The following is a 121,805-nucleotide window of genomic DNA, read 5'->3' as shown; positions in this document are numbered from 1 at the left end:
AACACCAGGAGCTGAATGGGGTTCCCCAGAACTTCTTCTGTTAGTGGCTGTGATGGACAGCTTCAGGTACGTACACATACCTTCCATTGCACCTCGGACCCCTAACTAGAAACATCACCTTTAGAGGCCTTTCACAGGTCAGCTTTAAGTCCTAAATGGCAGAGAATTGGAGAGTGACACTGAAGCTTCATCATCTGTTTTTTGTGCTTTGTATATATTGGCACTAAGATTGGTACCCTTGGTAAATATCAGCCAAGAAGGCTTTGTTGTTTAACCTTTTGATCTATTGTTCAATAAATACACAAAATACACTGATCTCATGGATATCAAACAATTGCAAACACAACATAGGTTTAGCCCCCCCAAAATTCATTGTTAAATATATGTTTGGCACAATTATTAGCACCCCTATGAATTGATGAGAAAAATATATTTGAAGTGCACTGAACAAAATTATAAACGCAACACTTTTTGTCCCCATTTTTCATGAGCTGAACTCAAAGATCTAAGACTTTTTCTATGTACACAAATTTTCTCTCACAGATTGTTCACAAATCTGTCTAAATCTGTGTTAGTGAGCACTTCTCCTTTGCCAAGATAATCCACCCACCTCACAGGTGTGGCATATCAAGATGCTGATTAGACAGCATGATTAATGCACAGGTGTGCCTTAGACTGGCTAAAATGTGCAGATTTACTGTATTGGAGGGGTCCAAAAACCAGTCAGTATCTGGTGTGACCACCATTTGTCTCACGCAGTGCAACACATCTCCTTCGCATAGACTTGATCAGGTTGTTGATTGTGGCCTGTGGAATGTTGGCCCACTCCTCTTCAATAGCTGTGCGAAGTTGCTGGATATCGGCAGGAACTGGAACACGCTGTCGTATACGCCGATCCAGAGCATCCCAAACATGCTCAATGGGTGATATGTCCGGTGAGTATGCTGGCCATGCAAGAACTGGGATGTTTTCATTATGTACAGATCCTTTGAACATGGGTGCATGCATTATCATGCTGCAACATGACTTGATGGTCTTGGATGCATGGCACAACAATGGGCCTCAGGATCTCGTCACGGTCTCTCTGTACATTCAAAATGCCATCAATAAAATGCACCTGTGTTCGTTGCCCATAACATACGCCTGCCCATACCATAACCCCATCGCCACCATGGGCCATTCGATACACAACGTTGACATCAGCAAACTGATCACCGACACGACGCCATGCACGCTGTCTGCCATCTGCCCTGTACAGTGAAAACCGGGTTAATCCGTGAAGAGAACACCTCTCCAAAGTGCCAGACCCCATTGAATGTGAGCATTTGCCCACTCAAGTTGGTTATGATGACTAACTGCAGTCAGGTCGAGACCCCGATGAGGACGACGAGCATGTGGCTGAGCTTCCCTGAGACGGTTTCTGTCAGTTTGTGCAGAAATTCTTTGGTTATGCAAGCCGATTGTTGTAGCAGCTGTCGGGTGGCTGGTTTCAGAAGAACTTGGAGGTGAAGATGCTGGATGTGGAGGTCCTGGGCTGGTGTGGTTACACGTGGTCTGCGGTTGTGACCCCATTAGGATGTACTGCCAAATTCTCTGAAACACCTATGGAGATGGCTTATGGTAGAGAAATTAACATTCAATTCATGGGCAACGTCTCTGGTGGACATTTCTGCAGTTAGCATGCCAATTGCACGCTCCCCCCAAATTTGCGACATCTGTGGCATTGTGGTTTGTGATAAAACTGCACACTTTAGAGGGGCCTTTTATTATGGCCAGCCTAAGGCACACCAGCATCTTGATATGCCACACCTGTGACGTGGATGGATTATCTCGGCAAACACAGATTTAGACAGATTTGTTAACAATATTTGAGACAAATAGGCCTTTTGTGTACATAGAAAAGTCTTAGAGCTTTGAGTTCAGCTCATGAAAAATGGGGGCAAAATATTGCGTTTATAATTTTGTTCAGTGTATTTTCCTATTTTTAGTACACCTGCATGACTAGGAATAGGAAATTGTTCAACCATGACTTCGTGTTTCACAGGGGTATAAAATGAGGTAACACATTCCCTTAATCATTCATCGCAATGGATAAGACCATGGAATATAGCTGTGATATGTACCAAAAAGTTGTTGAGCTTCACAAAATGGGAAGTAACAAAAACAAGAAAATAGCAAAATCATTGAAAACAGGCCAATAATTAAGAAGTTCCAGTCAACAGGAATCAACCAGGAAGAGGATGTGTATCTATATTGTCTCAATGTACAAGGATGATTCAAGTGGTCATAAAATCTCCAAGGATCACAGCTGGAGAATTGCAGAAGTTAGTTGCATCTTGGGGTCAAAAAGTCTCCAAAACTACAATCCGTCATCACCTACATCACCAAAAGTTGTCTTCAGTTTGCCAGGCACTACTGGAACTGGAAATGGGATTGCGTTCTATGGTCAGATGTAAACAAAATTGAGCGTTTTGGCAATAAACACCAGAGGTGGGTTTGGTGCACACAGAGAGGAAGCTATATGGGAAAGTCCCTCATGTGCATGTTTAAATCTGGTGGTGGTGAATCTTTAATGGTTTGGAGCTGTTTTTCTGCAAGAGGTCCTCGACATTTAATTTGGATACATGGCATCATGGATTGTCAAATTTCAACATATTAAATGAACAGCGGACTGTCTCTGCCAGAAAGCTGAAAATTGGGCATGGTTGGATCTTCTAGCAGAACAATGCTCCAAAACATACATCAAAACAAACACAGAAATGGTTTATTGACCACAAAATCAAGGTCAAACTATGGCTATCCCAGTCCTCTGACTTGAACCCCCATTGGATTTTTTATTTAATGATAATCAGTGGTTGAACCAAGATGGACAGATAATTTGATAATTAAGTTCTACAGCATAGTGGTTGGGTTGAGAGCAAGATATACATTTTTTGCACACAAACTTGGGGGACAGTGCGTAAAGGCGCCATACAAGCGATAGTGGTTATGAAACTTACAGGAATATTCACTAAAGTTAGAATTCAAAGTGAATTTGAAATGTAAGACTAAGGTAGCTGGACTGGAAGCATAGTAGACATATAATGTTTTCCAGTTTTTGCTTTGGATTCTAAATTCACTTTGAATTCTTACTTTAGTGAAACACCCCGTTATGCTGGCCCTTATAAAACAGCATGTTTTTGCCAAGGGAAAATTTAGACATTTGAGGTGGAAATCTTAGAACAATGCTGTTTTTTTGTTTGTTTGCACACTGCTGGACTGAAGTAGATTTTGGAAACATACAAACAGGGGGTGATATATTGTAGGATTTATTGTAATATATTTATTTTAAATTGCTGTAAAATGCTAATTTCTATGTTATTTGTAAATGAGTTAATAGATATTTTGTTTATTTAAAACAGGAAGTTCAGTATCAAAACATATCCAATGGGGGTGCGCTACTCATGGCCCGGGTTAGGGTTATGGATGTGTGGATGTAGCTGTAACACACTGAATTAATTCTAAATATGTTATCAGCAAGGAGTGCTCCATCTCCATGAATACAAAGTAAGTTTACAGCTACATGATACATAAGTGACACATCCCTGTTAATTATTGTTTAATTCTGCTCACTGGCATGTTTCTTCCAGGACAGTACAGGAACCTGACCTAGTTGTGCAAGTTTTTTTATTTTTTTTATTTTGGGAGGTGGTGCCTGACAAGCAGTTATACCTTACTGACCAAAGGTTTCCTCTTAAAAATATGTCATTTAAAGGGACACTATAGTAGCAAGTGACAGCCATTGCAATATGTTAAGGATTTAAAAAAACTCTAAAAAAAAAAAAAGTATTGTTTCTGGTATTTCTTTCATATTAAATTTCTGATTCAACTTCAGTCATATATACTTAAGGGGACACTGTAGGCACAGTGCCCCTGTAATGTAAAACATTACTGTTCTCATGGTTTGGTCAGTAAGGGGTGCTGACAACAGCAGCAACCACCACAATAAGGAACCAAAATGCAGGAAAACCAGAATAAATACAAGTAAAGAAGAATACAAGCGCATTAAATACAAGAACACAAAATAATAACAAATGCAAAACAGATAACTAAATAAAAGCATGGCTTTTAAAAAAGCATCTGAATAGCAGCTTGAACAAAGAAAGGTTGCGCCAAAAAATAAATAGATAAAAATTTGAATTAAAATGAATAACAATAAAAAAGAATAACAATAAAAATAATAATAAAAATACAGAGAGTATAAAAATACAGAGAATAAAAATATATAAATATATAAAAATATAAAAAATAGTGATGGGTAAGTTCCAATGAATATCAGGATAAATATAGTCACTGATTCCGCTGTGGGGGTGGTTTCTTTTGTTTGTAGTAGTTCACACCGTTTCGTGATATGGAAAACACAAGAAGAAAGGACCAATCGTGCGGAGTGTATACAATAAGTATAGCAGTATTTAAAACATATATGTTACACTCACATTTAGGTGAGCTATAGCCAGCTCAGGATTTGTAGGCATATAGCGGTATAATCCCCGCTTACAGGATTTGTTGGTGCTTGTCCTTCAGGATCCAACTCTCAGGAGAAGAGGGAGATAAAAACAGCAGATAGTGCTCTTGATAGTATATATAAGGTGATGAGTAAAATAAAATAAAATATACTCACAAGTAAAGTGCAGGTCACACTGCACTTTAGGAATAGCGTTAGTGGTATAATCCCCACTTCAGGATATGTAGTATAAAATGCCAGGAATAGAGAAAATAGTAATAATTATAATAATGTGCTAAAAAATGATAGTGGTGCAAATTTCTAACCAAAAATCATTTATTTTATAAATAACACAATTTAAATAACCATAACGCGTTTCACCGCTGGGGCTTTATCAAAATCATACCATTTTTATTGTTATTCATTTTAATTCTAATTTTTATCTATTCATTTTTTGGGCAACCTTTCTTTGTTTTTACTGTGTATTTCTTATATAGAGGGTTAGAGGGTTACCCTCTATAAGGTTGCTGCCGGTTCACTATATTATTAGCGCTAACCTAATACCTTTTTTCTGAATAGCAGCTTGCTCTGGAACACTGAGGATAACACAGGAGCTCAGGTACCGTAGCACACAGGAAGCAATGGCTTCAGCACACAGGATACATGAACCAGACCTAAAACTGCACCAGACTAAAGAGTTCAGAGAACTAGGAAGAAAACATAGTTTGATTATTGAGCCTGCCACTGGCCATGTTACCGGGCGCTAAGTAGCACTTACATTGTTGCTGACTAGCGCCAGTAGAACACCGGTCCAGTGGCATACACATCAGCCCTCAGAGCCAGGCCCTCCCTTCCAGACAACCATTGCGGCGCCTTCAGTTCCTCGCTCCCACCCCCCTTCCCCTGTATGTGGGGAGAAGTGGGCAGGAGCGTAACAGGAAATGTGCTGAGTAGTGATGTACCAAACTGTTCGCCGGCGACTAGTTCCCGGCGAACATAGGATCTGCCTCCTATTCGTCATCATTGAGTAAACTTTGACCCTGTGCCTCACGGTCAGCAGACACATTCCAACAAATTAGCAGCAGACCCTCCCTTCCAGACCCTCCCACCTCCTGTACAGCATCCATTTTAGATTCATTCTGAAGCTGCATTCTTAGATAGAGGAGGAAAAGTGTAGCTGCTGCTCATTTGATAGGGAAATTGATAGCTAGGCTAGGGTATTCAGTGTCCACTACAGTCCTGAAGGACTCATCTGATCTCTGCTGTAAGGACAGCACCCCAAAAAGCCCTTTTTAGGGCTAGAACATCAGTCTGCTTTTTTTTCTGTGTAATGTAATTGCAGTTGCCTGCCTGCCAGCTTCTGTGTCAGGCTCACAGTGGATACTGTGCCCACTTGCCCAGTGCCAACACTCATATCTGGTGTCACAATAGCTTAAGCTTGCATTTAAAAACAAAAAACATTTTTTCACTGTAATAGATTGAATAGCAGTTAGTTGTCTGCAAGCGTCTGGGTGTCAGGCCTTCAGCGTGCACTCTGCCAACCTCTGCCAGTGTACTTTGCCACTCATATCTAGTGCAATGTGTTCTTTAAAAGCGTGCCTTTAAAAAGAAAAAAAAGTTTTTCACTGTAAGCTAATAGCAGTCAGTGTCCTTAAAGCGGGTGTCAGGCCTTCAGCGTGTACTCTGCCAACCTCTGCAAGTGCACTTTGCCATTCATATCTGGTGTCTCTATAGCGTGCCTGTAAAAAGAAAAAAAGTTTTTCACTGTAAGCTAATTTCACTGTAAGCTAATAGCAGTTAGTTGTCTGCAAGCGTCTGGGTGTCAGGCCTTCAGCGTGTACTCTGCCAACCTCTGCAAGTGCACTTTGCCACTCATATCTGGTGTCTCTATAGCGTGCCTTTAAAAAGAAAAAGGTTTTTCACTGTAAGCTAATAGCAGTCAGTGTCCTTAAAGCGGGTGTCAGGCCTTCAGCGTGTGCTCTGCCAACCTCTGCAAGTGCACTTTGCCACTCATATCTGGTGTCACTATAGCGTGCCTTTAAAAAGCAAAAAGTTTTTCACTGTAAGCTAATAGCAGTCAGTGTCCTTAAAGCGGGTGTCAGGCCTTCAGCGTGTACTCTGCCAAGCTCTGCAAGTGCACATTGCCACTCATATCTGGTGTCACAATAGCGTTGATTTAAAAACAAAAAAAAATGTTTCACTGTTATAGATTGAATAGCAGTTAGTTGTCTTCAAGCGGGTGTGTCAGGCCTACAGAGTGTACTCTGCCAACCTCTGCCACTGTACAGTGCCACTCATATCTGGTCGCACAGTAGCTTGCATGCATAGTACCATTAATCCAAAAAAATGACAGGCAGAGGCAGGCCACCCCGCAGGGGCCATCGTGGTCGTGGTTCTGTGATTCCCTTTTGCCCTAGAATAATGCCCAGTTTTCAGAGGCCACGTACCCTGAACTTGAAAAGTTCTGAGGACATAGTTGACTGGCTAACACAGGACACCCAATCTTCTACAGCTTCCGCTCGGAACCTTGACGCACCATCCTCCTCCATATATATCGACAGAAGGTTAAATGGCGCAAAAGGAGGAAAATATATATGTATAGCGAGCATACACAATATAAATAGAAACAAATAGCTGCAACTCACTGGGAGTCCTGGTGAGATCTCCTAAGTGCTAAATAGGTAATAAGGAATGGTGAGTGCGCTTACAATAAATAAAATACAGTGTTAATCACACTTAAAAAATCTGAAGGGCATGTAACACATTTGATTAAAATGCAATAATACCAAAGTGCTATAGTGCTTTAAGAGATTTACAGAATATGTGAAGTGCCAAAGTGCATATATGTGCAGACAAGGGATATCCAATATAAATAAAAAAAGGACTGATATACTTGCAGAGCTTCTGGAACAAAAAATACACGGCTCTGTAATACAAATAATACAACACCTAGTGCAATGTGTTTGTACAGTGCAGAATTAACAATAAATAAATAAGTATAAAGAAGGATTTTATCCTGAAGGTCCTGAAGGTCTTAAAGAAGGATTTTATCCTGAAGGTCTTTTTTCCTTCACTGTCCAAGATGATCTTGGAGTCACGTCTGATGAATTTACATGCAACACAGTGGCCACATTGATACGAACCCACAGTAGGAGTTTGAAGCCAGGTACGTACAGGTGGGAGATGAAAATGGCTGGGAACTAATACGTTCCTAAGATTTTTGCCTCTGCGTGCGGTCATATCCACCCGTGGACCCAAAACCTTTTTAAGGTGAATGTCTTCCAGTAAGAAAGGCCAAAATTTCTGAATCTCAGACTTAACAGCCTCCAATCCTGAGTCGTATGTGGCAATCATACGTGGAGTCTGAGTTTTGATAGGGGTATCTAGTTGTTTTGAGGATAAAAGAGTACCCCTATCTACCTCCAGGGCTCTCCTATAAGCTTTTTTCAAGCATTTATTAGGATAATCCTTTGATTTAAATTGTTGCCGGAGTATATCAGCTTGAAATTTAAAGTCTTCAATGTCACTGCAATTCCTCCGGGCTCTAAGGTATTGCCCGGTTGGAATGCCACGTTTCAGGGGTGGAGGATGGAAACTATCCCAGCAGAGGAGACTGTTGGAGGAAGTGGGCTTTTTATACAGAGTGGTGGTAATTGTGTTGTCGTGAACCATGATGGTAAGGTCCAGAAAATTGAGTTTATTTCCCCCAAACTCCGAAGTGAAATGTAAATTGCACTCATTGACATTGAGTGCAGATACAAAATTCTCAAAAAGTTCCCTGGTGCCCATCCACAGGATCAAAATGTCATCTATATAGCGAGCCCAAAGATGAATAAATGGGCTATATAGTGACAGAGCATCGGACGCAACAACTACCTCCTCCCACCAACCCAAATGAAGGTTGGCATACGATGGGGCACAAGCCGTCCCCATCGCAGTGCCTTGTACCTGATGATAGAATTTCTCATGGAAGAAGAAGTAGTTGTGGTAGAGAATGAACTCTAGCAACTCTAAAACAAAAATAGAGTGGTCATTACAATCAGGACTCCTTTTATCAAGATAGAATTTAGTATGTTGGATCCCCACCTCATGTGGTATGGAAGAATATAGTGCCTCTACGTCAAGGCTACACAATACCACTGATTCAGGCACTTTTAAGCCTGATAGCCGGACTAAGGTTTGCTTGGTGTCCTGTATGTAAGAGGGTAGAGATTCAACAAAGGGACGTAACACTTTGTCAAGATATATGCTACCATTCTGGGTGAGATTGTCAACCCCAGAAACAATGGGACGTCCGGGAGGGCTGGTCAGACTTTTGTGGACTTTGGGCAGGCAGTAGAAGGTAGCTATCCTGGGATGTCTATTGAGAATAAACTCATATTCACCCCCGGATAGCACCCCTCCACTGCGGCCCCTGTCCAAAATTACCTTATAGTCATATAGAAAGGTATTAGTAGGGTCTGTTTTAAGGAGATGGTATGTTTCCCTATCTTCCAGGATCTTTAGGGTCATTTTTATATAGTCAGATGAGTCTAACATGACTATATTCCCTCCTTTGTCGGCTGGTTTAATCGTAATTTTAGTGTCCAGTTTCAAAGACTGGAGGGCTTTATTCTCAGATTTTGTCAAGTTCATGTTGGGAAAGAAGTCAAGATTCTTATGATCAATATTCTCAATAGCAAATTTGACTGACTCTAAAAAGAACTCAATAGTTTTGAAACTCCCCAGGTTAGGTGTAAATCGACTCTGGGGTTTCAAATTTGTTTGGTAAGGAGTGAGATTAGTGTCACTCTCATCCAGGAGAGATATTAGGGTCATGAGACAATCATAGTCTTTGTCAAAAAGCCCCAAATCTTTCAGTTTTTTGTCAGTTCTAATTTGATGATATTTACACAACGCTAGTTTCCTAACGAATAAATGCAGATCTTTGACCCACATGAACTTGTTAAAAGCCGGAACCGGCACAAAGGACAGGCCCTTAGAGAGCACACTTGTCTCATGGATAGATAGGGAATGGGTAGAAAGATTAATGATTTGTGGAGTTGTATTTAGAATCGCCTTCTCCTTGTTACACTTCTCCCGCGACCCCTGTTGCGAGTGTGGTAAGGTAGTTGGCGTGGTAGGGACTCATCTAGATGGCCTATTTCTAAAAAATTCACGCCCTTATTTAAAATGCCCCTGGAGTTGCCTTGATTAGATGTACTTGGGTCAGAACCTGAAGGACAGGTTTGTGTAGACAGTTGCCTATTATCCGAGTCATTATCAGACGAATCATACTCTGAAGTTAAAGCATTCTCAGAGTTAGTCCTTAAGCGGCGTTTAAATGTACTATAGACACTGTCAGTTTCATAGTCCTTCAAATCTCTAATGAACTTTTGATGTTTTCTAGTTTTTATTGATTGTTGGTATCTGTCAAGGTTCTGTTTCAATTTTAATTCTAATTGATTAAACAGGGGGTCGTTTTGGAATCGATTAGTGTTGCTCAACTCAAGCTCAAGCTGTTTATCAGTTTCCTGAAGTTTGATTTTTTCAAATTTACAGATGATTTGCATGAATGTATTAGAGCACAAACCCGCTGCCAATTCCCATTCTTTAACCATATCAGGATTATCAGAGTGAGAGGAAGGAATAGTGTGGACTCTAAGACCTCGTGGGATCATATTTCTCTTTAAATAGTTATCAAGGGAGGAAATCTCCCAACTAGCCCTGATCTGTTGTCTGTATGTTTTATTAAGTTTGTTAAAACATTGGTTAATATCAGAGGGAATGTCAATATTGGTCAGTTGTTCATTAGAAAAAACCTTGTCCGCATCCTTGCACCACATAGTGCTATCTGGTTTATTGGCCAGAAAGCCTGCCATAATTATAACTGGATATTGTCAAACACAGAATCAACCTAGGTATTAAAACCTGAAAGCAAAAATAGAAAAGGACCAGAGAAAAGGACCATCCACCAGAGATGTAATGGTTGCTAGATACTAAGGGGCTTAACCCCTAAATAAATGAAGAGAAAAGTATGGACTAATAGGTGGCAGATGTGAAAACAAACTGCCTACCCCAAAAGGCCTAGTATCTAAATATAAAAAGCTCCTCTGTAGATGTCTAGTATAGAGCTAGTGCAGAGGGGGCTTAAAAAACAAAAAAACTCTTTAATAAACCCTCATAAGTGGGCGGGGGAGCCAATACACCTCCGTGGATAGTTAAGGGGATTTAACCCTCCTCCAGCTTAGATTCGGGCACCTCTCAAGATACCACTCACCCGCCTGCCGCCACCACCAGCACTAGCACCACAGCCGCTTCACTTGGTAGGTCAGAGGAGTTATTTACACATCCGTTTGTGATGCGTGATGCGCAACTATTATTGCCAGAGGATGTAGATAACAGGGATATATCTCAGGCAGGCAGCATTACACACATGGACATGGTGTGATGATGATGATGTTGTACCCGCTGCTGCTTCCTTTGCTGAGTTGTCAGATACAAGTGAAGCGGTTGATGATGACGATGCGTCCATGGATGTCACGTGGGTGCCCGCTCGGCAAGAAGAAGAACAGGGCGAAAGTTCAGATGGGGAGACAGAGACAAGGAGGAGGAGACGAATTGGAAGCAGGGGGAGGTCGTCGCAAGGAGCTAGTGGCACAGTCAGACAGCATGCATCGGCACCCGGGGTCAGCCCGACAGCACGCCAATCAACGAAACTGAGTCGTGGGAAGTCCAACACCCACCTAGGTACAACTGCTTTGCATAGGCACATGATCGCACATCACAAACGCCTATGGGATCAACACATGAGTACAAGCAGCACACAAACTCAAAGCTGCCATCCTCCTCCTGGTCCAGCATTTTCAGCCACGTCAACCACTGCTGTCCTCCTTGCCCCCTCTCAACCATCTCCGTCTCTTGCCTTGAGCAGTTCCCACTCATCTGCCCACAGTCAGGTGTCTGTCAAGGACATGTTTGAGCGTAAGAAGCAAATGTCAGAAAGTCACCCCCTTGCCCAGCGTCTGACAGCTGGCTTGTCTGAACTATTAGCCCACCAGCTTTTACCATACAAGCTGGTGGAGTCTGAGGCGTTCAAAAAATTTGTAGCTATTGGGACACCGCAGTGGAAGGTACCCGGACAAAATTTATTTTCACAAAAGGCAATCCCCAACCTGTACTCGATTGTGCAAAAGGAAGTAATGGCATGTCTGGCACACAGTGTTGGGGCAAGGGTCCATCTGACCACTGATACCTGGTCTGCAAAGCATGGTCAGGGCAGGTATATCACCTACACTGCGCATTGGGTAAACCTGCTGACGGCTGCCAAGCATGGAATGCGTGGCTCTGCAGAGGAGTTGGTGACACTGCCACGACTTGCAGTCAGGCCTGCTGCCACCTCCTCTACTCCTCCTACTCCATCCTCTTCCATAACCTCCTCGGCTGAGTCCTCTTCTGCTTCCGTGCATGGCACATGTGTGTAATCTGATCGTACAACGCTTTGTGCATAAGTACCCAGGCTTACAGGACGTCCTGAAGCAGGCCAGGAAGGTGTGTGGCCATTTCAGGCGTTCCTACACGGCCATGGCGCACTTTGCAGATATCCAGCGGCGAAACAACATTATTGCAGAGGTGAAAGTCATCCTCCTCCTCCCACGACCACGCCGGCAAGGACAGGACGCTTTAAAGACGTGTTGTTGATGGAGGACATGCAGAGCTTTTTAAGTACTACGCATCGCCACAGCCCTTCGGGATCCACCCTCAGAGAATGACTTGACCGACAGGTAGCAGACTACCTCGCCTTAACTGGAGATATCGACACTCTGAGGAGCGATGAAGCCCTTAACTACTGGGTGTGCAGGCTTGACCTGTGGCCTGAGCTATCCCAATTTGCGATAGAACTTCTGGCCTGCTCCGCTTCAAGTGTCCTTTCAGAAAGGACCTTCAGTGCAGCAGGAGGTATTGTCACTGAGAAGAGAAGTCGCCTTGGTCAAAAAAGTCTAGATTACCTCACCTTGATTAAGATGAATGAGGGATGGATCCCGAAGGGACTGACAGTGGGCGATACATTCGACTAAAAAAGGCCTGATGAGATGAGCTGCCTTGGGCTAAAAATGGTCCACACGCTGCTGTAGTTTAGCTCTGAATGCCGGTTGACTTGCGTGACTTATCCGCCACCAACTAGGGTTCAAGCCTAGGGCACTTTCTGCCAGGGAAACAAACATAAATTTTTCTGGCCGCTACTACCTAATTTTTCAGGCATGTGTACATGCCTAATTTTTCGGCCCTCTGGTGCTGCACTGTGGCTTCAAAAACCAAACCAAAAAAAGGCACCTAACAGGGATTAAACTGATAGGAATAGTACTACTTAACACACCACTCCTATCTGGTGGCACATTAGATTGCACGTGCAGTGCCCCAAATTTGAAGTAGGAGGACCGACCAAGCATCTTTTTCCATTTCCCTGTTCCTAAAATCGATGCCATATACACGTCCCCTGATAGGGCGCCAGCTCGTTTTTCTCTTGGGCGCCAGCTCGTTATTCTCTTTTTCACTTCACTAGGGACACTTTACTGCACTATGGGCACTTAGACCCACTCGTTGTCTTGCACACTGTTTCCTAGCCAGCATCTGTGATGGGAAATCAGGCAGTCATCTAGACGTTTAGATTGAGCTTTAGCTTAGAACACCCTTGAAGGTGTTTAAGGAGATTAGGGCTAGTTTAGAGGATTCTTCTTAGACCTCTCTGAGTCTTTATAGCCCTTCTACCTATCCAGCATTTCTGGACACTAGCTAAGAGAAAGGGTGGCTGTGTGTCTGTGAAACATTTAACTTTATATCACCTTATCACTTTATCACTCCGGTCTCCATACTCTCTGCCTATACCCATCTATTTAGAGGGAATTTCCTTGACCCTGCCAATATTATATAATAGGTAATAGTATTACCATTATTACACAATTAGGTCTCTGAGGACAGGTGTCAATCCATATCTGCCAAGTGACCCTATGTAGGGGGAACAGTCCCTATTCTGCTCTGTGTCAGTGTGTATCAGGGGCTCTGAGGACAGGTGTCAATCCATATCTGCCAAGTGACCCTATGTAGGGGGAACAGTCTCTATTCTGCTCTGTGTCAGTGTGTATCATGATCTCTGAGGACAGGTGTCAATCCATATCTGCCAAGTGACCCTATGTAGGGGGAACAGTCCCTATTCTGCTCTGTGTCAGTGTGTATCAGGGGCTCTGAGGACAGTTGTCAATCCATATCTGCCAAGTGACCCTATGTAGGGGGAACAGTCTCTATTCTGCTCTGTGTCAGTGTGTATCATGGTCTCTGAGGACAGGTGTCAATCCATATCTGCCAAGTGACCCTATGTAGGGGGAACAGTCTCTATTCTGCTCTGTGTCAGTGTGTATCATGGTCTCTGAGGACAGGTGTCAATCCATATCTGCCAAGTGACCCTATGTAGGGGGAACAGTCTCTATTCTGCTCTGTGTCAGTGTGTATCATGGTCTCTGAGGACAGGTGTCAATCCATATCTGCCAAGTGACCTATGTAGGGGGAACAGTCCCTATTCTGCTCTGTGTCAGTGTGTATCAGGGATCCTTAGGATAGGTGTCAATCCATACCTGCCAAGTGACCCTATGTAGGGGGAACAGTCCCTATTCTGCTCTGTGTCAGTGTGTATCAGGGGCTCTGAGGACAAGTGTCAATCCATATCTGCCAAGTGACCCTATGTAGGGGGAACAGTCTCTATTCTGCTCTGTGTCAGTGTGTATCATGATCTCTGAGGACAGGTGTCAATCTATATCTGCCAAGTGACCCTATGTAGGGGGAACAGTCCCTATTCTGCTCTGTGTCAGTGTGTATCAGGGGGCTCTGAGGACAGGTGTCAATCCATATCTGCCAAGTGACCCTATGTAGGTGGAACAGTCTCTATTCTGCTCTGTGTCAGTGTGTATCATGATCTCTGAGGACAGGTGTCAATCCATATCTGCCAAGTGACCTATGTAGGGGGAACAGTCCCTATTCTGCTCTGTGTCAGTGTGTATCAGGGATCCTTAGGATAGGTGTCAATCCATACCTGCCAAGTGACCCTATGTAGGGGGAACAGTCCCTATTCTGCTCTGTGTCAGTGTGTATCAGGGGCTCTGAGGACAGGTGTCAATCCATATCTGCCAAGTGACCCTATGTAGGGGGAACAGTCTCTATTCTGCTCTGTGTCAGTGAGTATCATGGTCTCTGAGGACAGGTGTCAATCCCTATCTGCCAAGTAACCCTGTGTAGGGGGAACAGTCTCTATTCTGCTCTGTGTCAGTGTGTTGCATGGTCTCTGAGGACAGGTGTAAATCCATATCTGCCAAGTGACCCTATGTAGGGGGAACAGTCTCTATTCTGCTCTGTGTCAGTGTGTATCATGGTCTCTGAGGACAGGTGTCAATCCATATCTGCCAAGTGACCCTATGTAGGAGGAACAGTCTCTATTCTGCTATGTGTCAGTGTGTATCATGGTCTCTGAGGACAGGTGTCAATCCATATCTGCCAAGTGACCCTATGTAGGGGGAACAGTCCCTATTCTGCTCTGTGTCAGTGTGTATCAGGGATCCTTAGGATAGGTGTCAATCCATATCTGCCAAGTGACTCTATGTAGGGGGAACAGTCCCTATTCTGCTCTGTGTCAGTGTGTATCAGGGTCTCTGAGGACAGGTGTCAATCCATATGTCAAGGTGTCAATATGTCATATGTCAGATGTCAATCCATATGCATTGTGATTTAGGAATGTTAGGTGATTTATGCCCTTTATTGATTAAAACCAGACTCTGCATCAACTGTGTAATTTTCCATGGGAGTTTTGCCATGGATGACCCCCTCCGGCATGCCACAGTCCAGGTGTTAGTCCCCTTGAAACAACTTTTCCATCAATTTTGTGGCCAGAAAGAGTCCATGTGGGTATTAAAATTCGCCTGCCCATTGAAGTCAATGGCGGTTCGCCTGGTTCGCCGGTTCGCGAACGTTGGCGGAAGTTCGCGTCCGCCGTTCACGAATCGAAAATTTTGTGTTTGCGACATCACTAGTGCTGAGAAAGGACGTGATGGGCTGCCAGGCACAGGCAAGATGAACATAGGAACAGCAATGAAGGAAAGATGTGTGTCAGAGAATGTGTGTTAGTCTGCTTCAGTCCGTATGTTTGTGTATGTCAGTTTGTATGGACCAGTGTGTGTGTATGGGTCACTGTGTGTGTATGTCCTATGTGTAAAGTCTGGTATGGTTCAGTGTGTGTGTCTGCATGGGTCAGTGTGTGTGTCTGCATGGGTCAGTATGTCTAGTGGTGTGTCTCTGCATGTGTGTGTGTCTGTATGTGGGTCAGTGTGCATGCAGAGGCGGCTCTCTACGTAGGCGGTTTAGGCGGCCGCGTAAGACCTCGCTCTGGCTGGGACCTCGCGGCCGCCTAAACCAAAGCTCTGACGGGGGGTCTTGCGAGATACATGGTCTGCAGCTCTGCGGAGCTGCAGACCAGATGTAATGGCCACCAGACCACCAGGGAGCCCACCAGACCACCAGGCAGCTCACACTGGACCACCAGGGAATAAATAAAGGTATGTAGGCTCCCCCCTCTCCCCATCAGACCCCCTCCCTCACACCATCACCCCCTCCCTTTCACATCACCCCCTCCCTTTCACATCAGCCCCCTCCCTCTTACATTACCCCCTCCCTCTCACATCACCCCCCTCCCTCTCACATCACGCCCCCTCCCTCTCACCATCACCCCTCTCCATCTCACCATCACCCCCTCTCCATCTCACCATCACCCCCCTCTCCCTCTCACCATCAAATGTCCCACCCGTCCTTCCTACCATGCCACAATTGCCCTGACACACTTACCTCCACTCGCTCTGTCACATTCCCTCATTAAACCATGTCATACTCCCTGTCCTTCATTCTCTCTCTCTCACTCCCTCCCCCCCCCCCGTCCATTTACCCCCTTCGCCCTGTCATGCTCTCCCTGCCACTGGTACCCCTTTACTCACCTTGTCACAGTCACCAGCTGAAGACATTCATCATACACACACAGTCAATTGGGGCAGCAAATTAGTTTTTGCCTAGGGCGGCAAAAATGCTTGCACCATCCCCTGGCGCTCTCTCTCTCCATTAACCCCTTAAGGACCAAACTTCTGGAATAAAAGGGAATCACGACGTGTCACACACGTCATGTGTCCTTAAGGGGTTAAGTAGCTTAACCCTACAAAAATGGCCACTACTATAGGTGTGGCTAAGGCAAGATCGCATTTCCTTAGAGCCATACCAATTCATAGCCTCCTTTTGCTGCACAGGCTAATGCTTCCTCAATAACCAAGCACCACACAGGGGAACGACTGCGAAGGACTCTCATTTAGCATTAAACCATTAAAAATGCTCTAAGGCTTAAAGCAAGTATGGCACCAGGGGACTCCAACACTATAACCACTTTAATGAGAAGACACAGTTACAGTGCCTACAATGTCCCTTTAACCTCCCAGGTAGGGGAAGTGGGAAGAGCTCTCCGGTATCGTTTTTTTTTTTTAAAGATGTCCAAGTTCAGCGAGAGTTAACATGCTAAAAACCACACGAATATTTTTATTTCCTAAACCTTATTATCACCACCGTGCAATGTATAGCAGACTGCTCAGCATTTAGAAAGGACCAAAATGCATTTAAATTGCTCTAAAATTTTACATTTCTGGGAAAGAATTGGGGTTTTGAATTCCATGCCTCTAAGGCATTGTAGTGAATGTGTAAAATAATAAATAGGAATCATGTTAAATTAATTAATAAAAATATTTGAAGTCATTACTGGAAGCAAAGACTCTGGTTCTCATTAAATAATTCCCTCCCTACAGAGTGGGTGTAAGAGATATTAAATGCCACTAATACACAAAGTTGTTTTCCTGGCACTTTAGAATCCTACAGTGCCCCCTCTTTGGCGCTGAAGGGGTTAAAATTCCTTCAGTCACTTCTGGTAGACAGCCACTAGATGTGGAGTTACCCTGAGAGGTAATTATTGCAGTTTCTCAGAAACTGCAATAATTACCACTGTAGGATTAGGGACATGGGACATTGCAACCAGACCACTTCAATGATGCTGTACTCATCATAGCCTGTATGTTTTGTTCATTATTTTAGTTGTTATCCTCATTATGCCTTGCCAACACTGGAGAAGGAACACATCACCTCGCCTCACACCAACCTGGTATTATCCATCAGAGAAATGTCTAACCTGAAAAAGTAAAATGCAATAATGTATTCTTAACTACCTGCACGAGGTCATTATAGAGGAAAACGTAAACATCTAAACCAACCAATGACATATACAATAATGCCCCCTTTGTAGAATCTGTGGATTTTGAGTGTCAATAAACAGTAAATATAGGTACATGCTTTGAGATCTACATCCATGCTCAGCAAACAACCATTGAAAGTTCAACAGGAAAAGGAAGAGTGTGGTTAATTCAATAAAGAACTGAAATGAAAGAGAACTGATAGCGCCCTCTGCTGATGAATAACAAGAGTATTGCATGTCTGAATGATTGAGGTAAACAGACACAAAATATATAAAACACGTACCCACACACATCATTTTGTAGCATTTTACAGTAAATGCATTACAATAAAAATACCTTTAATAAAGGTACATACGCTCACAATTCCAACACTTGAACAGGAAAGTGCTGTAGCTGGCAGTGTTTGTTAAGCCATGAAGTCCTATCCAGTGGTCATTTACGGGGACTCATAGCTTAGCTACAACTCATCACTTAGGATGCATGGAACTGCTGAAAATGCTCAAAGCGCCATTCTGCTGCGCAATCCAGTCTATTCACAGCTCACTTCACACTTTGTGAATCAGGCTTTGCTAATGCACATGGCCATGGCCTGTTCAATTATTTTTTAGCCCTCGTTAAATCATGCTTTAATTCTTGATTAACTCTATTTGTTTATTAAGGGAACATTCCAAGCACCAGAACTACTGAAATCTGCTGTACTGGTTATGGTGCCAGAAGTGTCTTGGCACTGCCCAGCTATAAGCAGTCAAACTATTTTAATACAGTTTGACAGTTTAGTGGGTCACAGAAGATACCCACAGCCTTAGCCTATGCCTCTAGTTTTCTCTTTCAGGACAATCCAGTAAGTTCAACAGGGCTAGTACTCATTGTCTGAGAGCATTCGGAGGTGAATTGTCACATGACTAAGAAATCAAATGTAACAGAAAAAAAAAAACAGAAATAAAAGGCAGAGGCGCCTCTAATTAGGCGATTTAGGCGGCAGCCTAAGGCTTCGTGCTGTCTGGGGCCTCGCGGCTGCCTAAATCACCAAAGGGCAGACTGAACAGAAAGCCCACCGGACCATCAGGGACAGAGGGAGCCCACTGGACTACCAGGGAATCATCTAACATCTAACTACCAAGGAATCATCATACTCTGTCACCCCCCCTCACTATGTCACCCACCCTCTCGCACTGTCACCCTTTCTCTCACACTAATGTCACTCACTCTCTGATATCACCCCACCTCAAACACACTGTGACCAACCTCCATACACACTGTCACCCCTCCATACACATTGTCACCCCCCTCCATACACAATGTAACCCCCCTCCGTACACTGTCATTTCCTCCAAACACACTGTCACCACTCTCCGCACACATGGGCACTACTTTCTGCACTCTGGCACCCCCCTCCATACACATTGTCACCCCCTCCACATTCTGGCACCCCCCTCCATACACTCTGTTACCCCTAACACAAACTGCCACCCCACCAGACACTGCCATCACCCCTACATACACTGTCACTCTCCCACACTTATATTAATTCCTCCTGATTCAGTCACACTTACCCGCTCCAATCATGCAGCACTTACGCTATAACATGAACCCCCCTAATCCTGTCACACTCACCTTTTCTCACACTGTCACATTCATCTCCCAGCCCTATCACAATCTACTCCCTTCACCCTGTCACAATCACCCTGTCAAATAAACCCCTCCATTCCTGTCACGCCCACCTCCCCTTGTCCAACCTTGCCACTCTCATCCCCAGCTCTGTCACCCCCCCAACCTTTCCATACTAATCTTTTCACATTAACACCTCAAAACCTGTCACAGTCCCCCAACCCTTCCACACTCAACCTCAATGTCACAATAATGTCTCTAATCGTGTCACACTTGCCATCTCAATTAACCCCCCTTAATCCTATCACATTCACCTCCTCTTGCCCTGTCACACTCACTCCTCCATCCATGCCACATTCACCCTAACCCTGTAATACTCACGCCCCAAGCATGCTACACTTACCCTATCACTTTAACCCATTAATCTTGTCATACATACCTCCTCTCATCCTGTAACACTCTCTCTTTCAACCATGTCACACTCACCCCCCCTCATTCTGTCACACTCACGCCCCATCTCTGTCTTATTGACCTACTTGCTCTTTTACACTCACCCTGCCACAGTTACCCCTAAACTCACCCTGTCACCCCCTGAAGGCAATCATAATACACAACGTTATAAAACATAGCTTTGTCATAAACTCAGTGCCAAAGGCCACAGGCAGTACACAAACATAAACATGCTCAGAGAAACATACATACAGCAGTGGCGGATCCAGGGGGGGGGCAATCGTTTTTAATATTTATTAAAAAAAAAAAGCCCCCCTACCCGTATCACACACACACTCTACACACACACATTGTCCCCCATACTGCCCCATATACACACATTGTCCCCATACTGCCCCATACACACAAATTGCCCCCAATATTGCCCCATACACACACATTGCCCCCATACACACACATTGCCCCCATACTGCCCCATATACACACATTGCCCCCCATACTGCCCCCATACACACACGTTGTCCCTCATACTGCCCCCATATACACACATTGCCCCATACTGCCCCCATACACACACTGCTCCACATACACATACTGCCCACCATACACATACAGCCCCCCTACACATACTGCCCCCGTACACACATACTGCCCCCCTACACACATACTGCCCCCCTACACACATACGGCCCCCCATACACACATACGGCCCCCCATACACACATACTGCCCCCATACACACATACTGCCCCCCGTACAAATACACTGCCCCCCGTACACACATACTGCCCCCCGTACACACATACTGCCCCCCGTACACACATACTGCCCCCCGTACACACAAACTGCCCCCCATACACACATAATGCCCCCATACACACATACTGCCCCCCATACACACATACTGCCCCCGTACAAACACACTGCCCCCCGTACACACATACTGACCCCCATACACACATAATGCCCCCATACACACATACTGCCCCCCATACACACATACTGCCCCCCATACACACATACTGCCCCTCATACACACATACTGCCCCTCATACACACATACTGCCCCCATACACACACACTGCCCCCATACACACATACTGCCCCCATACACACACACTGACCCCAATAAACACACACTGCCCCCCATACACACACATTGCCCCCCATACTGCCCCCTATACACACACACTGCCCCCCACACACACACTGCCCCCATACACATACTGCCCCATACACATAAACTGCCCCCCAAACACACACTGCCCCCCATACACACACACTGCCCCCATTTACACATACTGCTCCCCCATACACACATACTGCTCCCCATACACACACTCTACATACATACACTACCCCCATACACACACACTGCTCCCCATACACTGCCGCCCCATACACACACATTGCCCACACTCACACATACACTGCAATACTCACACACACACACACTGCACCACACATACACTGCATCCCTAACATACACTGCCACCCTCACTCACACACTACAACCAGGGGCGTATTAGCCGCAAGGCAAACAAGGCATTTGCCTTGGGCGCATTTTCCAGCTTTTTTTGCCGCCCCCAAATGCCCAAGGCAAATGTCTTGTTAGCCTTGCGGCTAACAGACATGCCGGCTGGCTGCTGGGCGGTCGGGCGGCGCTGGTGGGCGGCCGGCGAGGGAGCACTTCCCCTGAGCTGTCTGCTCAGCTCCCTCGCCAGCCGCAGAGTGAGGCTGGGAGGCGGAGCTGGAATATGACGTCATATTCCGGCTCCAGCCTCACTCTGAGGCGAGCGAGGGAGCTGAGCAGACAGCTCAGGGGAAGTGCTCCCTCGCCGGCCGCCCGCCCGCCAGGCAGTGCCGCCCAATCGCCCAGCAGGTAAGCTGAGGTAAGGAGGCTGGGGGTGTTAAATTAAAAAAAAATGTGTTAAAAATAAATGTTAAAAAAATGTGTTAATGTGTCTGTTAGTGTGTGTGTCTGTTAGTGTGTGTCTAGGTCTGTTAGTGTGTGTGTGTGTGTGTGTCTGTTAGTGTGTGTGTGTGTGTGTGTCTGTTAGTGTGTGTGTGTGTGTCTGTTAGTGTGTGTGTCTGTGTCTGTTAGTGTGTGTGTCTGTTAGTGTGTGTGTCTGTTAGTGTGTGTGTCAGTGTGTGTGTGTGTCTGTTAGTGTGTGTGTGTCTGTTAGTGTTTCTGTCTGTTAGTGTGTGTGTCTGTGTCTGTTAGTGTGTGTGTGTCTGTGTCTGACTGTGTGTGTCTGTTAGTGTGTGTGTCTGTTAGTGTGTGTGTTTTCCTGTGAGTGTGTGTGTATGTTAGTGAGTGTGTGTGTCTGCTAGTTTGTGTCTGCTAGTGAGTGAGTGTGTGTCTGTTAGTGAGTGTGTTTGTCTGTTACTGAGTGTGAGTGTGTCTGTTAGTGTGTGTGTTTCTGTTAACTAGTGTATGCGTATCTGTCAGTGAATGTGTGTGTGTGTGTATTTAGAATGCGGGGCGGGGGGAAAGGTTGGGTGGGGGTGGCGCGGGGGGGCAGCACAAAACCAGGATACACCACTGACTACAACTTTCACACACACACACACTGCTCACACACTGTCCCCCTCACACACACACTGCACCCCTTACACATTGCACCACTCACACACCACTGCTCCTACGCCCTACTACAGCCCCATTTCCCAGCAGACCTCAGGTAAGTTGTCAAACTGTTCTTAAACGGTTTGACTACTTACTCTGGGAGGGGGTCCCGGCACTATTGACACCATAACCACTACACTGAGCTGTAGTGCTTATTGTGTCTGGATTATTTCTTTAAATAAATAATCTACAAGTGCCCCTCCCGAGATCAGGCTCTGGATCCGCCACTGACATACAGATACAAGGATACTCACTGTCAGACACCCTCCCAGGACACAAGACACACTCAGAAATACACACAGCCAGATAAATACACATTTGTCCTGGGACAAACCTGCTTCTTGCCACTGACGCCTCAATGGGGCTCTCGACGGCTGTTTTACAGGGTCACCTGAAGGAGGTTCACCTCTGCTTCAACTGGCACATCGCGATGAGGCATTTGCTGAGAGACTCACCTTGTATAGGGCTCCTCACTTATATAGCATTCCCTGGGTTTACTACCCTATTCAAGGAGTCCCTAGACCAGGCATAGGCAACCTTTGGCACTCCAGATGTTTTGGACTACACCCCTCATGATGTTTTGCCAGCATTATGGGTGTAAGAGCATTACGGGAGATGTAGTTCACAACATCTGGAGTGCCGAAGGTTACCTATCCCTGCCCTAGACCATAACAAGAGTCGCCTTTATATCCTTTCTTGTGACCCTCAGGGTGATTATAAGCCAGTATACAGCCCTAATGTGTTCAGCCACAATCTACATATCATTTTAGATTTAGCTCTTGACCTATACATGTAGATTTAGGCTTTCCACATTATTTTATCATGTTATGCATAGTCTGCAGTTTTATGTATTTAGTTTATTTTGAGTATTTAGTTTCTTTTAATTCTGCCGTACAGCTAATCCTACATCTGTCTGCCTTAGCTTGATTTTTTTTATATATATATATTTTTTAAATAAAGTGCAGCTTATCCTGACATTTCATAGTTAATCTGCATGTCTTTCATCTTTGTTCATATATATCCACCATGTGTCATTATCAACTCTTGTATGTACAACTGCACCTAATAAATAAAGAATGTCAAAGAAAATAAACAAGCAGGTGTATACAACCCCCAATGGTGAACTCTGCAAGTTTGATTGAGAGTATGCTCCACAAAGTTAGAAAAGCTGTGGTTAAAAGAAACAAAACTGCAAATAGAAGTATATGATTCAATCGCATCTCACTACACACATTTAGAACCTAATTTGTGAGTAAATGAAAAGCCATAAGACACACAATGTACGATTTGAATGTAAGATTCAAATGAAAAAAAGCACCTCTAGATAAATATATCACTTCATAGCAAGATTGTAACCTGCATTATTCTCAATGGAATTTGATGGGATGAAGAAGGTAAAATTAATTCAAACTAATGTTCCACAACAGTGGTGGCTCTAGACTTTGTGAGGCCTTGGGCGAAACTCAAGCATGATGCCCCCACTAACATCCAAAGTGAAAAATAAATAGGTGTTCATTGTGTGTGTATAAGCTGCTGTAGTTATATTGAAGAGCAGGCTTGCAGCACTGGATACAGAGAGCTAGTCTCTGTATTCATTGTTCAGATGCTTACAGTGTCGCAGATCCCTGTGCCGCTGCGTTGTGAGCTCTCTGACTGAAGTTATGGAATAATTGGCTAATAAAACTTACCAGGAAAGGTTAAAGGATCTTAACATGTATAGCATGGAGGAAAGACGAGACAAGGGGGATATGATAGAAACATTTAAATACATAAAGGGAATCAACACAGTAAAGGAGGAGACTATATATAAAAGAAGAAAAACTACCACAACAAGAGGACATAGTCTTAAATTAGAGGGACAAAGGTTTAAAAATAATATCAGGAAGTATTACTTTACTGAGAGGGTAGTGGATGCATGGAATAGCCTTCCAGCTGAAGTGGTAGAGGTAAACACAGTAAAGGAGTTTAAGCATGCGTGGGATAGGCATAAGGCTATCCTAACTATAAGATAAGGCCAGGGACTAATGAAAGTATTTAGAAAATTGGGTAGACTAGATGGGCCGAATGGTTCTTATCTGCCATCACATTCTATGTTTCTATGTTTCTAAATTAATTTGTAATAAACCAATTTAATTAGCAATTGGGGATTATTCTAGCTTACAGTGAACAAATAATCTAAATTTCATTAAAGACAGGAGGCGAATATTTGCTTATCTTGCTTTACTGTAACTCCCAGCAGCAAAGAAATAGTTAACAAGTTGTAAAAAAATTCAACCAATCATAACACATCATACAACAATATAGTGCTATCAGACTCCTCCCACTTCCTCTTTCTTGGTGCTGCCGATCAGCGATAATAGTAGTCAACCATGTAAACTGGAAATGCTGTGGAACCATAATTCCGGTGTGCAAAAAAATCAACCATGTAGACGAGTAGTCGAACAGATGCAAATGTGATCTTCACACTAGGAGAGAAGAAGAGAAAACTTGTGAAAGTATGGTCTGTTACATAAGAGAAAAAACATAAATACGCACCTAAGTGACAGTTTCGATTATTTGATAGGATTAAAAAACCATGACGATAAAATGTGATATAGTGCTAGGTTGTACCAGATTAACATTAAACCGTATACTTACAACAACCAATTTGCAAGAGGATATACATGCAATAGTAATATGAAATAAAGAAACTTACCCTAGGGTGGGTTCCATAATGAACGAAGGGAGGGAAAATATTCGCCTCCTGTCTTTAATAAAATTTAGATTATTCGTTCACTGTAAACTAGAATAATCCCTAATTTTATGGCAAGACAGGAGGCTTCATATTTGCTGTTTTAACGCTCTTGAATGAAAGAACAAGCCGCATGTGACGTAGGTTTAAAATAAAAGGTTCGAAAGGTAGATTCCCTTGACCAATTTGCGGCGGATAAAATATCCGCCAACGAGCTGCCCGCATGAAAGGCAGAGGATGCGGCTGCTCCTCTAACAGAGTGAGCACCAAAAGATTGATCGATCCCTGCTTGGGTAAGCAACCATCTTATCCAGCGTGCGATCGTGGGGGAAGAGACCGGTTTGTGAGGTCTAACGTAGGAGACAAAAAGAGGTCCAGTAGGGGCACGTAGAGAGTTCGTGTTCTCAATGTAACAACGGGTACACAGGGCTATACAGAGGGACGGTCTATCTGGAAAGTATGGATAAAAAACTGAGGAGGAATTAGTCTTAGTGCATCTAGTAATAGTAAATCTGATACCATCTGGTGCGAAGGTTACAGCATGAGAGTCAAAGGCCTGAACGTCTGAAACTCTGCAGAAGGACACCAGGCACAGGCGCAGGGCCAATTTTGCAGAGAGTTGGCGTAGGGATAAAGCCTCGTTAGACGGCCAGGAATCCAACAGTTGGAAAACTTTAGAAATATCCCAGAAGTTGGAGTATTTAGCCGCAGGTGGCCTCGTCAAGCGTATGCCCCGTAGAAGTCTGCATACGGACGGGTGTTTGCCAACCAAGGAATTATCAACAGTATCATGGGCTGCCGAAATGGCGGAACAAAAAATATTAATCGACCGGTATGATTTACCTTGATCAAAAAAGAATGATAACAAATGTAAAATTGGTGAAAGAGGTGCTGAAACGGGATCGAGGTCCCTTTCCAGACACCAGCTGACCCAAACCCGCCATGCGGAGAGGTAGGTTCGTCTGGTTCCTGGATCCCACGAATCCCACAGGAGCGTCTGAGCAGTGCGTGAAAGTCCCGCGACATGCCAGGTTCCCCTGAAACTGTCCAAGCTACCAATTGGAGATGGTCCTGTAGGGCTAGTGGATGGTAGTCGCCCGTTGGGTTCCTGAGGACCCAGAGGGAACGAGGTAGTAGGATTGGGTAGTCTACTGATAGTTCCAGGAGGGTAGGGAACCAAGTCTCAGCCCTCCATAGTGGAGTGATTATTACTATCTTGGCCATTTGTGCTTTGACCCGGTGAAGGGTCCGTTGAATCATCGAGAAAGGAGGGAAGGCATAGGTTCATCTCCGCGGCCAAGGTTGTAGAAAAGCGTCGACAGCCAGAGATAGAGGGTCTGGTAGCCAGCTGAAAAAATCATCTGTCTGACGGTTTAGGCGAGATGCAAAGAGATCGAGCGTGAGGGGCCCCCGTAATAGATGAATATGGTGGAACAGGATGGGGTCTAATTGCCAATCGCTGGCATCCCTCCAATGACGTGAAAACCAGTCTGCGACTAGGTTGTCGGGTCCTAGGAGATATTCAGCTTGAATGGACAGATTCCTGTCCAGGCAGAATTGATACAGATCTTTGGTGAGATCGGACAGTAGTTTGGATTTGGAACCTCCGAGGCGTTTTACATACCGCACTGCGGAGACGTTGTCCATCCGAAGTACCAGGGAGCAGTTGGACGCGTTCTTGGCAAAGCTGCGGATCGCGAAGGATCCAGCAATGAGTTCGAGACAATTTATATGAAGTGCCTGTTCTGAAGGGGACCAGAGCCCCCTGTGGAGGTTCGGGCACATGTAGCGCCCCAACCCAGAAGGCTTGCATCGGATTCCAGGATAAAATCTTTCCCATTCCAGGCTTCCATATTGCGAAGCCACCAGTGGAGTTCGATGAGAACCTCATCTGTCAGGGATATGAATTGGTCGTAAGAGGTTGAGCGATGCAAGTAGGAGGTTTTCAACCGTTGCATTGCTCTGTAGTGTAAAGGCCTGGGGAATATAGCTTGAATTCATGCGGACAGGAGTCCAAGAATGTGTGCAAGGTCGCGAAGCTGAGGTCGCTGCGAAGAGAGTAACTTTTGAATTCTTTCTTTATGTTTTTGATTTTTGGATAAGGCAACTGCAAAGTCGCCTGAACCGAATCTATTCAAAAGCCCAGAAACTGGACTATTTGAGAAGGTTCCAGATCTGATTTCTGGAAATTTATTACAAAACCAAGGTTTTGAAGGAGAGCAGAGGTCATGTGTGTGTGTTTGCGGAGTAAATGTTGGTCTTGTGCCATAATCAGGATATCGTCTAGATATATGATGGAGCACACTCCTTGAGAACGGAGTAGAGCTATGACCGGCTTCATTAACTTGGGGAAACACCAAGGGGCGGAGCAAAGTCCGAAAGGAAGGCAGGTGAACTGCCAAACTTCGTCTTGCCAGAGAAATTGCAGGAAAGCATGATGACACGGTGCGATAGGGACCGCGAGGTAAGCATCCTTCAGATCGAATCTGGAGAACCAATCTCCAACGCAGAGTAGGTCCCTGAGAAGATGGATACCTTCCATCTTGAAATGACGGTATGTGATAAATTGGTTCAATGTTTTGAGGTTGATAATAGAACGGTGGTCTTAAGGTTAGTTTGTCTACTTTCGACATCTCTAGAGGTGTCGGAGGAAGGTTTTGAATGGGATGTGTAATGAAATCTATCTTGAAACCCCTGACGGTATGAAGGATCCAGTGATCCTGAGAAAGTAGTTTCCACTGTTGGAAAAAAAGGGTTAATCGACCAGCAATTGGAACATTTTTTAAATAAGTAAGGTCCATTACCTGAAGCAGTGCGTCCGCGCAGGGATGCAGAACCACGTCCTCGTATGGAGCCTCTTGTGTTGAAGAGCTGTCTGTGATAGGGACGGGTGGGTCCTGAAGACCAATAGTCTGTGGGTCGGGGTCTGTAGCCTGTAAAGGCTGCTCGACTGGTAGCTCGACCCCTGAAGCGACCAGCTCTCCCATAAAAACGATTTGTTTGGGACCGGAAAACCCTGCGTAGTGAGGACTGGGCTTTATTCAGGGTAGTAAAAACCGAGACATGCTTAGAGAGGTCTCGCATAAACTTGTCGCCAAATAAGAGACCATCGGCTTCTGGTCCCAACTCTTTGGAGCTTAAATCTACCAATTTGGCATCAATTTTATAGAGTGCTGCTTTCCGTCTCTCTACCGACATTGCCACATTGGCGTTACCCAATAGGCATAGAGCTCGCTGAGCCCATTCCCTTACGGTGTGTGGGTCAAATTCACCGCTAGTGAGTGCCTCATCTGCCAGGATGAAAATCTGGATTATAGGACCTGAAATGTCCAGAAGTTAGTCTTGGGCCGTTTTTAACCCTTGTTCAATACCCTTACGAGGGTCTTTGCCAGATTTGGTTAAATAGGTGACCAGCATAGGGTCAAATTCAGGGGTAGAGGCAACTTTGCCTGGAATAGTAGGTCTTGGGCACTCAGCCCTTAACTTATTTCTAATCTCTTTCTCAAGTGGCTTGCGAAGCCACATTTTGCAGAAATTGGCAATATGATCAGGAGGGGCCCATTCCGCACATCGTGGGTGATGAATCGCCCTTGGATCAAACAAGGGGAGGCCTGAAGCATCCAGAAGGATGTCTGAAGCAGGTTATTTGGATGAAGGGGCACCTTTAGTATCCTGATTGAGAAAAGTTTCCTTAACGAACTCCGATGCTGAGGAATCCTGGGGCACATTCGCCGTGGATTCCTCATCAGAGTACGTGGGGTCATAATCGTTTAAAATATGGCCAGCTAGTCGGGAAGTAGATCCCTCAAGGGGATCTGCAGGATCCTGCACGGTGTGAGGCAGAGAATATTTCAAAACTTTGGCAGGAGCTTTGCCTTTGCCCGCCGTAGCGCTATTCCCTTTCCAGGGTCTTTTGCGCGGGGCATTTTCTTGGTCAGAAAGATGGGAGTCCTCTGAGTCAGAGGGTAGGTGTGTAGAGGGATGAACCTCTGAAGCAGTCTGCTTGGCAATGGACTCCGCAATGGTGGAGAAGAGCCATTCCCGAAGTTCTGCAGAGATTGCAGGGTCTTGGCGATCTGACATAATTTAATTAGTGTTTAGTAAATTATTAGAGAGAAACTGGCAGATTGAAATTACAAATAATTGAAATTAATTTATATTAGTCCTGTTTGCAGTAAAAAGATGAGGCAACTCCGCTAGAGTATTGGGAAAGAGTGGGGGTCACCCACTATACGTATTAGATCACTAATGTGGATAGTGAATAATATGGGGTCACCCAGTAGATAAGGTGGTGTTCTACCACTTAGATATGAAGTAATAGGTATAAATATATAGATATAATAATCAAAATGGTGGGGGTCACCTACTAGTACTGAAGCAGCTTTGGTGATAACTAATATAGTATAGCTGTGTAATGGTAAATGGAGATTACCCACAATATAGAAAATTATATGGTGATAAGTGGGGGTCACCCACAGAAATAAACAAGGTGGGGGTCACCCACAATACAGAAACAGATATATAGTGGTAAGTGGGGGTCACCCACAAAATAATAAGGTGGTGTCAGCCACACAGTAAATTGTAATAATGTAAAGGTAGATTATAAAAAAAACAATTGTTTTATTAGTAAAAACAGGGAGGGGGTCACCCAAACAGGTTGAACAGGTTGATCCTGAGCAAGGTACCTGCAAGAGTATAAAAAGAAAAAGAGATCAGATTTCTGATTCAAATTGGGACAAAACAACAAAACCCTTAATGAAAGGGTTAACTAGTTGGGGAGACTTAACTTCTGAAAGGGCTATATCAGAGCCCACGGAAGAATCTTCTGTCAGGAGCCGCGGAGTCCAGCGAAAGAACGCGAAACCGCGATCAAAGATGGCCGCCGCGAGTAGAGGGGGCGGCGCCGGCCGCAAAGGGCGGGAAGCGAAAAGGGCGCGAAGGCTGCAATGAAAGGTAACGGACTCCTGGGAGATGGAGTCCGTTACTGAGGAGATTCCCCTGACTGAAGGGGAAGGAAATAACCCGGCGGGCCGTTTCTGTAGTGAAATAAGAGAACGGCCCGCGGGAATTGAAAATTTTAAATCAAATTAAAGGTGCAAAAACCCTTGTAAGAGAGATCAGATGAAACCAATAAAATATAGATATATATATATATATATATCAAAAAAAGGATTCTAGGGAACAATCATAACATGTATCCCATTGAGCACAAGTGACATTGCTTCAATGCAGCGAGTGTCTTGATATTTGGAGCAAGGGTTTAATTAAAATAGCAATAATAGACATATTCATGTAAAAATGTGTGAAACAATTAATTACAAGATAAAAAATAATTAATGAGACTAGGCAACGTAATTAGAATAGACTCACCTGGGAGGCAAGCAGCAAAGAAAGAGGAAGTGGGAGGAGTCTGATAGCACTATATTGTTGTATGATGTGTTATGATTGGTTGAATTTTTTTACAACTTGTTAACTATTTCTTTGCTGCTGGGAGTTACAGTAAAGAAAGATAAGCAAATATGAAGCCTCCTGTCTTGCCATAAAATTATGCTAATCGTTTATACACGATTGCGGGGTATGGTTACATAGCCTGGCAGTCGTGCATACATAAGTGCAGGTGTGTGTATTTCTAAATGTGTGTCTGACATTGTCTACCTGTGTATGTGTCTGAAAGTTTGTTTCTGACCAAGAGTATCTTTGTGTGTGAATGTATGTCTTTGTGAGCATGTGTCTGTGACATTTGTGTGTGGGGTAGCTGCTTGCGGTGTATTGTGTTTATGGGGGCTGCCTGTGGCCTTCGTGCATTGTTATTGCACAGTTTCATAATAAATAAATGTCTGTATGTGTGCGAATGATGAATATATTCAGTTGGTGAGTTTGACATGGTGAGGGCTGTAAAGGGAAGGGAAGGTGAGTGTGAAAGAATAAGAGAGAGTGAGAATGAAAGGGGGGTTGTGAATGACTGGAGGAAGGAGCATGACAGGGTGAGTATGGCACAGTTTGGGGGTGAATCACAGGTTTGGGGTGAATGAGCTATGTTTGGAGAAGGGAGTGTGACAAGATTAAGGGGGTTAATGTTACAGGGTGAGTGTGGCAGGGTTGTGGGGGAGAGTGTGACAGGGTTTGGGGTGAGTGTGGCACAGTTGGAGGACAGGATTGGAGAGGTTTATGTGGTAGGGTAAGTGTGGCAGGGTTTTGGGTGAGTGTGACAGTGCAAGAGAAGATGAGTCTAGCAGGATTGGGGGATTAATATGATAGTGTAAATGTGGCAAAGCGAGGTTGGGTGAGTTTGGTATGCTTGGAGGGGGTGAGAGTGACAGGATTAAAATAATAATAATAAAAGTGGCGCTGGGTGAAGGGGTGACAGTGTGTGGGGGCTGAAAGTGATTGAGGATGGCCAGGGCCGGTGCCACCTGTAAGGCGACCTAGGCAGTCGCCTAGGGCGCACCTTAGCAGGGGGCGCCGGATCCCTGTGTCCGGAGTACCCGCTGCGGCTCCTCATGCTGCGCCGCCTGAGCGCTTTAGCAAGCCCCAGGCGGCGCAGCACTGCTGTGTGGAGGGCGGCCAGGTTTGAGTGACCGGCAGGAGGGAGGCGCAGAGCGCTCCCTCCTGCCGGTCTCTTAATGTAGCGTGGCCGGGCGGCGCTGAACGCGGGACAGGAACCTCTGTTTCCTGTACCCGGCCGCCGGCGGAATGACAGGAAGTTCCTGTCCCGTGTTCCGCGCCGCCCGGCCACGCTACATAGGCAAATAGGAGGGTAAGGACCATTAGGGGGGGGGTACGGACCATGAAGGGAGGGGGGTGTAAGGACCAGGGAGGGGGGTGTAAGGACCATGAAGGGGGGGGGTAAGGACCATGAAGGGAGGGGGGTGTAAGGACCATGAAGGGGGGGGTAAGGACCATTAAGGGAGGGGGGGTAAGGACCATGAGGGGAGGGGATTAAGGACCATGAGGGGAGGGGGGGTAAGGACCATTAGGGGAGAGGGGAGGGGGGTAAGGACCATGAGGGGAGGGGGGGAGTAAGGACCACTAGGGGAGGGGAGGGGGGGAGTAAGGACCACTAAGGGGTTTGGGAGAGGGAGGACCACTAAGGGGGTGAAGGACCACCAAAGGGGGGTAAGGAGGGAGGACCACTAAGGAGAGGGGAGGAGGGTAAGGACCACTAAGGGGGGGGGGAGAGGGTAATGACCACTGGGGGGGGGGGGAGATTACCACTAAAGGGTTTGGGAGGGGGAGGACCACTAAGGGGGAGAGGGGGGGGTGAGAAGACCACCAAGGGGGACTGCAGAGGGACAGGGGGCCAAGGGAGAGCACTAAGGGACAAAATGGGAGAACACAGAGGGACAGGAGGGAAGGGGAAATCAATAACTGACAGGAGGGGAGAGCACTATGAAATTAGAAAAAAAAATAGCTGCTCCTCTCTCAGTCCCTATCCTACCCCACAAACCCTCTCTTTTACACTGCACACATACATAATGCATCCCCCCACACACACACAGAAACATACAATGCATTCCAACTCACACACAGACACACCCGAAACACACAATGCATCCCTTACGTTCACACAAACACTCATTCCCTTACACCATCAATCACAAAACACAATCAATGCACCCCTTACAGACACACACTGCATTCAATTACATACACAGAAACACACCTTGCACCCCTTACACACACACACAGAAACATACAATGCATTCCTTACACGCAAACACACACTGCATCCCCTATAAACACACTACACTCCTTACACAAATTGGTATCCCTATACACTACATTCCATAAGAACACACACACATTGCATCCAGTCTACAAGAACACATAAAACATCCCCTACACACATACACTCCACTTCCTGTGAGAGAACTCATGGGTGGGCCATGTAGGTATTTATGGGTGGGCATTGTAGGCATGCTCACGGTCAAGCTCTGGGGGCCCAGACCTTGAGCTGTGTAATGGGCCCTGTTCGTTAATTGTTGTCTCCAGAGAGCCTCTTCTACACCAGACCTGTGGAGCCAGACTGAGCCCATAATCAGCCTCTTGTCCTCATCTGGTGGTAAGTAGGCAATCCAATATATTATTAGTGGCACTAATCTCTAATTTACCTCACATTAAATGGATACTATAGCACCAGAAGCACTACAGCATAATGTGGTGGTTCTGGTGTCTATAGCCTGTGCCTGTAGGCTTTTTAATGTAAACAGTCTTTTCAGATAAAAGACACTTTGTGAAGACTGACGTTGGCCCATATGGCAGAGCATATGGGCGGGGCATTGTGATGTCACACGGTGGGCAGGACATATGGGGGGGGGGGCGGCAATTTTTTTTTTGCCTAGGGCGGCAAAAATCCTTGCACAGGCCCTGCCCAGGAAGCTGCTCTAGTTCCCATCTGAGGAATGTCCAGTAGAGGTGTTCCTAGCCTATAAGATAAGCATTGTCTTTTCTCTGCAAAAAAACTGCAAGGGCATGGTATAGACACCAGATCAACTATATTAAGCTGTAGTTGTTATGGTGACTATAGAGTCCCTTTAAGGTCTGAATTCTAAGGACTAGTAATATATACTACTTTCCTTTGTCTGTGCATTTCCTAACTTCTGTGTTAGACTTTGGCAAGATCCCACACAAGTATTTATGTTATATGGTGTTGGGGGGGGGGGGGACACCTAATACAGGCCCACTTTCCCTTCTGTGATACCTGTTTAAACTGTGCCTTGGAATCAAGGTGCATTCCTTCACATAACTAATTCACTCGAACACTCAGACTCTTTTGGCCCGGACTGCTTACCCCAGTGTGGTAGTGTTTTTTCTGCTATTACTGGCCTGTCTGACTCTAACACTGAGGGAAATCTCTTAACTCATCAGTTGTTAAACCACAAAGATATAACAGAAATCGAGTTAATTACAGTGGGTTTCTACATCAGTTAGGCATGCATGCAAAATCATCCTCTACTGATTGAGCTAAGGTCACTTTCTAATTCTTCTACTCACTGATAGGGATCTAGCGTGGGATAATTCTCTAGGGAGAGACAATAGGTCTCTCACAATAACTATAACTATAGGGAACTTGTGTCATCTGGAATCCAGTGCTAAGGCATCCTCTTGGGAGCAGCCTGATCTGCTTGCCTGGTGTCATCAGACTTGGTTATAATATGTCTAATCTTACGTTTCTCAGTGAATCCAATGCTTCTCTATGAGAAGCATCAGAGGAAGTTGAACGTCAAGAACTCAATCTGATTTGGTTTTCACAGGGAAAGCACGAGATGGCAATATCATCATCACTCATATATCACAACACTATCTTGGGTTTAGTGAGCAATATGCAATCTGTGTGTGGTTTGTTCGCTAAACAGCAACATGCAGTAAACTGTAAACCTATTTTACATTAAAAAGAACTAGATCTGACCATAGCAGAGTTGGATCTTTTTAGGGGCCAAAATGTTGCAATTGCCTCTCAAATTCCTGACATTCCACAATTTACTAAATAATGCTAACCTAAATCTTAGCACTTACATTGGTATAGATGTAGGCACAAATCTCTCACACTCAAATGGTTAATGATCAAGGGACAACACACCTAACCAGTGATGGATGAGATTTGTCATCCCACAACAACACTTGTAGCTTCTGTAAAGTGGTATAGCCCAGGACTTGGAACACAAGAGGTTAATGGATGAAATGCTGCCCTGGATCAATTTTTAGGTTAGTGATAAAATGCTGCCCTGGCCTTGGAACATATTGAGTTAAGGGATGGAATGCTGCACTGGAGGTGGAAAACAAAAGGTTAAAAGATGGAGTGCTGCCCTGGTCTGGACCATATCCATCCCTTGATCACTCAAGTGATCAAGGGATGGAATGCTGCCCTGAACTTAAAACATAATGGGTTAAGGGATGGAATGCTGCCCTGGACATGGACCATATTGGGGTAAGTGATGGAATGCTACCCTGGACATGGAGCATAAAGGGTTAAGGAATGGAATGCTGTTCTGAACTTGGAACATCAGGGGTTAGTAGTCTGTGTGTCGAGCTTTTAGGATTGTGCAGTAGAGCCAAAAACTGCAGTGAGGCCATGGTAACAGTACATCCCTGTTTTGGGGTTTTAATGATCAGCCAGAACATTTCCTCTGTCTGCCGGAGACACACGCAAACTGTATAAAGCAACCTCTCTCTATAGGCTTGGACTGGGCTAGGCTGTAACCAAATCTTGGCCAAACACAATCTCTGCATAGCGCTGGATGGATACAGCAGCATAATCTACGCCGCGGAAAATACACTGAGAATGATGTGATCGCAGGGGACTGGCATCTGACAGGTAACTGTGTACAATCGGTGATGGAATTGTTTTTTCATGCAATGGGTTAATGTTAATCCCATATAATTGTTACATCCCCCAGCAGTATGCTACGAATGGCTCTGCGTTGTTGGAGTCCTGTGAGCAGGAATGAGCGGTCTGTCACGTACCCGGACCCGGTATTCATTCAGCCCTGCACAAACGCCAGTCTAAAATGTGTTTTCAAAACGCGACGGGTTATAAAAGGTTAATTATTATCTTTCCATCTCTTGTGGGGGTCCTCCATGTGTTAACGCGCCCTCTGGTGGCCATTGGGGACTAGGAAGAAATGGTTTAACATGTAATCGGATTTACATTGATTATCCTCTAAAGGTCACACTACAGCATCCTTTATATCCGTCAATATAAAATAGGCTCTCCTTACAAAGCGAGAGTGATAGGAATTATAGTCTACAGCCTCTTCTTTAAAGCTAGCACCTCGAGTAATGCATATAGGTGGACATTTATCAAAGCAAATGACATGTTGAGATTCATTCTGTTCTATTTGTTTCCATGGTGATTGTTCCTTTTCAGATTTGCCCCACAATAGCACCTGAATTGTCTTGATACATTTTCTCCTGTTTCCCTAACAAGTCATGTGTGCGAAATTGCAGCAAGTCCAAACAGTAAATCAATGCTAGGTTAAAATATTGCACCCCTGCCCAAAAGAAGAGGAAATCAGTGATGAGGTTTTAACTAAATTCAAATATTTGGCAAAGGAAAAAAATAGCTAAAATGTATTGACATCTTTTACATGACAGAGGAGTAAATAACAGCAAATGTTGATTTTTACTGCCAGTATCCAGATAAAATGAAAGAAAAATAATTGAATTAACTGACCTTGACTTTCAGCATTCCGCCCCAGCCATACAAGTACAATAGAACTTACTAAAAGCACGCTATGGAATTGACACCATGGAAACCAGTGCCATACAACTTGCAAAGTCTTGTGGAACATAAAACCTTGTGAAAAACTATCAGCTAATTGCAGTCTCTCTAAAGCTGTTATACACTTCCACTTCTTACACTCACTAAAACACCTTATTAACCTGTCAATATAGATCACAGGTACACAGACGCATTAACACAGAACGTGCTGAATGTGGACAGTTTACCCTCTCAGTGCTGGTGGGAAAGTAGCACCATGGTAAATAGGTACCCACAATGACACAGTATCCATAGAGCGTACCGGTTCAGAGGCGCTAAATCTGGGGTCGGGGTGACCAGCAGGTGGAGATTGCTCAGCGCACTCCCTCCTGTTCTTCACTTCGAGCAGAGCCCCCTGCTGTACAGAATTGTGAAGAGGAAAGTTCTCTAAATTGCTAAAATGCTAATTACACTGTGTTCTATTTCTTACTTTGTAGCAGTGTGTATCAGTGTGTATGTGTAGCCTTGTGTGATAGTAGTATGTGTAAGTGTGTATTCTGTTTCACTGTGGCTGTAGTATTATGTGTATATCAAATCTGAATATGTATTCTGTTTGTTTGTGGCAGTGTGTCATTATGTGTATACCGTGTCAGTGTGTGGATGTTGTTAGGGCCGGTGAAAGGATTTTTGGCTACAAAGGCGAAGATGCCTTTTGCCGCCTCCCCAATGCCCCAAAAAATGCGTCTTCACCTGTCTCCTTACCCCATTTTTTTATTTCATACTTTTTAACCCCTTAAGGACACATGACATGTGTGACATGTCAGCATTCCCTTTTATTCCAGAAGTTTGGTCCTTAAGGGGTTAAACCCCTCTTATTATTCTTATCTCCTCTGTATACTGGCTCTCTGTATACTTTGAGTGTATGTGTTTAGTAGTATGCTAGTGTGTGTATACATTGTCTAAGTGTGTATCTGTATGTGTGTCAGTGATTGTATCTGCATGTCTATGAATCTGCATGTGTGTCAGTGTGTGTCCATATCTCTGTGTCTGTGTATCTGCATGTGTGGGAATGTTTGTATCTGTGTGTCTGTACATATGTATGTGTGCCAGTGTGTACCTGTAGTTGTCAGTGTTTGTATCTGTATGTCTGTATCTGTATGCATGTCAGTGTTTGTATCTGTCTATTTGCATGTGTATCAGTGTGTCCATGCATCTGCATGTGTGTCAGCATGTTTATCAAACACTGACACACATACAGATACAGACACACTGACACAGATATACAGGCACAAAGATACAATGCCACACATGCAGATACACAGACGCAAACACTCACATACATACAGTTGCACAGACACTAATGCACACACACTGACACACATACAGATACACCGATACATACACTGACATACAAGCAGATATAGAGATATACACACTGACCCACATACAGATGTACAGACACAGAGATACAAACGTTGTCACACAGACACATAGACACACAGATACAGACACACATGTAGATACACACTGACACATACAGATGTACAGACACACAGAAACATACACTGACACACATGCAGATACACACACAAATGAAGTAAAACCAGAGGGGGAATTCAGCACTAGTAGTTTACTGGTACAGTTCAAGAGGCAGTTCAATCACTGAATCCAGGGTCTCTCTTGTCCAGAAGGGGAGAATGGAGAAACAGAGGGGTGGTGTAGCGCCAAGTATGTCACTTTTTCGAAGCTTAGGTGCAGCTCTGACTTTTGCGCTTGAGCAGAATGACCCCCACCTAGGGATATAATGTGGTTACAGGTCTGCAGATAATCCTTCTTTCAGTTGTTTTCCTCGTCGGCAGACTCCTGGTCAGGGAAAAGTAATCAAACCTGATCCTTTATTCACTGCTTACAGCAAAAATATATGAAGTGTGGCTGCAAACTTCAAAAGTGAAAGGTGACTCACTGATACACACACAGATGCACAGACACACTAATACATACACCGAGACACATGCAGATACACAGATACACAAACTGACACACATATAGATGTACAGACACACAATACAAACACTGACAGACATGCAGATACACAGTCATTCAGATACAGACACACATACAGATACAAAACTATATTCATACACCCAAAACACACACATACAGGTCACAATTTTAGCCACCCTTCAGTTTCTTACCTTTCAGGTGCAGGAGGGTGGCTTTTGCTTGCTGTGGCTTGTGGGAGTTAGGGGCTTACTCTCTTGGTCCGGCCCCCTGTCCTCCCCCTCCCACGCGGCTGGCTCTGTGTCTGAGTCTGAGTTTTTGCCTTGCCCCCCATCCCCCTTGTCTCTGTTGACTAGCTTGAGCTTCCACATCCCTTATGAGTTATTTATCTCCTGGATTAATTCTCAATTAACCCAGTTGAGAGCTAATATATGCCGATAAGCGATGACCCCCAGGGATGCATGCATTTATCAGACCAAAACCCATCTGGGGGGTATCTCCCGGCCGCTAGATAATCTCTGGCCAATCGCACGTCCCCGTGACAGCGACAACACATTCGAATGGCTGCTCTATCAACTTGATGGTACTTTCTGCACCTACCATAGTGACCACGGGTTACAGGGAATTAGGAATCGATTCTGGAGAGGGAGCTTGAGAATGGCTACCACATCCAAGGAAGGCAACAGGTGTGCAAATTACCCACTCCCGACACAGATAAGTAGTGATGAAAAATAACAATACAGGACTCTTTTGAGACCCTGTAATTGGAATAAGTACACTTTAAATTCTTTAATGAGGATCTATTGGAGGGCAAGTCTTGTGCCAGCAGTCATGGTAATTCCCGTTCCAATAGCGTATAATAAAGTTGCTGCAGTTAAAAAGGTAATAGTTGGATCTTGGGATTGAGCTGGTGGTCTGCCGCGAGGCGAGCTACTGCCTTTCCTAGCCACAGCCTCTCATGGCCCCCGTGATGCTCTTGACTGAGTGTCATGAAAGCCCAAAACTGGTACTTTAAAAAAATTAGAGTGTTTAAAGCAGGCCTGCCGTCTGAATACTTCAGCTAGGAATAATGTAAAGGACTCCAGTACTATTTTTTTTTGTTTTCGTCACTGGGGCAATGATTAAGAGGAACAGCTGGGGGCATTTCTTCTGGGAAACCAAAGTCTTTGGGTTTTTGGGTTCCGGGGGGAGTATGGTTGCAAAGCTGAAACTTAAAGGAATTTATGGAAGGGTACCACCAGGAGTGGACCCTGTGGTTTAATTTGACTCAAAACTGGAAATCTCACTTTAAAGAGAGAGTACAAGAGGCCCAGGCCGGCCAATGCTGAAGCCCAAGTGGAGCCACCGCAGATGCAGATTTTGGTGGTAGTAGAAAATTTTCAAACGAGAACTATGAAGGCCGAAGTGGAAAACTGCAAGGTAAACAGCAATTGAACATGGGTCAGTCAATCCTTAGAGATAGGCGAGCGCAGTTTGGAAGGGACGGATGATTGTCACCATTACTCTCGACTGATCGAAAGACAGTCGGGTTCAGATCCCCAGACCCGGAGCAGTGGAGACGGACGCCCTCATGGACGTCCAGTGCGGTAACATGACCGATCCAGGAGAAGCTGGCGGGAGCCCCGGGGAGAGATCTCTTTTCTTTGTGAAGGGCAGGGTACCCTGGAATGGGTTCGCCCCGAGAGAGGGGCCATCATCTTGGAAAGCATCGCTGTTCTGGAACGTCTGGTGAGCTCTCGCCAGCCCTTGAAAATCCATGGGATAAGGTGCAAATCAGGCACGGGCCGTTCCCATATCCGCAGTAGGTCTCCAAGGTGAACAGCCTCTGGCGTGTTAGAACAATGTAGGTAAGGGAAGTCAGCAGGTCAGATCCATAAATTCGGGAAAAGGATTGGCTCTTAGGACTGAGTTGGTTGGGCTGAGGCACAAAGCGGGACTGTTGCTCTCTTCTCCCCTCTTTTGGGGGTGGAGGGGATCTGACCGGCACCCCGTGATCCCTGTAGCGATGGAGAGAGAGAGAGTGAGAGAGAAAAGAGCTTAAAGGACTTTTATGGGACTTTAGTCGAGAGGGCAAGAGGGAGGGAGAATGGGAGGGAGAGGCCTCTATGCTCCTGAGGCCAATGAGCTAGGCTTCCCCACCTTTCGAGGCCCGGGGAGAGGGGACTTAAGGCCTGGGGAGAAGGAGGTGAGTGGCGGAGGGAGCTTAAGGCCCATGCAGAAGGGAGCAAGTGACAGAGGTGACTTGAGGCCCGGGCAGAAGGGGGCGAGCGGCTGAGGTGGCTTAAGTCTGGTCATCCCGAGGCAGGGAGGCTGGAGAAAGATCATAGCCCGCACTGCCCTCTGCCATGCAGGCATGGTTGCCAGAGTTTGCTGTTTCCAAGTTGGAAGATAGCACGGAGTCCCCTGCACAGGCTCTTTCTCACGGTGGGCTGGCAGGCAGGCGGACTTGCTTCCTGGCTGGCCAGCACACGGGGCTCGGTAACAGTGTTCTGTCAGCCTCAGCGATGTCACCGAGTCCCCTGCACAGGCTTTTCCTCACGGTGGGTTGGCAGGCAGGCGGACTTGCTGTCTGGCTGGCCAGCTGCAGGGGCTCGGTGACAGTGTTCTGTCAGCCTCAGCGATGTCCCTGTGTGGGTCTGTCCCTATAATGTCCCCGCTTGGGAAGGGGCAAGTTCTCACGGCTGCAGGGGGAGGCTGAAAAGTGTTTATTTTTCTCTTTTTTTTTTTAAATTTCTTTTCTTTTTTTCCCTCCAGGATTGTGGCAGCAATGCAGAAGGCAGGCAGGCTTCCTGACCGGCTGGCATGCTGTGCATTTATGACATCCTCAGTGTTCCGCCAGCTACTGGGCTGCCAGCCAGCCAGCCAGCCTGCCTGCTGTGGCTGGATGACATCCTTAGTGTACCATCAGCCTCTGTGATGATACTGTGTAAGCTTGTGCCCAGCAGGCTTGCTGGATGTCTTTATGACATCCTCATGAACACATCAAAAGTGTCCCGTCAGCCTCGGCACTTGGGGAGGGACACGTTCTCCCAGATGAAGATTGTAAAGATTTAAAAATATTTTTTTGTTTTGTTCCTCCCCCCACCCCCCACAAGTCTAGGCTTGTGGCAGCACAGGCTTTTTCCGGCTGTGTCCGGACACCACTTCCACAAGGTCGGGCACTTCTCCAGGTCAGTCCACCTAAGTGACACGTATACAGGAACTGTACAGGGCACACTCTAAGAAATTTTTGAGGAATCTAAGTTTGGCACGTCAGGCAGGGTGATCATTTAGTTGTTTTTTTTACTATTGATCCAATTTTAATTAAGTGACCATTTATAACATTTTATAATTCCCTCTTTCAGGACCGGAAAAAAATTACTATCCTGAAAGTTGGATAAATAACTCTATTCGAGAAAACCACTGTGGCGGACAGCCTGGTACCCGGACTGGGTACCTCCACCAAACACGCTTCCTTGCTATCGCCGGAGCACCATCAGAACTTCAGCCCCTAGCCGCTGCAGTTTGGCTGGGGTCTCGCTGTTACTTCCCACCATGGACCAGGGTCCTGGATCCAGCCTCCAGTGGTCAAAGCTCTCCTACAGAGAAAATAGCTGTTATATCATTACCCCCACACATTAGTCGAGACTTAATGCTGGGAGTAGATCTCTTTAATGCAGACAAGCACTCTCAATTTATACACACAGTAAACTCCTCCCCTGTACCTGAGAGATAATTAAGTCAGGAACTGTACAAACTCAATTATCTCCAGGTACAGAAAAAAACACCCCAAAAGTACCCCCAAAATACATGGAACCCCTTCAAAAGTCATATCCCCAGATAGCCCTGATCCCAGTGCCTATAATATCCAAAAAGCACTCGGATCGGTATTGTGGTTTGCATTAAAGATAGACCGATTATCGGCCGATATTCTGGATTTTGGCAAATATCGTATCGCCGACTATTGATACCAATATTGCCGATAATGTGACGTGGCCAGCACGTCCATAAGGCAGAACACGCGGCTGCATTAGGGGATACTGTCTCGGGGGGAGCAATAATCGAGTGACCTGCAGTCACTCGGTGTAGCGTGGTCGAGTGGAGCAGAGCGGACTGCGGTACAGGAGCTTCAGTTTTCTGACAGGAAGTGCTCACTGCTATCCCTACAGCACTCAGATCCCCGAAAGCAACTGATCTAGTCTTTTAAAAAAATGCTATATATATATATATATATATGCTGTTTAGTTGATAGGTGAGTGTGCTGGATCTTGTGTATTGTATGTATTGCATAATTTGGCCCCCAGCAGAACCCCATTTATGCATGTTCAGGTGAGTGCAGCCTCCCCCCCCGTTTCACATAATATATACAAACACTACATAATGGACAGGAACTTTTTCAACATTCTTGTATTAGAAATACATTTGTGACCCTAATGCTAGACTGTTCCTTCAAATAGGTTTGTTTTTTTCCCATTTACTAGCAATTCTTCTAGTGTGTGTGTGTGTGTGTATATATATATATATATATATACACACACACACACACACACACACACACACACACACACACACACTAGAAGAATTGCTAGTAAATGGGAAAAAAACAAGCCTATTTGAAGGAACACTCTAGCATTAGGGTCACAAATGTATTTCTAATACAAGAATGTTGAAAAAGTTCCTGTCCATTATGTAGTGTATGTATTGAACAATGTGTATGTAGGGAACAGTGTGGTGTGAAATAAGGATGCAGTGTATGTGTGTGTAAATAGGGGATGTAGTGTGTATGTGTGTAAGGAACATAGTGTGTGTAGGGTATGTAGTGTGTATAAATGCAGGTTTTGTAGTGTGCGTAGGGAACACAGTGTGGTGTGAGATAGAGATGTAATGTATGAATGTTGGTTATATAGTCAATGTAGGGAGCACAGTGTGGTGTGGGATAGGCATGTAGTGTGTGTAAGGAACACAGTGTGATGTGAGATAGCGATGTAGTGTGTATGGGTGTGGGAACATAGTGTGTGTTTGTAGGGGATGTAGTGTGTATGGTGTAGATTATGTAGTGAGTGTAGGGAATAGGGATGTAGTGTGTGTAAGAAACACAGTGTGCTGTGGGATAGGGGATTTAGTGTGTATGGTTGTAGGTTATGTAGTGTGTGTGTAGGCATCATAGTGCGTGTATAGGGAATGTTGTGTGTGTAGATTGTATATGTGTATAGGTTTTGGAGTTTGTATAGGTTACCCAGTGTGGGGTGGGAAAGGGATGTTTTGTGTGTAGGAGGGGGTTTAGAGAAGGGGGTGGGAGAGCAATTTTATGTTTTGCTTTGGTTTTAATTAATGTTCCTATTAGAATTAATTCAAGCTGACTCCCCCCTTCCTTCCCCTCCCTTTTGCATATCTTTGAGCAGGAAGGGGGAAATAATGACCTGGTGGTCCAGTGGTCTCTGCCAGTGCTTCAGTTCTGTACCTTGCAGAGCTGGAGCCCGTCTCTCACGAGCTCTGCATTGATTGTATCATAGCATTGCCGTGGTAACCTGCGGCAATGCTCTGAATGCCGTGCTCATGAGAGTAGTGCTTAGTATCTGCACCCAGGAAAGGTGCAGAACTGAAGCACTCTCTGACCGCTCTGCCGCATCATGCAGACTGGGGGCCTGCCAATAACAAAGTAGAGCTCCCTCTCTAATCGGGCCGGCCGTGGCACTATCTCTCCACTACCAGGGCACTCTGAGGTAGGGCAGGTCCTAGTTGTGCAAGCTGTGCTGGTCGCACGGTGCCCCCTGTGGCCGTAATGCTCGCACACCCCTAAGGCCGGCCTTGCGCCTACCCCAGGGGGTAAGTGCATTGTAAGAAATGAGTACGCCAAGAGCTGGCTGGCTGGTCGGCCACCTTGATTCCCCCAGGATGCAGCTGGCTGTGTGCTAAGGCAGAGTAGGCCCCTGGGGAAAAAAAAGAAATAAAAAAAAAAAAAACGCTAACTTTGGCCTTGATTTGTCACTAAGTGGCTACTAAAAAAGACCAGACATACCCCATTTTTAATACCCTGAGTTGTGTATTTTTGCAAATGGTATGTCATGATGGGTGTAATTTTCATTCCTGGGCTGCTCCTCGAAGGCATCATAGGCCCAGCAAACCAACCTGGCAAATATCCGTGTGTACAAACTGAAGAGGGAAAAGCCCTATATTTGACCCTGTAACTTTCCAAAACCCCATAAAACCTGTTTATGGGGGCACCATTGTACTTGTGGGACATCATAGCATTATTATTATTAGTAAAGTGCCAACAAATTTCGTAGTGCTGTACAAAAGGTGGACTAACAGACATATATTTGCAAGAAGACGAGCTGGATGCACAGGAAAAGAGAGTGCCGAGGGTCCTGCTCAAACAAGCTTACATTCTAGAGTTAGGGGGGTAAAGTGGCACAAATATGTGTATTTTTGCAGTAAAAGCCAACAGTATTAAAACATTCACAGTTAAAATGCCAAAGAACTTGAAAAATAACATTTATTTCTCACACTTTGTTTTTTTAGCTTTTATTCATATTAAATTATGTTTCATATGAAATGAAATCCCTATTTCTCCTGAATAAAATTATACACAATGAGTGTGGATGCACTTAGTATGAAAGAGGTAAATTAGTGTTGAACAAACATATAGCTCAAATTCTAGGTTTTGTTTAAGAACTTGTACAATTACATTCATGAGTAAACCATACATATACATGCCCTCCCCTAAGGCAGGAAAGGCGTACCTACCCAAACCGGTTGATGCAACCTTTAATTAATACAGAAGACTCAATAGGAATCTTTTTATTATTTAACACGTCGTAAGTTTCCTCATTCTTTACATATTGATATTTTGAAGAAGATCAAAGCTCAAGGCTTCAATTTAAGTTCTGTTTAACGTTCCTGGACAAGTTTCTCAGTTAGTGCTACCATTACATGCACAAAGGTGTATGTTCTTCTGACAGGTAACCTCTTTTGGAAATCTAGACTTTTATTTGCAGTTTTGTATTACATTTGTAGTGTTTAGCTATCACTTACATTTGTTTGCTCACTATAATGTATATGTGTATGCTAGATATAATGTGATAATGTAGTTTTAATGTATGAAGGTTCTGTGTATTTTGCAAAAAGCTTGTACAATTCACATGTTGTGTACGGCAATGAGGAAAATCAAGTGAGAAAAATATGTAACTTTTTTTTTTAAACACAATCTTTCTCTCAATAACTCTTCTCTCATCACAACCTAATGTATTTCTCCAAAAGCCAGTCTTTCGCATTTGAAAAACTACAACATTTTCCAAGTCTCCACCTTTAATATCCCACTCCAAATTACATACATCCTTCTCCACTCTTTCACATCTACATCATTTTTGACACAGTTTCAGTCTATGCATCTGTAAACACCCTCAGACACCTCTGCCAGCATCTCTGACACTAGCTATGCCCCTTGCAATAACATAATAATTAATGTCAATAACTTCTTCATCCAAGGATAAATCTGACTGCCATTCTGTGGTAAAGAAATATGTTTTACCTAGTTTGCAAAATTGGAAATGCTTCAAATAGTTTTTTTGTGTGCCTTCTCTTGGATCAACAGCAAAAACAGATGTGAGAAAGGCTGAACTTGATGGACTTGTGTCTCATTTCAGCCTATGTAACTATGTAACTACTGCCATACCCACTTACTTTTTTAGGGGCATGGCTATCAAGTAGACATGTGCAATTCGTTTCGCTCTGAATGTCAATTCTGACGAATAATTCGGACATTCAGATACTTCCGAATGTCTGAATAGCTGAATTGCCGAAGTTCTGAAATTGCCGAAGTTCCGAAGTGTCGGAATGCCAAACCAAACCGAAAAATTCCCCATGCACATCCCTACTATCTATTAAATGCCTCAGGCAAATGACTTTAGCAGTTGTTCAGTGCCCTTTCATGGTCTCAGAATCCCTAAGCTTGTTACTTTGTTCTTGTTTGATTTTTTTTGTTTATTGGCCTGGCTAGCTATTGACTTAGATTTTTTCCCAGTATTCCCTGTGTATGATACCTTGTTTACATTTGACCATGATTACCTTGTTACTGTTTTGTATACCAGACCCTGGTGTCATATTTGACATAGATAATGTTTGTGTTCATGTAAGGCCCGGCTTGTTTGTGACCTTGGGTACCAGGTATTCCATGCAGTGTTTATTATTGCTATTGCTCTTCGTGGTTTAAATACACTTATTAGATTCTCTTAGCTACTAGTTCGTGCTTCGATTTAAAGGGAAACTCCAGTGCCAGGAAAACAATCCGTTTTCCTGGCACTGCAGGTCCCCTCTCCCTCCCAATCCCCGGTTGCTGAAGGAATGAAAACTCCTTCAGTCAGTCCCACATCGCTGCTTCTCCCTCCGCCGCCGTTCCTCCTCCTCTGCATTATGTTGGCCGGTGGTGCACAGCTTAGTAGACTGAGCCCACGTTTATGTAAGAGCAGTCACTAAACAAACTTTTAGGGACTCCTGTCCCTGTCTCAATGCATAAATGTCCTCTTTATGCATTGAGAAATAAACAGGAGTCCCCAAAAATTTGATTAGTAAATGTTCTTTAATAAATATGGGTTTCACTAGTGGGCATTGAGTTAAGTCTTGTCAGGTATTATCAGTTGAATCAGTATTTCATTTATTTAGACAATTAAGGATCTGATAGTAGGGAGATATCTTACTATTATCTTACTAATCACAATACCTGAACTGATTAGGTCTATATTTGACCCTGTAACTTTCCAAAAACCCATAAAACCTAAACATAGGTGTACTGTTATACTCATGAGACATTGTTGAATACAAATATAAATGTTTTAGATCAGTAAAAGATATAATGATGATGATATTGTTGGTGAAATTGTAGTTTGTGTGTGAAAAATCCCAAAAACAAATATGAACACTAATTTTGGCCAGGGTTTGTGACTAAGTGGCTTCTAAAAAAGACTGGACATACCCCATTTTGAATACCCTGGGTTGTCTACTTTTGCAAGTGGTATGCCGTGATGGGGTTAAGTTTCATGCCATATAGTATCAAAGGCAACATGGACCCAGAAAACCAATCTGGCAAATTTCAGTTTAAAAACTGAAAAGGGCAAGCTCTTTATTTGACACTGTAACTTTCCAAAACACCATGGGACGGGTGGTTTTGTTGTAAGGGTGGGACATCATAGTATACAAGTATGTGAGTTTAATTGCAGTAAAAGCTAACATTATAATAATATTCACAGTTAAAATACCATGCAGATAATAGGGAGATATCTTTCTAATCACAATAAATGAATATAAAAAACATCATAGTGTAGTATATTTAAGTATGCTGAGTAAATGCGATAATTAGAACACTCACAAGTTTAAGAGCCACTTAACCCCTTATGACCGGAGGGCGTACTATTACGTCCTTTTAAAAGCGGCTCTAAACGCCGCAGGGCGTAATAGTACGCCCTCCGGTTTTTAGTAACTTACCCGGTCGCCGGCAGTCCCACGCCGGCGATCGCGGTTGGGGGGACTCCCAGGGAGCCCCCCGCGGCAGATCTTCCTCCTCCGGTCCCTCCCGGTCATGTGAGAGTGAGGTCCTTGCGAGGACCTCACAATCACATGGCCGGTATAGCCGGCTTCTGTATTGCCAGCAGGGGGACTAACTGTAATGACAGTTGGTCCCCCTGCTGGCTAGAAATAAAATAAAATTAAGTTAAAAGTGTAAAAAAAAAAAAAATATATACTTAGATCATATATATGATCTAAGTATATATATACACATATACACACATACACATACACCGTCTAGGTGTATTTTAATATTAATATGTATATAATTATATATATATATTAATATCAAATTACACGTAGACTGATACTGATTAAATATATATATAATTATTGTTATATATATATTTATAAATAATATAAAAAAAAATATGTAAATACGTAAAAAAATAAAATAAAAAAATAATTAAAAATAAAATATTAAAAAATATATAGATGTGTTTTATTTTGTTCTAACTGTATTGTGATATTAATATATATATATTTATATCAAAATACACGTAGAACGAAATAATATATATATCTATATACATAAATATATACGTATATATCACTATATATATACCTATATATAAATAAAAATATTTAAAAAAATATATATATATATACGTATATATACACATATGTATATATATACATATATTAATTCTACACATATATTTATGTAATAATTTTACATAATTAGGTATCCTAATTAATTACAATTAGCGGGACCTGCCTGACCACCCATGCCGAAAGTATAGGGAATTTAATTTGCTAGCACTATATTTAACCCTATAACTTTCCAAGACACCATAAAACCTGTACATGGGGGGTACTGTTTTACTCGGGAGACTTCGCTGAACACAAATATTAGGCCAGTGTTTGTGACCAACTGGCTACTAAAAAAGACTGGACATCCCTTATTTGCAATACCTTGGGTCGTCTACTATTGCAAATGGTATGCCATTATGGGTGTAAATTTATTTCCTGGGCTACTATACAGTCTCAAAGGCAACGTAACCAATCTGGCGAATTTCAATTTCAAATGTAACACGCTATATTTGACCCTGTAACTTCCCAAAACACCATAAAACCTGTACATAGGGGGTACTGTTTTACACGTAAGACTTTGCTGAATACAAATATGTGTATTTTATTGCAGTAAAAGCAAACCGTATTATGACATTGACAGTTAAAATGTCATGTAGAACTAAAAAAATCTAAAAAATCTTATTTTCTCCCATTTTTTTATATTTTTTTCATATTAAATTATGTTTCATAGCTAAATATTTGATATTAAATGAAAGCCCTGTTTCCCCTGAATAAAATGATATATAATAAGGGGGGGTGCATTTAATATGAAAGAGGTGAATTACGGTTGGACAGACATATAGCGCAAATGCCAGGTTTTGTTTACGTTTTGTTTCGTTCACAACTTGTACATTTGGCTGCAGTGTTAAGGGGTTAAAAGCTGGCTCTGGCTGGGTAGGTGTTTTCTCAACACTGAGTACATATGTCAGAAGTAGTGATGTCCCGAACGGTTCGCTGGCGAATAGTTCCTGGCAAGCATAGCATGTTCGCGTTCGCCACCGCGGGCGAACACATGCGATGTTCGGTCCGCCCCCTATTCTTTATCATTGAGTAAACTTTGACCCTGTACCTCACAGTCAGCAGAGAGAGAAATTCCAGCCAATCAGCTGCACACCCTCCCTAGCAGACCCTCCCACCTACTGGACAGCATCCATTTTAGATTCATTCGGAAGCTGCAACCATTTTATTTTATTTTTTCAATGTAATATTTTTTTTTCAGTGCATATAAATGTTACAAGCAGATACTCTGTATTACTGCAGATACTCCCCCCAGACACTCTGTGTTACTGCAGATACTCCCTCCAGACACCCTGTTACTGCAGATACTCCCTCCAGACACTCTATGTTACTGCAGATACTCCCTCCAGACACCCTGTGTTACTGCAGATACTCCCTCCAGACACTCTGTGTTACTGCAGATACTCCCTCCAGACACCCTGTGTTACTGCAGATACTCCCTCCAGACACCCTGTGTTACTGCAGATACTCCCCCCAGACACTCTGTGTTACTGCAGATACTCCCTCCAGACACCCTGTTACTGCAGATACTCCCTCCAGACACTCTATGTTACTGCAGATACTCCCTCCAGACACCCTGTGTTACTGCAGATACTCCCTCCAGACACTCTGTGTTACTGCAGATACTCCCTCCAGACACCCTGTGTTACTGCAGATACTCCCTCCAGACACCCTGTGTTACTGCAGATACTCCCTCCAGACACTCTGTGTTACTGCAGATACTCCCTCCAGACACCCTGTGTCACTGCAGATACTCCCCCCAGACACTCTGTGTTACTGCAGATACTCCATCCAGACACCCTGTGTCACTGCAGATACTCCTTCCAGACACTCTGTGTTACTGCAGATACTCCCTCCAGACACCCTGTGTCACTGCAGATACTCCCCCCAGACACTCTGTGTTACTGCAGATACTCCATCCAGACACCCTGTGTTACTGCAGACACTCCCTCCAGACACCCTGTGTTACTGCAGATACTCCCTCCAGACACCCTGTGTTACTGCAGATACTCCCTCCAGACACTCTGTGTTACTGCAGATACTCCCTCCAGACACTCTGTGTTACTGCAGATACTCCCTCCAGATACCCTGTGTTACTGCAGATACTCCCCCCAGACACTCTGTGTTACTGCAGATACTCCCTCCAGACACCCTGTGTTACTGCAGATACTCCCCCCAGACACCCTGTGTTACTGCAGATACTCCTTCCAGACACCCTGTGTTACTGCAGATACTCCCTCCAGACACCCTGTGTTACTGCAGATACTCCCCCCAGACACTCTATGTTACTTCATATACTCCCTCCAGACACTCTGTATTACTGCAGATGCTCCCTCCAGACACTCTGTATTACTGCAGATATTCCCTCCAGACATCTTGTGTTACTGCAGATACTCCCTCCAGACACCCTGTGTTACTGCAGATACTCCCTCCAGACACTGTTACTGCAGATACTCCCTCCAGACACCCTGTGTTACTGCAGATACTCCCTCTAGACACTCTGTGTTACTGCAGATACTCCCTCCAGACACCCTGTGTTACTGCAGATACTCCCTCCAGACACCCTGTGTTACTGCAGATACTCCCTCCAGACACCCTGTGTTACTGCAGATACTCCCTCCAGACACTCTGTATTACTGCAGATACTCCCCCCAGACACTGACACAGAGCAGAATAGGGTATGTTCCCCCTACATAGGGTCACTTGGCAGATATGGATTGACACCTATCCTAAGGATCCCTGATACACACTGACACAGAGCAGAATAGGGACTGTTCCCCCTACATAGGGTCACTTGGCAGATATGGATTGACACCTGTCCTCAGGGACCCTGATACACACTGGGGGGGACACACATACTGTCCTCCCCCCACCCCCACCCTTGCACGGTGGGTGGGGGCCATAAAAATAATGAGGGGGGGACCTACAGTCCTCCCCCCCGGCCCCCACCCCTGCGCGGTGGGTGGGGGCCATAAATCACAATGGGGGAGGACCTACTGTCCTCCCCCTGCCCCCACCCCTGCGCGGTGGGTGGGGGCCATAAAATAATGAGGGGGGGGGACCTACTGTCCTCCCCCCGCGCGGTGGGTGCCGGCCATAAAAATAATGAGGGGGGGGACCTACTGTCCTCCCCCCCTGAGCGGTGGGTGGGGACCCTAAAAAAAAAATAAGGGGCGGACCTACTGTCCCCCCCCAGCCCCCACCCCTGAGTGGTGGGTGGGGGCCCTAAATAAAAATCCCACCCCCAATCAAAGGTGACTAGGGATCCCCAAGCCCTTAGTCACCCACCCCCCCACCCCAAAATAAGTTACCCCCTACCTACAATCCTTACCCTAAAAAATAGTGAGGGGGAATAAAATAACTAACCTGTAAAGAAAAATTCAACTTACCATTTGACGTCTTCTTTTTTCTAAAATCTTATTTTTTCAGCCCCAAATAAGGCCAAATAAAAAGCCATAAGAACCGACGCAAATTTAAAAAAAAGAAAAAAAAAAAAGAGCGCAAAAAAAATTATTGTTCTTCAGCCTTGGAAAAACATGTATGCCATTCCTACAGGTCAATATATATATACATACAAGCTCACTGACATGCGCAAATAGGCTCACTGACAGACAAAAAACTCTCTGACTCGCACACAGACTTACTACAGACAAACTCACTTGTATAATCACAAGGCTCACTACAAAGAAGTTCAGGGACACACACATGCTCAATAAATAGAAGCTCACTGACACACACATGCTCAATAAATAGAAACTCACTGACACACACAAGCAGTACCATCTTAACAGTGTTAAGGGCCCCCGGGCAAAGCAGTGCACTGGGGCCCTTCCTACACAACAACTCACAGGAATAACATTTTTAATTATTGATAGACTGCTGAGTACATACACGCAGTACACAGATACGAACACCGAGAGACTTCTGAATACACACACACAGATTTCTGAATGCACAGACGCTGCTGAATGCACACAGGCTGATTTATACACTTACACACAGACTGCTGAGTCCAACACACACACAGCTGAGTCCATACACACACACAGACATACAGACTGCTGAGTCCATACACACACAGACTGCTGAGTCCATATACACACAGACAGACTGCTGAGTCCATACACACATACAGACTGCTGAGTCCATACACACAGACACACACACAGACTGCTAAGTCCATACACACACACAGATACACAGACTGCTAAGTCCATACACACACACATACACAGACTGCTGAGTCCATACACACAGACTGCTGAGTCCATACACACAGACACACAGACTGCTGAGTCCATACACACAGACACACAGACTGCTGAGTCCATACACACACACAGACTGCTGAGTCCATACACACACAGACTGCTGAGTACACACACACACACACACACACACACACAAACACAGACTGCTGAATCCATACACACACACACACAGACTGCTGATTCCATACACACATACAGACTGCTGAGTCCATACACACAGACACGCACACAGACTGCTGAGTCCATACATACACACACACAGACACAAAGACATACACACACAGACTGCTGAGTCCATACACACACACCCACAGACTGCTGAGTCCATACACCCACCCACCCACCCACACACACACACACACACACACACACACACACACACACACACACACACAGAGTGCTGAGTCCACACACACAGACTGCTGAATCCACACACACACACACACACACACACACACACAGACTGCTGAGTCCATACACACAGACACACACACACACACGGACTGCTGATTCCATACACACACACATACTGCTGAGTCCATACACACACACACATACACAGACTGCTAAGTCCATACACACACACAGACTGCTGAGTCCATACACACATACAGATTGCTGAGTCCATACACACATACAGACTGCTGAGTTCATACACACAGACACACACACAGACTGATGAGTCCATACACACACACACACACTGCTGAGTCCATACACACACACAGATACACAGACTGCTAAGTCCATACACACACACATGCACAGACTGCTGAGTCCATACACACACACAGACTGCTGAGTCCATACACACACAGAGTGCTGAGTCCATACACACACACACACACACACACACACAGACTGCTGAATCCATACACACACACAGACTGCTGAGTCCATACACACATACAGACTGCTGAGTCCATACAAACAGACACACACACAGACTGCTGAGTCCATACATACACACACACAGACACAAAGACATACACACACACACAGAGACAGCTGAGTCCACACACACACACACACACACACACACACACACACACACAGAGTGCTGAGTTCATACACACACACACACACACACACACAAACTGCTGAATCCATACACACACACACACACATTCAGACTGCTGAGTCCATACACACAGACACACACACAGACTGCTGATTCCATACACACACACACATACTGCTGAGTCCATACACACACACAGACACACAGACTGCTGAGTCCATACACACACACACAAACATACACAGACTGCTAAGTCCATACACACACACACACACACACACACAGACTGCTGAGTCCATACACCCCCCCCCCCACACACACACACACACAGAGTGCTGAGTTCATACACACACACACACACACACACAAACTGCTGAATCCATACACACACACACACATTCAGACTGCTGAGTCCATACACACAGACACACACACAGACTGCTGATTCCATACACACACACACATACTGCTGAGTCCATACACACACACAGACATACAGACTGCTGAGTCCATACACACACAGACTGCTGAGTCCATATACACACAGACAGACTGCTGAGTCCATACACACATACAGACTGCTGAGTCCATACACACATACAGACTGCTGAGTCCATACACACAGACACACACACAGACTGATGAGTCCATACACACACACAGATACACAGACTGCTAAGTCCATACACACACACATACACAGACTGCTGAGTCCATACACACAGACTGCTGAGTCCATACACACAGACACACAGACTGCTGAGTCCATACACACAGACACACAGACTGCTGAGTCCATACACACACAGACTGCTGAGTCCATACACACACACAGACTGCTGAGTACACACACACACACACACACACACACAAACACAGACTGCTGAATCCATACACACACACACACAGACTGCTGATTCCATACACACATACAGACTGCTGAGTCCATACACACAGACACGCACACAAACTGCTGAGTCCATACATACACACACACAGACACAAAGACATACACACACAGACTGCTGAGTCCATACACACACACACACAGACTGCTGAGTCCATACACCCACCCACCCACACACACACACACACACACACACACACACAGAGTGCTGAGTCCACACACACAGACTGCTGAATCCATACACACACACACACACAGACTGCTGAGTCCATACACACAGACACACACACACACACACGGACTGCTGATTCCATACACACACACACATACTGCTGAGTCCATACACACACACATACACAGACTGCTAAGTCCATACACACACACAGACTGCTGAGTCCATACACACATACAGATTGCTGAGTCCATACACACATACAGACTGCTGAGTTCATACACACAGACACACACACAGACTGATGAGTCCATACACACACACACACACACACACACACTGCTGAGTCCATACACACACACAGATACACAGACTGCTTAGTCCATACACACACACATGCACAGACTGCTGAGTCCATACACACACACAGACTGCTGAGTCCATACACACACACACACACACACAGAGTGCTGAGTCCATACACACACACACACAAACACAGACTGCTGAATCCATACACACACACCGACTGCTGAGTCCATACACACATACAGACTGCTGAGTCCATACAAACAGACACACACACAGACTGCTGAGTCCATACATACACACACACAGACACAAAGACATACACACACACACAGAGACTGCTGAGTCCATACACCCACACACACACACACACACACACACAGAGTGCTGAGTTCATACACACACACACACACACACACACACACACACACACTGCTGAATCCATACACACACACACACATTCAGACTGCTGAGTCCATACACACAGACACACACACAGACTGCTGATTCCATACACACACACACATACTGCTGAGTCCATACACACACACAGACACACAGACTGCTGAGTCCATACACACACACACAAACATACACAGACTGCTAAGTCCATACACACACACACACACACACAGACTGCTGAGTCCATACACACACAGACTGCTGAGTCCATACACACACACAGACACAGACTGCTGAGTCCATACACACACAGACTGCTGAGTCCATACACACACACAGACACAGACTGCTGAGTCCATACACACACAAAGACACACAGACTGCTGAGTCCATACACACACAGACTGCTAAGTCCATACACACACACACACACACACAGACTGCTGAGTCCACACACACACACACACACACACACACACACACACACACACAGACTGCTGAGTCCATACACACAGACACACAAGCTTCCTCACTAGCAGACAGACAGACACACACACACACACACAGACACGAGCACATTAAGCCTACCTGTCACTGGATTCTGTTGCTGGGGGTCAGGCAGCCATCTTCCATGCTTTCAAGCAGCAGCATGGGCTTCTGCTTAACGGCAGGGGCGGGGCTTGTGTGCGGGAGGCAGGGCTTCGTTTGGGGGGCAGGGCCTATGCCGGGGAGCCTGTCAGTGCTCCCTCCGGCCCCAGACAGCCCCCTGCACCGTTCCAGATGCTCTGCCCTGAATTCCCTCGGGCTGTAACAGGCTGTTACAGCCCGAGGGAATATAATTTAAACACATAGCCAGTAGGTTGCTGGCATTTGGGGGGGGCAAGGGGGACACAGCATGATGTAGGGGGGGCCATGGCCCCCTCTGGCCCCCCCTAGCGACGCCACTGCCTACCCCTAATCATTAATACCCCTACACACACAGTGTTAATACCCCTATCCCTAGTTCTTAATCCCCCTACCCCTACAGTGTTAATACCCCTGTGCTGGGGTAGGGGTATTAAGGACTATGTGTGCTGGGATAGGGGTATTAACACTGTGTGTGTAGGGGTATTAAGGATTAAGGGTAGGGGCATTAATGACATGGGGTAGGGGTACTAAGGGGTAGGGGCATTAAGGGATATAAGTGCCCCCAAGTCCTTCACTTACCTTTAGTGAGATGGGCTTTCCAAGGGTTCTTCAATAGCTTCAGTAGAGCGGCGACCGGTCCAAGATGGCTGCCGCATTCCTCGCCGCTCAGCAGAGAATGCGGCGTCTATGTATTCTATGCCTATGGTCACAGCCTTTTACCTCCAAAACCAGAGGAAGGAGGGGGGCCTAATGATAAAACATTCCCCAGGGAAACAAGAGGAAGGCAGAAAGGTTCCGCCTGTGGCAGGCAGTGCTGAACAAGGATTTAAAGTAATAAGCGGATAGTTACAGGTTTTATGGTGTTTTCAAAAGTTACAGGGTCAAAAGGCCTGCATTTCAGTTTCTTCACATTGAAATTTGCCAGATTGGTTGTGGTGCCTTTGAGACCGTATGGTAGCCCAGGAATAGAGCTACCCCCATGATGGCATACCATTTGCAAAAGTAGACAACATAATGTATTGTGAATGTGTGGTGGAATCTCGGTAAAAATAAATTTAGTAGGCCGAGATTACCACGTGGCATGTGTACGTGCATATGCTGACGTATCGATCAGTTGGTTGCACGAGGCAAGATACGATCAGTAGTGTACGGAGCATGTGCAAGAATACAGGATGTAGTATTCCCCTCCTCCATTGTGCTGGACAGGCCATGCGGTCAAACAGGAAGTTAATTCTTATTTGTGTTGATTGGTTAAGAGAATATGCGGGTGGAGCTTAATATGTGAGGAGTTATGTGCCTATATAAGGAGCCTGCACTATTGTCCGGGGCTCAGAACTTGTTGTATTTTGGTGACGTTAGTCCCTCTGAGTCCCGATCGGTGATCCAATAAAGAATCTCTTCCTTCCTGAAGAAACCTGTGTCCATCTCTCTGTGCTTCGCTTCCGTCAGTTTCTCCGGTATCATTTGGTGCATTGGCCGGGAAACTCATCGTTCAACGGTAGCTGAGAGGCAGAGGCGTGAGACGGTCTATCTTTGCCCACGTTCTCTACGGCTGCACCCCTGAACTTCTGCGTGGACCTCCCTTCGTCTCGGCGCCACTGGTCTGTTGTCCAGGAGATCATCGGCCTCTACGTAAGAAGTGCTGGGGTGTCCCCGTCGATGAGTGTGAACTCAGGTTCAGGAACGAGGAGGTAAGATAACTGCTGTTTTAGACGGCAGACCCACTAGGGGTATACCGATTGTGCGGTAGGCCCATAAGGGGTTATTTGTGTATGGAATCTGCCCCCTCTGTCGGAGGGAAGGAGCGAAGGCGCACCGCTCAATCGAACGCTCTTTAGTCAGACCGTTTGATTTGGTTAGTCAGGCGGGGTCCTGTGTAAATAGCCCTAGCCGGACACCGGTGTCTTGTCTAGACTAGCGTTCTAGGGTGTATATTACGTTCGCTAGGTCGGAGGGACCGGGAGACTAAGCGGCGCCTGTGTAAATTCGGTTCGCTAGCTCTCAATCTATCTTGGCTAAGTGGGAAGGCGTGTAAATTTGGAACCCACTAGACTTTTGATAGTAATCGACTAAGAGGCGTCTGTGTAAATTCGGTCCTCTAGCTCGCTATATGTGGTGCTTGGGCAGTGTGGCTAACCAAAACGGGTGTACATAGTTTTAGGTAGTCCATTCAAGGTACTGGCCAATAGTTTAGTTGGGAATTGTAAATGTGTTAAAGATTGTTTAGTAAAGTGTATATCTTGTTAGATAGCGCGAGCTCAGCCGTCTAGCGAGAGTGTTAATAGTGTGTTGCTGTATTATAGTGCACGGTACCATAACCCTGTATATTTACTGACACTGTATATAAGTACTAATAATTGTCGTCCATTGCATGTTTAACACCATAACCACTAATAATTGTATTGTGACCTTAAAGGACCACTCTAGTGCCAGGAAAGCATACTCGTTTTCCTGGCACTAGAGTGCCCTGAGGGTGCCCCCACCCTCAGGGACCCCCTCCCGCCCGGCTCTGGAAAGGGGAAAAGGGTTAAAACTTACCTTTTTCCAGCGCTGGGCGGAGAGCTCTCCTCCTCCTCTCCGCCTCCGTTCCTCCCCGTCGGCTGAATGCGCACGCGCGGCAAGAGCTGCGCGCGCATTCAGCCGGTCGCATAGGAAAGCATTCATAATGCTTTCCTATGGACGCTTGCGTGCTCTCACTGTGATTTTCACAGTGAGAATCACGCAAGCGCCTCTAGCGGCTGTCAGTGAGACAGCCACTAGAGGAAAAAGGGGAAGGCTTAACTAATTGATAAACATAGCAGTTTCTCTGAAACTGCTATGTTTATAAAAAAATTAGTTAACCCTAGCTGGACCTGGCACCCATACCACTTCATTAAGCTGAAGTGGTCTGGGTGCCTAGAGTGGTCCTTTAAATTGTGCTTTGACCTATGCTAACCGTACTGTAACCGCTATTTGTAAAAGACGATGTTACTGGGGTGTGTTATAGACGGGTAATTCATATATAGAGAATTATAGCGTGGGTGACTGTATAGTTTCGCCAAAGGGCATAATATTGATTATATAGTGACTGGTGTAACAGCTGTGTGTGTACGGGAATTCCCTGAGTGTTTATTGTGTTGTTGTGTACGTTTCACTTGGTAACCGTACCACGTGGTGCTGTTGCCAGAGGAAACGGGTGTGACTGTTGAATAGTACGCGTGTATAGTATTCGTTGTCGACGACGTTCCATTGTTAAGTATAGGCGCGTCGCAGTCAACGATTCCGGATCCCTTAGGTTGTATGGTGAAGAATTTTAAAAAGGGATTTACAAAATGTGATTTTGGGGTTAAAATGTCTCCTGTACGTTTGGTCACTTTGTGTACTAGGGAGTGGCCTACTTTGGTTGCGGCATGGCCGCCACGTGGCAGTTTGGATCCAACTCTGGTACAGCGCTTACACGTGGCCGTATCAGGTAGGCCTGAACTTTACGGGCAGTTTCCTTATATTGATTGTTGGAGACAGGCCGTAAATGACTCGCCAAAATGGATTCAGACATGCCACGAGGAGCAGTGTCGCCTCATGGTGGCTAGGACTTGTTTGTCCACTAGGACTGGTGTTAGGCCCATTTTGGACACGCCCCCTGAGTCCGAGATCCCTTTGCCGCCCCCTTACTTTCCTTTAAGAGGAAGTGATGCAAATGCAGGAAGTCCTGGAACCCTCCCCTCATTGCCCTCATCCACTTCCGCTTCCTCCTCCAGTACAGAATCCACCCCCTCTCGTACTAAATCTCCCCTTCCGGAACCAGAGCCAACCCCCATTAGATCTGAATATCCTGATTTGGCGCCACTTCAGACTTCCGGTCAAGCTTCTTCTAGCTCGACCCGAAGTGTTTTATTTACTACCTTCTCCCAAAACCAAGCTCCCACATCCTCATGCCCTATTGATACCGGAGAAACTGACGGAAGCCAAGCACAGAGAGATGGACACAGGTTTCTTCAGGAAGGAAGAGATTCTTTATTGGATCACCGATCGGGACTCAGAGGGACTAGCGTCACCAAAATACCACAAGTTCTGAGCCCCGGACAATAGTGCAGGCTCCTTATATAGGCATATAACTCCTCCCATATTAAGCTCCACCCGCACATTCTCTTAACCAATCAATACAAATAAGAATTAACTTCCTGTTTGACCGCATGGCTTGTCCAGCACGATGGAGGAGGGGAATACTATATCCTGTATTCTTGCACATGCTCCGTACACTACTGATCGTATCTTGCCTCGTGCAACCAACTGATCGATACGTCAGCATATGCACGTACACATGCCACGTGGTAATCTCGGCCTACTAAATTTATTTTTACCGAGATTCCACCACATTCCCCCCTTTGATGCCTCTTGATATTTTACAATTACTTGAGGCATCACATAACCTTAGTTTTGCTTACACCGCAAGTTACCTTGAACCAGACCAGACTTATCTTATGATGTGAATCTTCAACATTCATCTTCCTGCATTGATTCTCCTTGATCTAGAGCCCTATACTTATATATCGCCATTATCTGTGCAGCAGCCTTCCTCTCTGCTATGTTTGCTATCAGGCTTTGCACAGACCTAACTACTAAGGGTATAAGACACGGTAGGAGTAGACACAACATTAAAATCAGTAGGACTCCACCTACCACTGCCTTAAGCCCTCCAAACCACTCATACCAGCTACCAAACCAACTACTTGGATTATACCCTTTCCATACCTGAGTAGGCACATGCGCTAGTTTAACCATATGGCTAGTAAGCTCAGCTATTGCTTGCCCTTCGTCATCTATTTGAAGACAGCAATTGCTCAGGTTAAACTTCCCACATACACCTCCCTCTACTGCCAAAAGGTAATCCAAGGCTAATCTATTCTGGTATACTGCTGTCCTCATCCTGGTATTATGTTTCACTAGGAGATTAAGCGCTTGTGATGTTTCGTTAGTGATAATCTCAACCACCGCCTGTAATCTTATAATGCGGTTGAGCATATAAATAGGGGTTCTATAACCAAAGGTACCATCTTCTGCCCACGTGGCTGGCCCATAATAATCTATAATACGCTGGGGAGGCCATTCATTATCTTCCCAGGTGCCTATCTCTATGGGTCCCCTTTTCTTCCTATGATTCACATCATACACTTTAACACCTAAAGTCTCACCTGTTTCAATAGGTAACAAGAAGAAGGATGGTTTGAGCATACCCAACACACATGCCCCTTCCCAGTCCTGTGGCAACTCCGAATAGGCTTTCTTACCACAGATCCAGTACAAATTTGCTGGGGCTCTCCAGGTAGATGTGATAGATAGGTCAAACCACACATCCTTTAAATTGGCGTATCTAGCAAACGGGTTAGATGGTTCTGAGACATTTGAAGCCGACCACCAAGTTGTATTTTTAGTATCATCATCATAAGCTTTTTGCCCTAGACAAGTTAATTCTCCTACAGAAGTATTATACATTATTCCTTTCCTTGCTATGCAAACATAACCTATGATGGAGGTCTTTAATCTCCACTCAGATTTACCTCTAACACTCATATGATAATTGGCTTGTGTAGATATTAGTTGGTCAACTGCCTCAGAACCGGACATTACCTCCTTTGCTTCCCAAGGCCATTGGTCTCCCATGTTAGTACCTCCACACACATAGCAGTTGGTAACATTAAGACTACCGGCAATACTTTCAGCTAGGTCAATGAACAGGTTTTTAGCATTATGGGGGATCTTATTATCTATACTCATCTCTTCATAAAAGGAATGGTATACTTGATGAGTCTGGGAGGATACCGTATCTGTCTCTATCCCTATAAACAATATTGTCCCAGGATCTAAACCCGTCCCGTATATCTGAAACCCAAATAAATTGCCATACTTATCTAAGAACTTGTCGGGGTTATTTATAAGTATATGGACTGGGTTGCATTCCATAGACTTACAATATGGGCTAGTCGGCAACTTAGTCACTATCATGTATTTATCTACTGTCTGTCCCCAAGTTGCCCACCCCACACAAGACCAATATGGACAAAAGTTATAGTCTTTATTAGGGCATCTAGGACTCACATATTTATTTTTACTACTGGGACAAATATATTTATCGTTAGATCCATACGTCCTCTCCCATCTAAGATCCCCACATACATTCCACGGCTTTCTACCACTTGATATCGCCTTACATGCATCAAATAGCAGAACACCCGAAGAATATACGGATTCTAACACCGTCTTATTAATTAGGGTCCCCTGAGGATCTCCATTCCTGAGAGTCAACCAAATTGTACGAGGTTGATACTCTGGACTGAAGCACTTAGGTTCTCCTACCCCTAAATGGCACACACTATAGTCTATATTTAGGTATCTACATCTCGATACATCTCCTTTACACTCGTATTGTGAATGCCAAATTAGGGTTTGGGAAATATGGTTACCTGTTCTCGTAGTCTTAATGCATACCTCACAGCTAGGAGTGTCGGTACCTCTACCTTCCTGAATATAAAAACACACACAAACAAACACAATCAAAAGCACATCTTTCGCCGTCATCCTCAGTCTTCGTCCGTGCGAAGGCGCCTCAGCTTCCAGGATGTGAGGGCTGCAGGGAATGGAGTTCTGCTCGTCTTCACAGGTGTCCCTTCGAGACTTTCCTGGCTTATAAACTATGTGTTGGTAAGCGGACAGGCTTTATTATGGCCTTCTCACTCACGCACCAAATCCCAAAAATAATAAAATTTGTAATCCACAATAATTCCTCGTTACTCCGACTGAGTAGTGCGTTTCAACCGGATCTTGCAGGGATTCTCTGGATCTGCTGTAACTTGCCAAGAATCGACTGCTGCTGGTTTAACCCTGGAGTGATGTATCCACGGAGTCACTTCGGCCACTTTTATCGCTGTAGGGGTAGACAAAAGAACAACATAAGGACCTCTCCACTTGGGCCCTAACGGTACATTATTCCACTCTTTAATCCACACTTGATCTCCTGGATGATAACTATGAACAGGGGGATAAATATTCACAGGTAATCTATCTTGTACCCATTTCTGTACCTCCTCCATAGTCTTACCCAACTCTACAACCTGCTGCCGGGTAATTCCTTCTCCCAACTGACTCAAATCCCCCCTTAAGTTACCAAGTACGGGAGGTGGTCGCCCATACATGATTTCAAAAGGAGAGAGGCCCATCCTTCTGGTAGGGGTACTGCGGATTCGCAATAGAGCTATGGGTAAGAGAACGTTCCACTTAAGTTGGGTTTCCTGACACATTTTAGCCAACTGGTTCTTAATAGTTCTATTCATTCTCTCTACCTTACCAGAACTCTGGGGTCTATATGCAGTATGAAGCCTCCACTTTATACCAAGCATATGAGTCAGTTGTTGTAGGCATTGGTGAACAAAGGCTGGACCATTGTCCGATCCTATAGAACAGGGTAGTCCATATCGGGGTATTATTTCTCGTAGCAGGAATCTCACAACTTCTCCTGCTTTCTCTGTACGAGTAGGACATGCTTCTACCCAGCCTGAATAGGTGCACACAATTACCAACAGGTAACGATGTCCACACGATTTAGGCATCACTGTAAAGTCTATTTGTAGATCGGACATGGGGAGTCCCCCCATAAACTGGACTCCTGGTGGCTTTACTGGTCCTTGTCTTGCATTATTTTTAGCACACGTTACACATCTGCGTACAATGGCCTGAGTCAAGTTGGGCAATCTTGGTATGTAGAAATGTTTCCTGAGAGATTCTTCTGTACTGTCTCTCCCAGAATGTGTCCCGTTATGATAGTTCTGGACAATTTCTACTGCTAGTGATGCTGGTATAACTATTCTTCCATCTTCTAGCTGATACCACTTGTTCTCCAAATACTTTCCCGGTTCAGTCTTTAACCACTCCTCTTCTTGAGTTGTATAAACTGGAGTCCATTGAGACAGTGGGGTTGGTATTAGAGCAGCTATATGCCCCACATACTCCTGTCTTCCTGATTCAGCAGCACGCTTAGCTGCACTATCTGCCATCCGATTTCCTTTGGTTACATCACCATCTCCTCTCAGATGCGCTCGACAATGTATAATACCGACTTCTTTCGGCTCCCACACTGCTTCTAATAGTTGTAGGATTTCAGCTGCGTACTTGATTTCTTTGCCTTCTGAATTCAGTAGTCCTCTTTCTTTATACAAAGCTCCGTGGGCATGAGTGGTTAAAAACGCATACTTGGAGTCCGTATAGATGTTCACTCTTAAACCTTCAGCCAATTGTAACGCTCGTGTCAGTGCTATCAATTCTGCCTTTTGTGCTGATGTTCCTTTCGCCAGTGGCCGAGCTTCTATCACCTTGTCTATTGTTGTTACTGCATATCCTGCATAGCGGATCCCTTCTTTCACATAACTACTGCCGTCGGTGTAATATTGAACATCGGGGTTCTGGATGGGAAAATCACGAAGATCTGGTCTACTTGAAAATACTTCATCCATTACTTCCAAACAATCATGTTGACTTTCAGTAGGTTGTGGCAAAAGGGTAGCTGGATTTAAGGTGTTTACAGTCTCTAAATGCACTCTTGGGTTTTCACACAACATTGCTTGATACTTGGTCATACGGCTATTACTAAACCAATGATTTCCTTTGTAATCCAACAACGTCTGTACTGCATGTGGGACTCGTACATAAAGTTCTTGACCCAGAGTGAGTTTATCGGCTTCAGCTACTAGCAGGGCGGCTGCAGCTACGGCTCTTAGACAAGGTGGAAGTCCGCTGGCCACTGCATCCAGTTGCTTAGACATGTAGGCAACAGGTCTTTGCCATGATCCCAAGTACTGTGTCAATACTCCCACAGCCATTCTTCTTTGCTCATGTACATACAGGTAGAATGGTCGTGTGTGATCAGGTAGACCTAATGCTGGGGCACTCATCAAAGCCTTCTTCACATCTTCAAAAGCCGTTTGCTGTTCTTGAGTCCATAAGAAGGGGTCGTGCTCTGTACCTTTGATGGCTGCGTACAGAGGTTTTGCCAGTATCGCGTAGCTGGGAATCCATATCCTACAGAAGCCTGCTGCCCCCAAGAATTCTCGCACTTGTCTTCTATTCTTGGGTATTGGTATTTGGCAGACAGCTTCTTTTCTCTCTGGCCCCATAATTCTTTGACCTTCAGAGATATGGAATCCCAGATATTTGACGGTTGGCAAACACAACTGAGCCTTCTTTCTAGACACCTTGTATCCTGCCTTCCAGAGAATGTGTAGTAGATCGTGCGTTGCTTGCTGACATTTTTCTTTTGTAACTGCTGCTATCAACAAGTCATCTACATACTGTAACAATACACACTCTCCTGGGATGGACTCGAAATCCAGTAGATCTTGACTTAGAGCTGAACCAAATAGGGTAGGTGAATTTTTAAACCCTTGGGGCAGTCTTGTCCAGGTCATTTGGCGTTTTGAGCCCGTTACAGCGTTCTCCCATTGGAAAGCGAAGATACATTGACTTTCTGCGGCAATTCGGAGGCAAAAGAAGGCATCTTTGAGATCTAAGACTGTGAAGTAAGTAGCCCCGCCCGGAATTAAAGCAAGCAGGTTATATGGATTGGGCACGACTGGATGTATACTAACAACCGCATCATTGACTGCTCTCAAGTCCTGCACAGGTCGATACTCATCTGTACCGGGCTTTTGAACAGGCAGCAATGGGGTGTTCCAGGGGGAAGTACAGAATTTTAGGATACCATACCGTATGAACTTATCCAGATAAGATTGAATGTTCTTCTTAGCCTTCTGCGGGATGTGGTATTGTCTTAGGCTTACTGGATAAACCCCAAGTTTTAGTTCGATTTTAATAGGTGGAATATTGCGGGCCAGTCCTGGTGGGTTGTTCTCTGCCCAAACTCCTGGTATGTTGAATAATGTCTCATCACTCCTAGGGTTTTGGCTAGTCAACACTGTATAAAGTCGCCACTCTTCTTCCTTTGGTACGGATAAAGTCATAATACCTGAAGGTCCATTAAACTTTAAGGATGTTGTTCCATTTGGTAGGAACGTAATCTGCGCTTGTAATTTTGATAGCATATCACGTCCCAGCAATTGGACTGGACATTCAGGCATATAAAGGAATTGATGTTTTACTACATGGCCTCCCAATGTACAGAGTCGACTTTTAAGAACCGGTTTTTCAGCACTTCTTCCAGTTGCTCCTATCACAGTAATAGTCCTTCCAGATGGAGGAGCAACTAGATTAGTCACCACTGAATGTTCAGCACCAGTGTCGATCATGAACGCACTCCTTTTTCCCCCTATTGATACATCGACCATAGGCTCCGCTCGACCAAGGGGGATGGAGCCCGGTCGGTATCAATAGTCCTCCATGACCGTGTCAGCCAATCCTACAAAGTCCCTACCTTCTCTATCGCGGGACCTTTGCGCTGCTGGAATATATCTGTCTTCCCTAACACTTCCTCTGTTCCCATTACTCCCTCTATAACCATTACTCCCTCCGGGGCCTCCTCTACCTCTCGCGCTGCCTCTAAAGTTTCCGTAACCTGACCTAGGTCTGTCTCTCTCAGACTGTTCTCTTCGCGGACACTCATTTCTCCAATGCCCTTCTTCCTTACAGTAAGCGCACTGATTTCTACTTAGAGGTTCCTCATTCCATCTACTATCGCCTCTATCCGGGCCCCGTCTATCTACGCCTGCGATCGCTACCGCTAGCATATCAGCCTTTTTACGCATCTTGCGCTCTTCCTCTTTCTTACTTTCTGTATCCCTATTCATATAAACCTTATTTGCTACCTCCATTAGTTGGGTGATGGACATACCTGCAAACCCTTCTAACTTTTGTAGCTTGCGCTTAATATCTCCGTAAGCTTGGCTGACAAAGGCGGAGTTCACCATTCGGGAATTATCTGCGTCTTCCGGATTAAAGGGGGTATACAAGCGGTATGCCTCCAATAATCGGTCATAAAAGACACTGGGCGCTTCATCGCTTTTCTGAATCACCTCAACTGTCTTCGACATGTTAATGGCTTTCTTTCCTCCTGCTTTCATGCCAGCAATTATAGCGTCTCTATAGGCTCTGAGTTGAACCATGTCAGCACCATTTACGTTCCAATCGGGATCAGTGTTGGGATAATGTGTTGCGGCCCATGCTGATGGATTGGCTTGGTTTAAAGTACGGGCTTTATCTTCTAATGCTTTAATGGCTGCTTGATTTATTCTTGTCCTTTCCTCATTGTTAAATAAAGTCATTAATAACTGCTGGCAATCAGCCCATGTCGGATTATGCGTCTGTACTATTGAGGTGAACAGATCAGTCATAGCTTGTGGTTTCTCAGTATACGAGGAATTGTGGGTCTTCCAGTTTAAAAGATCGGTTGTGGTGAATGGGACATATACGAAGACTGGGTCAGCGTGTGCCATTTGACCTGCGGCATCGATATAGGCTGACCCGGGATTCAGGCGAAGAGGCATCTGATAGTGCTTTAATTGTTGGGTACCGGTCAGTTGTCGGGTTTGGATGGGGCTACGTAAAGGGGCGTCAGTCATGGGTTCCGGTCGGGGAGAGATAGGGAATGGGGATGTGGGAGGTTGGTTTTGGGAAAAGGTTGTAAATAAAACACTTCGAGTCGAGCTAGATGAAGCTTGACCGGAAGTCTGAAGTGGCGCCAAATCAGGATATTCGTTTCTAATGGGGGTTGGTTCTGATTCCGGAAGGGGAGATTTAGTACGAGGGGGGGTGGATCCTGTACTGGAGGAGGAAGCGGAAGTGGATGAGGGTAATGAGGGGAGGGGTGCAGGACTTCCCGCGTTTGCGTCACTTCCTCTTAACGGAAAGTAAGGGGGCGGCAAAGGGATCTCGGACTCAGGGGGCGTGTCCAAAATGGGCCTAACACCGGTCCTAGTGGACGAACAAGTCCTAGCTACCATGAGGCGACATTGCTCCTCGTGGCATGTCCGGAGCCATTTTGGCAAGTCATTTACGGCCTGTCTCCAACAATCAATATAAGGAAACTGGCCGTAAAGTTCAGGCCTACCTGATACAGCCACGTGTAAGCGCTGTACCAGAGTTGGATCCAAACTGCCACGTGGCGGCCATGCCGCAACCAAAGTAGGCCACTCCCTAGTGCACAAAGTAACCAAACGTACAGGAGACATCTTAACCCCAAAATCACAAGTTTTGAATCCCTTTTTAAAATTCTTCACCATACAACCTAAGGGATCCGGAATCGTTGACTGCGACGCACCCATACTTAACAATGGAACGTCGTCGACAACGAATACTATACACGCGTACTATTCAACAGTCACACCCGTGGTACGGTTACCAAGTGAAACGTACACAATAACAATAAACACTCAGGGAATTCCCGTACACACACAGCTGTTACACCAGTCACTATATAATCAATATTATGCCCTTTGGCGAAACTATACAGTCACCCACGCTATAATTCTCTATATACGAATTACCCGTCTATAACACACCCCAGTAACATCGTCTTTTACAAATAGCGGTTACAGTACGGTTAGCATAGGTCAAAGCACAAGTTAAGGTCACAATACAATTATTAGTGGTTATGGTGTTAAAACATGCAATTGACGACAATGATTAGTACTTATATACAGTGTCAGTAAATATACAGGGTTATGGTACCGTGCACTATGATACAGCAACACACTATTAACACTCTCGCTAGACGGCTGAGCTCGCGCTATCTAACAAGATATACACTTTACTAAACAATCGTTAACACATTTACAATTCCCAACTAAACTATTGGCCAGTACCTTGAATGGACTACCTAAAAACAATCTACATACGTTTTGGTTAGCCACACTGCCCAATCACCACATATATAGCGAGCTAGAGGACCGAATTTACACAGACGCCTCTTAGTCGCACTATCAAAAGTCTAGTGGGTTCCAAATTTACACGCCTTCCCACTTAGCCCAGATAGATTGAGAGCTAGCGAACCGAATTTACACAGACGCCGCTTAGTCTCCCGGTCCCTCCGACCTAGCGAACAAAATATACACCCTAGAACGCTAGTCTAGACAAGACACCGGTGTCCGGCTAGGGCTATTTACACCAGAGCCCCGCCTGACTAACAGAATCAAACGGTCTGACTAAAGAGCGTTCGATCGAGCGGTGCGCCTTCGCTCCTTCCCTCCGACAGAGGGGGCAGATACACAGATTCAAAACCCCTTTGGGCCTACCGCACAATCGGTATACCCCTAGTGGGTCCTGCCGTCTAAAACAGCAGTTGTCTTACCTCCTCGTTCCTGAACCTGAGTTCACACTCATCGACGGGGACACCCCAGCACTTCTCACGTAGAGGCCGATGATCTCCTGGACAACGGCCCAGTGGCGCCGAGACGAAGGGAGGTCCACGCAGAAGTTCAGGGGTGCAGCCGTAGAGAACGTGGGCAAAGATAGACCGTCTCACGCCTCTGCCTCTCAGCTACCGTTGAACGATGAGCTTCCCGGCCAATGCACCAAATGATACCGGAGAAACTGACGGAAGCCAAGCACAGAGAGATGGACACAGGTTTCTTCAGGAAGGAAGAGATTCTTTATTGGATCACCGATCGGGACTCAGAGGGACTAGCGTCACCAAAATACCACAAGTTCTGAGCCCCGGACAATAGTGCAGGCTCCTTATATAGGCATATAACTCCTCCCATATTAAGCTCCACCCGCACATTCTCTTAACCAATCAATACAAATAAGAATTAACTTCCTGTTTGACCGCATGGCTTGTCCAGCACGATGGAGGAGGGGAATACTATATCCTGTATTCTTGCACATGCTCCGTACACTACTGATCGTATCTTGCCTCGTGCAACCAACTGATCGATACGTCAGCATATGCACGTACACATGCCACGTGGTAATCTCGGCCTACTAAATTTATTTTTACCGAGATTCCACCACACTATTTCTCCCCGACTGGAACCCATGACTGACGCCCCTCTACGTAGCCCCATACAAACCCGACAACTGACCGGTACCCAACAATTAAAACATTACCAGATGCCTCTTCGTCTGAATCCCGGGTCAGCCTATATCGATGCCGCAGGTCAAATGGCACATGCTGACCCAGTCTTCGTATATGTCCCGTTCACGACAACCGATCTCTTAAACTGGAAGACCCACAATTCCTCGTATACTGAGAAACCACAAGCTATGACTGATCTGTTCACCTCGATAGTTCAGACACATAATCCGACATGGGCTGATTGCCAGCAGTTATTAATGACTTTGTTTAACAAAGAGGAAAGGACAAGAATTAATCAAGCAGCCATTAAAGCGCTAGAGGATAGAGCCCGTGCTTTGAATCAAGCCAATCCAGCAGCATGGGCCGCAACACATTATCCTAACACCGATCCCGACTGGAATGTAAACGGTGCTGATATGGTTCAACTCAGAGCCTATAGAGACGCTATAATTGCTGGCATGAAAGCCGGAGGAAAGAAAGCCATTAATATGTCAAAGACAGTTGAGGTGATTCAGAAAAGTGATGAAGCGCCCAGTGTCTTTTATGACCGATTATTGGAGGCATACCGCTTGTATACCCCCTTTAATCCGGAAGACGCAGATAATTCCCGAATGGTGAACTCCGCCTTTGTCAGCCAAGCTTACGGAGATATTAAGCGCAAGCTACAAAAGTTAGAAGGGTTTGCAGGAATGTCTATCACCCAACTAATGGAGGTAGCGAATAAAGTGTATATGAATAGGGAAACAGAAAGTAAGAAAGAGGAAGAGCGCAAGATGCGTAAAAAGGCAGATATGTTAGCGGTAGCAATCGCAGGCGTAGATAGACGGGGCCCAGATAGAGGCGATAGTAGATGGAATAGGTAGCCCTTGAGTAGGAATCAATGCGCGTATTGCAAGGAAGAAGGGCATTGGAGGAATGAGTGTCCGCAAAGAGAGCAGTACGAGAGAGACCAACCCAGGGCAGGTTACGGAAACTTTAGAGGCAGAGCGAGAGGTAGAGGAGGCCCCGGAGGGAGTAATGGTAATAGAGGGAGCAATGGGAATAGAGGAAGTGTTAGGGAAGATAGGTATTTCCCAGCAGCGCAAAGGTCCCGCGATAGAGAAGGTAGGGACTTTGTAGGATTTGCTGACACGGTCATGGAGGACTATTGATACCGACCGGGCTCCATCCCCCTTGGTCGAGCGGAGCCTATGGTCGATGTATCAATAGGGGGAAAAAGGAGTGCGTTCATGATCGACACTGGTGCTGAACATTCAGTGGTGACTAACCTAGTTGCTCCTCCATCTGGAAGGACTATTACTGTGATAGGAGCAACTGGAAGAAGTGCTGAAAAACCGGTTCTTAAAAGTCGACTCTGTACATTGTGAGGCCTTGTAGTAAAACATCAATTCCTTTATATGCCTGAATGTCCAGTCCAATTGCTGGGACGTGATATGCTATCTAAATTACAAGCGCAGATTACGTTCCTACCAAATGGAACAACATCCTTAAAGTTTAATGGACCTTCAGGTATTATGACATTATCCGTACCAAAGGAAGAAGAGTGGCGACTTTATACAGCGTTGACTAGCCAAAACCCTAGGAGTGATGAGTCTTTATTCAACATACCAGGAGTTTGGGCAGAGAACAACCCACCAGGACTGGCCCGCAATATTCCACCTATTAAAATTGAACTAAAACTTGGGGTTTATCCAGTGAGCCTAAGACAATATAAGAACATACAATTATCTGGATAAGTTCATACGGTATGGTATCCTAAAATTCTGTACTTCCCCCTGGAACACCCCATTGCTGCCTGTTCAAAAGCCCGGTACAGATGAGTATCGACCTGTGCAGGACTTGAGAGCAGTCAATGATGCGGTTGTTAGTATACATCCAGTCGTACCCAATCCATATAACCTGCTTGCTTTAATTCCGGGCGGGGCTACTTACTTTACAGTCTTAAACCTCAAAGATGCCTTCTTTTGCCTCCGAATTGCCGCAGAAAGTCAATGTATTTTCGCTTTCCAATGGGAGAACGCTGTAACGGGCTCAAAACGCCAAATGACTTGGACAAGACTGCCCCAAGGGTTTAAAAATTCACCTACCCTATTTGGTTCAGCTCTAAGTCAAGATCTACTGGATTTCGAGTCCATCCCAGGAGAGTGTGTATTGTTACAGTATGTAGATGACTTGTTGATAGCAGCAGTTACAAAATAAATATGTCAGCAAGCAACGCACGATCTACTACACATTCTCTGGAAGGCAGGATACAAGGTGTCTAGAAAGAAGGCTCAGTTGTGTTTGCCAACTGTCAAATATCTGGGATTCCATATCTCTGAAGGTCAAAGAATTATGGGGCCAGAGAGAAAAGAAGCTGTGTGCCAAATACCGATACCCAAGAATAGAAGACAAGTGCGAGAATTCTTGGGGGCAGCAGGCTTCTGTAGAATATGGATTCCCAGCTACGCGATACTGGCAAAACCTCTGTATGCAGCTATCAAAGGTACAGAGCACGACCCCTTCTTATGGACTCAAGAACAGCAAACGGGGGGCGTGGCCTGGACGCAGAGCTGAGCGGGCGCAGGACAAAGCTGCTCCCGCTCCAAACGACGAATTTGGCGACTAAAATGCCACAAAACTGCATTAAAACCTATAGGCTGAAAAAACCTACAAACCCCCCCTGCAGACAGTCTCACTACCACCACACTTGGCTAAGGACTGTTGGGACATTACCTACTCAGCTACACGACCTCTCTTTGCTGGACTCATGTTTGTAACCTCACCCCCAAGTTACCTGTTAGTTTTATAACTATTAACTAGTTGTGCTTTGCTGGTTCACCCTAGACCGTATAACGATTTAACCTGGCCTACCACACTGCTTACTCGAATACTGTTATGCTATTCTCAATTGTTTTTCCTACTGTTGAATACACAGATAGCTATCTAGCTTGTTAGAATCCAGAACCCCACGAGTGGCACACCATATGCCCTGTCTACTGTGGTACCAACTACCTAAATGCCTAGCAATTTTAGGCCTATGTTTATAAGGCTATTGTTTGTTTCAATACATGTAAGGGAACTTACGTCTAGATATGATATGTCTTCATATGCACATGTATGTTTAGAATCAACCTGCTCGCAGCTCACTGTTTGTTGCTTAACCTACCCGACCAGTACCATTAACGCTGAACTAGCCAGACCTGCTTGCATATTGAAGTTAGCATGTACCTAGCATAAGTAACTAATGTTTTTCTCACCCATGTGTAACCTGATGCCTGACTAGCATGACCTAGCGAGATACCAATCCGGATCCTTCGATCCTTAGCTTGTATTTTCAAAATGGAGTTTAACTACACTACAAAAAAAAAAAATGAGGCATTGAAAATCTGGAAATGTACTCTAACTTTGCGTATTGTTGTACCAACCCTATAATGTAACTCGCTTAAACGTTTCCTCCGTCTTCTCTTTTGTACCCCATATTATATGCCTTAATAAAAATCAGATTGACAAAAAAAAAAAAGAACAGCAAACGGCATTTGAAGATGTGAAGAAGGCTTTGATGAGTGCCCCAGCATTAGGTCTACCTGATCACAAACGACCATTCTACCTGTATGTACATGAGCAAAGAAGAATGGCTGTGGGAGTATTGACACAGTACTTGGGATCATGGCAAAGACCTGTTGCCTACATGTCTAAGCAACTGGATGCAGTGGCCAGCGGACTTCCACCTTGTCTAAGAGCCGTAGCTGCAGCCGCCCTGCTAGTAGCTGAAGCCGATAAACTCACTCTGGGTCAAGAACTTTATGTACGAGTCCCACATGCAGTACAGACGTTGTTGGATTACAAAGGAAATCATTGGTTTAGCAACAGCCGTATGACCAAGTATCAAGCAATGTTGTGTGAAAACCCAAGAGTGCATTTAGAGACTGTAAACACCTTAAATCCAGCTACCCTTTTGCCACAACCTACTGAAAGTCAACATGATTGTTTGGAAGTAATGGATGAAGTATTTTCAAGTAGACCAGATCTTCGTGATTTTCCCATCCAGAACCCCGATGTTCAATATTACACCGACGGCAGTAGTTATGTGAAAGAAGGGATCCGCTATGCAGGATATGCAGTAACAACAATAGACAAGGTGATAGAAGCTCGGCCACTGGCGAAAGGAACATCAGCACAAAAGGCAGAATTGATAGCACTGACACGAGCGTTACAATTGGCTGAAGGTTTAAGAGTGAACATCTACACGGACTCCAAGTATGCATTTTTAACCACTCATGCCCACAGAGCTTTGTATAAAGAAAGAGGACTATTGAATTCAGAAGGCAAAGAAATCAAATATGCAGCTGAAATCCTACAACTATTGGAAGGAGTGTGGCAGCCGAAAGAAGTCGGTATCATACATTGTCGAGCGCATCTGAGAGGAGATGGAGATGTAACCAAGGCAAATCGGATGGCAGACAGTACAGCTAAGCGTGCCGCTGAATCGGGAAGACAGGAATATGTGGGGCATATAGCTGCTCTAATACCAACTCCACTGTCTCAATGGACTCCAGTTTATACAGCTCAAGAAGAGGAGTGGTTAAAGACTGAACCTGGAAAGTATTTGGAGAACAAATGGTATCAGTTAGAAGATGGAAGAATAGTCATTCCAGCATCACTAGCGGTAGAAATTGTCCAAAATTATCACAACGGGACACATTCTGGGAGAGACAGCACAGAAGAATCTCTCAGAAAACATTTCTACATACCAAGATTGTCCAACTTGACTCAGGCCATTGTACGAAGATGTGTAACGTGTGCTAAAAATAATGCAAGACAAGGACCAGTAAAGCCACCAGGAGTCCAGTTTATGGGGGGACTCCCCATGTCCGATTTACAAATTGACTTTACAGTGATGCCTAAATCGGGTGGACATCGTTACCTGCTGGTAATTGTGTGCACCTATTCAGGCTGGGTAGAAGCATGTCCTACTCGTACAGAGAAAGCAGGAGAAGTTGTGAGATTCCTGCTACGAGAAATAATACCCCGATATGGACTACCCTGTTCTATAGGATCGGACAATGGTCTAGCTTTTGTTCATCAGTGCCTACAACAACTGACTCATATGCTTGGTATAAAGTGGAGGCTTCATACTGCATATAGACCCCAGAGTTCTGGTAAGGTAGAGAGAATGAATAGAACTATTAAGAATCAGTTGGCTAAAATGTGTCAGGAAACCCAACTTAAGTGGAACGTTCTCTTACCCATAGCTCTATTGCGAATCCGCAGTACCCCTACCAGAAGGATGGGCCTCTCTCCTTTTGAAATCATGTATGGGCGACCACCTCCCGTACTTGGTAACTTAAAGGGGGATTTGAGTCAGTTGGGAGAAGGAATTACCCGGCAGCAGGTTGTAGAGTTGGGTAAGACTATGGAGGAGGTACAGAAATGGGTACAAGATAGATTACCTGTGAATATTTATCCCCCAGTTCATAGTTACCACCCAGGAGATCAAGTGTGGATTAAAGAGTGGAATAATGTACCGTTAGGGCCCAAGTGGAGAGGTCCTTATGTTGTTCTTTTGTCTACCCCTACAGCGATAAAAGTAGCCGAAGTGACTCCGTGGATACATCACTCCAGGGTTAAACCAGCAGCAGTCGATTCTTGGCAAGTTACAGCAGATCCAGAGAATCCCTGCAAGATCCGGTTAAAACGCACTACTCAGTCGGAGTAACGAGGAACTTTGTGGATTACAAATTTTATTGTTACAGAGATTTGGTGAAGTGAGTGTTTAGACGGCCATAATAAAGCCTGTCCGCTCACCGACATATAGTATATAAGCCAGGAAAGTCTCGAAGGGACTCCTGTGAAGACGAGCAGAACTCCATTCCCTGCAGCCCTTACATCCTGGAAGCTGAGGTGCCTTCGCACGGACGAAGACTGAGGATGACGGCGAAAGATGTATTTATGATAATGTCTATTTATGTGTGTTTTTATATTCAGGAAGGTAGAGGTACCGACACTCCTAGCTGTGAGGTATGCATTAAGACTACAAGAACAGGTAACCATATTTCCCAAACCCTAATTTGGCATTCACAATACGAGTGTAAAGGAGATGTATCAAGATGTAGATACCTTAATATAGAATATAGTGTGTGCCATTTAGGAGTAGGAGAACCTAAGTGCTTCAGTCCGGAGTATCAACCTCGTACAATTTGGTTGGCTCTCAGGAATGGAGATCCTCAGGGGACCCTAATTAACAAGACAGTATTAGAATCCGTATATTCTTCGGGTGTTCTGCTATTTGATGCATGTAAGGCGATATCAAGTGGTAGAAAGCCGTGGAATGTATGTGGGGATCTTAGATGGGAGAGGACGTATGGGTCTAACGATAAATATATTTGTCCCAGTAGTAAAAATAAATATGTGAGTCCTAGATGCCCAAATAGAGATTATAACTTTTGCCCATATTGGTCTTGTGTGGGGTGGGCAACTTGGGGACAGACAGTAGACAAGGATATGATAGTGACTAAGTTGCCTACCAGCCCATATTGTAAGTCTATGGAATGCAACCCAGTCCATATACTTATAAATAACCCCGACAAGTTCTTAGACAAGTATGGTAATTTATTTGGGTTTCAAATATATGGGACGGGTTTAGATCCTGGGACAGTATTGTTTATAGGTATAGAGAATGATACGGTATCCTCCCAAACTCATCAAGTATACCATTCCTTTTATGAAGAGATGAGCATAGATAATAAGATCCCCCATAATGCTAAAAACCTGTTCATTGATTTAGCTGAAAGTATTGCCGGTAGTCTTAATGTTACCAACTGCTATGTGTGTGGAGGTACTAACATGGGAGACCAATGGCCTTGGGAAGGAAAGGAGGTAATGTCCGGTTCTGAGGCAGTTGACCAACTAATATCTACACAAGCCGATTATCATATGAGTGTTAGAGGTAAATCTGAGTGGAGATTAAAGACCTCCATCATAGGGTATGTTTGCATAGCAAGGAAAGGGATGATGTATAATACTTCTGTAGGAGAATTAACTTGTCTAGGGCAAAAAGCTTATGATGATGATACAAAGAATACAACTTGGTGGTCGTCTTCAAATGCCTCAGAACCATCTAACCCGTTTGCTAGATACGCCAATTTAAAGGATGTGTGGTTTGACCTATCCATCACATCTACCTGGAGAGCCCCAGCAAATTTGTACTGGATCTGTGGTAAGAAAGCCTATTCGGAGTTGCCACAGGACTGGGAAGGGGCATGTGTGTTGGGTATGCTTAAACCATCCTTCTTCTTGTTACCTATTGAAACAGGTGAGACTTTAGGTGTTAAAGTGTATGATGTGAATCATAGGAAGAAAAGGGGACCTATAGAGATAGGCGCCTGGGAAGATAATGAATGGCCTCCCCAGCGTATTATAGATTATTATGGGCCAGCCACGTGGGCAGAAGATGGTACCTTTGGTTATAGAACCCCTATTTATATGCTCAACCGTATTATACGATTACAGGCGGTGGTTGAGATCATTACTAACGAGACATCACAAGCGCTCAATCTTCTAGCGAAGCATAATACCAGGATGAGGACAGCAGTCTACCAGAATAGATTAGCCTTGGATTACCTTTTGGCAGTAGAGGGAGGTGTATGTGGGAAGTTTAACCTGAGCAATTGCTGTCTTCAAATAGATGACGAAGGGCAAGCAATAGCTGAGCTTACTAGCCATATGGTTAAACTAGCGCATGTGCCTACTCAGGTATGGAAAGGGTACAATCCAAGTAGTTGGTTTGGTAGCTGGTATGAGTGGTTTGGAGGGCTTAAGGCAGTGGTAGGTGGAGTCCTACTGATTTTAATGTTGTGTCTACTCCTGCCGTGTCTTATACCCTTAGTAGTTAGGTCTGTGCAAAGCCTGATAGAAAATATAGCAGAGAGGAAGGCTGCTGCACAGATAATGGCAATTTATAAATATGAGGCTCTAGATCAGGGAGAACCAATGCAGGAAGATGAATGTTGAAGATTCACATCATAAGATAAGTCTGGTCTGGTTCAAGGTAACTTGCGGTGTATGCAAACTAAGGTTAAGTGATGCCTCAAGTAATTGTGAAATATCAAGAGGCATCAAAGGGGGGAATGTGGTGGAATCTCGGTAAAAATAAATTTAGTAGGCCGAGATTACCACGTGGCATGTGTACGTGCATATGCTGACGTATCGATCAGTTGGTTGCACGAGGCAAGATACGATCAGTAGTGTACGGAGCATGTGCAAGAATACAGGATGTAGTATTCCCCTCCTCCATTGTGCTGGACAGGCCATGCGGTCAAACAGGAAGTTAATTCTTATTTGTGTTGATTGGTTAAGAGAATATGCGGGTGGAGCTTAATATGGGAGGAGTTATGTGCCTATATAAGGAGCCTGCACTATTGTCCGGGGCTCAGAACTTGTTGTATTTTGGTGACGTTAGTCCCTCTGAGTCCCGATCGGTGATCCAATAAAGAATCTCTTCCTTCCTGAAGAAACCTGTGTCCATCTCTCTGTGCTTCGCTTCCGTCAGTTTCTCCGGTATCAAATGGGGTATATTCATTTTTTTAAATTAGTCACTTAGTCCCAAACACTGGCCAAAATTAGCAGTCATATTCGTTTTTTTGCATTTTTTCCCACACAAACAAATATAAATGCCATCATGGAGGTTATTGTTTTACCCGTGAAACATCATTGAATACAAATGTGTGTATTTTATCGCAGTAAAAAGCAAACAGTATTATGACACTCACAGTTAAAATGCCATGCAGAACTAAAAAAAAATGCCAAAATGTCTTAATTTTTCAGATTTCCTTAGATTTTATCCATATTAAATTATGTTTATGAATATATGATGTGAAATAAAAGCCCTGTTTCTCCTGAACAAAATGTTATGTAATAAGTGTGGGTGCACTTCATATGAAAGAGGTTAAGGTTTAATAGACATATGGTCAAATCCCAGGTTTTGGTTTGATGTTGCTTTGATCAGAACTTGTACAATTGCCTCTGTCCTTAAGGAGGTTTAGAGACACCTAGACATCAGGGGCGGATGGACATAGGTCATGGGCCGAGCATCAGTCACAGTCTGGGGCCTGGCCGCACAGCAATGCTCCAGCTTGGGAGATATGAGATATGCAAACTGGAAAGGCATCCTACTGCGCTGCACATTTCCAGCCCCCGCGCTAAGTAAGAACCTGGCAGCATTAGTGGATTCTCTGTCAGGTCTACTCCTTGCTGTCCCATGCGGCTCCCTGTATGATGTGGATAGGCTGGGCTAGGGTCACTTCCTGCACTTTCCTCTCACACAGAGCGCTCTCAGTAACTGAGGTGAGGGGGGAGCAGCCTGTCAGAGACAACAGGGAACATGAAGAGATGTAGGAGAGAAAGGGGGAAGATGGGGAGAGAATGAAAGTTGCTGAATGCAATAGAAAAACAGAAGAGAGGCAAGGAGTGGAAACTGTGTAAGGAACATAGAATAGAATAGATCTAGGGGAGCAATCAGAGGGAGCAAATCATGGAAAGCAAATCAGGTAGGGCATGATAAGTATATAGGGACAACAATGGGAAAGAGACATAGAGATGCTTGCAGGGCCGGATTTAGATGAAAAGAGGCCCTAGGCTATTCTACTTATGAGGCCCTTTCACCTCCCATTTTTAAGTTTGTAAATTACATGAGAGACAATACAATACATCATTACTGTGATATATATATCAATATGTTAAATGAAACATGTTGTGATTGGTACTAACCTTTATAAAAAATGTGGCTCGGATAATAAATTTTTAAAAAGTCGAGATGAGGAGAGGGGGGGTGGGTGATTGTGAGAGGGAGGGGGATGATGAGGAGAGGGGGGGTGATTGTGAGAGGGGGGGTGATTGTGAGAGGGAGGGGGTGATGAGGATAGGGGGGGTGATTGTGAGAGGGAGGGGGTGATGAGGAGAGGGGGGTGATTGTGAGAGGGAAGGGGGTGATGAGGAGAGGGGGGGTGAGTGTGAGAGGGAGGGGGTGATGAGGAGAGGGGAGTGATTGTGAGAGGGGGGTGATTGTGAGAGGGAGGGGGTGATTGTGAGAGGGAGGGGGTGATGAGGAGAGGGGGGGTGATTGTGAGAGGGAAGGGGGTGATGAGGAGAGGGGGGGTGATTGTGAGAGGGAAGGGGTGATGAGGAGAGGGGGGGTGATTGTAAGAGGGAGGGGGTGATAAGGAGAGGGGGGTGATTGTGAGAGGGAGGGGGGTGATTGTGAGAGGGGGGTGATTGTAAGAGGGAGGGGGTGATGAGGAGGGGGGTGATTGTGAGAGGGAAGGGGGTGATGAGGAGAGGGGGGTGATTGTGAGAGGGATGGGGGTTATGAGGAGAGGGGGGGTGATTGTGAGAGGGAGGGGGTGATGAGGAGAGGGGGGTGATTGTGAGAGGGGGGGTGATTGTGAGAGGGGGGGTGATTGTGAGAGAGAGGGGGTGATGAGGAGAGGGGGGGTGATTGTGAGAGGGAGGGGGTGATGAGGAGAGGGGGGTGATTGTGAGAGGGAAGGGGGTGATGAGGAGAGGGGGGGTGATTGTAAGAGGGAGGGGGTAATAAGGAGGGGGGGTGATTGTTAGAGGGAGGGGGGTGATTGTGAGAGGGGGGGTGATTGTAAGAGGGAGGGGGTGATGAGGAGGGGGGATGATTGTGAGAGGGAGGGGGGTGATTGTGAGAGGGAGGGGGGTGATGAGGAGAGGGGAGTGTGACTAAAAAAATCACCTTAAATCCCTGGTGGTCCAGTGGGGGCTGCCTGGTGGTCCGGTGGGGTCCCTGGTGGTCCGGTGGCCCTCATTTCCGTTCTGCAGCTCCGCAGAGCTGCAGACCATGGATCTCGCGAGACCCAATCAGAGCGTTGCCGTGGTAACCCGCGTCAACGCTCTGATTGGGCAGTGCATGCGAGATCCATGGTCTGCAGCTCTGCACATTGCGGAGCTGCAGACCGCCGGTCTCGGCGATCGCGGCAGAAGGGGCATTGCAGTCTGCCCCGGGGCAACCCCCTAGTAAGTGGCACCCGGGGCGAACCGCCCCCCCCCCCCTCCCCCCCTTAGTACGCCACTGGTCATATCATATGCGTAGAATTTCTCCTTATTTTCGGTTCAGTGTTTTAGTGTTCACTGTTTTTAGAATAGTGTAATTTTAATTAGCCTACAGGAAAATACGGCCCTGGGTGCTTGATATTAATAGGGATAGGGGAAATATGAGCTAGAGGCACAAAGGGGTGTTGGATACAGACATGTGGGGTTAATGAGAAGGGGCACAAAATGAAAAGGTGGGTTAGAAATGTGAGAAAGGCACAAGTGGGGTGTTTGAGAAGGAGCAGTGTAATGTGTAACAGTTGTGAAGGTCACAGTAGAGGCTCACAGAAGGGTAATGGGGAGGCAAGGTGTGACAGACTAAAGAGACAAACCGGTGGGTGATGTAAAAATATTGTGGAGACAAACAGGTGGGTGATGCAAAGATACAAGTGGTGGAGGATGGTGAAAAGGGCGCCAAAGACGGACTTTGACACTAGTTTCAATTACACTCTTCATTCACACACAATAATACCGTTTTCAACTACACCCCTCTTTTCACACACACTGAGACAAATTTCTAATCCACTCGTCATTTACACAGGCTTTCACTATACACACATCCACTCCTGCTTCACACACCTCTCAATTGCAATCCTAAAGTCACACAAACTGCTCAAATGTACTCCTGAGTTCACACACAAGACACTGCACACAACTCTGTCCATGAATTCATACACAGACTAATGCACTTTTGTGTTGATACACCAACAATTACCTTTATTCACACACATAGGCCCTCAACAAAATTACAACCCAGCAGAAAAACACCCTTACACGTCTACATTCCATACAGATACCCCTGCTTTCACGCACATCTGTTGTACTCACTTCTAGAACACTATACAGTATTATACTTCAAGGTTGATGCACATCAACATTACACACACATACATCCCTGCTTTGACACATTGTATGGTGCTATTAAAGGACCACTATAGTGCCAGGAAAACATACTCGTTTTCCTGGCACTACACAAAGGTGTTCTCGCTGTACACATCCAAAGAAATGCGGTATTACATGAGCGTTATATTTATCATTTAATTCATGCACATTTATTTGGCCTTCAGAGGGCTAGGGATCTACTTTTGTCCTGGGGCCTTAACTGCTCTCAGTCCACCCCTGCTAGATATTCGCAAAGTTTGTGTGTATCAAAATTATCCCTATCCATAAGCAACTGGGTCCACTTTTACACAACATGAAACTTGCCACTCTGCCTCTGAACAGTTTCAAATCTGTATACAATATCTTTTAATAACATAAAGATTATAATGAACATTTGTGACAGCTGATTACATATTTATCATCTGTTACATTTTGTATATATTGTGTAATAATATTGTTTTTGTATTTTATTGTACCCTATTATATCAATGCAATGTTTTGTAGACCCAGGACATACTTAAAAAAGAGAGAAGTCTCAATGTATTCTTCCTGGTAAAATATTTTATAAATAAATATTTAAACATTTTTGTGTATATTCTTTCTGTCTTGGTTAATTTCCCTAGATGGTAGAATCATATAACTATGCCAGTGAATATGAAGAATGTTCCTTGTTGCCTGATTCAAGAGATGGGTGCCAAGACATTGTGGGCATCCCTAAGCATCTTAAGGATAGCCTGGTGTCTTCTTCCACAGACAGGGTATCTGCACCCTGACGAATTCTTCCAATCACCAGAAGTGATGGCAGGTATGGAATTAAAGGGACACTATGAGAACCAAAACAACTTTAGCTTAACTTGTGACTTACACAGCCTTCCTAAACACTTCCTGAAAAAGAGGTACAATTTTAAAACTTTCATTATTGCACAGTGTGTTTAATTTAGAAGTTTTCCAGCTCTGTTAATTCTGTATGTGTAGATGTAACATAAATATATTATTTACATACACTGAATATTCAAGCATTGGTTAATGATATAGGCAGAACAAGTACGCTGTTCTGTATATTTGCAACACACAGCAGAAAATGACAATTGCTAGGTAAAGTATAGCTTACCAAAGGGTATTGGGAGATCCTTGTGCCATGGCCCATTCAAGCAGCAGAAGTGCTTGTGAAGCTTTCTTGTTTAGCCTCTTTTTTAACTATTAATCCGATCTTATGAGGGCATTTTATCTGGCTATTCACTATAATCTGATTTCTGATGGTGAAAACGAGCATTCAGGTGGAGTACATAGTTTTATTCAATTGTAAATCCACCAAAAAATTTCCTATGGCAAACAAAAATGTAAGTGATATTGAAATACATTCATAATTAGGATTAATTGCTTTTATATATTAAAAGCATCTCTTTTGTTTTAACATATTTAGACCACAGTGTCATATAACAGTGGTCATTTGACTATTATATTTTTGTTTTCTGCTCCATAAGGTGACATTTTAGATCTTGACATCAATAGGCCATGGGAGTTCCTTCCAACCTTCCCATGCAGAACAGTTGTTACCCCTCTACTAACATCTGGGGCTGCATTCTGGATTATTAAATTGTTACATCAACTGGATTTTAAGGTTACTTCCGCATGTGGCTATGTTCTTCTAGTTCTTCCCAGACTGCTCATAACACTCCTGTCCTTCATATTGGACTATACAGTGTTCCATATAGCACCTGCATGGGGATCAAATCGTTGGAATGCTATGATTCTTCTAGCTGGATCTTATGTCACTCTCGTTTTCTACACAAGGACAATCAGCAATGCTATGGAAGGAATTTTCCTTTCTGTAATCCTCCTATTGACATCTCCTGAAAAGATCCACAAGGCCAAGTCCCATCATTTTATTGGCATCATCCTGGCTGCTGGAATTTTTAACAGACCCACATTTGCTGCTTTTGCACTTGTTCCAGTTCTTTTCTGGGCTGGGAAAACTAAAGACTGCTGTTTCTCCTATCAGTCGTTTGTCACCAACGTATTAAAGCTGCTGCCAAGCTCATTTTCAACCTCTATCATTTTCATTTCTGCTGATACCTTGTGGTACAAAGGATGGCTTACATTTACTACACAAAGCTTCATGGACCAGATATTCCAGAAGACCGTGTTAACACCTCTTAACTTCCTGAAATACAACCTAAACCCAGACAATCTCGCTCAGCATGGAACTCATCCTCCAATAACCCATGTAGTTGTCAATGCTGTGGTCCTTTTTGGTATTCTTCATGTGTCTGTTGTATTTATATTCTTAAAGATGCTGAAAAGGTTCATCATGAAATTATTCCCCAAAAGTCAGTGTAACAATAATCAAAACAAAGAAGGTATTCCCCAACATACCAGTTTATTGTTTCTCATTTATTTTGTCCCTCTAATACTACTTTCACTAGTTGGCCACCAAGAGCCCCGTTTCCTAATTCCACTTCTGTTACCTGTGGTCTTGTTGTACTCTACGTGCTACAGAACAGGAAAGATGACTTGTGCTATTGCCTTATTTAATATTATTGGGGCTCTTTTCTTTGGCTTTCTGCACCAGGGTGGATTAATTCCCAGTTTGTTTCACATACAGCAAATTGTACAATCAAAACCCACCCCTGGTGAGTCCTTGAATCATCACACCATCCTCTTCACTCACACATACATGCCTCCTAAACACCTGCTCTGCTTAAACAGAGGCCAAACACATACGGATGTTGTTGATCTTGCCGGGTTTGATGAATCCCAGCTGTGCCAAAAAATCATAGAGATTAAAAAAGACATTTCACGTGAAAATGTTCTGCCAAACAAGAAGAACAGGCATCATTTTTTAATTATATTTCCTGGCACCATAGCTGAAGTGGTCGAAAATTGTGGATTAGTTTTTACAGGTGAAGTTGTATTTGCCCCACATTTATCTATGGAAGACCCACCCACATTATTACAGCTGCTTGGAGGCAATATAAAAAAATATTTAGGGTTGCATGTAAGAGAGATAGATGTGTAAATATTAAATATAAGTATGATCGAAGAGATATTCTTAGCAGAATAAGCACAATTTATTATAGTGGTTATGATGCTCAAGTTTATGGTGGCAGACTTTTTGTACATTTTGTTTTAAATTTTTTAGTGTTTTAACAACAAATAGGAGATTCCCCATCACTCTAAGCCCCCCTATCAGCTGTGGCGTTAATAATGAATATTTTCATCCTGTACACTGTATTTGGTACAAAAACCAAAAACAGGACTGCACCCATTACCTAAAAGTTCATGGTGTTTATAGTGTTCCTTTAACACTGTAAGCATGAAACCCACTACATCATAATTTAGTGGTTTGGATGCATTAATGCTTACCTTTTTGTCTGGTAATGTAAAACATTGCATAAAACAGACAGCCATTACAGGCACTTCCACCATAAGATCTTTGGTTTTTAAAGGTATTCACATTTGTCGTGATAACACGCAGCATGATAACCCTGAATGCAGCTAATGTGTCTCACAGAGACGCCTTGGATTGGAGGAGAGCACTAATTGCCACACATCTTATGTCCCCAATACTTCTCTATGAAAAGCATTAGGGATGTGCATGGGCAAAAAATTTGGTTCGGTTCGGACTTTCAAAATTCCGGACTTCAGCAATTCAGGACTTCCGAAATTCTGTTCGGTTCGGCACTTCTGAAATTCGGACTTTGGCAATTCGGGAATTCGGCAGTTCTCTACCCTAACCCTACCCCAAACCTACCCCAAAATGGCAGTGTGGTCATTATGCAAACTGCCAACACAAGCAATATTTAAACTACTTGCCAGGTGCAGTAATAAAGGGCAGGCAATCATTAAACCACAGTTATGCAGCACACCCTCAACACAAACATTTTGTGTTTATATATTTTTTTGATCTATCTTACTTTATATTTTCAGTAGAAGAACTTGTTAGACTCATTCATTGACGGAGCATGTTCAGCGGATGCTCTCAGACAATGAATGAACGCTTACATTCACATTCAATTTCTTCTGTTCGAGAAGGACCAGATGTAGAATTGGGAGCCATAGGATGGTGAGGGGCATTCCTGGCACCATATCCACTACAGGGGGCTGTAGGGATTATTTTACTAGTAGATTTGCTTTACTTGACCAATTAATTATTCCTGAATAAAGGGACACTAGTAGTGGTTCTGGTGACTATAGTCACCAGAACTACTACAGCTTAAAGTCATTGCAGGCTTTTTACTATAACCACTGTCTTTTTAGAGAGCTAGACCACTGGACCACCATGGGATGTATTATTGTACCCCATTTCTGCACAGGAAGGAAGGTGCAAATATAAATTAAAGAATAATAAGGCATTACTACGTTGGGAAACTGTGTTTAACACAGCCTTTTACTCCCCCCCAGGCACACTCAGCCCCCTTACACTGTCACTCCCTCACCCTGCCACAATCATTCAGCCCCAAGCTTGTCCCACTGACTACCCTGTCACAATCACTCCACCTTTCTCAACCTCACCCTCCAACCTTGTCACACTCACCACCCTACCACACTAACCTGTAACACACACCGTCAACCCTGTCACAATCACTCTCTCACGCTCATCCTTGTCACACTCACCACCCTGCCACACTAATCCAGTAACACACACCCTAAACCCTGTCACAATCGCTCTCTCACGCTCACCCTTAACCTTGTCACACGCACCACCCTGCCACACAAATCCCGTAATACACACCGGCCTCAACCCTGTCACACTCACCACACCTCACATCCTGTGATTTCATGACTGTAGCTATAGGCAATGTATTACATGTATCCCTGAATAAATGTTTCTATTTTATTATAAATAGTGTTCTATTGTGATTTGTTTTGTGGTAGTTATCATTTAATTGAAGCGGCTTTATAACCCTAGAAACAATATCAGGTTTATTCACGAAACTGAATTGCCAGACATTTAGCAGGGAATTTCTCATTTTAGGGCAAAATCCATGACTGAAAAATTCTCAAACGTATTTTTCCAACTTTTCTATTAAGCACCAGAAACCGCAAATTTAAGAAAAGTTTTTTTCTTTCTTAATTTCTATCTTTCAGCTGCTTAGTAGATAACTCCCTACTTTGGTATCCTTACAGGAATGCTATAATTAAGGGGATTCAAATAGTGACTTATCTATTAAGCAACTGAAAAAGCAAATTTAGAAAAATGGCTTTTCTTATTTTTGCTTATTTAGCTGTTTAGTATATAGATCCATAATTTGGTATTCTATCCCTACAAGGAACCGCCATAATTAATGGTACCAAATTAGGGACGTATGTACCAAGCAACTGAAAGAGCACTTTTAAGAAAAAGGATTTTTTTTCTTTTTCAGCTATATTATAGATGACTGCCCTAATTGGGATACCAAATTAGGGCAATGTTTAGTAGACAACTATTTTGGTACACTAATGTGGGATTCCCTACTGAGTATACCAAATTAGGGCACTGTTTAGTAGACGACTCCCCTATTTTGGTACACTGATGTAGGGTTCCATACTGCGTATACCAAATTAGAGCACTGTTCAGTAGACGACTCCTCTATTTTGGCACACTGATGTGGGGTTTCCTACTGAGTATACCAAATTAGGGCACTGTTGAGTAGATTACCCCATTAATTTGGTACACTGATGTGGGGTTCCCCTACTTAGGATACCAAATGAGGGTACTGTTTAGTAGAATGTTTTGGGAAAATAGTTTTTTATACTGTGGGAGGATGTTAAAACCACTTTCATTGGTGTGAAAGCACTTTTCAAACTCCACACTGTTTGTTAAAAGATTTTATTATTGTTTTTTTTTTTTTTTTGGAAAAATATTTTTTTAAGGTGTTGTGCAAGAGGTTAAATGTGTTGCCATTGGTGACTTTGAAAACCACTGTGGCGTGTTAGCACTTTTCACTCCATGAACAACTATTTGCTAAAATATTTTCTTATTGTGCAGGGAGTGAATAGTGCTGCCAGGCCAATGTCCTACACAACAATATAAAACAACAATAAATAAAAACAGTATTAAAATATTTTAACATACTAAGCAAGCAAGCCATGAGAGATGTCTCTGTGATGGAGCAGCCAAAATAATTCACTTCCATGTTTGACTGGATTATCAGTAAGTGTCCTGTGATACTGCAGGCCCAGTTGCTTTGGAAAATTATGGACAGGATCAGAGATCCATAAAGGTAGCCATGTGTTCCTATATAAAGGCTATGTGGGCAGCATTCTGTAGCCATAAATTAGACTTCATTCTAAATTAGAGGGGCATAATGATGGGCTTTACCATACAAGAAAAAGGTATGTGAAGAAACTGCAAAGTAGAGAAGGGGAAATTCATGGGACACCTGGGGAAAAACAAACATCTACAGAGTTTTAAAGATATCGCGTAATGTTAAAAAAAACATTAAAGTTTCTATACACAAAGATCTCACTATTCCTTGTCTGAAGGAAAGCAAATATAAAAGCTTTTTAAAAAGTAATTTCAGGCACCCACACATGTCAGGTGCTAGGTGTAAGCTAGGTTACCTTTCAATATGATTGGTGTTCTTTAATTAATTAATTGTCCATATTAAAATGAATTCAAAGGTGATTTTTTTTAATAGTAATGTATATAATAACTGACGTTTTGTAAATTGCAGTTTGGTTGATATATTTTTACAGAACAAATGTGTAATCTGTTATGTAATGAACTACATCTACTAGACACCTTTGCAGTTTTGAAGAAACTGCCTGTAGGTTAATCTCAGCAAAGTCATGTAAAAGTAAGTGACTAAGTCACTGACTCCCTACTTTAGGGAGAGCATACGTCAGAAACTTCAAGAGCTGGGGTTTTGCAGAAACATAAAGAACTTTAAATGTGTAAAATGTTCTAAATAAGATTTGATTATTTGCAGCCTGGAGTGTCCAAGTGTCCACTGTTCACCAACAGTGTGAAGAAAATGGTGACTATGCATTAACAAGTGTCTAGAAATGATCCTGAGTGGATGCTAAATAATAAATCCTATAAGTCAACATCACTTATACACACTTTACATAAAAAGTATTCACCCCCCTTGACTTTGTACCTATTTTGTTACATTACAGCCTTAAGTATAATGTTTTATTTATCAGAATTTTCTGTGATAGATCAGAACACAATAGTCTAAGGTGGTGAAGTGAAATGAGAAAAATATATACATAAAACTTTTTTTTAGAAATTGAAAACAGAAAATTGGCATGTGCGTATGTATTCACCCCCTTTTGTTATTAAGCCCATAAAAAGCTCTCGTGCAACCAATTACCTTCAGAAGTCTCATAATTAGTGAAATGATGTCCACCTGTGTGCAATCTAAGTGTCACATGATCTGTCATTACATATACACAAACCTTTTTTTTGAAGGCCCCAGAGGCTGAAACACCTAAGCAAGAGGCACCACTAACCAAACATTGCCATGAAGACCAATGAACTCTCCAAAAAAGTAAGGGACAATGTTGTTGAGAAGTACAAATCAGGGTTAAGTTATAAAAAATATTCAAATATTTGATGATCCCCAGGAGCACTGTCAAATCTATCATAACCAAATGGAAAGAACATGGCACAACCGCAAACCTGCCAAGAGACGGCCGCCCACCAAAACTCACTGACCGGGCAAGGAGGGGATTAATCAGAGAGGCAACACAGAGACCTAAGGTAACCCTGGCTGGCGCAAACCCGACACATCACATCACCCAAAGAACACCATCCCCACAGTGAAACATGGTGGTGGCTTCATCATGCTGTGGGGATGTTTTTCAGCAGGGACTGGGAAACTGGTCAGAGTTGAGGGAAAGATGGATGGTGCTAAATATAGGGATATTCTTGAGCAAAACCTGTACCACTGTGTGCGTGATTTGAGGCTAGGACGGAGGTTCACCTTCCAACAGGACAATGACCCCAAACACACTGCTGAAGCAACACTTGAGTGGTTTAAGGGGAAACATGTAAATGTGTTGGAATGACCTAGTCAAAGCCCAGACCTCAATCCAATAGAAAATCTGTGGTCAGACTTAAAGGGACACTCCAGGCACCCAGACCACTTCTGCCCATTGGAGTGGTCTGGGTGCCAACTCCCACTACCCTTAACCCTTTTTCATAAACTGCAATAATTACATTGCAGGGTTAACTCCTCCATGCGCATTAGGTCTCCCCCGCCAGCGGGCGTGATTGGTCTTCCCCGCCGGATGACGTGGGAACGGGGAGGAGCGTGGGCGGACCCAGAAGCAGCGCCGAGGGACATCGGCGCTGCCTCAGGTAAGTCACTGAAGGGGTTTTGACCCCTTCAGCAACCGGGGGTGGGAGGGAGAAGGGACCTGCAGTGCCAGGAAAACGATTTGTCTTCCTGGCACTGGAAAGTCCCTTTAAAGATTTCTGTTCACAAGCGCAAACCATCCAACTTGAAGGAGCTGGAGCAGTTTTGCAAGGAGGAATGGGAAAAAATCCCAGTGGTAAGATGTGGCATGCTCATAGAGACTTATCCAAAGCGACTTGGAGCTGTGATTGCCGAAAAAGGTGGCTCTACAAAGTATTGACTTTAGGGGGGTGAATAGTTATGTACATTTACTTTTTCTGTTATTTTGTCCTATTTGATGTTTGATTCACAATAATGAATGCAAGGCACTGTATATATTAATATCAAAATACGTGTAGAATGATATTGATTAAATATATAATTATCATATTTTATATATATATATATATATATATATATTATAAATAAATATGTAAATACGTAAAAAAATAAAATGAAAAAATAAACAAAAAAAATTATATATATATATATATATGTGTGTGTGTGTGTGTGCGTGTGTGTGTGTAATTTCTTTCTAACTGTATTTTAGAATGTATGTATGTATATATATATATATATCTATCCGACCTTGCGACTTTCTCCTACCCTTTGACCTCGTCTTGTCTCTCATTATTCTGTCTTCTGGTTCCCCTTACTCGGCTTGTCTCCTGACTATTCTTTGTGTGCTTAGCCCGGCCACTCTAAGGTCTGGTACTGCACGTTTTCTGTGTGTGTGTTAGCGTGTTAGGTTCCCAGAATCGTGACATTACAACAGGGCCATAATGGAACCTGCTGACATTCCACAGCTACTAGTTAATCAGGAGGCTAGAATGGATGGTTTAGACCACCATATGGATCAGTTTGCTCAAGCTTTACAAACCATACTGGCTCGTACTGCACACTTGCAACCTGCTGTTCAGGAGGCTGCTGCTGCTGTGCCCGAACCCATTCCCACTCCGGTGCAGCCGAACGTGCTAATTAGTCTGTGGAATTGTATTTGCGCTGCTTCACTAATGCGCACCAGGACGACTGGTCTCGCCTCCTTCCGTGGGCTGAATTTGCCAGGAATACGGTGTCTCATTCGTCTACTGGCTTAAGTCCTTTTGTGGTTGCTTATGGGTTTCAGCCTTCTGTCCTTCCCGGTGCGTTCTCCGACAGGGGAATGCCCGCCTTGGACCAGCACCTCGCTTCTTTGCGGGAGATGTGGGATCAGGTCCATGTTGCGCTGTCTCGTTCAGCAGCTGCTCACTTTTGAAGCCCTTGCTGTGTAACCGGTTCTCTCGTCGCCTCGGATGGCCCGTTTCCCCTTGCACTGTCTCTAGTGACGTGTACGAAGTGGCTGCCCTCCTTGACTCTCGTGTTTCTAGGGGTTGGCTGCAATATCTGGTGGATTGGAAGGGGTACGGCCCTGAGGAGCGGTCTTGGGTTTCGAGCTCTGATCTGCACGTTCCCTCTTTGGTCCGCTCCTTTCATGCCCGGTTTCCTTTGAAGCCTTCTGCTTCCCGCCCTCCGGGCGGTCTTCGAGGGGGGGGTAATGTCAGGATCCCGCGGGCGGCTGCGAGGGGAGGCTGCAGTCCGCTCGCGGCACTCACCCTCCAGCCGTCCGTGGTCCCCTTCTCGTTTCCTCTTTGTCCCCCAGCGGCAGCATGCATGACGCTGGGAGACCGCCCATTTTTGTAAACGCCGGGGTCAGCCACCTGACCCGGCGTTAAAGGCACAGTGCCTCAATCACAGTGGGAGGTATAGATATCTCCCACGTGTGATTGTTAATTCTGATTGGAAATTATCCAATCAGAATTAATCATTGGGTTTAAATACTTACCTTTCCTGTCTCTCTCTGCCCTGTTGTGGTCTTTGCTTTCTAGTATTGCTGTTCTACTTGTGTTTCTCTCTGGTTACGTACCCTTTGACCTCGTCTTGTCTCTCGTTATTCTGTCTTCTGGTTCCCCTTACTCGGCTTGTCTCCTGACTGTTCTTTGTGTGCTTAGCCCGGCCACTCTAAGGTCCGGTACTGCACCTTTTCTGTGTGTCTGTTAGCGTGTTAGGTTCCCAGAATCGTGACACCAGGGGCCTAACCCCTAAATTAGTAAGCACACAAAAGAAAAAGAGAGATGCTAAGGAGTCTCAATCTAAAAAAAGGGGGTTGAGACCCCGTGCATCGCCTGGATATAAGTATAGCTACGTTGGAACATGTAATGCAAATAAATGCTGGCTAAACAGACCCACAAATGGTGAGGCTAGGTAAATAATAAAAAGAATGAAAATAAAGTATATACAAAATTAACTAATACCTCCTATACCACCAAGTAAGATATAAGGGAGAAAACACTGCTAAATAGCCTGAGGGATCCAAGACATCAAAAATAATAAAGCTTTATTAAGAAAAGGCTAGAATATAAGTGTCCATCCCCCTAGTGCACTATGACCCCGCGGCTCTCGCGAGACTTACACTGGGAGCTGACAGAGGTGCTGAAAGGACCGGCGCGGAGGAGAAGGGAGCTGACAGGAGCTGCAGGAGAGGTAAGCGCTCGCTGCCAGCCCCCAGTCTGTATTATGGCAATGTAAATTGCCATAATACAGACATTGACTCGAGTATAAGCAGAGTTGGGGTTTTTCAGCACAAGAAATGTGCTGAAAAACTCGGCTTATTCTCGAGTATATACGGTAATTTGTCTGAACGTACTCTGTCAAAAGAGGAACCTATGTGATAAGCCTATTACTACTGATCAAGCAAATGCTTCTGCATTTGTGAAAACTGTAGCAGATGAAGTTGAATGTAATAACTGGCTGTGTGTTTATTTAGTTGAATAAGTCTTTTTATATGTTGGAAGGCCATTTGGCCTGAATTTGTGGGAGGAGTTATGATCCTATATAAACCCTACGCCCCCTACTTACCTTTGTTGTGCAAGCTGTTTGTTGGTCAGACGAATAGACTGTTCAAGGTCAGCATTTGCATGAGATCCACTTCCAGGTCATACAAGACACCATTTTGGTTTCGCCTTTGCTCCATGAGGTCTCCTACTCCAAGCTGTGTCCAGGAATCCTGGAGCAGGGCTTTCCGTTAATCCAGTGGCCTTCTCTCCGGTCAGCATCGCATTTGGTGTCTCAGGGACTCTCAAACCGTAAGTTGACCCACCTGTTGCGCCAGGATTAGTTCCCACGGCGTTCAGCACAGCACGGGTCCTCACTTTACGGTTTCCTTTTGTTTTGCACGGTTATTTCGTTACCTTATACTCACCTAGCTGTTCATGTAAAATCTGTTGTTTAAAAGCTGTTTTGGTTAAAATCTGTTGGGTTAAAAATCTGTACGGTTAAAACTACAAACGAAATACAATTTTTCGCCTACACACTGAACCCTACCGGTTCTTTTGGTGTACTACTGGCTTCTCAGACATTATTGCATTTCATGTACAAACCAATGAACCACTGCATTTTTGCCTACACACTGACCCCTACCGGTCATTCGGTGTACTACAGGCAACTCAGACATTATTGCATTTATCAGTCTTCAAGAAGCGGTATCCCTGTACCCTGTATTATTGTATCAGGTAAGTAGGTTTACCAGTTCTCTTTTTCCCTCGAGGCCTCATTCAGCCTCCACGGCCTCATTCAGCCTCCCCACCTCCCAAAGTGGGTTCTAAACTTCCAACAGGCCAGTTCTGAGATTCCTCACGGCGTTTAAAAACATCAATCACACAAACCTACACCACCTTGCTACTACTTATACTTTTCTTCAAACAGAGCTCCAAGAAGATGTACCCAGTATCCTGCATTCCGGTAACAGGTAAGATGGTTTACCATTTTAAGTTTTCCCTTGAGGCCTCATTCAGCCTCCACGGCCTCATACAACCCCCCACCTCCCAAAGTGGGCTCTGCACTTCAAAACGTACCTGGGCTAATATTTCTCACAAAATGTCAACAACAATATCTTAATCATAATCCACCATATTACTACTATATTTATCGGTACATGTTTTGTCATTTATATCTACATATCATTACTTAGACACCAAGTCCTACGCCATCAACAACCTACAGTCTACCTGGTTCCCTGCATTGCAGTATCAGGTATTGGTAATCTTACTCACTACGATTACGTTTCTCCTTAAGGCCCCACTTTGCCTTCGTATCATTCAAAAAAATTCACATTTATGGGAACCCTGGGGCTTGTCTCTAATTTACGGACCAACGTTCAGGTCCCTCAGCTTACCCACGTTCGTACGTTACAGTATCTCTGATACACACCTTCTCATACATTCTACATTTTTACCCACTAGCATCTTTTTCCCACTAAGGTTTCCCGGACCGGGCCCGTTCCCTGCAGAAGCAAGAATATACTGTAATCTTCTGGCACATTGCTTAAATAAAGAGGACAAACACTCAAGGTTAAGAATCTACATACGTTGAGGCGTCATGACGTGTGGGCGTGAGTGCGTGCGTTCGCCGTGATGACGGAGTAGGAGGGGAGCCCGCCATGCCCGCCATGCCTCGCCGAGGTAGCCGCGCCTGAAACTCTCCCGCGCTGTGCAAGAGATCGATCATACAACCTGTTTATTTTCCCCTCAAGGAGTGTCCCCATGCTGGCCTTTGGTGTCGGAACGGAAGCAGAACCGAACAACAGTGCCAACGATAACCGCCGAAAACTGTGTGTCAACAGCCGCAGCTCAAGACTCGGAGTGCTGTCTCTCTAAAACATACTTCGCTTTGTGTCCACTTGGTTGACGTTTTGAATCCCTGCTGGAAGTGTACTATGTATCCCTATTGTACATACGCTGGGAATAATACGGTGAAGTAGAACTTTATATACTTGAAACCTTTAAAAAAATTTCTGCACTCCGTAGCAGCGAGTACAAACGCATACCTTAATTGCCTGATATTGAGTGTAAACTCAAAAGTGCTGACATTTATACCCTGAACTCTCTATACTCTGAGCTTAATCCAGCTCAATAAGTAAAAAAGGCAAAAGGAAAAATACGGGAAAAAACAAAACAAAAAAAAAACAAGAGAGACACGATATCGCTATAAGCACACAGGTTTTGTATTTGTTTTTTTTTTTTTTGTTTTTTTTTTCTTTCTGGCTATGGCTGAGGCACCAATTACCGTGCAATAAGGGGCAAAGGCTGAAAGAACCTTGATCACAGTATAGATATCAGGCAAATTCGACAATACATTTAAAAAAAAAGAAAGGACGAGAGGAGGGGAGCAGTGCTGGAAAAGGGGGGGAAAGGAAAAAAAAAAGAAAAAAAAAAATTCACAGAAGGTTGTAGGTAGCAGGGAGAAAGAGAAAGTAAAAGACAAGCAAAAGAAAAACTAAAAGAAAACGGAAAAGACTTAAGGAAGATCTAAGCAAGTCGGACCAAAGACTGAATAAAGATTGATTGGTGGGCTTGTTCTCTCCATAAGCTGTGAATTGCTATAACATGGCTACGAAAAAAACACATGAAACCAAACTCTCTTCTAGGAAAGACAAAAAAGACCTCTCCCAAGACAAATCTCAGGATAAATCACTTACAACATATTTTTCCCCCCAGCAACATAAGAACTCCAAACATAGATTAAATGAGATGGATGTGACCTTGGAAACTTTGGATCCAGGACCAATAAGTAATCCTGATAAAGAGTTAATAACCATTTCCTTGCTCCAAACTAGTTTTAAGACCAACCTGGATGAGTTCAAAGCAGAATTGGCTTCAACCGCCGCAGAAATCAAACTGGATATTAAAACTGAAATAAAAGTTCTCGCTGCAAAAATGGAAACTTTTGAAGACCATCTCAAACAACTAGACTCCCAAGTAAAAAATTTAACAGAAGATCACGATAAAACTCAGCGGGACATTCTAAATCTTCAAAACAAATTATCTGATTTAGAAGATCGCTCTAGACGGAAAAATCTACGCTTTAGAGATATTCCAGAAAAAGGCAGTCAAGAGGATGTTAAGCAATCCGTGACGGAGTACTTAATCATATTGGGTGTCCCCTTTAAATCTCCAGATTTGATAATAGAAAGATGCCATAGGACATTCAAACCACAAGCTATTCAAAATGATTCTCCTCGAGACATTATAGCATGTTTTTTTTCATTTGACTTCAAAGAAACCATCCTGAAACTCGCAAGAACCAACCCAGTCTCTGAAGGTCCTTTTCAGAAAGTCAAAGTATTTCAGGACTTATCCTTCGAAACTAGAACAAAACGAAAAACATTCAGCTTTGCCACTCGATCTCTGAGAAGCCACAATATAAAATACAAGTGGCTTTTCCCTCTAAAACTCAGCCTTTCCTTTGAAGGCAAGAGAGAAATATTTGAGACCAATGCATCTCTAATAGATTGGCTCAAAAACAATAAATTATTGCTGTAGATTTATAATCGTATAATATAGGGGGAAAAACGCCCTTAAGGGTGGTCAGAAAGTGGAATAAGAGAAATGTGATGAGAGAGAGAGAGGGAGGGGAGGGTATTTGAAAATTATATTAATTAAGGCAAATTTTTTTTTTTTTTTTTTAACAATTTAACATAGGAAAAAGCAACATTCACTTGTTTTCATTGGGTCTCTATAATTATACTAATTATCTTACTCTTTGAAAATGTAGACACTGCCTGGGTGTCCCCCACTAGATGGATATCCATGTGTAAATAACTCCAATATTATTCTACATGTACTAAAGTAAATCTTATTTGATTTAATTAATATGTCAAAAAAGGGGGTAACAAAAAGCAAAAAAAAAAGACAGGTAATGCTGTTCTCAATGCCCTAGGCGGTGGTATATAATATATTATATATTTGTGAATGTATATACAAATGTAACGTATTATATAGCAATTGCAAGAACAAATTAGATATATATTATAGGCATTAAGATTAAGGTATTGATAGACAAAAGAATGCTCTGCCTTTTTTTTTTTTTTTTTCTTGACAATTTGTCCCTATTCTATATTCGTGGGTAAAACCACCCGGAAGGGGGAAGGAAGAGAAAAGGGGAAGAAAAAGGGAAAGAAAAGGGGGAAATAACATAGGATATCACTTTTTGCGCTCACATATTGCATAATGTATTAAAAATATAAAATAGTCACCATAGGTATCCTATAGGTGTTGTATTATAAGAAGGATACCCATGTCTAAGTAAATTCACTATCACTTTATAGGTCTTATGTAAAACTGCTGCTAATCAATTAACACTTTAAAAGCTAACATTAGGGAGTTGTCCCAAGTGAGATAATTCACCACAAATTCACCAATTTTTTTCACAAGCTTAAGTCACTAGCAATTAACGTTTACACACAAAATATTCTTATTGTGTGCACTATGTATAAATAATGATAGACTAATTAAGATATTTATAAATTAAATAAAAATTTGGGGATTTATTTTTTTTTTTTTCTCTTTCCCTCTCATTGTCTCTCTTCCCCTGCTATATAATGGGAGAGAAGCAGCACAACAGAGGGAGGGCAATTCAGGGGCGGGTTTCTAACTCAGGCATGGTTCAGGGTTCCCCTCTTGTGTAGCTATGCTACTCGATTTTCATTGTACCTATATGGCTTTCAATGACTACAATAGCATTAGGTTTTTACCTAAATGGTTGAATGTAGATGGGGGGCTTATTCAGTGCCCTCCATCAGACGGTATACATGTTGGGTGTCGCATTCCTTTTTTTTATTTAAATGATAGCGTGCCAAGCTATCTTTGGTTTTGTTTTTTTCAGGAAGTCAAAAAATATTGTCTATATGTATTTCTATGTTGAACTTTTTATCCCTGAATGTCCAGGGGCTTAATACAAATAAGAAAAGGCACAGACTGTATGATTCGTTGATGAAACTAAACATACAGGTAGCGTTTCTACAAGAAACGCACTGGCTAAAAGACACTAAACAAACTTGGGGTGGAGAAAATTTTGCAACGGTGATTCAGGCCTCACTAACAGAAAAAAAAAAAGAGGTGTGGCAATTATATTCAGAAAAGATATTAACTTGGATATTCTCCATATTGAATTGGATTTAGAAGCGAGGTTCATTATTCTATTATGTAAGATTGAAGATAGAGTTTTTACTCTGGTTAATGTTTATCTACCTAATGTCGATCCAATGACCAAATTTTCCCTGATAATGGATAAAGTCGATAAAATCTGCAGGGGACATTTGATCATTGCCGGGGACTTTAACTGTGTTAGTGATCCAGTTATGGATAGAACTTTTTTATCTTCCTTATCAAACAACAAAGGAGCTATCAAACAAGCAAAAAAATTGAATAATATTTGTAAACAATATAATCTATACGATATGTGGAGACTATTACACCCTTCTGAAAAAGATTTTTCCCATCTATCCGGGGTATATGGTACTTACTCCCGGATAGATTTTTGCTTAACAAATGCCAACACCATTCCGCTCTTTAACCATATTAATCTAAGGGAAAACACTTGGTCAGATCACAGTTTCGTCCTATTTGATCTTGGGGATTCTCCCCCTCTACATCGTAATACTTGGAGACTAAATGATAACATTTTAAAAGACCCTAGTAATAGGGAGGACCTTACCAAATTATTGAAATATTTTTGGGCAGAAAACGACCCGGGAGATACCTCTCCGTTAATAAATTGGTGCACTCATAAATCGGTAATGAGGGGCTATCTAATTAAAATAGACCACTTTCTTAAGAAAAAGAACGGCACAATACTGCCTGACTTATATATCGAATTCTACTCATGTTCTAAAAAGAATAAATTAAAATCTTCTCCGGAGTTGAGAACCCAATTAAAAGTTTTACAAACTCAAATTAACTTAAAAGAAGAGGAAAAAATTAAGCAAAATATATATAAACTAAAATTAAATCATTATGTCTCGGGTAATAGAGCGAGTAAAGGTTTAACTAGGAGATTACGCAATCAACAAGCAAAAAACAGGGTAGAAAAGCTGGTGGTTGACCATATTGTATACTCCACTCCATCTGAGATTGGACAAAAGTTTAACCAGTTTTACCAAGACCTTTACAATCTAAGGCTATCCCCAGAAACCAAAGACATCAAGGAATATTTATTAAATTCCCAATTGCCGAGAATTTCTTCCCAGGATTTGACCAATTTAAATAGAAAGATTTCAACCGAAGAAGTACAATTTCAAATTGAGAGATTAGCTACAAATAAAACCCCTGGTCCTGATGGTTTTTCAAACTTATATTACAAATATATGAAATCCTATCTTTTAAAACCTCTTATGGAAATGTTTAATCAACTCGCAGAAAATGAGGCCATACCTAAGGAATTATTACAATCAAATATCGTCCCAATTTTAAAATCTGGAAAAGATAGTAGGGACCCAAGAAACTACAGACCGATCGCATTAATCAATGTAGATATGAAAATATATTCCGCCATTATTGCTGAGAGATTGAAAACGGTCATTACAAAACTGATCCACCCAGATCAAATAGGGTTCATCCCCGGAAGATGGGCATCAAATAATACTCGAAAGCTTATAGATATTATCGGTTCAGCAAAAGACCATAAGGAGCCCCTCCTGGCCCTGGCCCTGGACGCAGAAAAAGCGTTTGACAGGGTCGGGTGGGACTACCTTAGAGAACTCCTTAAGGCATACGGCTTTAAAGGTTGGATATATACTGCAATTATGGTACTGTACTCTTCCCCCTCGGCCAGAACTGTAGGTCCCAATATTACTTCGTCCTGGTTCGATCTTAAAAACGGAACAAGACAGGGGTGTCCCCTGTCACCGATTTTATATATTCTTTCTCTCGAACCTTTCGCGGTTAACATTAGAAACAACCATTTAATTAAGGGGGTCCCCACTAAAACTCAGGAGATAAAGATTGCACTATACGCTGACGATGCCTTGGTTATTCTCATATCTCCGGAGGAATCATTAGCCGCACTCATGAAAGAAATAGATACATTTTCTAATATTTCTAATTTCAAGTTAAATGTATCTAAATCCACAGCTTTAACCATCAATTTATCTTCGACACAGGTTGAAAGACTATCCCAAAAATACCAATTTATTTGGACTGACACAGAAATTAATTATCTGGGTCTTAGTTTTCCAGCAAATGCCTCTCATATAATGGAGAGGAATGTAATGCACTTAATGAAAGATATGAATCAAAATTTAAAAAAATGGAAAAACCTCGAGACCTTATGGACAGGTAGAATCAATATTATTAATTCCTATATTTTACCGAAATGGCTGTATCTGTTTTCAATGGTCCCTCTCAAAATCCCTAAAGGCTGGCTTTTAATGATCCAATCGGCTATCAATAAATTCATCTGGAATAATAAAAAGCCTAGAATAAGTCAAAAAAATATCTCAAGAAAACTGTCCCAGTTTCCCAAATATCATAAATCTTTATTATGCGAACATTATACGACATATTTACATTTTACAAGAACCACAATTTTTTACTGAACCCTGGTATAAAATGGAATCCGAAGCTATACACGCTTCTAGCCTTTATTCCTATATCTGGTCAGATACTGGTAAGCTCTCGAGAGTGCTACCGTACTCCCCAATATCGCTGGCCCACACTTTGGAAATATGGACAGAAATTAAGAAAATCTTGGGTTTAACCAATCGAATCCTTAGAACCTGCAAATTAAATATATTAGAAGCTAATGTAGAAGATTTATCATTGAGACACTGGCCTAATAAGGACACTTTAACCATAGCGGATATTATGCAGGGTGATAATATTTTACCCTTTCAACAGTTAGTAGATAATTTGCATATTCCATCTAAAGAAATATTTACTTACTTTCGTATCAAACACTATATTCAGAAACATGTTGTTCAATCTACATTTCCATGCGCTAAAGAGCTGCAAACTCTATTCTCTTTTCAAACTGTACCCAAGATTATCTCGGTTGCCAACTCGCTACTTAAAGGCTTAGATCCCTTCCCGCATAGACTGGTTAAAACATGGGAAAAGGAACTTAATCTAGTGATCTCCCCAAACGACTGGTTTTCCTCCTTAATTTGGGTAAACAAATTTGTTCATGGATTGAACCTGACTGAGTGCCACTTTAAGCTTTTATATAGGTGGTATTATACTCCAACAAGGTTGGCTAAAATGTACACTTCTCAAGACTCAACTTGCTGGAGATGTGGCACCTATTCAGGCACATATATTCATATTTGGTGGTATTGCCCAGCACTTAAGCCATTATGGGCCTGGACCTTCAATATCTTTTCGGAAATATCAATGAATGAGGCTTCGTTTAATGATACAAACAAAAATCCAGCCTCGGCCCTCCTTCATCTGAATTGGCCTTTCAAATCAAGTAAATACAGATGTTTAGCTACTCACTGCTTTATTGCAGCCAAAGTTACCATTGCAAGACAATGGAAATCTTCCGAGCCTTTTCAGAAGGCCTCTCTAATTAAACAAGTTAAACTTCAATTAACAATGGAAAATGATATTCTTAATACCTGGTCACTGGCCTCAAAAAAAAGAGACTGGTATTTACTTTGGTTAAACACCTGTTCCCTACTATATGGCAATTTATAAATTTTTCATGTGACGGGAGAGGGGACGGGGGTCTGACCACTCAGTAGATATACCTCTATGGACAATAGCTTTCTTAGTTTGTGGTTATCTTCTAGGGATATACTCCCTATCATATTTCCACAGACTCTGGGTATATAATATAATAACGACTTCCTCAGTTTTTTTTTTTTTTTTTTTTTTCTTATTGGCATGTTTTCTCTTTGTGTTTGCGTGGGGGATGGCCTGTTGCACCTTAATTAACGCATTTTCTCTATACAGTAGGAACTATTTATATCATTTGGTGTAATATGCAATATGTATGTTTGTAATGTATGTATTTTTCGAATTGTACTGTAATATAAAATATGAAAAAAAATTTTGAATAAAGAAGTATAAAAAAAAAAAAAAAAGAATCTACATACGTTATATCACACCATTCTAAGAGACAAGCCCCATTAGGCTAGAGAACTGGCATTGAGGGTTAGGCGCTGGCCTTAACTATCCTAAGTAATACTACGGTTCCGCATGGTCTACACCCCACCTCAACACGGAGGTTCAGCCACACGACCAAATCATAGTTAGCCACCTCGCTCGCCCTTGTTTAGGGCTACAGTTAGGGCTTCCCATGTCACGGCCACACGTTTTGAATCTCTTACGGTCACCAAGAGGCCGACATCCTGCCACCACGTTCAAGTGGCCACAAAATCCCCTCGGCCCAAATCATAGGTAGAGCCTCTCTCTGCCACTTGGCACTAGCAGGGCCTCACCTGTCACTTGGTACTAGGTAAATTCTTCGCTTTGGCACTAGCTAGCAGGCCAGTTCCCTGAAGGTTTCATCCATACCTCTAAGACACATTAATTATCCAATCATTATTTATTTTTCAGAATGTCACAAGTATCCATCCCGATAATCGGTCTGCTGTTGGACGAAATACCCAGCACGCCAGTCTGGCAAGGATCTCCATAGGAATCCCTCTTCCCTTCTACCCTCAGTTACCTGGGATTCTGGTACATTCTAAAAAAATATCAGCAGAGCTCTGACACAAGGGTATCCTCTCCCCAGCCACTGCCAGTAAGGCAGAACTACACTGGCTCACAACGTCTCAGCCCAATGTTCCCAGGCCTGGTTCTAGTTCACAAGGGCCATCAGCTTACTCCTCAGATTCCAATCAGGAGACCCTAGTCGCTATCCTGGCCAACCTCCAAATGATTAACAGGCTGATACATGGAATCTGCTATAGCCACACCAGGCTGATAAATGGAATCGGCTATAGCCACACCACACTCATTAAGCCCGGCAGGCGCTCATCTCGCGATCTCGGTCATACAGTCTGGCTTACCCCTCATTTCCCTCCCCGTCCCCCACCACCCACTATCACTACTCCATACGTCTCATTGGCCCATCCTGTTCCAATTTCCATGGAGAAAGTAATTCTCGATGGAAAGGACGTTAAACTAACATCACTACTTAACTTCACAAGACTCCCTACAGTACAAAGGCTATATTCTTGGCGACATTTCAGTACTCCAAAGAGTGACACCCATGACTTAACAAAACTTTCCATTCCTCTGTTTATCATTACCTCTCGCATAGAGACAGCTACTTCCACTTCTCACCACCACTTCACCCCACGCACTAGTCAGGGAGGCGTCCAGAGGGACAAGCTGGGCTGACCACTTAATTTCTGGGGAAGGCTCGGGTGCACTATGACTTTAATACCGGGTTATGCTATTTCACTACATGCAGGGTTTTGTACATCTGCTCCAGAACCTACACCTAGTCCACATACGCAGCCCATCTGTCACCTAAGATACGCCCAACTAAGGTTAACTTTGTTATCCTAATATACTATCTGAATTTACACCCAGCTAGGCATCTGGTAGATTCTGGTGCCGGGTTTCGCACAGGGGTTCACACGGGCCTTATCGCCATTCCCACAGGTACACTCGTAGGCCCTAACCTATTATCTGCACCCATTGACCCTCTTACGGTGGACCACCTTCCTTCCACAGCAGGCATACGCTGGGTTCACGCTCGCCTCCTTACGGTCTTCACACTTCTCATCTTGGCGTACCATTCCCATCGATGTAGAAAATCACTATACCCTATAATACGTCTAATCATAGACCTCTTCCGCACCGCACTCTACATCTATTCCCAGCATCAAACTCCCTCATTCCCGCTATGGCGTTCTCACTGCACTACGCAATTCAATCATGCCATACAAGCGATCACTTAACAAGTAGTAAGGCTTGGTTGAGCAAGATGGACTTGTCCAACACCTTTAATCTACTATCTATTCACCCTTCACCATGGCACCTGGCCTACGTTCGGGCGGCCATCCTCGCTAACTATTTTGTGGCTATTTTCTTAGGCTGACTTGGCTGGCAGCAACCTCTCAGTTCTTATTAGTCTGCTTTTACATTCCTGGTGTCCACAACACAGCCGCTTAAGCTCTTTCACGCCCAGTTTAAGGTCTCCCTACGACCTACTACATACCATCCAGGATACATCCTTTTCATGAGATAATCTTGGACTAAGCACACAGTTACACCTCATACAGATACGCACGCTTCACGCAGTTTCACAACTACTCTATCACTCACACCAGGGCTTTGTATATTGTTCCATGTCACAAGTAGAGTTTGCTTGATTCAAGACTTTTTAAACTATTGTACATTTTGCCTTTTCCTCTAAACCTACATATCAAGCATCTTGTTTATACCTCCTATGCTGTCACTCCGTTTTACGTATACAAGGTCAGCCACACACTATCAGTACTAAGCCATTACTTCACGTCTAAACATTCCATTAAGTTAAACTAAATCATGGCTTCCTTCGCTGGTCTCTCTTTTTCGCAGAAGCGCTGCATCAGCGGTTCCAAGCTCTTACAACCCAGTCCACATCACTAGGTGATGGGACCACAGGTAATCCTCAGCTTAGTTACATATATACCTCAATCAGAGTAAAAGCTCCTTACTAGCTTTCAGTACACAAGCTGTATAAACTTGCAATGAAGTGTGTTTTCTTTGAATCCTCTTTTTGCCCTCTTTTTCAGGCCTACTCGTACATTGGTTTCGGCACACCTCAACCAACTATGCTTCTCCTTCTACATTCCATTACGTATTAGATAAATTCCGAGCACAAGTTGGAAGGCCATTTGGCCTGAATTTGTGGGAGGAGTTATGATCCCATATAAACCCTACACCCCCTACTTACCTTTGTTGTGCAAGCTGTTTGTACCCACCCACCTACACCCATCTATATTAACAATTCACCTTTGTGGGCCCTCTTTTACAGGCCTACTCGTACGTTGGTTTCAGCACACCTCAACCAACTATGCTTCTCCTTCTACATTCCATTACGTATTAGAAAAATTCTGAGCACAAATATATATATATTTCTTCTTTGGGTCAGGCTCGCGACACTAATATATGTCCATATTAATGAAAAGTACTAATACGCAATCTGACGTTCTTTATAAAAAATATGCATTTATTCTACTTCAACAGCAAACAATAATATACTTAACAGATGGTATTTCTTAACGACGTTACAGAGAGTCGTCTTTGTATCAGCAACTCAGGACATCAGAAAGGAGAGCAAAATGAATCGTAGAAGGAAGAGAGCGTGGTCCTTTGTCCTCTGCCCTTTATAGCCCAAATTACGTCATAACGTTTAGTTTAGACTCTGGCCATATAAGGAAATTCCCCATCTAAGGACCACCACAATCTCTCTTATACAGCAAATTCCAGAAACCTCGTGGTACAGAATAGCAAGGGGGCAAACCTTTAAGTGTTAAATGGTTTAATGGTAAGAAGGCACCAATGAACTCTGACCACCACAACTACTTATTGGCATGAAGTGGTTTTGGTACCTGGAGTGGTCTATTAACTTGAAAAGCCTTTAATATAGAACAGCAAGATAAAATGTATTTTTAGATAATTCTGTTGACTTCTGTTTACTGTTTGTATATCATTTTTATATGTTTTGTATATAAGTGCTATTTATATATATATATATATATATATATATATATAGTGTGAGGTCACTGGGTAATGCAAGTGTTTTATGAGAAATAGTTCTGTAATTTACAAGTTGACTGCTAACTTTACAATTTCACAAGCATTTGTACTACTTAAGGGACCACTATAGGGTCAGGAACGCAAGCATGTATTCCTGACCTTATAGTGTTTAACCCACCATTTAGGTTGCTTGTTCCCCCACCCCCATAAAAATGTAAAACTCACCTTATTTTCAGTGCTGCGTGGGCTCCGCCCCCTTTATCACATCATCAAAATGGCCGATTTTTATCCAATCCAATGCTATCCTTTTTGGCCAATCAGGACCTTCTCATAGAGATGCATTGAATCAATGCATCTCTCTGAGGAAAATTCAGCGTCTCCATGCAGAACGGCAGGGCTGCTTACTGTGCAGCCCTGAGCCAGAAAGACCCTCCAGTGGCCATCTAAGGAGTGGCCACACGGAGGTGTCCCTAGGGGCAATGCGAACACTGCCTTTAATGTCTGAAGGGAGGTATTATACTCACCAGAACAACTACATTAAGCTGTAGTTGTTCCGGTGACTATCGTGTCCCTTTAAGTTGGACTGGAGTGGCAAAAACTGGGTGATGTTTTAACATGATCTTCAGATTTATTTTGCCTTGCATTTAAACTTCTAGATTGATTGTGTTTCTGGACCTGCCCTAAAGTATGTAGGATTACATATGTTAAAGGCAAGAAGACCATATCGGTCACTATTGATACTGCCGATAATGTGAGAGAGAGCGGTGGCCCAGCACACGCAGGGCCGTCTCAGGGCGCACCGGCTCTGGGGACGCAAGAATCGAGTGACTGACTGGAAGGAAGCGCACAGCTTTTCAAAATGGTAAATGTACAGAATATTGGTAAGTTATCGGCTGTCGGCCTAAAAGTTCACAGACTGTCTGTTTTGGCTCCAAAAAATAATAAATCCAATATCGATCGATTCCTAAGTAAAACTATTCTTAAACCCTTGGGGTAGGGGAGTAAAATGTGGCAGACACCTAAATAGGTAGGGTAACACAAAAAGCATTAGGAATATATATTTGTATTCATAATGCTACAGGGTTTCTTAAATAATTTTATTTATTCATGGATGTGTATGTATTTTGTGTCTAGTGATAGATGAGATATAACTTTTTTATTCCAATTACTTTCAAACTCTTAATTGTCGTTTTCAATCCAGGAAAAGAAGGAGACAGTACAATTACAAGACCAGGAATCCCCTAGCCTTGTCTTATAATACTGGCACCTCCAACCTGGCTTTTATTGATTGTCACATTGATCATCACATTAATATAATGTTTTATTCATTTAGTATTACAATCAGTAAGGCCTTACATATTACTTAAGATAAATGGCATAGTAAAGGTGTCAAGGTCACTCTCCAGACAATGTACCCATGTTGGTTGCCATGGCAGGTCACTCCCCAGACAAAGTCCCCCATGTTGGTGGCCATGGTATGTCATAACCTACACAATGTCCCCCATGTTGGTGGCCATGGCAGGTCACTCTCCAGACAATGTCCCCCATGTTGGTGGCCATGGCAGGTCACTCTCCAGACACTGTCCCCCATGTTGGTGGCCATGGCAGGTCACTCTCCAGACAATGTCCCCCATGTTGGTGGCCATGGCAGGTCACTCTACACACAATGTCCCCCATGTTGGTGGCCATGGCAGGTCACTCTACACACAATGTCCCCCATGTTGGTGGCCATGGCAGGTCACTCTACACACAATGTCCCCCATGTTGGTGGCCATGGCAGGTAACTCTCCAGACACTGTCCCCCATGTTGGTGGCCATGGCAGGTCACTCTCCAGACAATGTCCCCCATGTTGGTGGCCATGGCAGGTCACTTGCTGTCCCCTTTCTTGATCTGCCTCTTGGCCTCCTGCATGCCGTTTCGCAGCTCTCTGATGAAGGAGTTCCGAACTCTCTGTAGCCGGTGTCCCAGCTGCCCTCCTCCCGCCCCTGAGGCCGCCTCCTGGCGGATCTGCCGCACCGTGTCCGAGCGCAGCACCCGCTGGGCCGCCTCCTTGCCGGACAGCTGGGCCTTCATCACCGCAAAGGCCGTGATCTGCGCCGCCCTGCGCACCAGCCGGGACTCGGACAGCTTCTCGATCATCTGCGGGTTATTGAGCAGGTTAAACAGCAGCCGCAGCACCATGGCAACAGCGTCACCTCGCCTAATGTACTAACAATGGGCGTCCTCGAATTCGTGACTCGAATCCTATGGGGGAAGACAGGAGAGAGCGATAAAATACATAGTAAATACATTTATTGTGACATTCCGTCTGTCCGCTGCGCTTACCCGACAGCACTAAACAGCGACCATTTCCGGGCTGGACACAGGCCCCTCCCTTTCCGGATGCAGGATAGCCCTTTCTAAAGATGGCCGCCGGCGGTACAGCTACACCGTGACCCGGATATAGTATTGTTCCTCCAGCTAACGATTGGTTGGTGGTGGCCGGACCCGGAAGTGGTTGTGCTGCTGGAAGCGGTTGCATGTTGGCTGGTGGAAGCGGTTCTCCAGCAGAGCGGAGACATGTCCCTGAGCGCACTTAGAAGCGACTCGTACGTGGAGCTGAGCCAGTACCGGGATCAGCACTTCCGGGTAAGGACCGGGGGGGGGGGGGGGCGGGGCGGAGAGAGGGACCTGGGGGCATGGAGAGTGTGCTATCTGCCCGGCCCGCTCTGTTATTACCGGCATGCTCTGTTATTACCGGCATGCAGTATCTCACAGCACTATGTCTGCCGAGCGCGGCGTGCAGCATGCTGCTTTAAGGGGCATTCAATGTATCGCTGTCCATATTGATGTATTATTATTATTTTTTAATAAGGGGATTCTGTTTATGAATAAAAACTCCTAAACTGTGAATTGCATTGAAGTTCACACGACTCGCTGAGGGATGGATCGACCTATTACCGTTTCCGCCAATTATATTGGGATATCAATATTTCTGATCATCGTTATTAAACGTACTCACCGGGCTGGCTGCCTGCCCGTGATAGGAGTGGGATGTCCTCCTATCAGTAAGAGCACTCACTGTGCGTGCCGGGATAACACTGATCCCAACATGTAATGTGTGACCGTGATTGCGGTTAGCATGAGCAGAATATCAGAATCTGTTATCAGCCAGGAGCCCGTAAGGCAACCCGTAATTAGTCTGAACATTAGCTCTGGGAAAGATGATATCACGAAGAACACAATGTTACCAGGGCAGCATATCACCTTGCTTCTGGAAAACTTTGCTGCCATTTTTGACTAAGGGAGCAGGCAGTTTTTTTTTTCTAATAGATGCAAATCCTGGCAAATTAAGCTAGCTGAAGGTATTGTCAAAGAGTAGAGACATGGCTCTTAATCAGAATGCATTGGTAACTTTACATTTTCGGTATTGCTATAGATAGAGGTATGCATTACTAGGCACTGCCTGTGGATTAACATGTGCAGCACTTTTTCTGTACTGTGTAAGAAAGCTCTTCAGCATACAATATAAAGGTATAATTTACACAGATGTAAAAGATGTATCATGGGAAGTATATCTACTTTTCCTTCCACCCCTCCAAAGGCATTCCAATGAAAGCCAATATGACTTCTGGGGGAGAGGTCTTCTGCAACAACCCTACAAGTGACAGTTATGCTTTAAAGGGTCATAATTAAATGGTATGTAGCATAAGTACTGCACTCTCGGCTCTGAGAAAGTTATAGAACCTCAGTGATTTTTTTTAAGCGCTTCATGCACCGTAACCAATACAGCATACTGTTTTGTTTTTTTGGTGTCAGGTATGCCCTGGCATCCTCCCATGGTAAGTACTCAAACTGTTTGCTTACAGTTTGACAACTTGCATGGCGTGTGCCCGGTGCCAGTAACTGCATTCTGAAAACTGCAGCGCTGAGCTGAAAAACACAGGGCATTGGCAGAGAACAAACTGCTAACTTTTTCAGCCAGTGAGCTTTAGCTTGGCTTGGGGCAGCTAATAGGAGCTTCCTTGTTCCAGAAGAAGATGTGACCAGTGGATCCCATGTTAGTTTTTCTGTTCTCAAATGGCATGACTACTTAACCCGAGTAGACGCCATGCATTCCTGGCATCATAACCACTAAAGCACACTATATGATTATGATGCTTGAAGTGTTTCTTTGAGCCTACTCTTCAGAGTTGTCTGGCAACACTGTTAAATTTGTCCATGTTTCCTTGGAAGTCACTGTATGCAAAAATCTCTACTCAGTAGTAAGCTTATCTGTGTACTGCAGCCCTGCTGAGGCTAAGCGTAGCCTTATAGAGTAGCTCCACTTACCCTATGTGATGAATGGAACTGTGTTTGGAAATTAACTACAGTCGGAGTTTAAAGAATAAGATTATTTTCCTGAGGGGAAAAAATATCCAAAACTGTAAAACGAAAGTTGAAATCCCCATCTCAATTATCCATAGTTCCTGGTTTAATGAATCATCCTGATCAAAGCTTATGCGCTAAACTCCTAAATGATAAATAACTGAAATGAAAACCGCAAATTGTCAGCAGAATAACTGCACTTCAAACCTTTCATTATACTGGCTTTGTGAATTCTCCACAATTCCCTGTTCAGGCACTGGTTTATAGACGTATACATGTTTTAATTTGAGGTATATCTACTAAATAGTGATTTTTATTTGGGAAGTTGAACGTCCCTTTAAAGTTTAATTAATAAAAGACGATTTAACAGAAAAATAAGTTTAAATGAGTTATGTTTGCTTTTTTTTTTTATTTCAGGGAAACAGATCTGATCAGGAGAAACTGTTAAAACTAAGTTGCACATTATATGTGGGAAATCTGTCCTTTTACACCACAGAAGAACAAATCCATGAACTATTCAGCAAAAGTGGTGATGTGAAGAAAATTGTCATGGGTCTTGATAAAGTTAAGAAGACAGCCTGTGGATTCTGTTTTGTGGAGTATCCTTTGTAAAACGAAAGTGTTTTAATATTGTCTTCAATGTAGTTGTAATTCAGTCGTTGTTGTTGTGGTGTTGCGGCACGCACTACTTTAACCCCTTAAGGACCAAACTTCTGGAATAAAAGGGAATCATGACATGTCACACATGTCATGTGTCCTTAAGGGGTTAAGCTGTTAAATATCGACCGAAAAAGACATGGGTGAGGGGAGGTTGTAGACTGGGTTCAGTATCAGCTTGCTCATTCTCCTGCTTGCCCTGAATCCCTTTGGTTGGCTTCGTTCATTTTAACCTGCGATGTTGTGAGAAGATCACAAGTGCACTAGTGTAGTTTCTTTGCTAACCTTTTAAATATATGGGAGAGTGAAGATTTCTCTGTTGTTAAGGCTGGCCTTGCAAGAGTGAGAAGTACCAACACAACTAGTTCACCAGTTTTTGAACTGTCTAAAATACATTTTAAACCAAGGCAATGTTTAAATGTCTAGTTTGATGTAACTAGAGTCACTGAGTACCTGGTACAGTTATCAGAAATCTGCAATTGTAAGTGACCAATTATAATTAGTAGAATAGTCCTGATTTTAGTATGCTAAAAAAAAAAATTGAGCATAAGGCTGCATAGTTTGTATTGGTAGCTTAATACATATAATTCTGTTATGTGTTCTTGTGCATATTTTTCATGGGAAGACCCACTCCCCGCCAGATTAGTGGCAGTGCACAACAGGGTTATCCAGTGTCTTGACAGGAAAAGATAGGCACACTAGAAATTTAAAAGTTAAGCCCCTCTTAACACTCCTCCTCTCATGATATAAAGCCCAAACGAGCACAGTGACCCCCAGTTCTCTACTTGCCTTGGGCAAGGTAGGCACTCACAATTTTTTTTTTGCTTTATATGCCAGGAGCAAGGTAATGCGGCAGAGGGCTCCGCTTTAGCAGGAAAGGCGAACTCAGTGGGGGGCCTGGTTCCTTCCACTAAAGCATTGGAACGCACACTGGACACCTGCGTTCCACAATTTTATCAGTTTTGCTTAGCTCCGTGCCAGATGCTGGAAAGGGCAAAGGTGCATCTGGTTAACATGCTGGGAGTTACTGGCAGTGGAATGCACATCCTGGTTGCATTGCGTTCTACAGGGAGATTGTGGTACGCTATGCACATGTGCAAAGTGATCTCCAATTTAAGGTGTCAATTTCAAGTTTTCAGGACCTTGGAGATTATTTATTGGTTGCAAATACCTGTTTGCCTGGTGCTTTCAGATCTGTTGCAGTGTGCCATTGCCAGCCCTTTGAAAGGTCATTTAGGGTAAGACACTTTGCTTTTATCTTTGTGGTCTCTTTGCAGTTTTTCCCTTAGATTTTCTTTTTTCTCTCTTTTTTTAAAATTTCTTATCTAGACATTTCATATGTCAGTCAAAAGGAAACCATATGTGAAAATCGATGCATTTTTTGTTCTTCTTGCAACCAGCCTATGGCAGATGGATGCATAAAGAAAGTTTGTTGGACCTGTTTCAATAAATCTTCTGAGAAAACTAAAAAAGTTGAGGTATCTTCATTTTATTGTGGTTCCAGAACAGTTTGCAACAAACCTATTTGGATATTAGATCGGCTGCCATTCAAACAGCCCAGTCAGCTGTGCCTCCTGAGCCTGTATTTATATGTCCTTATAAAGGCAAGAAAAGGAAACACATGGAAGTGACTGACTTGTTAATCCTCAGAAGATTTGGCAGTCTTCTCAGACAAAGAATATTATTTTCCAGTTGCGAGTCTGCATAGACTTATCAGGAAAGTACAGCTTTTCTTATGAAAGATAAGGATGAGGAATTTGAGAAGGCACAAATCATTTGCTTTTCATCCCAAATTAAAAGAATTAATGCTGGAATGGAAATATTCATCAAAAAAAGCCAGCATTTTGGTGCTGCCCTGACTGCGCAGAAAAACCGCCGGTGCCGCATTGAAGGAGCCCATCGGGTGACTGCGGTGCTTTAAGAGCGCAACCGGGCCCCAGTGATGATGTCAGAGCTGGGAGGAAGCAGTCACTTCCTCCCAGCCAACAGAGCGCCACGCAGGAGAAGAGGAGGGAGTCAGTGGGAGCTCTGACTCCCATCAGCATGAGGCAGCCACTGGACCCCAGGGAAGTCACTAAATATTTTTAGCAGTTTGTGTGTGTGTGTGATAGAGAATGTCTGTCTGTATCAGTATATCTGGGTGTGTGTGTCTGTATGTGGATCTCTATGTGTGTGTATCTGTTTGTCTACATGTGTGACTGTATGGGTATCAGTTTGTATGTGTATCTGAATGTATGTCATTAAGTGTATCTGTGTATGTGTATCTGTTTTTCTGCATGTGTGTCCCTATGTATCTGTATGTGTGTCACTGTTTTTATCTGTATGAGTGCCATTCTGTGAATGTGCATCTGCGTGTGTCTGTGTTTGCATTTGTAGAAGTGTCATTCTGTGTCTGTGTATGTATCTGTATGTGTTATACAAATAGGGGGGGGGGGTGTCCCAGGGCACTTTTCGCACCGGGGCCCTGTGGTTTCTAGTTACGCCTCTGCCTGAGGTCCATTTGCTCTCCACCTACAGAAACCACATGAAGGAGGTTTGCCCTGTTCAGGAAGAGCTCCAAAAGCAGGGCAAATCAACAAAGAGCAAAGGAGGAATGTTTTATTTATTTATTTTAATTAAAATTGCTGCAGATTACTTGGTTAGCTGTTCGCGTGTGTCATTACCTTCCAGAATGACAGCTCACCTTTCATTTCATTGCAGGTATTTTTAAGCTGCTCCTCTCTGTGTCAGTAAGTTATATAGCTTGGAATAACGAAATTTCAGATGCAGTATGGTATAAGCACAGTATGATTGTTCCTTAACTTTACTCCAAGATACTACACAAGGGGAGATTCTGAGAATGCAATGAGGTATATCAATGGTACACGATTGGATGATCGAATCATTAGGACAGACTGGGATGCAGGTTTTAAGGAAGGAAGACAGTATGGACGAGGAAAATCTGGTGGCCAAGTAAGACATGAACAATGTTATTTTATTTTAAAATTGTTTACCTTCTAAGATTAGTGATGCATCATGGGACTCTACTGGCTTAGTCAGACATTCTATTTAATTTACTATATTGTTCAACTATATTTAGTAATATGATCTACATACTGTAGTGTGATGTGAATGACAACTGGTCTGGAGGGTACAGAAAGGTAGAGAAAGAATGTATGGTGTGGTATGAAATGACAACAAGAGTTGTAATTATGAATGAGATGATTGAATTGTGTGGTCTGCCAATAAACCAGATGCTATAGTGTAACAAATGGTATTTGGAAGATTATGAGCCTGTTCTACTTTTTGCATTAGATGCAAGATGGCCTATGATCACTAAAGGTAACAACTATAAAATTGCAACATTATAATGGTGAACTGCAGTGTGAATTGTTTTCTCTATGCATTGTATCATATGTAATATCTTTAATGATTATTTTTCTTTATTTTAAGGTAAGAGATGAGTATCGCAAAGATTATGATGCTGGAAGAGGAGGTTATGGAAAAGTTGTCCAAACATTTTGAAGAATCTCATCATGGCTTTTGAAAGCAGATATTGTTTTTGAAGGTCTACTGAAGGGAAATATAACCTACCTGAATATCTAGCACATCATAGCCTGATTGGGGGGAGGGGGAGGGAGTGGGTCATCAAATTATTTTCACTGGAATATTTTTTTTTTTTTTTTTTTACAACAAGTCTCAGGCTTGTTCAAGAATAACATTTTGTTACCGGTTTTTATGAACCAGTGCAAGCCAACAATTTTATGTTTGCAAGTTGACTGTCAAGCAAAATGGGATACAAGAAGGATTACTTGGAAATGTGCATGGTTTATCAATGTAAATATAGGAGGGAATCCAAAGTTGGGGTCTAGACTTCTCTTTTGGAATTATTTAGTAATTGGGAATTTTATGTTCTATGGAACTTTTTTTTTTTTTTTATATCAATGTACTGATAAGTATGGCTCAAACAGTACTGTTACGATATATTCAAATGTATTTTTTCGGCTCCCGTCTTTTAGAATAAAATTTAAAACATGCTAATGTGTTTTTGTGTGATAAATGTTAAAGATAAACTATAGTCACCAGAACAACTATAGCTTATTGAATTTGTTCTGGTTAGTAGATTTATTACCTTCAGGCTTTTTGCTGTAAACACGGTCTTTTCAGAGAAAATGCAGTGTTTACATTACAGCCTAGTGATAACTTCACTGGCTACTCATCAGATGGCTTCTAGAGATCCTTCCTGGATCATGGCTGCCTAAAATGCATCCAAACATTCAGTATCTCCTCCCTCTGCATGCAGACACTGAACTTTCCTCAAAGAGATTCATTGATTCAATTCATCTATATGAGGAGATACTGATTGGCCAGGGCTGTGTTTGAATCATGCTGACTCTGCCCCTGATCTGCCTCTTTGTCCGTCTCAGCCAATCCTATGGGGAAGCATTGTGATTGGATCAGGCTACCACTTCTGATGTCAGCAGGCAGTGGGCATGTGAAAGGAAACGGTGACAAAGCAAGCAGCTCCAGACTTGAAAACAAGTAAGATTTTACTATATTTAGGTAGGCAGGAGGGGACCAGGGGAGCTAGGTGGTGGTTTTAACCCTATAGGGTCAGGAATACATGTTTGTGTTCCTGACCCTATAGTGTTCCTTTTAAGAATCAGGTGCGTAACCAGAAGTTGATTGAGTAGGATGCTCCGCTATTAAGTTCCCGCTTAAAGGTGCTTAATATAAGCAATATCAATCCCCAATATCCCCACTTCTCCCATTCTCTGAAGCTGTGCTACTCACGGTGATGCAGTCTCAAGGCTCTAAAAGAGGGAGATGGGAACCTTAATGTGTCTGCATGGCCAACATACCCCTAGATCAGTGGTTTCCAAACCAGTCTTTAACCCCTTAAGGACACATGACATGTCTGACCTGTTATGATTCCCTTTTATTCCAGAAGTTTGGTCCTTAAGGGGTTAAGGCACTCCTACCAGTCCGGGATTTATAGATTAAATAGTTGTGTCTAAAGCAGCAGTTCCCAAACAGGGGTGCCACGGAATGTTTTCCCCGGTGCTATGATTATAGCACTGGGAAACATTACTGCTGAACAGGGGCCCCATCGGGTGCTGCGGTCCTCTAAAACCATGACTGGGCCCGTGTAACGTCTCCAGCTGGGAGACAGTGCGGTAGGAAGAGGCAGTCGCAGCATGAAGGGAGAGGAGCACTCCCACTGCTTCAGACACTTTCTAACAGCAGCAGGACCACGACTCCAAGCCACCCTCCTGGACACATAAGGTAAGCAAACAGGAGGGTGGCTGGGGATATTAAAAACATCACTTGTGTTTGTTTGAGTGTGTGTCAGGGTGTGTATCTCCTGTGTGTGTATATGTCAGTGTGTGTGCACACGTGTGTGTGTGTGTGTATCTGTATCATGATGTGTGCATGTAACAATGCTTGTGTGCATCTGGGTGCGTGTGTGTGTGTATATGTCAGTGTATGCATGTGTTAAGGTGTGTTTGTGTCTATATGAATTGGTGTGTATGTACATCTGTGTGTGTGTCTGTGTGTATGTAATCCCCCAAATCCTGGACTGGTAGATGTGCCTCGAGAACTGGTTTGGATATTACTACCCTAGATGGTGACTGCAGGCCTATTGTCTGCTTCCAGCTCACCAGACAGTGATGTCCCCACCATTTCTGTGAAGGAGCAGATATCGTTTACCTAAGCTACTGTTAAGAAACTGTTAGTTAAGCTCCAATTGTTGCTGTCGAGCAGTAGCCAGAAATTAGCAGGTGATTAATGCAAAGAGATCCAATCCTTAGAGGATCATGCCAACCATCTTTACAATAAAATTATGGAGCTAAGTGACCACTCCTAACTCTATGGCAAATGCATATGAAGCCTTAGAAACCAAAATTACAGCCAGTGAATGGAAGCTTACTGACCTAGAACACCAATCCAGGTGTAACAAATATCAGGCTTTGTGTTATTGCTTAATCAATGGGCAATGCTGCCCTTTAGGATTATGTAACAATCTACTTTTACGTGATTTGTTATTGGATTTGGTCCACCACTTGCCTGTTTGACATTTGCTTACCATGTCTGCCCAAGATGTAATTGACCCAATTTATTTTCAATACGTTGAAGGAGCAGATTATGAGAACAGCAAGATATCTTCTGGACTACAATTATTCACAGATTTGTCTCCTGCTTCACTGGCAAAATATGTTAATCCTCAGCAATCACTAATGCTCTTAAGGCAGTGAATATTGTGTATTCACTCTTAATCTGAAGGAACAGCATTACAAACGTGGACTCTACGTGTATCCCTACTTGCTCAATGGGCTCTAAAAAGATGGCCCTTGCCCGGCCAACCATCCAACAGCTACCTTATGAATTTGGCACCAGGCAAGAATTCTACCGTTAAATTGGTCTGCAGTGGACTTTGTCTTTGCTCTGTGTGGCTACCTGCATTACTGATTCATCTACACCATTTTTTGTTTTATGTTCATGTGTGTCTAATTCAGTAACTCATACAGCAGGAAACACTCTTGACCCTCTAATCTCTCCAATGGTCCATTTCCTCTATCTGACCTCTAGCTGCTGACCTTTGACATCGGCATACCCCGTATTAAAATTAAACCATCCTTACCACATCAGTCTCGCAGAAATCTCCACTGTCTTGACCTACAGCGATTCTCCACCAACTTCCAAAGTCTCCTTTCATTCATCTCAAACCTCAATTGCCCTGATACTGCAACCTTCCTCTCAACATGGCAACTCCTACACGTAAATGCAGCAAGCGCCCTAAGTTTACAACCTTGGCACACCAAGCAAAATAGACATGGAGGCCCCCACGCCCTCCCCACCTTACGCATGCAAAGCCTACAGGAACTACAATAATTAACATACACCACCCCATAATTATTACACCCTCATAATAAACACCCCACATAATTAATCCACCCCCCCATAATTAATCCACCCCCCATAATTAATCCACTCCCCCATAATATACACCCCCCCATAATTAATACACTCCCCCATAATTAATACACTCCCCCATAATTAATACACCCCCCCATAATTAATCCACCCCCCCATAATTAATATACACCACCCCATTATTAATACACCCCCATAATTAATATACACCACCCCATAATTAATACTCCCCCATAATTAATATACACCCCCCCATAATTAATCCACCCCCCCATAATTAATACACTCCCCCATAATTAATACACTCCCCCATAATTAATCCACCCCCCCATAATTAATATACACCCCCCCATAATTAATACACTCCCCCATAATTAATACACTCCCCCATAATTAATCCACCATCCCATTATTAATACACCCCCATAATTAATATACACCACCCCATAATTAATACTCCCCCATAATTAATATACACCCCCCCATAATTAATACACCCCCCCATAATTAATACACTCCCCCATAATTAATACACTCCCCCATAATTAATCCACCCCCCCATAATTAATATACAACACCCCATTATTAATACACCCCCATAATTAATATACACCCCCCCATACTTAATACACCCCCCATAATTAATATACACCCCCCCCCATAATTACTATACACCCCCATAATTAATATACACCCCCCATAATTAATATACCCCCCATAATTAATACACACCCCCATAATTAATATACACCCCTATAATTAATCCACCCCATAATTAATACACCCCCATAATTAATCCACCCCCCATAATTAACATACACCACCCCATAATTAATACACCCCCATAATTAATATACACCCCCCATAATTAATCTACCCCCCCATAATTAATCCACCCCCCATAATTAATCCAACCCCCATAATTAATATACACCCCCCCATAATTAATACACTCCCCCATAATTAATATACACCCCCCCATAATTAATATACACCCCCCATAATTAAAACACTCCCCCATAATTAATATACACCCCCCATAATTAATATACACCACCCCATTATTAATACACCCCCATAATTAATCCACTCCCCCATAATTAATATACACCCCCCATACTTAATATACACCCCCCATAATTAATATACACCCCCCATAATTAATCCACCCCCCATAATTAATATACACCCCCATAATATATACACCCCCCATAATTAATATACACCCCCCCATAATTAATACACCCCCTTTAATTAATTAAATAACATTACATAAATTACAAAAACACATAAATTACTACTCACGTTTTGATGATGCCTTCCCTCCGAGACCGACCACTGGATCCTTGCGCTGAAGATCCGTGAAGGCGGATTGACGGCGGCGCTGCGTACGGCGTCATCACGCCGCGTCCCAAAGACTCCTCCCCCTTCTCAAAGGTGAGGCTGAGCGCAGCGTGATGATTGGGGCCTGGGGGCCGACACATGACACGTGAAGTCATGGCACCCCCCTGGACAGTGGTACCCCCTTAGTACGCCACTGACGAGAAAGGAGTGCTGCAGCCGCCTGAGGCTCTCTATAGAGCGCTCAGGCGGCTGCAGCCTTATAGGAAGCACCGGCTCGGCTTGGGGCCCCAGGCCAGCTCGGGGCCCCAAGCAGTTGCTTGGTTTGCCTGTCGGGTAGCGACGGGCCTGCTCACCAGATACTTCCAAAAATGTTCCAGAACTGTTAAACGCTGCTGGAGAAAATCTTACTCTGCGTCTGACTTCCTTCACTATAAATTTATGCTGCACTCCTAAAGTCTGGCTCTTTCCTCTGCAAAAGAAAACTACTTCAATACGCTCATAACCACACTCTTTCGCAAATTGACCTGTCCTCCCCTGATTTCTCACCAACGCTCTTGACTCGTGTCTCTGACTGCCGCTCTGCTATTTCCAACTGGATGGCTGCTCATTTCCTTAAACTTAACCTGTCCAAAAAAGAACTTCTGGTCTTCCCTTCCTCAAGTGTTGCTATTCTCTTCTCTGTTCCCCTCCAAGTCAATGACGCAACCATCAGCTATACCTTGCAGGCTCGCTCCCTAGGTGTTCTCTTTGACTCAGACCTTTCTTTCACCTCTCATGTCCAATCGCCAAAACCTGCCGCTTCCATCTCAAAAACGAAGCGTGCATCCGCCCCTATTTAACACCTGATACGGCAAAGATGCTTGTCCATGCTGCTGTCCTCTTTCGCCTTGACTACTGTAATCCGCTTCTCAGTGGTCTTGTGTGTTCCCAACTTGACCTGTTACAGTCTATAATTAATGCGGCAGCGAGGCTCATCTTCCTGTCCACCCACATCTCCCACGCCTCCCCCCCCCCCTCTGTCAGTCCCTACATTGGCTAAATATAGAGCTTAATTTAAAATCCTGGCACTTGCTTACAAATCTCTACACCAGGCACAGGCAAACTTTGGCACGCCAGATGTTTTGGACTACACCTCCCATGATGCTTTGCCAGCATTATGGGGGATGTAGTCCACAACTTCTGGAGAGCCAAAGGTTGCCTATTCTTGCTCTACACAATGCTGCTCCAACCTCCCTATTCTCCCTAATACACAAATTTGTCCTGTGTACACTACTACATTCTCCCGAAGACCTATGTCTAACCTCTGTTCGTACTCATACGTCTGATTCTCGCCTTTAAGACTTCTCTAAGTAAGACTGCACCATTCCTATGAAACACCCTTCCCCTCTCTGTTAGACTTTCACTCCGTCTCCACTCCTTTAAATTAAACAATCTTTGAAAACTTAGTTCTTCAGGAAAGCATGTCAATTAAACTGTGAACCGCTTTCTCTCCCCGCACCGATTCCTTTCCTGCAACTATCATCAAAACACTAAGCCCTCAGTGAATACTATCCTAGGAACCTACATTTCTACCCTACCCTTACCATTTGTGTCACTATACCCCACTCCCTTGATTGTAAGCTTTTTAAACAGGGCCCTGAACCCTCTGTTACTGTGTCCAACTCGTCTGGTTACAAATACACACGTTAGTCCACCCATTGTACAGCACTGCGAAATTAGTTTGCGGTTTATACATAATTGCATTTCTCATTATATGTAGATTCCCATTTAATATTTTATTTTAATTGCTTCTTTGGCGCAACCCGAGTCTGATCTGTTTCATTAGTTTTCCTTTGGTGGCTTAAGGAGCTTGATTTCCATTTGTCTATAGTGGCTCTTTCACAGTTACCTTTACTTAACAATTCACAATGAATTTACCTTATAGATCTGTGGTATACTTTGGTTTTTGCACCTTGCAACACACACACACACACACTCTCATCAATATTTTCATGTTAGCATGGTAGTCATGCTTGTTGGTTATTATTTTGTGTATTGGCTCTGCCCTTTTATTGAAGGGCAACTACAATTGACATGCTTCTTTCCTATGAAGTCCAGCTGAACAAACAGGGTTGGAATACACTAAGGGCTATGCACTAAAGTGAGAGAACCAGTATCAGTAGACTGGAATAAAGGTAAGATTCTACTATATTTATGGGGGGAATGGGTGGGGCTACATAGTGATTTTAACACTAGGGTCAGGAATATATGTTTAATAAGTACTTATATACCAAATAAACTGGGAACATGAATCTATTGCCCACAAGTAAACATTGTCACACATGCAGCCAAAACCAAATGGGACAATTACAGAGAGAAAAAAAAAAAAAAGTGACCAATGCAAAATCCATTAGGCAGACTGAATCATTATCTCACTGACATAACTGTTGATAACGAAGATGTTGGACAAAGTACATTAAAGGGAAACTAGTGCCAAGATAAAAAAAAGCCTTGTTT

At 43.8% G+C, this 121,805-nt stretch overlaps 3 protein-coding genes across 5 annotated transcripts; 2 read left to right on the top strand and 1 right to left on the bottom strand.

The window, feature by feature from the left end:
* The first annotated feature begins 35,304 nt into the window (after positions 1-35,304).
* PIGZ (phosphatidylinositol glycan anchor biosynthesis class Z) lies at positions 35,305-85,409 on the top strand. Of its 3 annotated transcripts, none has more exons than XM_063441066.1 (3): positions 35,305-35,514; positions 82,830-83,011; positions 83,691-85,409. In XM_063441066.1, the coding sequence occupies exons 2-3, from the start codon at positions 82,849-82,851 to the stop codon at positions 85,223-85,225; spliced, it is 1,698 nt and encodes a 565-aa protein (XP_063297136.1). In that variant the 5' UTR covers positions 35,305-35,514; positions 82,830-82,848; the 3' UTR covers positions 85,226-85,409. The 3 variants fall into 3 exon arrangements, with proteins under 3 accessions (XP_063297136.1, XP_063297137.1, XP_063297138.1); XM_063441067.1 differs by lacking the exon at positions 35,305-35,514 and adding an exon at positions 45,287-45,341; XM_063441068.1 differs by lacking the exon at positions 35,305-35,514 and adding an exon at positions 46,467-46,545.
* A 21,793-nt stretch (positions 85,410-107,202) lies between these two features.
* NCBP2AS2 (NCBP2 antisense 2 (head to head)) lies at positions 107,203-108,451 on the bottom strand. Its single transcript, XM_063441065.1, has 2 exons — positions 108,372-108,451; positions 107,203-108,290 (listed from the first exon to the last, which is right to left on the bottom strand). The coding sequence occupies exon 2, from the start codon at positions 108,225-108,227 to the stop codon at positions 107,913-107,915; it is 315 nt and encodes a 104-aa protein (XP_063297135.1). The 5' UTR covers positions 108,228-108,290; positions 108,372-108,451; the 3' UTR covers positions 107,203-107,912.
* Positions 108,452-108,526: 75 nt separating this feature from the next.
* On the top strand, positions 108,527-115,066 carry NCBP2 (nuclear cap binding protein subunit 2). Its single transcript, XM_063441064.1, has 4 exons — positions 108,527-108,674; positions 110,811-110,992; positions 113,864-114,002; positions 114,483-115,066. Exons 1-4 carry the CDS (start codon positions 108,606-108,608, stop codon positions 114,552-114,554), a joined length of 462 nt encoding a protein of 153 aa, XP_063297134.1. The 5' UTR covers positions 108,527-108,605; the 3' UTR covers positions 114,555-115,066.
* The last annotated feature ends 6,739 nt before the right edge of the window (positions 115,067-121,805 follow it).

Source organism: Pelobates fuscus, chromosome 2 (assembly GCF_036172605.1).
Source record: "Pelobates fuscus isolate aPelFus1 chromosome 2, aPelFus1.pri, whole genome shotgun sequence".
Taxonomy (NCBI): domain Eukaryota; kingdom Metazoa; phylum Chordata; class Amphibia; order Anura; family Pelobatidae; genus Pelobates; species Pelobates fuscus.
Note: the sequence above shows the minus strand (reverse complement) of the source record. Positions and strands in the feature narration are given on the sequence as shown.

Bases quoted from the DNA above. Each gene is read 5' to 3' on its own strand.
- PIGZ (XM_063441066.1), top strand. From the start codon at position 82,849: ATGCCAGTGAATATGAAGAATGTTCCTTGTTGCCTGATTCAAGAGATG. The intron at 83,012-83,690 runs GTATGGAATTAA...CTGCTCCATAAG, and splicing joins ATCACCAGAAGTGATGGCAG to GTGACATTTTAGATCTTGAC.
- NCBP2AS2 (XM_063441065.1), bottom strand. From the start codon at position 108,227: ATGGTGCTGCGGCTGCTGTTTAACCTGCTCAATAACCCGCAGATGATC.
- NCBP2 (XM_063441064.1), top strand. From the start codon at position 108,606: ATGTCCCTGAGCGCACTTAGAAGCGACTCGTACGTGGAGCTGAGCCAG. The intron at 108,675-110,810 runs GTAAGGACCGGG...TTTTTATTTCAG, and splicing joins ACCGGGATCAGCACTTCCGG to GGAAACAGATCTGATCAGGA. The intron at 114,003-114,482 runs GTAAGACATGAA...CTTTATTTTAAG, and splicing joins GAGGAAAATCTGGTGGCCAA to GTAAGAGATGAGTATCGCAA.